Source organism: Medicago sativa, chromosome 4, assembly GCF_051527215.1.
Source record: "Medicago sativa cultivar Bolivia chromosome 4, Bolivia_mono, whole genome shotgun sequence".
In the NCBI taxonomy this organism is placed as follows: domain Eukaryota; kingdom Viridiplantae; phylum Streptophyta; class Magnoliopsida; order Fabales; family Fabaceae; genus Medicago; species Medicago sativa.
In genome coordinates this window covers 39,444,582-39,577,161 of record NC_140752.1, presented here as the reverse complement: position 1 = coordinate 39,577,161, position 132,580 = coordinate 39,444,582, and the positions used below count along the sequence as shown (strand labels likewise).

Below are 132,580 nucleotides of genomic sequence, written 5' to 3'. Positions count from 1 at the left end.
TATAAATCAATCCAAGCAGCTCCAAGAGCTTCAAAACCAAACTGAATTTATGAGTGACTCTTTTGCCAAACTTACATCGAAAGTAGACTCCATAGTTACTCACAGTGAGATGCTAGAGACTCAAACATCTCAAGTGGCTACTCCCTCTCAAACCTCCGAAGTCCTCCTAGACCAAACCGAAACCAACCCCAAAAACCATATAAGTGTTATTATCCTTAGGGATGGTAGGCAATTAGAGGACCCCATTGTGAAAGCTAAGAACAATGAAGGAGAGATAGGGTGTAATGAGCCTCAAAGTGAGAAAGTCATAGGAGAGAATGAAAAGTCATTTGTTTCACCATCTCATGAACCTGAAATTCCATTAACACAAGGGTTTGATGAGTCCAAGTTAGATGAGCAGTTTATGAATTTTATTGAAATACTTCCAAAAAAATTGCCATCTCAACTTAAGAATCTAGGAAGCTTTTCCCTACCTTGTGTCATAGGATCTGAAACTATAGAAAAAGCCATGTGTGATTTGGGAGAGAATGTTAGTTTGATGCCATTATCCCTTTCCAAAAGATTGGGTATAGGATAGATGAACCACTTTCTAACCGTCAAGCTAATGACTCTAAACGAGCGCTTCGTGGGAGGCAACCCATGAATTTTATTGCTTTTTTTTTTGTTTTGTGTTATTTTAATTTGTTTTGTAGGTATTTGACCAAATATGATGCAAAAAGGGGAAAGAAAGTTGAAGACATTGACCAGAAACCAAAAAAAAAAAAAATCCAAAAAAAAAAATTCTCAAAAAAAAAAAATTCTTCCCTCTTTTTACAGAAGCTTGGCACGGCCCGTGCTAATGTTGGCACGGCCGTGCCAACCTTTTAGCCAAAAAAAAAAAATTTTTGAAAAATTTTTTTTTATTTTTTTATTTATTTTTTTATGTTATTCAAAACAACCTCTTTCATTCTTCCTCCATAACTCTCCTTAAACTTCACCAAACCATAATTTCTCCACCAATCTTCATCAATAAACTCAAAAATCTTATTTAAACCCCAACCCCATCACTAAACCAACCTTTCGCACACAAAACCCTAACCTTCACCCAAAATCCACACCAAGTCAACTAAGGTCAATTGGAATCAAAGCAGAAAGGTAAGTAGACTGAAGACTTCAGAAGTGGTGCAACCAAGAAGCAATCAACAACTCATAATCATGGGATCCAAATCAAGGATTCCAAGCAAAGAAATAGGTACAATTCTCTAATCTCTAGAACTATCTATGCTTGCAGGTACCCTGATGATTAATGTTATGGATAGACTAGGAATGGATGAACATATGATTAGGCTGTTGAATAACACAACCCTGTGCTTAGGTACCTTCAAAGGGTTATGGCTTGCACCATATAAAGTAGGAAATAGGTAGGAATGATGAGGATTGATGAGCTGTTGTTGTGGGCTATGCTTTATAACCATCCTATTAACATTTGCCATTATTTGCTTGATTATCTTGTTTTAATTGTTAAAAAGAAACCGGATGATAAGGGTGATATAATGGTAGGTGGAATCATCACTTTTATCGCTAGGAAGTTTGGGGTGAGTGTGAATCAAGGGATCTAGAGGATAGAGGGAACTATTATTTAAACTTATATACTCTCACCACTTTGTCCTTCCTTAGAACCCATGAACCTAATCATAATTACCAATATGAATGGAGCATTATTAGAGCTTATTGTTTGATTATTCTATCTATTCCGGACTTAACTATTCTAGAGGTGGTGGAAAATTTGTTTTATGTTGGTACTAACCCCCAGGTACATAATGATGGTGATGATGATGGTAATGAAGAAGAGGTAGGTACAAACTTGCACCATGAACAAGAAGTCGGTGGAAGATATAATGATGAACGGCGGGCATGGATGCAAACCAAAGTTCAAAGAATAAGCACCGAGCAACAAAAATAAGGTGTTGAAAGGAACAATGTCCAAAGGAGCAATCGAATAAATGAAGAAAACAATCAAATGCTCCAAAACATGATGCAACACCTTCACCTCCAAAGTCCACTATGGACTTCAATAAAATTGTGAGCTTTCCTCTTCCTCTACTCTTCTTCTTCTTCTTCTTCTTCTTCTTCTTCTTCTTCTTCTTCTTCTACTTCTTTTTCTTCTTCTTCTACTTCTTCTTCTTTTTCTTTTATTTTTCTTTTTGAATCATTGAGGACAATGCTTCTCCTAAGTGTGGGGGGAGCCTAATAAAGTGTCTAGAGTCGTAGTGTCACAAACTCCCTTGAACTTTATTATTTTATTGTTTTTATAGCGAAAGGCATGATTAAGTAGCTTGTTTTTAATGGAAATCGTATGGCATAAAAAATTTTGTTGTCTTTTCTTAAAAAGGGTGTTTCTTGTGCATCAAAGCAATTTCTTGTGTTTTTAGTGTTCTTGCTATACCCATATCTTGTTTTATTGTGAAAAACTCTCCAATGAGAAAAGCATCCGGTTGCAATCTTTGAGCAAGTGTATGAATAGGTATTTTAAGGAGCACGTTCTATCTTTAGTGTTAACTTAGACCCTTTAAAGTCTTTAGAGTAAAAGTAGTATAAGTTTGTGTGGGAAATTAATCAAATGTGCTTCAATGTTATATTCTTAATTGTTAAAAGTTAAATGGGGCGGGAGAATGGCACCAACATGTGGGGGAAAGGACAATCCCTAACTTCCTAATTGTGGTGGTGACTCCCTAATTTGAACTTAAAGAAAATAAATTCATCAATGCTAGGGGGAAAGGACAATTACATCCAAAAAGACTTCCTACGCGGAGATGAAATAAAAGAAAATTTTGCAGCACTGCTTAGGGTGATTTTGAATCTAGGGGGAAAGGACAATTACATCCAAAAAGACTTCCTATGAGGATAGATAGCCCCTAAGCATCTGCAGCCCCTTTGTGCTTAATTGTTAATTTAATTCAATTTTAACTTAAATTCCCATCACTCTTATATGAAATGAAGAAAGGACTTTTCTCGGTTACTTTAGCATTAAGGATAAAACATGTTCCTCATAATATCTGTCTTATACAAGAGCAAGAAAAAGGTTGGACTGCACACACACACTCACTTAAGACTTGTTGTTGGGTTGAATAGGTTCACAAAGAATACTTGAAGTCGTAATTAGTCCACTTGAAACAAAACCTTAGGAGAGACTTGTGTTTTTAATTGTGTTGCCATGGTTTAATCTTTCTTGTTGCTGCTATGTCTATTGCCTTTTGCTTGAGGACAAGCAAAGATTCAAGTGTGGGGGAGTTTGATGAGTCTATATTTAGTCTATTTTTATGCATTATTTAGTTTAGTTTTATTTAGATTTGAATTTATTTTATTACAATAATATTTCCTTTTTGAATCTTTTTACTACAATTGCATATTTTATATTTTAGGAACGAATATATGATGGAAGGTGTCTTGGAGCAAAAGAAAGGAGTCTGGAGCTGATTTGGAGCAAAAATACGAAAGATTCGGAACAAAAATATAAAGCCCCCAAGTCAGAAGCTTGGCACGACCCGTGCCAATATGTGGCACGGCCGTGCCACCTCACAGAAGGCCTTTTGCTGCTTTTTCTTCGGGCCCAAGTTACTCTGTTGTAGTTTTATTGATTAGCCCTTATAGTTGCTTAGATTTTAAGTCAATTGTAAAGCTATAAATAGAGTAGCACTCCATCATAAACATTCATCTTTTGTTCTTGGAATAAAAGTTCACTTTTATATTATTGTTCTTTTACTTTATTGCTTTCTCTCTTCTTCCCCCATGTCTACAATGAATGTTAGTGAGTAGACTTCTTTGTCTTGGGATTGTTGGATAAGTCTAATGACGTAATCCGGATCAAGCCAAGCCTTCAACCCTAATTATATGTTACCTTAATTCCTAATCTAAATTCACCGTTTTAACATGAATTAATTATTATCAAACTGTGGAAGCGAACGCGGAGGGTTTGATAATGGTTAATTCATCATCACAGATATCAATTCATAAAGCGAACGCGGAGCTTTGATATCCGAACAAGTGAATTTAGACAAGGTTTGCGAAACATGAGAATAGTCTAGCAAACCTTGGGACACATAAAGTTTCGATCTTCAAGGGTCCCAAAGGCAATCACCCATGAGAATAGGTGTTGTTGTTGGAGGGATACACTCACTGACTTCGAGAGAAGCTGTGATATGCTAAAGAGAAACTTGTCCTTAGAAATTAAGATTAACGCATAATTATAAGTTTAAGGCTTGTTTGTGAAGGATTCGTTGTTATGATGAACCAATGATCCCAAGGCTCTTTTATTATTATTGTTATTTACCTTCAGCAACTATACCTCCCTTTTTATAATCTTTCTTCTTTTCTAATCATTCTCTAAAAGTTAATCGAATTCATAACTCCCTAGCGGAACGATACTCTTTTACTACTATTACTTCGATAGACCGTGCACTTGCGGTTTGGCCTATCAAGTTTTTGGCGCCGTTGCCGGGGAGTTATTGCAATTTGGTTAATTTTTTTTTAACGATTAGACTAAAAAAAAAAAAAATCTTTTGCTTTATTTTATTTTATTTTATTTTATATATTTCTTTCTAAAAAAAAAATAAAAAATCTTTTGCTTTATTTTATATTTTTTTTCTTTTTATAGTTCTATCCAAAAAAAAAAAATATATATTTTTCTATTTCTTCTTTTTCCTTTAACTTCTTGGGAAGATAATAACGATATGACTAAGGAACACTCTCTCAAAGAGTATGCAATCCCATCTTCAAATGAGTCATATGATGCTATTGTGTACCCAACAGTTAAGGATAATTTTGAAATAGAACCTGCACTTGTTCACCTAGTGCAGCAAAATCAATTTTTCGGATCACCCACTGAGGATCCGAATTTTCATATTTCAACCTTTTTAAGACTCAGTGGAACCTTGAATGCAAACCAAGAGGCCTTAAGGCTGCACCTCTTTCCTTTCTCCTTAGGGGGTAGAGCTAGTGCTTGGTTTCATTCATTGGAAATTGGTTCTATCTTTTCATGGCAACAAATGAGGTAAGTTTTTCTTGCCCAATTCTTTCCCGATTTTAAAACCGTCCAATTAAGGATTCAAATCACACAATTCACTCAAAAGGATGGTGAATCTCTTTACGATGCGTGGGAGAGCTTCAAAGAAATGCTTAGACTTTGTCCCCATCATGGTTTAAAGAATTGGCTTATTATTCACATTTTTTATAATGGTCTTTTATATACCACAAAAATTTATGTTGATGCAGCTGCATGTGGAGCTTTAATGAACAAGAATTACACAGAAGCATACGCCTTGATTGAAGACATGGATCAAAATCATTACAAGTGGACCGACGAGAGAGCCATCACTAATTCTTCACCCTCCAAAAAGGAGGCAACCCACGCATTTAATTGCTTTTGTTTTGTTTGTTTTTCTTTGTTTTAAGTTGTTTTGTGGGTAATTGTCCAAGTACGATTCGAGAAAATGAAAATTTTTGAAGCCCCCTGGACCAGAAGGTTGGCACGGCCCGTGCTAAGGCTGGCACGGTCGTACCTGATTTTTACAACACAAAAGCCCAACCAAAGTCAGAATGTTGGCACGGCCCGTGCCAAGTGTGGCACGGCCGTGCCCGACTTCTTGTTGCCTATAACCACAATTTTTCTCTTCTTCTTCATTCATTCTCAAACACAAACCTCTCTCTACCTTCAAACTTCTCTCTAAAACCTCCATAACCATCACACCTCAAACCTTCATATCTCCATCAAAACTCCACCAAATTAATCCAATTCTTCCACAAATCAATCCCAAACTCCATTAAAAACACAAACCACCAATCAAAAACAACTTTCATCCACCCAAACCCATAATTCACCAAAACCCTATTCACTCATAACTTAACCCAAAAACCACAAATTCTTAACCAAACTCCACAAATAAACTCATAAACCTTACTCAAACATAAACCCTAACCCTAAACCAATCCTTTCCACCATAAATCCTCCAAAACCCTAACCTTCAACCAATCCACACAAAAGTCAACCTAAGGTCAATGGCTTCAAGAAGAAGTGGCAAGGAACCAGCAAGATCTTCCAGAGGACCCCCTCCAAAGAGGCAAGCACAAGTCAAGAATCATGGAATCCAGTTCAAAGACAACAAGCAAAGGGACAAGTATAAAATTCTAATCTCTAAACCCTTGCACCCTTCTCGATATCCTGATTCTCATACTTTGGATGTGCTAGAGCTTTTAGATGATGTTTCTAGGTTGATAGGAAAGCTAGGTTGGACTGATATGTTGAAACCTATGCGGGGTTATGAGAATTTCACTTATGAATTTTTAAGCTCAATTGTTTTTACTAAAGATAAGTTGAATTTTGATAACCCCAACCATAGAGTTTCTTTCCGGCTAATGAATATTGATTATGATATGTCTCTACAGCACTTTTGTGATGCCTTAGGCTTTGCAAATGAGGGGTATATCCATGATTCTTGGGATCCTAGCCTAAAGCCGGTTGACTATCAACCCGCCGACTTTTGGAAACGTATCACCGGTCTTAACAAATTTGTCACTAGAGCCAATAAAGCTAGCAACATTCACAACCCCGTACTTAGGTACCTTCAGAGGGTAATGGCTTGCACTACTTGGGGTAGAACCGAGCTAGGTAATACTAGAAGCGATGAACTCTTCATGTTATTGGCAATGCTTTATGACCACCCCGTAAACACTTGTTTCTACATGCTTGAGTACCTTGACTTCGTCGGTACTAGAAAAGTCGGTATAGGAGAGATAGTGGTAGCAGGCATCATCACTTACATAGCTAGGAGTTTTGGAGTGGGTGAGGATGAGGGAATAAAACCAATTGAGGGAAACAATAGGCTCAACATAGATACCCTTATTGCTATGAATTTCATTAAACACCATCCACCCCTCCATTACCAACTCAAGCTAAATGTGTCTATCTTGTTTTTACTTCCTAACCCATCTCGGACTACCACCGAGGTGGAAGAAAATTTGTTGTATGGTGATAATGTGCAGGTTCTTGAGGAGAAAGATCATGATGAGGGAGAAGGTGCTAACTTGCACCATGATGAAGGAGAAGGTGCTAACTTGCACCATGAGGAAGAGTACCATGACCATGAAGCCGGTGAGCTAAATGAAAATCAAAGATGGGCATGGATATACGATGAGGTTGCGAGGATGAGCACCGAGCAACAAAGGCAAGGTGTTGAAATCTCCGGACTTAAAAATGAAGTTCAAAGGGGCAACCGCATCAATGATGAAAACAATGAAATGCTCTGCCGGATGATGCAACATCTTCATCTCTAAGGTCCTCCTTATGGACCTCAATGAATAATTGTGAGCTTTCCTCTTCCTCTCTTCCCTTCTCTCTTCTCTCCTTCTCCTACTCCTTCTTTCTACTACTCATTCTTCTTCTTTCTCTTTTAATTTTCTTTTCTTTTGAATCATTGAGGACAATGATTCCCCTGTGTGTGTGTGTGTGTGTGTGTGTGGGGGGGGGGGGGGGGGGGCTTATAAAGTGTCTAGAGTCGTAGTGTTCCAAACTCCCTTGAACTTTATTCTTTTGTTTTGTTTTTATAGCGAAAGGCATGATTAAGTAGCTTGTTTTTAATGGAAATTATGGCATAAATTTTTTTGTTGTCTCTTCTTAAAAGGTTGTTTCTTGTACATGAAAGTGATTTCTTGTGTTTCTTGTGTTCTTGCTATACCCACATCTTGTTTTATTGTGAAAAATTCTCTAGTGAGAAAAGCACTCAGTTGCAATCCTTGAGCAAATGTATGAATAGGTATTTTAAGGAGCACGTTCTATCTTTAGTGTTAACTTAGACCCTTAAATGTCTTCAGAGTAAAATTAGTATAAGTTTGTGTGGGGAATAATTAATGTGCTTTATTGTTATATTTATAATTGTTAAACTAAAATGGGGCGGGAGCATGGCACCAACATGTGGAGGAAAGGACACTCCCTCTCTGACTTCCTAAATGTGGTGGTGACTCCCTAATTGAACTTAAATTCTAAATCCCTCAAATGAGAAAATAAATTCATCAAAGCTAGGGGGAAAGGACAACTCATCCAAAAAGACTTCCTACGCGGAGATGAATAAAATTTTTGCAGCACTACTTAGGGTGATTTTGAATCTAGGGGGAAAGGACAACTCATCCAAAAAGACTTCCTATGAGGATAGTAGCCCCTAAGCAATCTGCAGCCCCTTGTGCTTAAATTGTTAATTTAATCTAATGTTTAACTAAATTCCCATCTCTCTTATATGAAATGAAGAAAGGATTTTTCTCGGTTACTTTAGCATTAAGGATAGAACATGTTCCTCATAATATCTGTCTTATACAGGAGCAAGAAACGGGTTGGACTGCAGACACACACTCACTTGAGACTTGTTGTTGGGTTGAATAGGTTCATAGGGAATGCTTGAGATTGTGATTAGTGTACTTTGAAATTAAGCCTTAAGAGAGACTTGAGTTTTTCAATTGTATTGCCATGTTAAACCTTTTTGTTGCTGCTATGTCTATTGCCTTTTGCTTGAGGACAAGCAAAGATTCAAGTGTGGGGGAGTTTGATGAGTCAATATTTAGTCTATTTTTATGCATTATTTAGTTTAGTTTTATTTAAGATTTGATTTTATTTTATTGCAATTTTATTTACTTTTTGAATCTTTTTACTACAATTGCATATTTATATTTCAGGAACGAATATATGATGGAAGGTGTCTTGGAGCAAAAGAAAGGAGTCTGAAGCAAATTCGGAACAAAAATATGAAGATACGGAGACAAAATATGTCTCCCACAAGTCAGAAGCTTGGCACTGCCCGTGCCAACATGTGGCACGGCCGTGCCACCCCCCAGATGCCCTTTTGCTACTTTTCTTCAAGCCCAAGTTACTCTGTTTTAGTTTTACCGAATAGCCCTTGTAGTTGCTTAGATTTTAAGTCAATTGTAAAGCTATAAATAGAGTAGCTCTCCATCCCCGTGCCAACATGTGGCACGGCCGTGCCACCCCCCAGATGCCCTTTTGCTACTTTTCTTCAAGCCCAAGTTACTCTGTTTTAGTTTTACCGAATAGCCCTTGTAGTTGCTTAGATTTTAAGTCAATTGTAAAGCTATAAATAGAGTAGCTCTCCATCATAAACATTCATCTTTATTCTTGGAATCAAATAGTGACAATTGTTTTCATAATAAAGTTCATCCTTTATTTTATTTACTTTCTTGTTATTTTATTGCTTTCTCTCTTCTTCCCCCATGCCTACGATGAACATGAGTGAGTAGACTTCTCTTGTCTTGGGATTGTTGGATAAGTCTAATGACGTAATCCGGATCAAACCAAGCCTTAAACCTTAATCTTATGTAACCTTAATTTCTAATCTAGATTCACCGTTTTAACATGAATTAACCATTATCAAACTGTAGAAACAAAAGTGGAGGGTTTGATAATTGTTAATTCATTATTCCAAAATCAATTCATAAAACGAAAGTGGAGTTTTGATATTCGAACAAGTGAATCTAGACAAGGATTGCGAAACATGAAAATAGTCTAGCAAACCTTGAGACATATAAAGTTTCAAGCTTCAAGGATTCCAAAGGCAATCACCCATGAAAATAGGTGTGGTTGTTGGAGGAACACACTCACTGAGACCGAAAGGAGATGTGATAGGCTAAAGAGAAACTTGTTTTTAGAAATTAAGATCAACATAAGGTTATAAGTTTAAGGCTTGTTTGTGAAAGATTCGTTATTACGATGAACCAATGATCCCAAGGCTTCTTTTTATTATTGTTATTTACTTCAACCAACTGAACCTCCTATTTTATAAACTTTCTCCTCCTCTAATCATTCTCCTAAAGTTAATTGAATTGAACAACTCCCTAGCGGAACGATACTCTCTTTTACTACTACTTTGATAGACCGTGCACTTGCGGTTTGGCCTATCACTCGACAATACAACTCTTCATCTTATATCATTCAACAATTATATCTAACAACTTAAACCTCATTAACTAGTATCATTAATCTTCCTACATTAGTCATAAACATCATCATGTATCATCTTAATAATAACCATAATCATCTTCACATATCATCTATTAATATTCATAACATCGTCACATATCATCATTAATAAGCATAACATCATCACATATCATCATTAGTAATCATAACATCATCACATATCATCATTAGTAATCATAACATCGTCAAAGATCATCATAGCAATTCTTTAAGTAGATACTTCGTCAAAACATCATAACAATATTAAGCATATAATTCATTATAGCAATAATTATTCATAAAGCACTTCATTAATAACTCACCAACTTGAAATCTTATCATCTTAACAACTCGACAACTTGACTTCTTAACATCTTAACAACTCGACAACTTTACATTTTAACATCCTAACAACTCGACAACTTGACATCTTAACATCATCGACTCGACTATGCAACTTCAACTTCTCAAATCATCTTGACAAATACAAATGCATGTGGTACCATTCTAGGGCATAAGCCCTCGTCACTTTTGAGCATAAATATACTCCTAGGGCATGAGCCCTCGTCTCTGTTGAGAAAAAGCTCCTAGGGCATGAGCCCTCATCTTTAAATGAGTATGCATGGACTCAACATCTTACGTCTTAGAAACGTCATGAACATCTTATGGGACTTCTTAACTTAGACCGACACTTACATCTTAAATAAGACTCAGCAGTATATGCAGCATATAAATAATTCATATAATATCATATCAACATCATAATATAACAATATCAAATGATGGTCAACAACATCTTAAGCATCGCATATAATTCACATAATATTTATATAATTCACTATAATGTTCATATAACAATATCACCTTGATAGTATTAATAGCAGCAACATTAGCAGTCTTTAACAAGTAGAAATCATTAAACAACTAGAGATAGTCAACATAGATAGCACGATTCATCATCATTCTTCATCATATATTAGTATTCACATTTAACCATTTTCAATCTAATTAACGACAATTAATAAAGATTAACAGCAACATATGCAGCACATATTGATTCATATCATATCAGTATCATAATACAACTGCATCAAATGATAATCAACAACATCTTAAACATCGTAATATTACACATAATGCATATATAACATTATCACATTAATACTATTAATTAGCAGCAACATGTTAGCACAGAGAACAACATCGTAATATAACAACATCAAAGGATGATCAACAACATCTTAAACATCGGACATAATTTACATAATACTTATATAATAATATCTCATTAATTATCAACTTTAGTCATCTTAATTCAGGTTTTCTGGACAGCTTGCAACATCATAAATAACTTTCATTTCATACCCCAAGGTCATCTCAAGTCTACACATGCGAAGAGGTCGCAAGAAAACAAGTCTAGGCAGCCTAAGTCACTTACTCGCGAGGCGAGTTCATTTGCTCTCATCGGCGAGCAAAACATGCTCTCTGATCCCTCAAAAAGTCTTGCTCGCGGTGGCGAGTACTGGTCTTTCTCGCGGTGGCGAGCGATCTTGCTCGCGAGGTGAGCGATGAGCTTCATCACTCGCCTCTGCTCGCGGTGGCGAGCGATGAATGTCAGCTCGGGCAGAATTCTATTTTTTGCAAATTTTCACCTAATCACTTGGTTCTAACCTCAAAACAGCTTCTAAATATCACCTTATGGATTATCTAAGGTCTGTACATGATTCTTACATCAATTCAACGTTTTTTTTCATCATCTAATCATCAAAATCGCTCTTTAAACCTAATTCTTAAATCCTCACAAACTCAATATAAATCATGTTAGATGCAATCTAATTATTCACAGACTTAATATTAGTGAAGGATAGTCTCACCCTTACCTTATTCAATGAAAATCGCAGCCTCTAAGGTCTTCTCCTCTTCTCTTGACTTTTCTCCCTTTTTCTCCAAAAACTGATCGTACGCGTTCTATGTCTTTCTAACCTAACATCTGCTCTATTTATATTACTAATTACTCTTCTTAAATCTGATTAGGCCCAATAACTCTCTTCTTTCTGTTTCAGCCCCCAAATCTACTTATTATAATAATTATATTTCTCCACTAAATATATTCTTCCACTAAATATATTCTCCCACTAAATATATAAAATAGGGGCTACTAATAAATATTAACACATAATAAAAATATCACTTATCAAATATATTAATTAAATTATAAAAAGACTCTAAACTCAATCAAATAAATAAATAATAAAATAGTGCGTTACAACTCTCCCCAACTTAGAAGAATTTCATCCACGAAATTCAGAGCACAGAAGAAAATGAATTTAATTATTGCTTAAATATCTTAAACTATATATAACAAAATAGAAACTTCAAACAATACACAAAAACCACATTAAAGTTAGTCAGTTAAACATGATCACATAATAAAACATAACCATTAATTAGAAAACACAACGACAATATTCAATCATCACACGACACAACGACTCATCTACTTGGCCGGACGGACCGACCTGCTCTGATACCAATTGTAACACCCCGTTTTCCCTGTAACGCCCTATTTCTATTAAAGCGATAAAACACACGAATATAACAAATATTCAAAAAATAGACGCTACGTCTCATCTAAACAACAACCAGCATGCATACATAATAATATCTCAACAGTCACAGTGGAATATAATTCATACGTCTCCAAGAATATATATATATATATATATATATATATATATATATATATATATATATATATATACCATGGTCAAATAACATCAACATAAAATTCTCCAAATCTCAACAATGAGTACATCTCAAAATAAAATAATCTAACAAGACTAGGACACTGACTCGACCTAATCAGAGCCATAGACTACTACGCCAAAATGATAGCGGAGATAGCTCCCGCTATCCAAACATCCATAAGCAACTCACCGAGCGACTACTCCTGCACAGCGTCTACCCATCCATACAGACAGGTAGCCAGTCGAAACCATTGGGGGTAAGCATTACATTAATCATAATCAACAAAAACAAACATAAGCATTCAAGGATTCATGCATAACACATATACATAACCATTCCTCCTAGAATACTAGCCGCACATGATTATTAATCCCCATTACTTGCACCTCAAGTTATCACATTATTATCATAGCATAACAGACATATTCAATCTCTAAACAAGTCATCGACATAAGCTCATCATTTATCAACATCAGTCAATGAAAATAATACTCACCTCATTACTCATCTAGCATGCCTGACTCAACAAGTACCATTATCATTTTAAAGTTATAAGCAAGTAATCATCATCGTCAAAGAAATCACTACATCATATGTATATACATATACAATTCTCACTTCATCATTACTATCAAAGTAACTATCATCAAATAGGTTCACCAAGCGTATAAGTACAAGCAAGTGAGACATGCAATTAGAACATAGTTCAATTATTCACAACCATCAACAAAATCCACCAATGGACATATACACCAATCCACACAATCAAAACATTCACCAAATTTCACCAATACACAAATTCATCAAGTCACATATTCAATTATGTCACAACTCATCAACTAATCAAATGCATGCAATGTTCTAGACTCTTCTAGATGCATGTGGTACCAAACTCCTCCAAGGTCGTCACCTTATGATGCAACAAAAACATCATTATCAACGGCTATAATCAACGGCAATATGGATACAAGTATCCGATCAACGACAATATGGATATAACTTCCGACACGACATATGATGCATGAACATATGACTCAATCCACTATGCATATGTTCATGAAAAATCGATGTGAACATATGCATGGTTGACTCAATCCAGGAGCAACTAAGATGTATCAGGATTTGAAGAGGTTGTTATGGTGGCCTGGAATGAAGAAGGAGATTGCAGAGTTTGTGTATGCATGTTTGGTTTGTCAGAAGTTTAAGATTGAACATCAGAAGCCGTCAGGTTTGATGCAACCGTTGTTTGTGCCAGAGTGGAAGTGGGATAATATCTCTATGGATTTTGTTGGAGCTTTGCCGAAGACTGTTAAGGATTTTGATTCGATTTGGGTGATTGTTGATCGGTTGACGAAGTTGGCATATTTTGTTCCTATCAAGACCGGTATGTCTGTAGCGAAGTTGGCTGAGATCTACATTGAACATATTGTTAGATTGCATGGAATTCCTTCTAGTATTGTGTCGGATCAGGATCTGAGGTTTACTTCTATGTTTTGGGAGAGTTTGCAAGTTGCTTTGGGAACTAAGTTGAGATTGAGTTCTGCTTATCATCCCCAGACTGATGGTCAGACGGAGAGGACTATTCAAAGTTTGGAAGATTTGTTGAGAGCTTGTATGTTGGAACAAGGTGTCAGTTGGGTCGAATGTTTACCGTTGATTGAGTTTACTTACAACAACAGTTTTCATTCTAGTATCGGAATGGCACCATTTGAAGCTTTGTATGGTCGGAGGTGTAGGACGCCGTTGTGTTGGTATGAGTCAGGTGAAGGTGCATTGTTTGGACCGGAAGTTGTGCAAGAAACTACGAAAAAGGTTAAGATGATTCAGAAGAAGATGAGATCGTCTCAGAGTAGGCAGAAGAGTTATCATGATAAGAGGAGGAAGAACATTGAGTTTCAGGTTGGTGATCATGTGTTTTTGCGGGTGAATCCTGTAACCGGTGTTGGTCGTGCTTTGAAGTGCGGAAGTTGACTCCTCGTTTTGTTGGACCATTTGAGATTGTTGAGAAGGTTGGGGTTGTAGCGTATTGGATTTAGTTACCACCATCTTTGCCGAATCTTCATGATGTGTTTCATGTGTCTTAGTTGCAGAAGTATGTGTATGATGCGTCTCATGTAATTCAAGTGGATGATTTGGAAGTAAGGAATAATTTGACCGTGGAGACTTGACCAGTTAGGATTGAGGATCGTGAAGTGAAGCTGTTGCGTGGTAAGGAGATCGTTTTGGTTAAAGTGATTTGGGTTGGACCGACTGGTGAAAGTGCCACTTGGGAATCGGAGAGTAGGATGAGGGTTGCGTATCCAGAGTTGTTTCCTTCAAGTAATTTTCGAGGGAGAAAATTCTTTTTAGTGGGGGAGAGTTGTAACAACCCGATTTTTTGCTAGATTTATTTTATTATTTATTTAATTGTTTTTATGTGATCATATGTGATTATTTGCCTCTGTGTGTATTTCTGGTTGGGAATTGTAGAATTCGGTGTTAGAAGGGTATTTTGGTCATTTTGTGAGTAAGGGTAATTTTGTAATTTGATGAGGATTATTTCTAATGCTTAGTAAGAGTTGTTATTTTACTAAGTTACTAGAGAGAGAGTGTAGTAATTATATTAATTACCGGTAGTTGACCGCTAGTATTACATTTTACCGTTGAGTGAGTAGTAACATTTTAGGTTAGAATAGAAATGGGTTAGGCCCATTAAGGCATTGTGAGTTGAGCCCAATTATGTAGAGCCTATATAAACTCTAGTTGGTAGAGAAGATAGGGTTTTTACCAACATTTGTCATTTGGGAGAAGAGGTAGAATGAGAAAGAGCAAGAGAAGAGAAAGGGTTGAAGAAGGAGAGCTAGAGATTCAAGTTGTGGGAGCTAAATTGAAGCCTTGGCTTGAGTTTGTGAAGAATTAAGGTAAGGGGTTAGTCTTTGGTCATAATCACTTAGTTGTAGCTTCTACCCTAATTCTATACATAAGTGCTTATTTAAATAATTGATTATTTGTGAAATTAATTGTGAAATTCGTGCTTATGTTGTTATGCAATGTTTGGGTATGTAAATTGAATGTTAATTGAGTTGTTGATAATGAAATTGCAAGCTTAAATCATGTACATATGTATGCTTTGTGTTTTACCCAAAAATTGTTGATATGAGATGTTGTTGTTGATGAATTGTGATGAATTCATGATTAGTTGTTGTTGTTGATGTTGTGAGGTGTTGTTGTTGATGAATGGAACCTTGGGTTATCTTAATCTTTGAGCTTGTGATGATTTGTGTTGTTATTTTCGAAGTTTTATGAAAATGGGTCAAATGATGAATTTTGTTGGAAGAATGTTTTGGTGCAAATTTTATATGGTTTTGTGTATCTTTTCATGTTTAGAAATGTTTAAACAAACTTTGGGATCAAATTTGAGCTTTGGGAAGTCAAAATTGGGGTTTTGGGGTGAAAAAAATGAGTTTTTCCCGCAACAGGACTATCCCAACTCACCACAGAGAGCTGGGGGCGAGTTGGAGTCGAGCAGGAGGTGCTCCCTGTGAGCTTACTCGCTGTGGCGAGCTGCACAGTGGCAGCATCCCCTGTTTCGCGTTCCTGCAGCTTTTTCACATGTTTCTGTTTTGAATTGGCCTTCGGTGTAAACATGAAAGTTGTAGATAATTTTGTTAGCTTTCCAGAGGCTTTGGTTTGACTTGAAAATGATTTTTGGTTTTTGAGTTATGATGAAAATACTCCAAGGAGGTCTTAGAGAAATTTTACGAAAAATTCGCATAACTATATCTAAGTCGACCAAAACCTTATGGATTGTTTCCCAATTTCAAACTTATGTTTTATGAGTTCAATTAAGGTGTTTAATGTTACTTAATCTATGAGGTGATGAATCTAACTTGGTTTTGTTTCGTAAATGAATTGGTTTTGCAAAATGATACCAAGAGACGAACTTGGTGATTTTCATGATTTCGTCGTGTTTAGCCGGTGAAACGTAATTGTATGCTCTACCGCACTTGTATGTAGCCTAGAGGTATACTTAGTTGAGGCATTGAATCTTGTTTACTTGATTTTAATTCAAAAGCTTCAATTATTTAAAATGGTGAAATTAGAGACAAACTTTGATGAAAATGGTTTTATGAGCCGGATGAGTTATGAATCCTCTATGGATAGTTTGATATGATTGTAAGAAGATGTTTGAATGACTGCTAAGTGATGAATATGATGTTTGTTATCATATGTTGTATTGAATGAAGTTGTTGAACTTTAAGCTAAAGCTAAATGTTGATATTGTCGTTGATTATTGTCGTTGATTATTGTCGTTGATTATTGCCGTTGATTATTGTCGTTGATTATTGCCGTTGTTTATAGCCGTTGAATATAGCCATTGATTTGTTGTGAACATAAGCATGGTTGATTGAGTCATATGTTCATGCATCATATGTCGTGTCGGATGTTATATCCATATTGTTGTTGATCGGATACTTGTATCCATATTCCCGTTGATTATAGCCGTTGATAATGATGTTTTTGTTGCATCATAAGGTGACGACCTTGGAGGAGTTTGGTACCACATGCATCTAGAAGAGTCTAGAACATTGCATGCATTTGATTAGTTGATGAGTCGTGTCATATTTGAATATGTGACTTGGTGAATTGTGCATTGGTGAAATTTGGTGAATGTTGTGATTATGTGGATTGGTGTATATGTGCATTGGTGGATTTTGTTGATGGTTGTGAATAAATGATCTATGCTCTAATTGCGTGTCCTGCCTATTTGTACTGATACACTTGGTGAATCGATTGATGATAATTATTTTAATAATAATGATGAAGTGAGAATTGTATATGTATATACATATGATGTGGTGATTTCTTTGTTGATGATGATTACTTGCTTATAACTTTAAAATGATGAATTGTACTTGTTGAGTTAAGCATGCTAGATGAGTAATGGTGAGTAATATTTTCATTGATTGATGTTGATAAATGAGGAACTCTTGTCGATGACTTGATTAAAGATTAAATGTGTCTGTTATGCTATGATAATAATGTGATAGCTTGAGGTGAAAGTAATGGGGGATAATGACCATGTGTTGCTAGTATTCTAGGAGGGATGGTTGTGTATATGTGATATGTATGAATCCTTGAATGCTTGTGTTTTCATATATTTATTATGATTAATGTAATGCTTACCCCCAGTGGTTTCGACCGCCTACCTGTCTGTATGGATGGGTAGACGCTGTGCAGGAGTAGTCGCTCGGTGAGTTGCTTGTGGATGTTTGGATAGCGGGAGCTATCTCCGCTATCATTTTGGCGTAGTAATCTAGGGCTCTGATTAGGTTGAGTCGGTGTCCTAGTCTTGTTAGATTATTTTATTTTAAGATGTACTCATTGTTGAGATTTGGAGAATTTTATGTTAATGTTATTTGACCATGGCATATATATTTTTGGAGATGTATGAATTATATTCCGCTGTGACTGTTGAGATATTATTATATATGCATGCTGGTTGTAGTTTAGATGACACGTAGCGTCTATTTCTTGAATATTTGTTATATTCGCGTGTTTTATCGCTTTAATAGAAATTGGGCGTTACACATATCATCATTAGTAATCATAACATCATCACATATCATCATTAGTAATCATAACATCGTCACAAATCATCATAGCAATTCTTTAAGTAGATACTTCGTCAAAACATCATAACAATATTAAGCATATAATTCATTATAGCAATAATTATTCATAAAGCACTTCATTAATAACTCACCAACTTGACATCTTATCATCTTAACAATTCGACAACTTGACTTCTTAACATCTTAACAACTCGACAACTTTACATCTTAACATCTTAACATCTTAACAACTCGACAACTTGACATCTTAACATCATCGACTCGACTATGCAACTTCAACTTCTCAAATCATCTTGACAAATACAAATGCATGTGGTACCATTCTAGAGCATAAGCCCTCGTCACTTTTGACCATAAATATACTCCTAGGGCATGAGCCCTCGTCGCTATTGAACAAAAGCTCCTAGGGCATGAGCCCTCGTCTCTGTTGAGCAAAAGCTCCTAGGGCATGAGCCCTCGTCTCTGTTGAGCAAAAGCCCCTAGGGCATGAGCCCTCGTCTTTAAATGAGTATGCATGGACTCAACATCATACGTCTTAGAAACGTCATGGACATCTTATGAGACTTCTCAACTTAGACCGACACTTACATCTTAAATAAGACTCAGCAATATATGCATCATATAAATAATTCATATCATATCAACATCATAATATAACAATATCAAATGATGGTCAACAACATCTTAAGCATCGCATATAATTCACTATAATGGTCATATAACAATATCACCTTGATAGTATTAGTAGCAGCAAAATTAGCAGTCTTTAACAAGTAGTAAATCATTAAACAACTAGAGATAGTCAACATAGATACCACGATTCATCATCATTCTTCATCATATATTAGTATTCACATTTAACCATTTTCAATCTAATTAACAACAATTAATAAAGATTAACAGCAACATATGCAGCACATATTGATTCATACCATATCAGTATCATAATACAACTGCATCAAATGATAATCAACAACATCTTAAACATCGTAATATTCCATATAATGCATATATATCATTATCACATTAATACTAAGAATTAGCAGCAACATGTCAGCACAGAGAGCAACATCAAAGGATGATCAACAACATCTTAAACATCGGACATAATTTACATAATACTTATATAATTATATCTCATTAATTATCAACTTTAGTCATCTTAATTCAGGTTTTCTGGACAGCTTGCAACATCATAAATAACTTTCATTTCATACCCTAAGGTCATCTCAAGTCTACACATGCGAAGAGGTCGCAAGAAAACAAGTCTAGGCAGCCTAAGTCACTTACTCGCGAGGCGAGTTCATTTGCTCGCATCAGCGAGCAAAACATGCTCTCTGGTCCCTCAAAATGGCTTGCTCACGAGGCGAGCTACTTTGCTAGCGGTGGCGAGTACTGTTCTTGCTCGCGAGGCGAGCGATGAGCTTCATCACTCGCGAGGTGAGTATTGCTGCTCGCGGTGGCGAGCGACGAATGTCGGCTCGGGCAGAATTCTGTTTTTTGCAAATTTTCACCTAATCACTTGGTTCTAACCTCAAAACAGCTTCTAAATATCACCTTATGGATTATCTAAGGTCTGTACATGATTCTTACATCAATTCAACGTTTTTTTCATCATCTAATCATCAAAATCGCTCTTTAAACCTAATTCTTAAATCCTCACAAACTCAATTTAAATCATGTTAGATGCAATCTAATGATTCACAGACTTAATATTAGTGAAGGATAGTCTCACCCTTACCTTAATCATTGAAAATCGCAGCCTCTACGGTCTTCTCATCTTCTCTTGACTTTTCTCCCTTTTTCTCCAAAAACTGATCGTACGCGTTCTATGTCTTTCTAACCTAACATCTCCTCTATTTATATTACTAATTACTCTTCTTAAATCTGTTTAGGCCCAATAACTCTCTTCTTTCTGTTTCAACCCCCAAATCTACTTATTCTAATAATTATATTTCTCCACTAAATATATTCTTCCACTAAATATATTCTCCCACTAAATATATTCTTCCACTAAATATATTCTCCCACTAAATATATAAAATAGGGGCTAATAATAAATATTAACACATAATAAAAATATCACTTACTACCTCCGTCCCGGTATAATTGACCTACTTTGGTTTTTCACACAGATTAAGAAAAGTGTATAAATAAAGGGGAAAATGGAATATATTGTATTGGGAATGATAAAAGTAGTATTATTTAGTGTTATATTGTATTGGAAATGATGAAAGTTGTATTGAAAATTGAAATGGGTCAGTTTTTTTGGGACACTTTTTTTTAGAAAATGGGTCAGTTATTCCGGGACGGAGGGAGTATCAAATATATTAATTAAATTATAAAAAGACTCTAAACTCAATCAAATAAATAAATAATAAAATAGGACTCACTTCAAAGCAATCTGATACGCTACATCCCCAACGTTTTCAATAATCTCAAACGGTCCAACAAAACGAGGAGTCAATTTCCGACACTTCAAAGCATGACCAACATCAGTTACATGACTCACTCTCAAAAACACATGATCACCAACCTGAAACTCAATGTCCTTCCTCCTCTTATCATGATAACTCTTCTGCCTACTCTGAGACGCTCTCATCTTCTCTTGAATCATCTTAACCTTTTTCGTAGTTTCTTGCACAACTTCCGGTCCTAATAAAACACTTTCACCTGACTCATACCAACACAACGGCGTTCTACACCTTCTACCATACAAAGCCTCAAATGGTGCCATCCCGATACTAGAATGAAAATTGTTGTTGTAAGTAAACTCAATCAACGGTAGACATTCGACCCAACTGACACCTTGCTCCAACACACAAGCTCTCAACAAATCTTCAAAACTCTGAATAGTCCTCTCCGTCTGACCATCATTCTGGGGATGATAAGCAAAACTCAACCTCAACTTAGTCCCCAAAGCAGCTTGCAAACTCTCCCAAAACTTAGAAGTAAACCTCAGATCCTGATCCGACACGATACTAGAATGAATACGATGCAATCTAACAATCTTGTCAATGTAGATCGCCGCCAACTTCGCCACCGACATACCAGTCTTGATAGGAACAAAATGTGCCGACTTCGTCAACCGATCAACAATCACCCAGATTGAATCAAAACCCTTAACGATCTTCGGCAACGTTCCATCAAAGTCCATTGAGTTACTTGTTATACCCTAATTTTGGACCTAAAAATACTATCTCAATTCTTCTTTTCTTGCATTTCAAGTCATTTGAATTTGTCCTTGATCAATTGCACCTTCCTCTGCATCTTATTTCAATATTACTTGCAAAATTCATGAAGAAGGGTATTTTAGTCATTTCCTGCATTCAAACTCATTTTAGTCTTTGAAAATTGTTTGAGTCTTTTCATGTGGTCTGTATAAGTCCTTGTTTCAATTCTATGTTAAAATCCATTTCCAAAAATTACATTTGAAGTCATTATGAGTCAGTTTAGCCCCAGGGGTATTTTAGTCATTTCCAGTGTCAAAACTCTGTTTAATCTCTAAAAATTGTCTCTGAGTCTTTTAATTTGCTTGTATAAACTCTTGCTTTAATTCCATGCCAAAATCCATTTCAAAAATTGCATCTGAGATATTTGAGTTGTTTTAGTCCCTAGGGGCATTTTGGTCATTTCACACAAAATTTTGACAGAGAGAGGTTACTTTAAAGTACCTCATTTAAGTAATTGGTTCATTTTAGTCTATTTTGTGTTTTTTATTGGTTCCACTTTACGTTATTTTCCATTTACCAATTTTAAATTCAATTTTAGTTTAATTTTCATTTTAGTCGTAAAATTTCTAAAAATTGCATTTTAGGTCCCTCTGTTTCATTTTATTTCTTTTTAGGTCCTTTTTTAATTTGAATTTTAGTCCTTTAGGTCAAACTTTTGTTTTAATCCTTTTTTAGGTCAATTGCATTTCAGTCCCAAAGTGTTAAAAATTGCAGAATAGTCCTTAATGATTTTTTGGAGGTCATTCCTTTAAGTTCTGAAAATTGCAGAATGGTCCAAAGAGTTAGTTTCCAGCTCATGTTCACGTGGCAGTCACATATTGGTCCAGAGGTCCACATGTCAGCCTATATAAGGCTGTGTCATCAATGTAACAGTACACAGAATCAATCACAATTTGCCAACTCAATAAACACGTTTTCATTTCTCTCTTTTCTCCACAAAAAAATCAAACCCTAACCGTTTTCCAGAAAACCATCAAGAACACGATGAAGTTCATGAAGAACTTCATCCCCAAAAGCATAAACCCTAACTCAAATTGACCTCAATTCCTCACAAATCCACACCAATTCATCACAAATTCTTATCAATTTCACCACACAAAACTCAAATTCAACAACTACGTAACAAAAACAGTTCGAATTGAAAGCGTTTTTGTTTTGCAGTTCTCACAGATTCGAAGTGAATCCTCATCATCGAACCATAAACTCTGCAATTCCAACACCGAATCATCCAGAGGACAAATCGGTGTGATCACAGAGGATTTGAGGAAGAAAAGAAGAGGAATCAAAGCAAGTTTCAAACCGGTAAAGAAAGAGAAGAGAGTTTCATCGATTTATTTTTGGTTCAAAACTCACCAGAAGAATCTGAAGCAGTCGCAAGAATCTTTCGTTCGAATCTCCAACTTAAAGCCAGGTAAACACACGAACTCTTCTCGTTTTTGTTTTAAATCATCATCGAAAGTTCGTAATCAAAAATAAACGGTGAAACATAGTAGATCAACAAGTTTTAAAACTTGTTCTTTCGAAAAAGTTTGAGAAAGATTGAAAAAGTTCAAAACCGAAACCCTAAAATGTAGATCTAGGATGATTCACCGTTTATTTCGTAAAATTAAGTTCAAATTCATAATCAGCATGAAAAATAGAACAGATTAGGGTTTGGATTCATGAGATTTGAAGTGTTTGAAATGTCGCCGGAATCTGGAATTCACGGCGGTGACAATGAAGATTCCGATGAATCTTCATTGTCTCCAGCCGTTTCATTCCAGAAACCGGCGGTGGAGAGGTGAACGGAGAAGAAGAGAGAAGTGAGAGCTTCTCTCACTAGAGAAGCTTAGAGAGAGAAAGTAGTGTGGGAAATGAGAGGAAACCGGTTCAAGGCCTTATATAGACCTGTGAACCGGTCCAACCCGCTCCAGGTCCCCACCCGATCCATTTCCTGCATTTTTAGGCCCAATAACTTCATTCTGCCATGACTGTATGCGTGTTGCTCCTCACACCCCCCTTCCCTGTGTGTTCTTGATAATTGCTTGCTAGTTACACCCCCTGCCTTGCCTAAATTCTTGTAAAAATTCCATAAAATTTTCCATATGCTCTTGATATTTTTCTTGACCTTTTTGTGATATTTTTATGTGTTAAAACCTGAGGGAAATATATGTAGTATTTCTTGCTAATTTGTTTACTATTCTTGTTAAAATTTGTGAAGTTTTGTACATTTTTGAGTCTAAAAAATCCTTTAAAAGTTCTAGAAAATTTTATACATGTGTCTTATCCACTTTGTGATGTTTTGTGGTGTTTTTACATAATAAAAATTGTTAAAAATGTAAGTGATATTTCTTGTCAATATTTGCACTTGTTTTGGTAAGTTTTTTTGTGAAATTTTATCATGTTCTTGATATTAAGACTTGGATATATGATGTTGAATCTTGGTGCATGGACTTTGTGATATATTTGCCTCTGATTTGTGTCTCTTTCTTACTATTTGTAAATAAAATTTGTTAGTTTCTTGTGTTACAAGTTATGTGAATTTTGCTTGTGAAAATGAAGTGGAAAATATGTCTATGAATATGTCATGATTCTTGGCTTGATATCTCTTTATGATTCTCATGATATGGCTGAAGTAAAACCTTTTGAAAATTGTCAATGATATGAGGGTCATAGGTCATATGCTTGCTTTGGATATTATGATGGATTTTAGATATATTTTGTTATTTTTATGTTAATAGTTTTGTTGACTTTTAGCCAAGTTTTTTAGTGATTTTCTTGCTTATAATTTTCATTCTATGCCTATTATTACTAACCACTTTACTTCATGTTTCATGCATTCCATAAGGCATCCCATCCTCCATCTTTTATTCTTAGTCTTTATCTTTCTTACACTTTAAAATTCATGCAAAAATTAGAATATAATACCTAGGAATTCTTGTATTTTACTTTATGCTCTTAAATTCTTGCAAGACCATAGCATGTATCTAGGCCAATGATGTAAAGGACAATGGACTCTAATGATGTACACCGACACAAGCACCGACACATGCACACACGTCACATAGATACTTTAGATGTATGATTAGGGTATGCATGCCTTAGATGTATGTTTAGGGTTTGAATGCTTTAGATGTATGTCTAAGAACTTTGAAACTTAGAAAAAACTCTCTTTTCCAAAAAAATATAAACAACATCACTCAAATCTTTTTCCTAATAAACTTTGGGATCAAAATCCCATTGATTTTCCTTTTATTTTCTTAAACAAAAATTCTAACAAATTCTTAATCATACTTTGACTTTCTTTTGCAAAAGAACTAATTCAACCTCACAATTTCATAATCTTATGCCCTTGAGGCCTCTCCCTCTCATTCTTCAAAATTCCAATTTTCAAACTTAAAATCAATCAACAAAAACAAAAACATTTTTTGGAAGAGAACTACGGTGGATTTGATCCCTTAAAAGGGTACGTAGGCAAGGAATCAAAATTCCCTCAATTCAAATAAAATAAAAATTCAAACACTTTCTTCTCCCTCCAATTCTTTACTTAGTAAACTCTTAGGTGTAAATATCACTTTTCAAATAGCATTTAAAAGTAAAGCGCGCGTGTAGAAAGTAAAGACGGTTCCTATAGGATACTATAGTCGTTATGGGTGCCTAACACCTTCCCGTAGCGAAAACAACTCCCGGACCTCGATTCTCGAGGGTTTTTCTTATTTTTCCCTTCCCAAGAAAAAATGAGATATCAAAGGTTAAAAAGGTTCAAACGTAATCAATGTTTGACACCCAAAAACCAAGATAAAACAGCTGGCGACTTCACTGGGAAGATTCGAGAGTTACGCCTAGTCTTTATTTCCGCGCTTGCGCTTTCGTTTTTTATTTGCTTCTTTTACTTGCTTTCTTATGTGAATAAATGTTTAAATTCTTGCAAACGTGTGGGGTGAGAATATCAAAAGTCCTACACCCGGGCTGAGTGAACTTAGGATTTAGGGGGGATATAATCGACAATTCATTCCGAGGGTTGCCTCGTGTATTGGATTATGCGATCAATCCCACATAGCTGAGGCATTTTGGGGGTGATGTTGTCGGCGCGTGTTGTCGCGTTTAGGCACTTTACTTCTAATTGTTCTATGACGCCATGAACCGTAGATAACCGAACCCATCCATGGCCATTTTCTAGGATGTAGTGCGGAGGCTAAACCGAGTGTTGTCTCGAGTTTTAGTCGTCACGCGATACTACACTCAAGTTAGACCTTCTTACGGATAATCATGGAGCGAGTGTTTGTCTCGTGGCACCATGATATACGTCGGAGAGGTTGCAACTTGGGAACTTTTTAGAACACGGTTACTATTATCCAAAGCCCTAATTTCACCGGACACCGTGTCCACCCATGACTCCTTGACTTTGAATTTCAACCCACCATGTTTTCTCCGTACTTGAACAAAACCATGCATACATGCATAAACTTTTTCCATGCATTTTATCGAAGGGCTTAGATAAATTGAATTTGTAAATATTGTAGGAATGGGGAAGACTAAGTCCTGCAAGTTTAAGGAAGTGGATTTGGCTAGTTTGAGAGATTTGACACTCAAGATCGAGGATCCGACTGGTTTCCGACATCGTTACGGGGCTTTAATTACTCTTCTCCAGACTAATGTGGATGAGAAGCTTGTGCACACTCTAGTGCAATTATATGATCGGGACTATCGGTGCTTCACTTTTCCTAACTTTCAGTTGGTGCCCACACTCGAGGCTTACTCTTGCTTGATGGATCTATCTATTGCTAAGGGGGTACCCTTCGCGGGACTTGAGAATCCTCCTACTCCATTGGTTATTGCTAAAGATCTCTATCTCAAGACCACCGATGTCTCCAAGAATTTTGTCACTAAGGCTCACATCCGAGGGTTCACTTCGAAATATCTACTTGAGAAAGCCAACCTCAAAACCACTTTTCAGGACACTCTTGAAGCTATTCTTGCACTACTCATCTATGGGCTTATTCTCTTTCCAAATCTTGACGACTTCGTGGATATGAATGCTATTATGATCTTCCACTCCAAGAATCCGGTTCCTACTTTGCTAGCTGACACATACCATGCTATTCATGATCGATCCGACAAGGGTCGTGGATACATTCTTTGTTGTGTACCTCTCCTCTATAGGTGGTTTATTTCACACCTTCCGAAGTCTTTCCATGATAATCCAGAAAATTGGACTATTTCACAGAGGATCATGGCTCTCACCCCTAATGAAGTGGTTTGGCTCACTCCCGCTGCTAAAGTCAAAGAGATTATCCTTGGTGGTGGAAAGTTTCTTAATGTACCTCTTCTTGGTACCCGGGGTGGAATCAACTATAACCCGGAGCTTGCCTTGCGACAATTTGGTTTCCCGATGAAAGAAAAGCCCATCAATCTTGCTCCATCTCCTTACTTCTTCCACTGCTCCAATGCACCCACAGGAATAAGAGAGGATTTCATAGAGGCTTGGTCCAAGCTTCGGAAGAAAGAGGTGAAGCATATGGGTGTAAGGTCCGGTGTTGCTCATGAGGCCTATACACAGTGGGTGATAAACCAAGCCGAGAAGATTGGTATGCCTTACCCCGCCATGAGATATGTGTCTGCATCTATTCCAACCATGCCTTTACCTCTACTACCACCTACTCAGGAGATGTATCAGGAGCATTTAGCTATGGAGAGTCGGGAGAAGCATTAGTGGAGGACTAGATACTATGAGGCTGAGAACTTGATCATGACTTTGGATGGAAAAGATGAGCAGAAGACTCATGAGGTGTTGACACTGAAGAAAGAGTTGGCTAAAGCTAGGAAAGAAATTGAAGAAAAGGACAAGTTGCTTATGAGGGACTCCAAGAGGGCTAGGAGTGCCCGTAACTTCTATGCCCGATACTGCAGTTATGAGTCTGGATCTGAGTCTGAGAATGATGCTTCCACTTCCTATGCTTGAGGATTTCCATTTCCTGTTGTTATTTCCAGTTGTTTATGTTGTTTTACATTTCAAAGTCTATCCCTTGGCTTAGTATTTCAAAGGGAATTATCTTGTAAAGACTCTATGATGTTTGACTGTTTTGTCTGGTTTTGATGTTTCAATTGTTTAGTAATGTTTACAAGTTTCTAATTTGTCTAAAACCCTTCGATAACACAAAAAAGAGTCTTTTTGCATATGCATTAACACATCTCATGCATCATATGCATTCATTGGTCACAAAAGACTTCTCTCGTGCTCATTGCCTCCTGGTTCTTCTGCCGCAGTCTGAAAAGTGGCTCGTGCTCGTAAGGTTTACCAACCAGATAGAGTTCATCAAACAAGATTGTACAAGAGAAGAAACATGGCTAACTTTGAAGAAGAAAATGCTCAGCTCCGTGCCGAATTGGCTGCTATGAAAGAAGACTTGGCTAAGGCTCATGACGCTATGTCTACTATGATGGCTGCACAAGAACAACCAGCCACATCTATCCCAGCTTCTACTGAAGTGATTCCATCTATCCCACTGTCTACTGTGATGTCTGATGCTCGGTTTGTTATGCCTAATGGACGCCCTTATGGACTCTCAACTTTCTATGCTCCTAATATTGTGGCTGGTATTCCTGGTATTGGCAATCAAGGACAGATTCCTGTGACAACTTTTGCTTCTACACCTACTTCTATGCCTCAAGTGACTACTGTTGTTACCGATCCTATTGTACACACTGTGCAACAGGTAATCGATGTTGACACTCCGCGTGGACAAGACCCTATAATGGAGGCTATGAGACAACAGTTAAGAGAGTTGGCTGGAGAACTCCGTGAGGTCAAAGCTGGCCGTGGGAACGGTGTTTCTGCTAAGGCTCGTGATCTATGCCTAGTATCCCGATTTAAGATTCCTAAGAAGTTCAAAGTGCCAGATTTTGACAAATACAATGGAACTTCTTGTCCACATAGCCATGTCATTCGGTACGTCCGAAAGATGGCCAACTACGCAGATAATGATGCGCTGATGATCCACTGCTTCCAGGATAGCTTGATGGAAGATGCGGCAGACTAAAATATTGGTTTAAGCAAAGACAATATAAATACTTTTGAGGAACTCGCCGCTGCTTTTGAAAATCACTATGAGTTTAACACCCGCTTGAAGCCGAATAGAGATTCTCTTAAGTCTTTGTCTCAGAAGTCAGATGAAACCTTCCGTGAATATGCCCAGAGATGGAGAGGGGCAGCTGCCCGTGTTTCTCCTCGGCTTGATGAGGAAGAACTAACACAGACGTTCCTGAAGACTTTGAAGAAGGAATTTGTTGAAAGAATGATAGTCTCTGCTCCGAATAATTTCTCCGACATGGTTACTATGGGAACTCGTCTAGAGGAGGCTGTCAGAGAAGGTATCATTGTTCTTCAAAAGGGGGAATCTTCAGCTAGTGCACCTAAGAAGTATGGTAATGGTCACCATAAGAAGAAAGAATCTGAAGTAGGGATGGTATCTGGTAACCAGTCTACAGCTGCTACTCAATTACCTTTGCCTTACCAATACATGCAGAACTCTCAACATCCTTTCTTTCCACCATTCTACCAGCAATATCCTCTGCCACCGGGTCAACCACCAGTGCCCGTTAATGCCATTGCTCAACAAGTACAACAATAGCCTCCTGCTCAACAGCAGCAGCAGCAACAACAGGGTCCTCGGCCCAAGACTTATTTTCCACCAATACCAATGCGGTATGCTGACTTGCTCCCAACTCTACTTGCTAAGGGACATTGTGTCACTAGGCCGGGCAAACCTCCGCCCATGCCATTGCCTCCCAGGTTCCGACAGGATCTCACATGTGAATTCCATCAGGGCGCTCAAGGCCATGATGTTGAGGGTTGCTACGCTCTGAAATATGTGGTAAAGGATCTGATAGACAGAGGACGGTTGACTTTTGAAAATAGTGTTCCTCATGTTCTTGACAACCCACTTCCAAATCATGCTGCTGTTAACATGATCGAGGCTTTCGAAGGAGTTCGGGTTCCTAGAGAGGCTCCCGTTTTAGATGTCCGTAATGTTGCTACTCTTTTGGTGCCGCTACATGTCAAACTTTGCCATGCTTCTTTGTTTAATCACGATCATGCTTCTTGTTTAGAATGTCTTCAAAATCCTATGGGTTGTTGTGTGGTGCAAGGTGATATATAGAGCCTGATGGATGACAAGCACTTGATTGCCAGCGACGTCTGTGTGATTGTGCCAGTGTTTCATGATTCTCCCACTGAAAGTATATCTCAGACAAGGAATGTTGAACCCTTAGTGATCAGGTTACCTGGTCCGGTATCTTATGCTTCTACTAAGGCAATCCCTTACAAGTATGATGCAACCATGATTGAGAATGGAGTGGAAGTGCCTCTAGTATCCCCAGCTACGGTTGATAACGTTGTCGGTGAAATTACAGCTCTGAGAAGTGGAAAAGTCCGTCCACCCTTGTTCCAAAAAAAGGTGGTCACACCTGTTGCCACAATAACTCCACCAGTTGCTCCCCCTGTTAACAAGAACGCCGGCCCATCAGGCCAGTCTATTGAAGAGTCTAATTTGGACGAAATCCTGAGGCTCATTAAAAAGAGCGATTATAAGATTGTAGACCAGCTGCTACAAACTCCGTCAAAAATATCCATCTTGTCTCTGCTCTTGAGCTCAGAAGCCCACAGGAAAGTGTTGATGAAGGTGTTGGAACAGGCTTATGTTGATCATGAAGTCTCCGTGGATCAGTTCAATGGAATAGTGGGTAACATTACCGCTTGCAACAACTTGGGGTTTGGTGACGATGAGCTCCCCGAAGCAGGAAACACCACAACTTAGCTTTGCATATCTCGGTGCACTGCAAGGCCGACATGATATCCAATGTGCTGGTGGACACTGGATCATCCTTAAACGTAATGCCTGAGTCTACGCTGAGACAGTTGAGTCATCATGGACTCTCTCTAAGGGGAAGCAGCTATCTGGTTAAGGCTTTTGACAGATCTCGCAAAGATGTTCTTGGAGAGGTAGATCTGCCAATTACCATTGGTCCCGAGACATTTCAGATCACTTTCCAAGTCATGGATATCAATGCTTCTTACAGTTGTCTCCTCGGAAGACCGTGGATTCACGACGCTGGGGCAGTAACTTCTACTTTACATCAGAAACTCAAGTTTGTGAGGAATGGTAAGCTTGTCACTGTACATGGTGAAGAAGCGTATCTGGTTAGCCAAGTGTCATCTTTCTCTTGTGTTGAAGCAGGGTCCGCTGAAGGGACGTCATTTCAAGGCTTGACTGTTGAAGGTGCAGAGCCCCGGAGGGCTAGTGCTAGTATGGCTTCATTGAAAGACGCCCAGAAAGCTGTTCAAGAAGGGCAAGCTGCTGGCTGGGGAAAAGTGATACAGATTTTGGAAAATAAGCGCAAAGAGGGCCTTGGCTTCACCCCGACCTCGAGTGTTTCAACATGAACTTTCTACAGTGCTGGGTTTATCAATGCTATTGCTGAAGATGCTGCTGAAAGTAGTTATGTGCCTACATTTGTTGTACCAGGAGGCACTGTGAGAAATTGGGAGGCCATTGATGTTCCTTTAGTCATGCATGCTTCCATGTAATGTGTCTTGTTGCTCATGCTTTTCTTTGTTTTCAAAATAACAATCCTTTCGCTCTGCCCAAGGCGAAAGTGATATCCTTGTAAGGGCATGTTTGTTTCGGCATTGCCGTTATCAATAAAAGTTGTCGTCTTTCTCACGACTCTTTGTTTTTTTACTTTTTAGTGCCTTTTTCTTGGAAATAATGGTAATACCAGAAAAAACCAAAACATCTGTATTTTCTTATTAATTTCAAAAATCTGCATGAAAAACATTTTTCTAAAAATCATCCCAATCATATTATGCAGATTGAACCACAATAAACCCGTTGAACACAGTGACCCTACGGTTCCTCCAAATTTTGAATACCCTATATATGAAGCTGAAGATGAGGAGGATGATGAAGAGATACCGTATGAGATCACTCGATTGCTTGAGCAAGAAAGAAGAGCCATTCAGCCTCACCAGGAAGAGATTGAGCTTATCAACCTGGGTACTGAAGAAAACAAGCGAGAAATCAAGATTGGTGCTGCACTTGAGCCAGAAGTGAAAAAGAAGATCACTCAGCTTCTCCATGACTATCCAGATGTCTTTGCATGGTCCTATGAAGATATGCCGGGTCTAGATACCAAGATTGTGGAACATCGGATACCGACAAGACCTGAATGTCCTCCTGTCAAACAGAAATTGAGAAGGTCTCGTCCAGACATGGCTCTTAAGATCAAGGCTGAGGTGCAGAAGCAAATTGATGCGGGTTTCCTCATGACAGCTGAATATCCTGAGTGGATTGCCAACATTGTACCAGTACCGAAGAAAGATGGGAAAGTTCGAATGTGTGTTGATTACAAAGATCTGAACAAAGCCAGTCCAAAAGATAACTTCCCATTGCCTCATATTGATGTGCTTGTTGACAGTACCGCTCAATCCAAAGTGTTCTCCTTTATGGATGGTTTCTCTGGCTATAACTAGATACGAATGCCATCTGAGGATAGAGAAAAGACGTCCTTCATCACTCCATGGGGAACGTTCTGTTATAAGGTGATGCCGTTCGGCTTGATAAACGCTGGTGCAACGTATCAGAGAGGCATGACTACTCTGTTTCATGATATGATTCATAAAGAGATTGAGGTATATGTTGACGATATGATTGTGAAATCAAGTGATGAAGAGCAGCATGTTGTGTATTTGAGAAAGATGTTTGAAAGGCTAAGAAAGTACAAGCTGCGGTTGAATCCTAACAAGTGCACATTTGGTGTAAGATCCGGAAAGTTACTAGGCTTCATTGTCACCCAAAGAGGCATTTAAGTTGATCCTGACAAAGTCCGAGCCATCAGAGAGATGCCGGCCCCTCAAACTGAAAAGCAAGTCAGAGGTTTCCTCGGACGCTTGAATTATATTTCAAGATTCATATCTCACATGACTACTACCTGTGGACCAATTTTCAAATTGCTCAGAAAGAATCAGCCTGTTGTATGGAACGATGAATGTCAGGAAGCTTTTGATAGCATTAAAGAATACTTGTTGGAACCACCTATCCTTGTCCCACCAGTGGAAGGAAGGCCTTTGATTATGTATCTGTCAGTGTTAGATGATTTCGTGGGTTGTGTTCTCGGTCAACAAGACGAGACTGGAAAGAAAGAACATGCTATCTACTATCTGAGCAAGAAGTTCACCGACTGTGAGACTCGGTATACAATGCTTGAAAAGACTTGTTGTGCTTTAGCTTGGGCTGCCAAACGCCTACGTCATTATATGGTGAATCATACAACTTGGTTGATATCCCGAATGGATCCAATCAAGTATGTCTTTGAGAAGCATGCTGTTACTGGAAAGATTGCACGTTGGCAAATGTTGTTGTCTGAATATGATATTGTGTACAAATCTCAGAAAGCAATCAAAGGAAGCATCCTTGCTGAGCATCTTGCTTGTCAACCTCTTGATGATTACCAGCCGATTAAGTTTGATTTCCTTGATGAAGAGATTATGTATCTGAAAGCAAAAGACTGTGAAGAGCCACTGATCAGTGAAGGGCCAGATCCCAATAGCAAATGGGGATTGGTGTTTGATGGTGCTGTCAACGCTTATGGTAAAGGAATTGGGGCCATTATTGCAACTCCACAGGGGCACCACATTCCTTTCACTGCTCGAATAACCTTTGAATGCACGAACAACATAGCTGAATATGAAGCATGCATCTTGGGCATTGAAGAAGCCATTGACCTGAGAATTAAGCACCTTGACGTCTATGGAGATTCCGCACTTGTTATTAATCAGATAAAGGGTGAATGGGAGACTCATCATGAGAAGCTGATCCCGTACCGTGACTATGCAAGACGTCTGTTGACATACTTAACCAAGGTTGAGCTGCACCATATCCCTCGGGATGAAAATCAGATGGCTGACGCTCTTGCTACTTTGTCTTCCATGTTTCGTGTGAACCATTGGAATGACGTGCCCTTAATCAAAGTGCAGCGTCTTGATAGACCTGCTCATGTGTTTGTTATTGAAAATATGCCAGATCAAGCTGATGAGGATGTGAATAATGGAAAACCTTGGTATTATAATATCAAACAGTTCTTGCAGAATCATGAATATCCACCTGGTGCTTCCAATAGGGATAAAAAGACCCTGAGGAGATGGGCTAGCTGATTCCTTTTGGACGGAGAAATCCTATACAAAAGGAACTTTGATATGGTCTTATTGAGATGTGTTGATAAACAAGAAGCTGAGAAATTGATGCATGATGTACATGACGGTACCTTTGGGACCCATGCTACGGGTCACACCATGTCCAGAAAACTGTTAAGAGCCGGCTATTACTGGATAACTATGGAGCGTGACTGCCACATACATGCCAAGAGATGCCACAAATGTCAAATCTATGATGACAAAATTCATGTGCCTCCACATGCCCTCAATGTTATCTCTTCCCCATGGCCTTTCTCTATGTGGGGCATTGACATGATCGGGAGAATTGAACCAAAGGCTTCCAATGGACATCGTTTCATTCTAGTGGCAATTGATTACTTCACCAAGTGGGTTGAGGCTGCCTCCTATGCAAATGTGACCAAGCAAGTGGTTGTCAAGTTTATCAAGAATAACATCATCTGCCGATATGGTGTTCCCAGCAAGATCATCACTGACAATGGTTCCAATCTGAACAATAGCATGATGCAAGCTTTGTGTGAAGAATTCAAGATTGAACATCACAACTCTTCTCCTTATAGACCTCAGATGAATGGTGCAGTTGAGGCCGCTAACAAGAATATCAAGAAGATTGTTCAGAAGATGGTCACTACTTACAAAGACTGGCATGAGATGCTACCATTTGCCTTGCATGGTTACCGTACTACAGTGCGCAGTTCAACCGGGGCAACTCCTTTTTCTCTGGTATATGGTATGGAAGCAGTTCTCCCTCTGGAAGTGGAGATTCCATCTCTTCGAGTGATCATGGAAGCAAAGTTAACTGAGGCTGAATGGTATCAAAGTTGGTATGATCAGTTGAATTTGATTGAAGAGAAACGTATGGGTGCTATGGCTCACGGACAGTTGTATCAAGTGCGAATAAAGAATGCTTTTGACAAGAAGGTCCGACCTCGTGAATTCAAGGAAGGCGAACTTGTATTGAAAAGAAGAATAAGCCAGGAACCCGACCCAAGGGGCAAGTGGACACCTAGCTATGAAGGTCCTTATGTTGTCAAGAAAGCTTTCTCTGGTGGTGCTTTGATCCTTACACACATGGATGGTGTTGAACTTCCGAATCCTGTAAATGCCGATATAGTCAAGAAATACTTTGTCTAAAAAGAAAAGAACAGCGTGGTAGGTTGAAAACCCGAAAGGGCGGCCTAGGCAAAAATGCGCTTCCCGGTGGATCGAAAACCCGAAAGGGCGATCCAGGCAAAAGTTAGGGACAAAAAAAATATATATGAAAAAGCTCGCTGAGATTGTACGCAACCCAGGCAAAAATGAGCGTCTCGATGAGCCGAAAACCCGAAAGGGCGGTTCATGCCAAAATGAGATTGATAATAAAAGACAAGTAACTATATCTGGCAAATCACCATCACTCCTTGGGACAGCTGCAATTGTCAATGATCATCTTCATCAGAAGCTTCTGTACTTGTGAATTCAAAATTTCTATGAAATGTAGCGGTCATCGTGTTCAATGTATCACCAACCAATAAAATTACCATTTTCCAAGCTTTGTAAATCCGTGGAGTTATGCCCTTGGCTGACTCTCACCCTTCTACATCAATTTGAGCCTGTGCTTTTGTTTGAAATTCTATTTTCTTTCTACTTTCAATGCTATATACAAAATATTTTCTTTCTATTTGATAATGTCAATGTACGAAACAAACATTTTTGAAAATTGAAAAATCTTTTTGTCTATTTTGAAAGCAAACCTGAGCCATAGGGTACATTCCAGTGAAATATGCATGGATAAATGAGTGTCAATGTCTATTTCAATACATGTTACAAGCAGGTTATTCCCCAGGATGATCTGTGGTCAATGGCAAGAATAAAAAAACAGAATGAAATTTTGAAAGAAATGCAAATGAAAAGCTCGCTAAGTTGAAAACCCGAAAGGGCAACTTAGGCAAAAATGAGCACCCCGCTGATTGACAACCTATGAAGGCAATTCAGGCAAAAATGGGGCAATAAAAAGAATTTATTCCCGGTGAATCGAAAACCCGAAAGGGCGGTTCAGGCAAAAATGGGATTGAAAGAATGAAAAAGAAAGAATAAAGGAATATGAAAAGCATTGACCACAGATGCAAACATCCAATGTTTACCCAGCACTGACACGCCTAACAACGGCGACCTATATCCAAGAATCTTCCAAGGGCCCCTCCTCTACAAGTTTTATTGCCCTCAGCCATGGTTTTGATACGTCTCTCAACGACGGTCTCTCTAAAGAGGATTTCCATATGAATATGTTATAGCACGAGCCACTACGTGCCCAATCTTCCCATGCTCTGTCTGTCTCCGTGAAACTTCTCTGTCAAACTACAAACCAATCATGCATTTCAAGCATTCATACATGCATAATCATGCATTTTATGTGCTCATACATTTAATAATCTTGTTATACCATACATACATGTTGCATTCCCAATTTCAACTTTCAATTCAACTCAATCTTCACTTTCAAATCCAGTTCAATCTCAACTTCCAATTCAATTCAATTTCAATTTCCAACTCAACTCAATCTCAATTCCAATTCAATCCAATTTCAATTTCCAATTCAATTCAATCTTAATTTCCAATTCAACTCAATTTCAACTCTCCAATTCAATGTCTATGTCTCTGACTATTTTCAACTTTCAATGTCTCTTTCAATATCAACTTTCAATTCAATTCAATGTCTCTGTCAATTTTAATTCACTCTCAATTCGCTCTTGGGCCAAGAATAATGGTCATGTCTATTTTCAAATCAAATCAATGTCAACTTACTCTCAATTTGTATCTTTTCAAATCAAACTTCCAATTTGTACCTTGCTACATGTCTTGTTATTGGTCAAGTGGCTAGTTCGATCCAAAGAACAGCTTGCACCTGCTTATATGCCTATGTTTCCGGTCAAACGGCAAGTTCGATCCAAAGAACAGTTTGTACCCTGCTTATGTTTTGTTATCGGTCAAACAGCAAGTTCGATCCAAAGAACAGTTTGCACCAACCTACATGTTGTGATGTTGATCAAGCCACAAGTTCGATCCAAAGAACATCTTGTCTCAACTTTTTGTCTATGCCTCTAGGTCAAATGGCAAGTTCGATCCAAAGAACAGTTTGTACCTGCCTATCTGTTTGTGTTTTCAATCAAGCGACAAGTTCGATCCAAAGAACAGCTTGTACCTTCCTATATGACTATGTCTCCGGTCAAGTGCCAAGTTCGATCCAAAGAACAGCTTGTACCTGTCTCGTATTTCTATCCCCAATCTAGCGGCAAGTTCGATCCAAAGAACAGCTTGTACCCATCTCCTATTTGTATTTCTTGGTCAAGTGGCTAGTTCGATCCAAAGAACAGCTTGTACCTCTCTTTTGTCCCCTGGTTTGTCTACCCTGTCAATGTCTGCCTAAATCCCCAGTGATCTGACATGCTCTGTAGACTCCAGTTCGTTTGTCCTGCATTCATAATCAAAATGTTGCATGACATTCACATTTTGAAAATCTGAGAGCGTATTTTTATGTCCAAAAACAGTGCAAATGTTAATATTTAAGTGTCTTCGTCCCGTCAAATCAAAGACTTCGTCTCTTGACTCTCCGGACAAAGAAACTTAAATAGGGGCAGCTGTTATACCCTAATTTTGGACCTAAAAATACTAGCTCAATTCTTCTTTTCTTGCATTTCAAGTCATTTGAATTTGTCCTTGATCAATTGCACCTTTCTCTGCATCTTATTTCAATATTACTTGCAAAATTCATGAAGAAGGGTATTTTAGTCATTTCCTGCATTCAAACTCATTTTAGTCTTTGAAAATTGTTTGAGTCTTTTCATTTGGTCTGTATAAGTCCTTGTTTCAATTCTATGTTAAAATCCATTTCCAAAAATTACATTTGAAGTCATTATGAGTCAGTTTAGCCCCAAGGGTATTTTAGTCATTTCCAGTGTCAAAACTCTGTTTAATCTCTAAAAATTGTCTCTGAGTCTTTTAATTTGCTTGTATAAACTCTTGATTTAATTCCATGCCAAAATCCATTTCAAAAATTGCATCTGAGATATTTGAGTTGTTTTAGTCCCTAGGGGCATTTTGGTCATTTCACACAAAATTTTAACAGAGAGAGGTTACTTTAAAGTACCTCATTTAAGTAATTGGTTCATTTTAGTCCATTTTGTGTTTTTTATTGGTTCCACTTTACGTTATTTTCCATTTACCAATTTTAAATTCAATTTTAGTTTAATTTTCATTTTAGTCGTAAAATTTCTAAAAATTGCATTTTAGGTCCCTCTGTTTCATTTTATTTCTTTTTAGGTCCTTTTTTAATTTGAATTTTAGTCCTTTAGGTCAAACTTTTGTTTTAATCCTTTTTTAGGTCAATTGCATTTCAGTCCCAAAGTCTTAAAAATTGCAGAATAGTCTTTAATGATTTTTTGCAGGTCAGTCCTTTAAGTTCTGAAAATTGCAGAATGGTCCAAAGAGTTAGTTGCCAGCTCATGTTCACGTGGCAGTCACATATTGGTCCAGAGGTCCACATGTCAGCCTATATAAGGCTGTGTCATCAATGCAACAGTACACATAATCAATCACAATTTGCCAACTCAATAAACACGTTTTCATTTCTCTCTTTTCTCCACAAAAAAATCAAACCCTAACCGTTTTCCAGAAAACCATCAAGAACACAATGAAGTTCATGAAGAACTTCATCCCCAAAGGCATAAACCCTAACTCAAATTGACCTCAACAAATCCACACCAATTCATCACAAATTCCTATCAATTTCACCACACAAAACTCAAATTCAACAACTACGTAACAAAAACAGTTGGAATTAAAAGCGTTTTTGTTTCACAGTTCTCAGAGATTCGAAGTGAATCCTCATCATCGAACCATAAACTCTGCAATTCCAACACCGAATCATCCAGAGGACAAATCGGTGTGATCACAGAGGATTTGAGGAAGAAAAGAAGAGGAATCAAAGCAAGTTTCGAACTAGTAAAGAAGGAGAAGAGAGTTTCACCAATTTATTTTCGGTTCAAAACTCACCAGAAGAATCTGAAGCAGTCTCAAGAATCTTTCGTTTGAATCTCCAACTTAAAGCCAGGTAAACACACGAACTCTTCTCGTTTTTGTTTTAAATCATCATCGAAAGTTCGTAATCAAAAATAAACGGTGAAACATAGTAGATCAACAAGTTTTAAAACTTGTTCTTTCGAAAAAGTTTGAGAAAGATTGAAAAAGTTCAAAACCGAAACCTAAAATGTAGATCTAGGATGATTCACCGTTTATTTCGTAAAATTAAGTTCAAATTCATAATCAGCATGAAAAATAGAACAGATTAGGGTTTGGATTCATGAGATTCAAAGTGTTTGAAATGTCGTCGGAATCTGGAATTCACGGCGGTGACAATGAAGATTCCGATGAATCTTCATCGTCTCCAGCCGTTTCATTCCAGAAACCGACGGTGGAGAGGTGAACGGAGAAGAAGAGAGAAGTGAGAGCTTCTCTCACTAGAGAAGCTTAGAGAGAGAAAGTAGTGTGGGAAATGAGAGGAAACCGGTTCAAGGCCTTATATAGACCTGTGAACCGGTCCAACCCGCTCCAGGTCCCCACCCGATCCATTTCCTGCATTTTTAGGCCCAATAACTGCATTCTACCATGACTGTATGCGTGTTGCTTGTAACGCCCTACTTCTATTAAAGCGATAAAACACGCGAATAAGCATTTATTCAAGAAATAGACGCTACGTCTTCAACAAAAATTCCAACAACATGCATTTATAAAAATTCTCAACATTCGCAGCGGATATAATTCATACATCACCAAATATACATGTCATAACTCCAAATATATCAATACATTAAATCTCCAAAACCCGACATATGGGCAAAATCTCCATAACATAAGCCAACGTCAAATAAAAGACAAGACCACATCCTAATCAGAGCCCTAAGCTAAGACTCCAAAAAAAAATAGATAGATGAGGTAGCTCCGCTATCCTCAAGCACTCACCAAGCAAGCAACAAAACTAATCCTGCATGCCGTCTACCCATTCATCCAAATAGGTAGGCGGTCCATCACAGACCACTGGGGGTAAGCTTCACATCAATCATAATCAACATAAACAAAACATAAGCATAGCATGCATATTCAATATCTAATCAAGTCATCTACATAATCTCATCATTTATCAACATCAAACAATGAAAGGATTACTCACCTCATTCTTCATTCTACAAGTACAATTCATCATTTCAAAGGTATAAGCAAGTAATCATCATTATCAAATAAATTACCACATCATATACATATATACATATACAAATCTCACCTCATCATTATTATTAAAATAATTATCATTAATTGATTCACCAAGTGTATAAGCACAAGTAGCAAGACATGCAAATAGATCATAGATCATTTATTCGCAACCATCAACAAAATTCACCAATGCACATATACACCAATCCATACAATCACATCATTCACCAAATTTTACCAATGGACAATTCACCAAGTCACATATTCAAATATGTATGACTCTTTAACTAATCAATTGCATGCAATGTTCTAGACTCTTCTAGATGCATGTGGTACCAAACTCCTCCAAGGTCGTCACCTCGTGATGCAACAAAAACATCATAGTCAACGGCTATAATCAACGGCTATATGGATACAAGTATCCGATCAACGGCAATATGGATATAACATCCGACACGACATATGATGCATGAACATATGACTCAATCCACCATGCATATGTTCACAACAAGTCAACGGCTATAATCAACGGCTATAGTCAACGGCTATAATCATATATACATGCACTCATCATCAATATCACCATCATTTGCATGTAATAATTCAACAACATAATTCAATACATGCAATCACCACATCCAAATTTCAACATTAAGCATGTATAAAATCACCATCAACAATTGATATTTTAGCATATTCACATCAATATCAACAACATCACCACACATCAACAACTTCATACAATTTCTCACAATCCAAGTAAAGTGGAAAATACAACACCTTATGATAAAAATCATATTCAATCCTCCACCATCATTCACACATCCTCATTTAATCATATAAAACTATCAACAAAAGATTTGCCAAGTATTTGGTCTTAAAGATTATTTTCGACCAATTTCGTCTCAAAAACAAAGTTATTTCAAATAAAGGAAAAACCAAATTAGATTCAACAAGACATAGGTTTAAATACTCTTAAACCTTTCAATTAAACTCCTAGTACTTCTAGTTTTGAAGTTTGGAAACATTCCATAAGTTTTGGTTTAACTTAGAAATAGTTATGCTGAATTTTCATAAAGTTTTACTAAGACCCACGTAGAGTATTTTCATCATAACTCAAAATATATACATAATTTTCACGTCAAACCAAAGCCATTGGAAAGCTAACAAAATTATCTACAACTTTCATGTTTATACCGAAAGCTAATTCAAAACGAAAAAGGGTGAAAAATGTAAATTTTTCCAGATTTGCCTGACAGGAGTTCGGTGCCCGATTTTGACAATTCGGGGCCCGATTTTTGCCGAACCAAAACACTCGAAAACCCAGATTTTATCCACCCAAATCCCAAATTTTGATCTCCCAACACCCAAATTTGTTCCAAAAGATTGTTTACAGGTATATATACTCAAAAGGGCTTTCAAAACACAACAAACATGAAATCAAACATCATTCTAACATAATCTATCAAATCAACCCATTTTTACAAAAACCATCAACAACAACTCAATTCACCATTTTCACCAAAACTCAACAACACACAACAACAACACACCAATCATGAATATTCATGTAATATCTAACACCCATAAGCATAAATTGATAAGAACATCATAACACAACAACAACTACATCATATAACCATGATTTCACCCTCATTCAACAACCACAACATCATCTTTCATCAAATTGAGCACAAATCAACAAAGTTTCATATAACCTCAATTCAAGTATATAAAATCAACAACAACAACATGTTTAACATCAATTTCACATACTCAAAATTACATCAAAATACATACACGAATTTCACCATTTAAATTCACAATTAATCACTTTTCACAATAAGCACTTATGAATTTAAGAAGAAAAATAGATTATGATTGAAATCTAACCCCCTTACCTCAATCTCCAAGAATCCAAGAAAAAGCTTCAATCTCCCCTCTCTACCAACTCTCTTCTCTTCCTCTTGTTCTTTCTCTCTCCTTTCTCTTTCTTTTCTTCTCTTCTCTCTCACGACCCTTTTCTCTTCTTTTCTTCTTTCTTCCTTTCTCTCTTCTCTTCTTTCTCTTCTACGTTTCCTCTCTTCTCTTTCCTCACTTATTCTTTCTTTCTCTTCTTATCTTATCCTTCTATTCTTTTATTTCTTTCTTTCCCTACCTCTCCTTTTCTATTCTTTCCACCAATCTTTCTTTCCACTATTTTATTCTTTCTTTCTATAAAATAATATAGTCCACTCACAACAGGTCTACTCACTTAACGGTAAAATAATAATAATAACGATCACTTATCGACTCACAACTAATTAAAAATATAACTACTCACTCAACTTAGTAAATTGTCTAATTATTACCCTTCTTACACCGAATTCTAATAATCCCAACCAAAAATACACACAGAAACAATTAATCACATATGAGCACATATAACACATATTAAAAACAATTAAAATTAAGTCTAGCGAAAATCAGGCTGTTACATTGCTCCTCACACCCCCCTTCCCTGTGTGTTCTTGATAATTGCTTGCTAGTTACACCCCCTGCCTTGCCTAAATTCTTGTAAAAATTCCATAAAATTTTCCATATGCTCTTGATATTTTTCTTGACCTTTTTGTGATATTTTTATGTGTTAAAACCTGAGGGAAATATATGTAGTATTTCTTGCTAATTTGTTTACTATTCTTGTTAAAATTTGTGAAGTTTTGTACATTTTTGAGTCTAAAAAATCCTTTAAAAGTTCTAGAAAATTTTATACATGTGTCTTATCCACTTTGTGATGTTTTGTGGTGTTTTTACATAATAAAAATGGTTAAAAATGTAAGTGATGTTTCTTGTCAATATTTTCACTTGTTTTGGTAAGTTTTTTTGTGAAATTTTATCATGTTCTTGATATTAAGACTTGGATATATGATGTTGAATCTTGGTGCATGGACTTTGTGATATATTTGCCTCTGATTTGTGTCTCTTTCTTACTGTTTGTAAATAAAATTTGTTAGTTTCTTGTGTTACAAGTTATGTGAATTTTGCTTGTGAAAATGAAGTGGAAAATATGTCTATGAATATGTCATGATTCTTGGCTTGATATCTCTTTATGATTCTCATGATATGGCTGAAGTAAAACCTTTTGAAAATTGTCAATGATATGAGGGTCATAGGTCATATGCTTGCTTTGGATATTATGATGGATTTTAGATATATTTTTTTATTTTTATGTTAATAGTTTTGTTGACTTTTTGCCAAGTTTCTTAGTGATTTTCTTGCTTATAATTTTCATTCTATGCCTATTATTACTAACCACTTTACTTCATGTTTCATGCATTCCATAAGGCATCCCATCCTCCATCTTTTATTCTTAGTCTTTATCTTTCTTACACTTTAAAATTCATGCAAAAATTAGAATATAATACCTAGGAATTCTTGTATTTTACTTTATGCTCTTAAATTCTTGCAAGACCATAGCATGTATCTAGGCCAATGATGTAAAGGACAATGGACTCTAATGATGTACACCGACACAAGCACCGACACATGCACACACGTCACATAGATACTTTAGATGTATGATTAGGGTATGCATGCCTTAGATGTATGTTTAGGGTTTGAATGCTTTAGATGTATGTCTAAGAACTTTGAAACTTAGAAAAAACTCTCTTTTCCAAAAAAATATAAACAACATCACTCAAATCTTTTTCCTAATAAACTTTGGGATCAAAATCCCATTGATTTTCCTTTTATTTTCTTAAACAAAAATTCTAACAAATTCTTAATCATACTTTGACTTTCTTTTGCAAAAGAACTAATTCAACCTCACAATTTCACAATCTTATGCCCTTGAGGCCTCTCCCTCTCATTCTTCAAAATTCCAATTTTCAAACTTAAAATCAATCAACAAAAACAAAAACATTTTTTGGAAGAGAACTACGGTGGATTTGACCCCTTAAAAGGGTACGTAGGCAAGGAATCAAAATTCCCTCAATTCAAATAAAATAAAAATTCAAACACTTTCTTCTCCCTCCAATTCTTTACTTAGTAAACTCTTAGGTGTAAATATCACTTTTCAAATAGCATTTAAAAGTAAAGCGCACGTGTAGAAAGTAAAGACAGTTCCTATAGGATACTATAGTCGTTATGGGTGCCTAACACCTTCCTGTAGCGAAAACAACTCCCGGACCTCGATTCTCGAGGGTTTTTCTTATTTTTCCCTTCCCAAGAAAAAATGAGATATCAAAGGTTAAAAAGGTTCAAACGTAATCAATGTTTGACACCCGAAAACCAAGATAAAACAATACTGTCCCACTTCCACTCTGGCACAAACAACGGTTGCATCAAACCTGACGGTTTCTAATGTTCAATCTTAGACTTATGGCAAACCAAACAAGCATAAACAAATTCCGCAATCTCCTTCTTCATTCCATGTCACCAAAACAACCTCTTCAAATCCTGATACATCTTAGTCGCTCCTGGATGAATACTCAAACTACTTCTATGACCTTCTTCCAAAATCCGTCTCTTAAGCTCAAGAACATCTGGTAGACAAACACGGTTACGAAACATCAAAACACCGTTCTCACCCAATCTAAAATCCCCACCTTTACCTTGATTAACCAACACCACACGATCTACAAGTTCCAAATCTTCCTTCTTTCCATTCTTAATCTCTTCCAAAATATTATTCATCAGCTTCAACATTCCCAACCTCACACTGATAGGCCAAACCGCAAGTGCACGGTCTATCAAAGTAGTAGTAAAAGAGAGTATCGTTCCTCTAGGGAGTTGTTCAATTTAACTAACTTTAAGAGAATGATTAGAGGAGGAGAAATATTATAAAAGAGGAGGTTCAGTTGTTTGAAAGTAAATAACAATAATAAAAAGAGCCTTGGGATCATTGGTTCGTCATAATAACAAGTCCTTCACTAGCCAAGACCTTAACTTCTAATTTCATGTTTTACACCTTAATTTCTAAAGACCGGTTTCCCTTAGCCCCTCACCTTTCCGATCAAGTCCGGTGAGAGTTTACCCCTAGCAACCAAGCCTATTTCGCTGACTTGATTACTAGAAGAAGCTTATAGGATTGAAACTACACATGTCTCAAGAATTGCAAAGACTATTTCGCTGCCTTTGCAATTCTTGTCTAGATTCACTTGTTCCAATATCAAAGCTCCGCTTTCGCATTATGAATTGATATTTGAGATGATGGATTAACAATTATCAAACCTTCCACTTTTGTTTCCACAGTTTGATAATGGTTAATTCATGTTAAAACGGTGAATCTAGATTAGAAATTACAGTTACATGAAATTAGGGTTAAAGCTTGGTTCGATTAGGATTATGTCATTAGACTTATCCAACAATCCCAGGACAAGAGAAGTCTACTCACTCATGTTCATCGTAGACATGGGGGAGAAGAGAGAAAACATAAAATAAATTGCAAGAAAGTAAAGAAATAAAAAGGTGAACTTTATTAAGAAAACAATTGTCACTATTGAATTCCAAGAAATAAAGATGAATATTTGTGATGGAGAGCTACTCTATTTATAGCTTACAATCGACTTAAAATCTAAGCAATTACAAGGGCTTTTCGGTAAAACTAAAACAGAGTAGCTTGGGCCCGAAGAAAAAACAGCAAAAGGCATCCTGGAGGGTGGCACGGTCGTGCCACATGTTGGCACGGGCCGTGCCAAGCTTCTGACTTTGGGGGATATATTTTGTTCCCGAATCTTTCGTATTTTCGTCTGAATCAGCTCCAGACTCCTTTCTTTTGCTCCAAGACTCCTTCCATCCAATATTCGTTCCTGAAATATAAAAATAGGCAATTGAAGTAAAATAGCTGAAAAAGGAAACAATATTTAAATAAAATAAATTCAAATCTAAATAAAACGAAACTAAATAACATATAAAAATAGACTAAATAATGACTCATCACACACCATCCGGTGTCAACTCACTAACCATACTCAAGTCTCCAAACTGCTCAATCAATTCCAACTCTTTCACCATCAAAGCAGACATATGCAACGACTTCCTACTCAAAGCATCAGCACCAACATTCGCTTTTCCAGGGTGATAACTTAACTGAAAATCGAAATCCTTAAGATACTCCAACCATCTTCTTTGCCTCATATTCAACTCCTTCGGGTCAAACAAGTACTTCAAACTCTTGTGGTCACTGAACACTTCAAACTTAGAACCATACAGATATTGCCTCCAAATCTTCAACACATACACAACGGCCGCCAATTCCAAGTCATGCGTTGGATAGTTCTTCTCATGCACTTTCAACTGCCTCGAAGCATAAGCCACAACCTAACGACTCTGCATAAGCACTCACCAAGACCCATTTTAGAAGCATCACAATACACAACAAACGATTCCTTCGGATACGGAAAAATCAACACTGGAGCTGAAGTCAACCTCTTCTTCAACTCTTGGAAACTCTTCTCACACTTAGCATCCCAAACATAAGCTTGTCCTTTCCGAGTCAACTGCGTCAATGGCAACGCCAACTTAGAGAATCCCTCAATGAACCTCCTATAGTAATCTGCCAAACCAAGAAAGCTTCTAACTTTGAAAACAGACTTAGGTGATTCCCACTGCAACACTGCATCAACCTTTGACGGATCCACGACAATAGACGTAGTAGCAACAAAAAGATTTAACATGGCAACACAATTGAAAAACTCATGTCTCTCCTAAGGTTTTGTTTCAAGTACAGTAATCACGACTTCAAGTATTCCTTGTGAACCTATTGAACCCAACAACAAGTCTTAAGTGAGTGTGTGTGTGTGTGCAGTCCAACCCTTTTCTTGCTCCTGTATAAGACAGATATTATGAGGAACATGTTTTATCCCTAATACTAAAGTAACCGAGAAAAGTCCTTTCTTCATTTCATATAACAGAGATGGGAATTTAGTTAAAATTAAATTAGATTAACAATTTAAGCACTTGGGGCTGCAGATTGCTTAGGGGTTATCATTTCCTCATAGGAAGTCTTTTTGGATGAGTTGTCCTTTCCCCCTAGATTCCATGATCACCCTAAGTAGTGCTGCAAAATTTTTATAATCTCCGCGTAGGAAGTCTTTTTGGATGAGTTGTCCTTTCCCCCTAGCTTTGATGAATTTATTTCCTCTTTTGAGGGATTTGGAATTTAAGTTCAATTAGGGAATCACCACTGTCATACCCTAATTTTGGACCTAAAAATACTTGCTCAAAATATGTTTCCATCTTTGATATGTGTCTATTACTCTTGAGAGGTTGCCACTTTGCTATTGTTTTGCCCTAATATTTTACCATGCTTTATCTGCATATTTTACTGTCTTTGTTTTGAAAATATTTTCAACTGTATATTTGTCTGTGTTTTCTTGCATTTAAAACCATCTAAAAAAAGAAGTTTTTCTTGCATTACAAGTCATTGGAAAGTCCCTCTGATCAATTGCATATTTCTCTTCATTTTATTTCAACTTTATTTGCAAAAATCATGGAAAAGGGCATTTTAGTCATTTCCTATGTTAAAACCCTTTTGGTCCTTGGGAATCGTCTCTGAGTCTCTTCAATTAGTTCGTATAAATCCCTACTTTAATTCCATGTTAAAATCCATTTCAAAAATTGCATTTGAGTCATTTTGAGTCAGTTTAGTCCCTAGGGGCATTTTGGTCATTTCACATGAAATTTTGACAGAGAGAGGTTACTTTAAAGTACGTCATTTGGTAATTGGTTCATTTTAGTCCTTTTCGTTGATTTTAATTGTTTCACTTTACGTTATTTTCAATTTACATTTTTAACCAATTTTAGTTAATTTTTGCATCTTAATCCTTAGAATCTTGTTATTTGCAATTTGGTCCTTTGTTTGTTCATTTTGCAGATTTTTGTCCAGGCGCCACATGGCATCATTCTACTGGTTCAGGTCCATACACATCAGCTATAAATAGCCCAGTCATGGTCAAGGGTCAACACACACTATTCATTTTTCTGATTTCCCACTCATTCGTTGCCACATCACCACAGAGAGAATCAGAGTTTCTCTCTCCTCTAACCAACTTTCTCCATCGTTTTCTTCATCTATCCACCATAAACCACCGCCTCTAACTGCCTAAAACCACCGTAACCGCCTTAATCCACCACTATTCCAACCCAAATTCGTCACTGCGAATCCGAATCAAGCTCTGAAACCGAATCCAAACGCCATCACCATCGACCAAACCTTACAGATTCACACAAATTCAAGATCGTTTCACAGTTTTACAATCAAATTACAGTTCGATTTAACAGCAATATCAACGAAATTTCGTGAATCACACAAAGATTAACAGCAATATGTTCGAATCGCAACAGTGCTGAGTACGAATCACGTGAATCAAAAGAAAGAGAGGAAGAAAGGACAGCATCGACGCAAGCTCACCAGAATAGTAATAGATTGAGGCCTGGAATTCGAAGCTTTCCATTACTTCACTCATGTTCTCCGATCTCAAACTGAGGTAACTCGTTCTTTCTCCCTTCTTTACGTTTTGTTTCGAATCTGTATGTGAAGATCTGCATGTTTTTGGAATTTTGAAACTGGATCTATAATCTACGTAAAAAATGATATTCAAAAGTGTGGTTGTTTTCGAAAAAAGAGGTGTTCAGGATCTCCGGCGCAGCGGCACCGCCCTGTTGGGCCGGCAGCCACCACGCCGGCGTTCTTAGGGATCATCGGAGAAGACGAGTGCTTGTTGAAGACTCTCTCTCTCTCTCTCTCTCTCTCTCTCTCTCTCTCTCTTCTTTTCACTTTAGAGAGAGAAGGAGAAGTTGGAAATGGAACATGAAACCGGATCAAGGCCTTATATAGGCCTGTGAACCGGTGTGACCCGTTTTCAACCCATTTGAGCCCAATTTCCATGTCTGTATGCCTCCTGCTATGTGAACCCCCCCTTCTCTGTACGTTTTGACTGATTTCTTGCTGTTTATACCCCCTTGAGCATGTGATTTGTTGTTAACAAAAATTCAAAAAAAATGTGAATGTCTTCCGTGTTATTTTGATTGAATCTTGATGCTGTTTGCATGTTGAATCTTGATAAAAATTGTGTGAAAAATATTTTGAGTTCTTGTTAATTCAATGTGGTTCATTTGTGCGCAAATTTTGTTAAAAACTTCTAAGTTTTTGTAAACTTTTTCTTGTGGTGATTTTGGCATTTAAGACATGTATTTTGGAATGTGATTTCATGCTAAAATCCAGTTCAAGATTATGTGTGACTTTTTTCTTACTTTTAGCTCACTTTTTGTTAAGACTTTTGTGAAAATTTTGATGTGATCTCGAACTTAGATTTTGGCATATAATTGTGGCTTTGGACATGTAATTTTGGGAGTGAATTTGCCTTTTGTTTTGGTGTATGCTTGCTGTTTTGATTTATTGTGGACCTTGTGTTTGGTAAATAATGTGAAAATCTCTTGTGAAATAAAGTGCATAAAGAACTTGAAAACCTTGTAATCTTTGGCGTATTATTTTTCCTTGATCCTCATGTTTTTCCTTGAAGTAAGTCACATAAAATTTCCCAATGTCATGAGAATCTAAGTCTTAAACTTGCTTTAGGGTTATATTGAGTTTCAAGTCCTTTTTGTCATTTTTGGTTAAGTTTGTTGGTTTACTTTTTTTGCCAAGTTATAATTGTTTCACTATGCATTTGTTACTTGTTTCTATTTCATTTGTGCTACTAACTCCTTTTGTTTCATGTCTCATATTCCATAGTATTTTGCATATTCATTTTGCATATTTCTCTCTTTTCTTTCTATATTTTACTTGCAAGCAAATAGTATGTAAAATAGGCTTATGTAATATTCTTTATGCTTTTAAATTCTTGCAAGACCATAGAATGTAAACTAGGGCATATGTAACGGACAATGGACTCTAATGATGTACACCGACACAAGCACCGACACATGCACACACATCACATGGATACTTTAGATGTATGCTTAGGGAACGTATGCTTTAGATGTATGCTTAGGAGTCACGATACTTAGGAAAATTCTCTTTTCCAAAAACTGTGAACAACTTCACTCAAATAATTTTCCAAAGAAACCTTGGGATCAAAATCCCATTGAATTTTCCCTTTTATTTTCTTAATAAATGATAAAACAATTGCTAAATACTTAGACCTTTTTTGCAAAGTAACTAATCACACCTCACATTTTCCAAATCTTATGCCCTTGAGGCCTCTCTCTTATTCTTCAAAATTCCATTTTCAAAATTAAAATCAACCAACAAAATCAAAAACATTTTTTGGAAGAGAACTACATGGATTTTGATCCCTTAAAAGGGGTATGTAGGCAAGAAGTCAAAACTTCTCCAATTCCAATAAAATAAAAATTCAAACACATTCTTCTCCCTCCAATTCTTAACCTAGCAAACCCTTAGGTGTAAATAACACTTTCAAATAGCATTTAAAAATAAAGCGCGCGCGTAGAAAGTAAAGACGGTTCCTATAGGATACTATAGTCGTTGTGGGTGCCTAACACCTTCCCATGACGAAAACAACTCCCGGACCTCGATTCTCAAGGGTTTTTCTTATTTTTCCCTTCCCAAGAAAAAATGAGATATCAAAGGTTAAAAAGGTTCAAACTTAATCAATGTTTGACACCCGAAAAACCAAGATAAAACAACCACCACAATTAGGAAGTTAGGGAGTGTCCTTTCCTCCACATGTTGGTGCCATTCTCCTGCCCCATTTAACTTTAACAATTTGAAATAGAATATAACAATAAAGCACATTAATTATTTCCCACACAAACTTATATTACTTTTACTCTAAAGAGTTTTAATTGTCTAAGTTACTATTAAAGATAGAACGAGTTCCTTAAAATACCTATTCATACACTTACTCAAAGATTGCAACTGAGTGCTTTTCTCATTGGAGAATTTTTGACAATAAAACATGATGTGGGTATAGCAAGAACACTAAAACCACAAGAAATTATTTTCATGTACTAGAAACAACCTTTTTAAGAGAAGACAACAAAAAAAAAATAATGCCATGATTTTCATTAAAAACAAGCTACTTAATCATGCCTTTCGCTATAAAAACAAAACAAATGAATAAAGTTCAAGGGAGTTTGGAACACTAGGACTCTAGACACTTTATTAGGCCCTCCCACACTTAGGGGAAGCATTGTCCTCAATGATTCAAAAGAAAAAAGAGAAGAAGAAGAATGAGTAGAAGAAGAAGAAGTAGGGAGATAAGAAGGAGAGATAAGGGAAGAAAGGAAGAGGAAAACTCACAATTGCTTATTGAGGTCCATAATGAGGACCTTGGAGATGAAAGTGGTGCATCATCCTTCGGAGCATTTCATTATTTTCTTCTGTCATACGGTTTCCCCTTTGGACATCATTTCTTAGCCCCAAAAGTTCAACACCTTGCCTTTGTTGCTCGATGCTTATCCTCTCAATCTCGGTGTGCATCCATGACCATCTTTCATTGTTATTTAGCTCACCGGCTTCTTGGTCATGGTGCTCTCCCTCATGGTGCAAGTTAGCACTTTCTCCTTCATCAAGATTTTGTGTCTCATGTACCTAGACATTATCAACATACAACAGATTTTCTTCCACCTCGGTGTTAGTCCGAGATGGGTTAGGAAGCAAAAATAGAATAGGTACATTGAGTTTAAGGGCATATTGCAATGGTGGACGATGCTTAATGAATTTCATAGAGATGAAGGTCTCTATGTTAAGCCTATTGTTGCCCTCAATTGTTTTTATCCCCTCCTCCTCACTCACTCAAAACTTCCTAGCAATGAATGTAATAATACCACCCACCACTATATCAACTACATGATCAGGCTTAGTTCCTATGGAGGCAAGGTAATCAAGCATGTAAAAACAAGTATTTAAGGGATTATTATTAAGCATAGCCCAAAGCATGAAGAGTTCATCCGTCCTACATGTTCCTATTTCTTTCCTACCCCAAATTGTACAAGCCATCACTCTTTGGAGGTACCTAAGCACTGGATTGTGAATGTTACTAGCCTTGTTGGAACGTGGAACATATTGATTTAAACCGGTGATGCGTTTCCAAAAGCTAGCAGGGTCATAATCTTCCAGCTTTAGAGCTTGATTCTAAGAGTCATGGATGAACCCCGCATTTGTGAAGCCCATTTAGGTGCAAAAAATTTCAAGGGACATCTCGTAATCAATATTCAAAAGCCGGAAGGAGACTCTATGATCGGGGTCATCGAAATTCAACTTATCTTTCTTGAATTGTATAGAACTTAAAAACTCATAAGTGTTGTTCTCATACCCCCTCATAGGTCTAAGCATCTCACCCCATCCTAATCTATTCAACAGTTCAAAAAGCATTGTCCCTAATCTCTAAGACATTTAAAGTATGAGAGTCAGGGTACCTAGAAGGATGCAAAGTTTAGAGATAAGAACTTTATACCTAGCCTTTTCGGTGTCATCTTTGAAGACGATGCCATGATTCTTAGCCGGTGCTCGTTTCTTTTGTGGAGGTCCTCCGGAAGAGCTTGCTGGTTCTTTTCCACTTCTCCTTGAAGCCATTAGACCTTGACCTTGGGTTGACCTTGAGTTTTGGTGAAGGTTAGGGTTTGGAAAGAATTTTGGTGGAAAAGGTTGGTTTAGGTTTGGGTTTGATGTTTAAGTAAGTGTTATGAGTTTAGATGTGGAAATTGGTTTAAGAATTTGTTGTTTTTAGGTTAGGTTTAGGGAAATAAGGATTTGGTGAATTATGGGTTTTGGTGGATGAAAGTTGTTTTTGATGGAAGGGTTTTGTTTAGAATGAAGTTTAGAGTTGATTTGGGGAAGAAATTGATTGGTTTGGTGGAGATTTGATGGAGATATGAAGGTTTGAAGGTGGATGGTTATGGAGTTATAGAGAGAAGTTTGAAAGTAGAGAGATGTTTATGTGTGAAAATGAAGGAAGAAGATGAAAAATTTTGTGTTATAGGAGGGGTAGATATCGGGCACGGCTGTGCCAACCTTGGCACGGGCCGTGCCAATATTCTGGAAGTTGGGCAATTTTTGGTTTGAAAATGAGTGGCACGGCCGTGCCAACCTTAGCACGGGCCGTGCCAACGTTCTGGTCAGGGGCTTCAATATTTTTTTCATTTTCCTTGAATCATACTTGGACAATTACCTACAAAACAACTTAAAATAAAGAAAAACAAACAAAGCAAAGCAATTAAATGCGTGGGTTACCTCCCACGAAGCGCTCGTTTAAAGTCATTAGATTGACGGTTAGAAAGAGTCCTTAGAATGGATCAAAGAGATCATGTTGTGTAGATGATGCTATGAAACGTTCTTTCACATCATGATCTTCAAGCATGCAACAAGAGTAAAGAGCGGGACCTTTCATAACATTTTCCAACTCAAAGCCTACCATTTTATCACTCAATTGAAAGACAATCCTACAATTTTTAACATCAACAAGAGCTCCCGCAATGGCGAGGAAAGGTCTACCTAGGATTATAGGGACGTCATCGTCCTCTTCAATGTCAAGGACCACAAAATCAGTTGGGATGTATATCCCTTCTATCTTAACAGGTATGTCCTCAACAAATCCAACCAGTTTCATGGTAGAACGATCAGCTAATTTCAAGACTAATTCGGTAGGTCTCAACTCTCCTATCCCCATCCTCTTAAAGAGGGACAAAGGCAGCAAACTAACACTAGCTCCTAAGTCACACAAGGCTTTGTTAATGGTTTCATTCCCAATTTCACAAGGTATGGCAAAGCTACCTGGATCTCTAAGCTTAGGAGGTGTCCTTTGGATAATCGCACTAGTGTCCTTAGCTAAAGCTATTGTCTCACTATGCTCTATAGCCCTTTTCATTGAAAAAATTTCCTTTAAAAACTTAGCATATAGTGGCATCCTAGACAAAGCTTCCGAAAAGGGGATCTTAATGCAGATTTTCTTAAGAATGTTGACAAATTTATTAAATTGACCCTCCAAGTTGAGCTTAGCAAGTTTTAAAGGGGAAGGAGTGTGGGTCTCATCAAGCGGTTTCACAGTTTTCTCACCTAAAAGCTTGACACTTTCTTTCTCAATGTTTTTAACCTTAGAAATAGTTTCTCCTAACTTACTGCCCCCAAAAGAAATAGCATTAACATGAGATTTAGGGTTGGCTTCGGTTTGACCAGGAAAGACTCCCGGTGTTTGAGAAAGGGTGGCCACTTGTTGGGCCACTTGGGATATTTGGGTTTCAAGCATTTTAGAATGAGTAGCAATGGAATCAACTTTGGTAGTGAGTTTGGAAAGAGAATCGTTCAGAAATCCGGTTTGGTTTTTAAGTTCTTGAAGTTGTTTAGTTTGATTTGCAATAGAATTTTCCAACAAGATTTCCAAATTAGATTTCAGACGGTTGATTGCATAGTCAGGTGGTGCTACTTGTCCATAGGGATTTTGAGGGTTTTTATAAAAGTTTTGGTTTTGCCTCATCCCTTGGTTGTATTGAGCATAGTTCATTTGCTCAACACCATTAATAGCACTACCTAGTTAGCAATCAACACCGGCATGACTAGTTATACCACAAATTTCACAAGAAGGAGATGTAGAAGAAGAAGTGATAGCACTAACATTTAGTTTTTCAAATTTTTGGGTTAGTGCATCAAGCTTAGCAGTAAGGTGATCATAGTTAGAGACTTCGTACATACCTGCCTCCTTTTTGGAGGGTGAAGAACTAGTGATGGCTCTCTCGTCGGTCCAATTGTAATGATTTTGAGCCATGTCTTCAATCAGGGCATATGCCTCCGTGTAGTTCTTCTTCATTAGAGCTCCACCTGCAGCTGCATCAACAAACATCTTAGTGGTATAAGATAAGCCATTATAAAAAGTGTGGACTATAAGACACTTCTCTAAGCCATGGTGGGTACAAAATCTTAGCATTTCCTTGAAACGCTCCCATGCCTCATAGAGAGATTCCCTATCTTTTTGATTGAACTGTGTGATTTGGTCCCTTAGTTTAGCATTTTTAGAGGGGGCAAAGAATCGGGCAAGGAATGCTTGCCTCATTTGATCCCATGAATTAATGGAACCGACTTCAAGAGAATGGAACCAAGCGCTAACTCTATCCCTTAAGGAAAAGGGAAAGAGATGAAGTCTTACGCCCTCTTGGTTCTCTTTTAGGGTTCAACTAATTCGTAGGAAAACGGAGATGTGAAGATTGGGATCCTCGGCGGGGGATCCCGAAAACTGGTTTTGCTGCACCAAGTTAACAAGGGCAGGCTTGATTTCAAAATTGTCATCCTCAACCATTGGGTACACAATAATAGCTTGTGGCTCAGCCGTAGACGGCGTCGCATACTCTTTGAGAGTGCGATCAGCCATGGCGGTATTATTTCGTACGTCTCTCTTTCTTTTATGTAAAAACCTTTCGATCTCGGGAATGAATACCACTCGATTTTTGATTTTTCGCATAAAAAATTGAGAACCCAAGAAGTTAACGATAACAGAAAAATAATAAAAGAAAAAGTAAAAGAAAAAGAAAAGAAAAAGAAGAGAATCACTAGTGCAAAAAACCCTTTTTAAGTCGGTTAAAAAAGGCCTTTTAAGTCGGGTGCGCGCCCGACCTAATAGCCGCCGTCATAAGACGTTTTGTCTTGCTAAGACAGATCTTGAGCCGACTTAAGAAAATAACTTTTTAAGTCGGTTAACTTATTAACCGACCTAAGATGTAGTATTTTTAAAAAAAAAATTAAAGGAGGTTTGCCCTTCTATATCACGGGCAAACTAATTTAAAAAAAAATAAAAAATATAATGGCTATAATATGATCATCATACTTCTGTTGCTGTTCTGCAATCAAACTATATAATTTTGGCCAAGGCTTTTGTACATGATTTCAACTACACAAAGATCTAAATTAAGAACCGGACAACAAAATACAAGTAATTATATTATATAATCTTAAGTGTTTATTCTACATAGACTACTAGCCTACAACTGATTCAGAAAACAAGTATTAGAGGGCTTGCTATGAAATAATAAACACATCTTGTAGTTCCACAATTGCAACTTTGTACCTCATAGACTATGGAAATGCTGAACTGCCATTCCCAACTTTCTTTCTCCCTACAAAATAGGCAACCGGAATCAGTAAAAATAATCAATTTTAAAATTCAAAAACCTCAACAAAATAAGCCTGTTGTTGTAGGAAAGCTAACCAAAACATGCCCGTGTTATGAACATGAAGATGAAACTAAGTTACAACCATTTTGAAATGTCACAAAGCGGAGCTGATTTGGCGAAAAACAATTTGAGTTTTTTGTCGTGGCTGTACAAAATGCACACATGTACATGCATGCCTTTTTGAGCATCTTAATGGCTTTGAGCGAACAGAAGCAGAAGAAACTCGGCATGATGTTGCGGGCCATTTGGAAAAGAAGAAATGAGAGAGTAAGAAATTTTGGACAGACCGTCAAACCAATCGGTTAATATGGCACAGGAGCGGCTGCAGATGCTATCACAAGCTCGCTGCAACAAAATTAATGCTGAGAGTGAGGCAGATCATATATATATATATATTAGCTGCAGATGGTGCCAAGCAATTCATCTGTTTCTGCAGAAAATGCAACAAACTGAAACTTTGCTATTACAAGCACTGAAAAAACTGGATGCAGGCACGCTAAAGTTTAACATAGATGTAGCGATATTTCCATGGAACTCACTTTTGGGGTTGGCATGTGCATTCGAATCAACAAAGGTGAGTCTGTTCAAGCAAAAAAATTTCATAAGTATATCAATTAAATAGATGAACTTATCGAAACGCCAAATATCAAATAAATAGATGCGTTTATCTAAAAATATAAAATATAATATTTAAATAGAACGAGAAACAAATGGTGGCAGTAGGTTTCAACAGTTTTATTTCTCTAAATGGCTGCACTTACTAAGTTTTCAGGTATCCTACACCATTGGTTAATGGTCCTTAAACTTTATCCACTTTTCACTATTTAAGTCCACAATCAACGGTAACTTTTTAATCGCATGAAGACCATATACCAATAACATCTTGAAGACCATATACCAAAAAGTTTTCAAGTATCCTACACCATTGGTTAATGGTCCTTAAATTTTATCCACTTTTCACTATTTAAGTCCACAATCAACGGTATCTTTTTAATTGCATGAAGACCATATACCAATAATAACATCTTTTTCCTCACTAAGAGCACCAAATAACTCACCTGGTAATAAGTCACAATTGAAGTCGAAAGCATCTGCCAACATGTACACCTTTGACTTTCAGCACAACCCCCTATAATTTTTTTTTAAAAAAAGTGAAATTTTATTAGAAATGGACAAGCACAAGATATCCATAACAATACACTCGATCAGTCACTAGATACTATTAGGAGCCAGCAACATAACATAAAACCAACAATAGAATACAAAAAGGATTGAAAATACTAAAATTCTTCAAAATTAAAGACTGTCAATTAGTATTACCAAAGAGCAATGCAAAAATCTAAACAAGCTCACACCCAACTTGTAGTCGAACCACATAACCCTCAATCAAAATCTGACTCCAATGAGAACTACCTGCAAAATATTGTCGGATGCCACACTCATAAGAGAAAGCATATGCAAAGTATCATTAACTCCAAAAGTAAACTAACCAAGATCTAGAATACTACATCCCAGTTTGAGTTAGCACAACAACTTCCTGTCCAGGACTCAAAAATACGCAAAAGAAAACACAACCTAAAGAATTAGACTTCACATGACCCTCTTATCTTTCCTCAATTTGATCTGACTTGTGCCTGCAAAGTTAAACTTTAGTTTTAGGCTAATAGAGAAAGTAAAAAACTAACATATAGTAACTAAATAAAGATTATAAAGCAGGATAACCGATAATGTGAGGGTACTATGACAAAAATCTTTACCGAGAATGTGAACTGATGAGTGAGTGAAATCTTTATTATTTGACTACACTATAACGCTATAGCCGCCTATGAAGCATGGACTTCGACACGGACACCTGACACGACAGTGACATGGACACGTCAACACCGCTAATGTAAAAAATATAGGACACCGACACCGTTACATGTATGTTAAATTATTTAAAGACCGTCTAAAATGAAAATTAAAATACATATATAAACATCTAACTCGAGCAATTTATGTCATTAGAAGAAGTTCTACAACAAGATATCATAGTATTTTACCTTTATTTAACTCTTAATTGATAACATTTCTCAAAACATATGTAACTCTTGTATCTATGGTGTGCGGAAGCAAGAGAGAATATTTTTTTTGTTTAAGATATTTGTCTGACACGGCTCGTATGAGTGTTATATAGGTGTCGGACACCGATAGTGGGAGTGTTAAAGTAAAGAAAAAAAAATTATTTAGGACACCGGTTCGACACGTGTCGTACGGGAGTCATAGGAGTGTTGGACACCGCGACACGCCTAGTCCTCGAGGTGTCTGTGCTTCATAGATAGCCACTATTTGACAACACTGTTCAAGGAGTGTCATACCCATAGAAGTGTAGATAAGAATATGACGCCAATAATGTATCAATTTTTGGAGTTTTTCACTTCATAGTACCACTCTCTCTCTTAATGAAATCTTCTTGAGGAAAGAACAAACCTAGCTAAAAATAATTGAACCTCTCTTGCAATTCATATTTCTAAACAACACCAATAGTCATAGATGTTGTCTTATCCTTGTTTATTATCTCTTTACACTCACTATACATTGGCAAAATTCCATCTCATGACTCATCTTCTAACCCAATAGTCATAGATGTTGTCTTTTCCATGTTTATATAACCTGTCACAGTACCACCTTAGTACTGTTATAGTGCCTAAACAAATTGCTTATATGAATTAAAACATTAGCTATATAAATATATATATATATATATATATACACACACACACACACAGATATATTTGAATTAATGTCCTTTTATATGATAGCATTTCCTTTGTATCACACTTCTAGCATGTGTGCTGAGGTGGTAGTAATTAGTTAAAATTGCTCATTTAACAGAATGGCTTTGCCTATATATTCCTTAGTGGATCCTAATGAGAAAGTAATTCATTCTCAGCAAAATATCTTCCTCTCAATATCTCTCTCTTCACTCTAGTTTCAATATCACACAATATTGCTTCTGCTGTGCTTACTAACATCGGATCCCATTCACCAATTTGAGATCCCTATGGTTAGCATTATAACTCTCGATCTATTCTGTCTCATAACCAATTTCCCACCTTAGGATTTTCTATTATAATTCCTCTATTAAAAATCATAAAAAAAAACTTCAAAATTAGTAATGTTCATACAATTAGAGGTTCAAAATACTAATTTCACAAAGTAACTAAACTTAAATAGTATATCACAAAAAGATAGAGAACAAAGGGGTTTATTATATGCTTACGTATAATAATTAGTTTTCTGGTAAGCCAAGTGTGCGAACCGACCATATACTCTGATTCTCCGAATCGGCGAAACCGCTTTCGATACCTACGGTGCGAACAACTTCTTTCATCAGACTCTTTATTGTTGGAAGGAATAACGACAGTGCTGGTAGTCCTACGAGTAATGGAATTGAATTCTGAAAACCCACAATCAACGAAACAGATAAATATGAAATTTATGAAATTTTGGTGAAATTGACGAGAGGTTAGAGTGGTCTATGTTGCCATGAGTTGAGAAAACAATGAATTGATTTTGGGGTTTCTCAATGATTCTCAGTGAGTGATTTGAATTTGGAGCGAGAGACAAATCTTTTTTATTATGAGCGAAAGAGACGGGAAGTGAATTTGAAGAAGAATAAGAAGAAGAATATGAAGATGCATAATCTGAGAAGACAATGGTGAATTGAAGAAGAAGAAGAACTGGAGACATAGGGTTTCGTAAGGGTTCCTAAAGATGAAAGAAGATCAGTGTGAGAAAAAAGAAAGAGGCAAAGTATATTTTATTATTAATTAATTCAGTATGATATTTAACATATTTAAAGTCTCCTTCAAAAAAAAAAATTAAAGTATTCCATTTCTGAAAAAAAAAAACATATTTAAAGTATTCTTAAGTCGAGTGGTCAAAGACCTGACCTACAAAATATTTTTCTTTTTATTTTTTATAATTGCTAAGTCGGGACACAAAAGACTTGACCTAACATAGTTAGAAATAATTACAGGACTGCCACCGCCTCCTTTGTTAAGTCGGGTGGCAAGTCAACCGACTTAAGGACTTACACTATAAAGTGTTTTTTGTACTAGTGAATTCTAATCACTAAGAAAAAGTTAATTAAATTAGTTAACTCCCCGGCAACGACGCCAAAAATTTAATAGGCCAAACCGCAAGTGCACGGTCTATCAAAGTAGTAGTAAAAGAGAGTATCGTTCCGCTAGGGAGTTGTTCAATTTAACTAACTTTAAGAGAATGATTAGAGGAGGAGAAAGATTATAAAAGAGGAGGTTCAGTTGTTTGAAAGTAAATAACAATAATAAAAAGAGCCTTGGGATCATTGGTTCGTCATAATAACAAGTCCTTCACTAACCAAGACCTTAACTTCTAATTTCATGTTTTACACCTTAATTTCTAAAGACCGGTTTCCCTTAGCCCATCACCTTTCCGATCAAGTCCGGTGAGAGTTTACCCCTAGCAACGAAGCCTATTTCGCTGACTTGATTACTAGAAGAAGCTTATAGGATTGAAACTACACATGTCTCAAGAATTGCAAAGACTAGTTCGCTGCCTTTGCAATTCTTGTCTACATTCACTTGTTCCAATATCAAAGCTCCGCTTTCGCATTATGAATTGATATTTGAGATGATGGATTAACAATTTGTTGGTGTAAGCCCTAGAGGCCAATAATTTATGTTAAACTTATCTTATGTATCATGACTTTTATTATTGAATAATATATGGCACTCTTTATTATATTTATGTAATGTTAATAAAGTCCTTAGAATAGATAGTTCGTGTAATAATATAATTAAGTGTGACTTAATCATGAGATTACATTATCATAAAGAACGCTATTCTTAAAATGCATCCGTAGTCAAAGCTTTAATATGAATAAAGGATAATAATAAAGCATCGAGACTATTATGTATGTAGACTGATGACCGCATCTCATGGGTCATAGATATGAGATATTAAGTCTATACATAGGTATAAGTATTAGGAGTAATATTTATACTGGATTGACCCGCCGTGAGAATACTACATAGTAAGTTATGCAATTGTCATAAGATATTCTCACAATGATAATAGTGTATATCGCTCTTAGACCTGAAACCACTATGATCCCTAGATGTGGACTCAAGTGCTTTGTTGCCATTCTAACGTTGTCTGTAAAAGGATAACCATAACGTTGGTTGATGGGTACTTGATGAAGCATGCTGAGGGACATGAGTGTCCTAGATGGGATTTGTCCCTCCTCATAAACAGGAGATATATCTTTAGGCCTCTTGATGAAATATGACTGTAAAACTGCATGGCCATGCCGAACTAAGTCAATATAAAATATTGGACTTATTCGTTATTCAGTATATTTTGGAATCAAGAAATATAAACATTGATCTATACAAGGGTGACAATATCTATGCCTTGGGATCAATAAAGATATCGAGACAAAGGAGTAATTGTACACATTAGTATCATCATGGAAAGGTTTCGTCAGATCACTTGACATTCTTGTCACTTGGGTAGCAATGATGTGTTGCTAGATACCGCTCATTGTTTATAGTATTAAATATTAGATTTAATATTATTGCCAACGTGACTAGAACCTATAGGGTCACACACAAAGAACAGTCAAAAGAGAAATATATAAGTATGACTTACATAAAGGGGTGCGTTTAGTAAATGACGCTAATTAGTTAGCAAAACTACTAAACTCGTTGTTGGGCTTAATGAAGCCCAATAGTGACTTCTGACTTGCAGAGCACACTAGAAGTTCTATAAATAGAACCCTAGTGCTGAAGTTTTTGGTTACACATTTTTTTGAAGCAACCCTCTTCTCTGCACTTCTGATTCCTTGGCTAGCACCGAGTATTGGAGGAGCACTGTTCGTGTGGACTTGCTAGAGGCTTTGCTGCTTGCTGCTTGCTTGGCTGTGATCGAGATTCCAATTTCCAGTTTTCAGCTTTCAGATTTCACACTTCGAGGTAACAATCGAATCACTGATTCATGTTTGAATTTCGTAATGATCCAAGGAAAGAAAATCGAAATTATTCCGCTGCTTCTACTCCCTTCTGTTGTATTCGATTTTCCTTCAGTGGTATCAGAGCCAATTACGAAACCTTGAATCAGATTGTTTTGTTACCGCTTTATGTTTTAATTTGATTAAACATATTGAACGAAATTAAATAATAAAGAGAATTAAAAATTGGCATCGTATTATATTATGTTTTCTGTGCATGGCTTTTCGATTTGATTCGATGTTTCAGAAACCGTTTCTGGTGAAACATCGACGTTTCGATTATACATATCGACAGGATCATAATTGATCGATCATAAAACGCAGTTAATAATAATATCAATCACGTCTATGTGCATGGCTTTTCGATTTGCTTTGATGTTTCAGAAACCGTTTCTGGTGAAACATCAAACCTTTCGATTATACATATCGACAGAAGCATGATTGGTAAATTTTGTATAACAACAGTGTATGTGATATACTGGATTTGATCATAGTTTAAATAAGTCAGATGATATTTGTTTATATTAATTGATCTGATGTATGGAGCTTCGTAACCGATTCTATGTACTCTGGTGAAGCATCCTAGACTCGATCATGATATATGAATAAACAATCAGAGTACTTGTTTAATAAGATCAGATTGTTATGCGGGATTAGGGTAATCAGAAACGTGTCAAGTGTTGATGCGAAATACGCAATCTAGAATATTTTGGAACACAATCTGAGATATTTTGGTATGCAATCTAATATATTTTAGTACTTGATCTGAAATATATTTTGGTACATAATATAATATATTTTGGTACTCAATAAAATATATTTTGGTACATAATATGAGATATTTTTGTACTTAATATAATATATTTTTGTACTCAATATAATATATTTTGGTACTCAATTAAACACCCAGCTAATCTGCGTAGTGTGATCATATGTCAAATTTTAATTTAATTTATTTTAATTATAAGACCTTAATAATAATAAAAGTGTGTTTGTTATTATTATGTGTGTGAATGATTATGGCCTTAGTCCTTTTTATTTTATTTTGTTTGGATTTTGAAATACGGCCTGCGTGTCGTGCCTCTCTCATATTCTATTTGTACATTCTCTTCTCATCCACTCCCTCGTATGTAAAACGAGTTTCTTATTATGTAATGTAAATAGAATACAAGTAGGTAATAGGGCTGAAGGCGTTAGGATAGTCCTGGAGGTCCAGCTTGGAGAAGCAAGGTCGTTTCTAGGATTAGTTTAGATTCTCTCATTGGCTTGAGAGAGTCATAACGTTAGGAGGCCATAATCATGTCACTTTTATTATTGTATAATTGTTATGCATGTTATGATTGGAGTGCGAATATATGTGATATATAAGCCGTGGTGAGGTGAGATCAAATTTAATAAAAATCCTTCAATTCAAAATATTAAGTTCAATGCTTTCCAAAAGTTTAACACCCTTCAAGACTAATATCGAATATGTGGGTTTTGCCTCCGTGAAGCGCATATTTTATACTAGTAAGTTGCGGTGCGGTAATCCAATTTACCCAAGTGTTATTCTTTTGGGTCTAACTTAACTAAATTAATTTTAATAAGATTAGAATAAATTTAGAAGCTATAATTGGGTAATGTCTATATGATAGATTTGAATAAAGAGTTATTCACCTAATTGATTTGAAAGTTGTATATGATACAATTGGAAATATTCCTACCTAAATAGCTGAGTTTTAAGTACAGCCCCCGTTGACTTAAAGCAAGGTGAAATAAGGATTTCAATCCACTAGAAAATCTTCCAACGGGATTTTCCGAGTCAAATGTTTGAAGGTCATTTGATTTGAGTAAAATAGTGGGAGCGTATTTAATTAAAGGCCAAATTAAATATGTTATTTTCATGATACTTATTTTGTATATTTTAAAATTGTAGATGGCCAATAACGCTTCAAACAACATTTTGCGATCACTCATTGAAAAGGAAAAATTGACTGAAACAAATTTTATTGACTGGTACCGTAACATGAGGATTGTCCTCACCCACGAGAAAAAGCTGTATGTGCTTGATGGACCCGTTCCTGAGGCACCACCTGCTGGAGCTCCTGCGGCTCAAAGAAATGCTCATACCAAGCATCTCAATGATTCCGTAGAAGTCTCTTGCATCATGCTAGCCACCATGACTCCCGAGCTGCAAAAACAGCATGAAGGGATGGCTGCGTTCGATATGATCGGACATCTAAGGACTCTTTATGAAGAGCAGGCTAGGCATGAAAGGTTTGATGTCTCTAAGGCCCTTTTCTCTACCAAGCTGTCAGAAGGAAGTCCCGTAGGACCTCATGTGCTCAAAATGATTGGGTACTCTGAGAACCTAGCTCGATTGGGATTTGTCCTTGAGCAGGAACTTGTTGTTGATCTTATCTTGCAATCGTTGCCTGAAAGCTTCAGCAGTTTTGTCCAGAACTTTCTCATGAATGACATGGACAAAACACTTCCACAGCTTGCAGCTATGTTGAGAACTGCTGAGAAAAATATGAAGGGAAAGGGAAAGGCTGCTGCCGTTTTAATGGTTAATAATGGCAAGTCCAAAAAGCACCATAAGAAGCCTAATAAGTCTAAGGGAAATGGCAAAGGCAAATCTGTTGCCAAGCCATCAACCAAAGCTTTGAAGCCTACTGGAGGCGTGGCTAAGGAAGGCAAGTGCTTCTACTGCAACAAGCAGGGGCATTGGAAGCGTAACTGCCCAAAGTATCTGGAAGACAAGAAGAATGGAAATGTTCCTACTACTTCTGCAGGTATTTTTGTTATAGAAATTAGTGTCTACTTCTACATCTTGGGTATTAGATACTGGATGTGGTTCTCATATTTGTACTGATGTGCAGGGCCTGAGAACGAGTAGAGCATTGGCAAAAGGCGAGGTCGATCTTAGAGTTGGCAATGGAGCAAAAGTTGCTGCTTTAGCTGTTGGAACTTATGTATTGACCTTACCTAGTGGTCTTTTAATTAATTTAGAAAACTGCTATTATGTACCTGCCATTAGCAGGAATATTATTTCAATTTCTTGTTTGGACAAGGCTGGTTTTTATTTTACAATAAAGGACAAATGTTGTTCCGTTTATTTGGATAATATTCTTTATGCTAATGCAATTTTGATTAATGGACTTTATATCCTAGATCTTGATATGCCTATCTATAACATTAATGCTAAGAGGATGAAACCAAATGAGTTAAATCCGACTTACCTTTGGCATTGTCGTTTAGGCCATATAAATGAGAATCGCATTTCTAAACTCCATAAAGATGGAATTTTGGACTCTTTTGATTTTGAATCATATGAAACATGTCGATCTTGTTTGTTAGGGAAAATGACAAAGGCTCCATTTACCGGTCAAGGTGAAAGGGCTAGTGATCTTTTAGGTCTCATACATACTGATGTGTGTGGACCCCTAAACATAACTGCTAGAGGAGGTTTTCACTACTTCATCACATTCACTGATGACTTTAGTAGATTTGGATATGTGTATCTAATGAAACATAAATCTGAATCATTTACTTTATTTAAGGAATTTCAAAATGAAGTAGAAAACCAACTAGGCAAGAAAATCAAAATGCTTCGATCTGATCGAGGTGGAGAGTATTTGAGCTTAGAGTTTGACAATCATCTAAAAGAATGCGGGATCTTGTCCCAACTCACACCTCCTGGAACTCCACAATGGAATGGTGTTTCCGAAAGGAGAAATCGGACCTTGTTAGACATGGTCCGATCAATGATGAGTCATGCTGAACTTCCAAACTCCTTATGGGGATACGCCTTATTAACTGCAGCTTATACACTTAACCGAGTTCCATCCAAAGCGGTAGAAAAGACACCATATGAGATATGGAATGATCGAAAACCCAATGTGGGACATTTAAAGATTTGGGGTTGTGAAGCTTATATAAAACGACTTATGTCTACTAAGCTTGAACAAAGATCTGATAAATGTTTCTTTGTGGGATATCCTAAAGAAACTAGAGGATACTACTTTTACAAACCTTCTGAGGGAACAATTGTTGTTGCCAGAAATGGAGTCTTTCTTGAAAAGGATTTTGTCTCCAAAAGAATCAGTGGGAGCAAAGTAGATCTTGAAGAAGTTCAAGACCCACAAAGTGAAGACATACCGATGGAGGAACAGGAACAGGATACACAAACTGTTGTGACAGAAATTCCTATTCCAGTAACACAAGAACCACGTAGGTCTAGCAGGATACGTCAAGAACCCGAGAGATATGGGTATCTCATATCAAAAGAGGGTGATGTATTGCTCATGGACCAAGATGAGCCTGTGACTTACACAGATGCCATTACTGGTCCTGAATCTGAGAAGTGGCTTAAAGCCATGAAATCTGAAATGGATTCCATGTACACAAATCAAGTTTGGAACTTGATTGAAGCACCTGAAGGAATTAATCCTATAGGATGCAAGTGGGTTTTCAAAAGGAAAATCGACATGGATGGAAAGGTTAATACCTACAAAGCACGATTGGTTGCTAAAGGTTTCAAACAAATTCATGGTGTAGACTTTGATGAAACCTTTTCACCAGTTGCAATGATTAAATCCATTCGGATCTTACTTGCTATCGCTGCATACCATGATTATGAAATCTGGCAAATGGATGTCAAGACTGCTTTCCTTAATGGAAATCTTCTTGAGGATGTGTACATGACACAACCTGAAGGATTTGGTGATCCTAAAGCACCCAAGAAAGTATGCAAATTACAACGATCAATCTACGGATTGAAGCAAGCTTCCAGAAGTTGGAATCTTCATTTTGATGAAACTGTACAACAATATGGATTCATTAAAAATGAAGATGAGCCTTGTGTTTACAAGAAGGTTAGTGGGATCATAGTCTCATTTCTGGTTTTATATGTGGATGACATATTGTTAATCGGAAATGACATCCCTACATTACAAGGAATCAAAACTTGGTTAGGGAAATGCTTTTCTATGAAAGACTTAGGTGAAGCCTCCTATATATTAGGAATCAGGATCTATAGAGATAGATCACAGAGATTGCTTGGCTTAAGTCAGGGTACATATATAGATAAAGTCCTGAGACGTTTCAATATGCATGATTCCAAGAAAGGATTCATCCCTATGTCGTCAGGTATAAATCTATCAAAGACTCAATCCCCTTCGACTAACGAAGAAAGGGATCGAATGCGTGATATTCCATATGCTTCAGCAATTGGGTCTATCATGTATGCTATGTTATGTACTCGACCAGATGTCTCGTATGCTTTGAGTGCTACGAGCAGATACCAGTCTAATCCTGGCAATGATCATTGGATTGCTGTCAAGAATATCCTTAAGTACTTGAGAAGAACTAAGGATACTTTCTTGATCTATGGAGGTCAAGAAGAGCTCTCTGTAATTGGTTACACTGATGCTAGTTTTCAGACAGATCATGATGACTTTAAATCGCAATCTGGATATGTGTTTTGCTTAAATGGCGGTGCTGTGAGCTGGAAGAGTTCAAAGCAAGAAACAGTCGCTGATTCTACAACAGAAGCCGAGTATATTGCTGCATCTAATGCCGCAAAGGAAGCTGTTTGGATTAAGAAATTCATTTCTGATCTTGGAATAGTTCCAAGTATTATGGATCCCATTGAATTACTATGTGATAACAATGGAGCAATCGCACAAGCCAAAGAACCTAGATCTCACCAGAAATCCAAACACATACAAAGGCGCTATCATCTTATTCGAGAGATTATCGAAAGAGGAGATGTTAAAATATGCAAAGTACCAACATTAGAGAATGTTGCTGATCCACTTACTAAAGCTCTTGCCCAGCAGAAGCATGATGGTCATACTAGATCTATGGGTATTAGGTTTATGCCTGATTGGCTCTAGTGCTAGTGGGAGATTGTTGGTGTAAGCCCTAGAGGCCAATAATTTATGTTAAACTTATCTTATGTATCATGACTTTTATTATTGAATAATATATGGCACTCTTTATTATATTTATGTAATGTTAATAAAGTCCTTAGAATAGATAGTTCGTGTAATAATATAATTAAGTGTGACTTAATCATGAGATTACATTATCATAAAGAACGCTATTCTTAAAATGCATCCGTAGTCAAAGCTTTAATATGAATAAAGGATAATAATAAAGCATCGAGACTATTATGTATGTAGACTGATGACCGCATCTCATGGGTCATAGATATGAGATATTAAGTCTATACATAGGTATAAGTATTAGGAGTAATATTTATACTGGATTGACCCGCCGTGAGAATACTACATAGTAAGTTATGCAATTGTCATAAGATATTCTCACAATGATAATAGTGTATATCGCTCTTAGACCTGAAACCACTATGATCCCTAGATGTGGACTCAAGTGCTTTGTTGCCATTCTAACGTTGTCTGTAAAAGGATAACCATAACGTTGGTTGATGGGTACTTGATGAAGCATGCTGAGGGACATGAGTGTCCTAGATGGGATTTGTCCCTCCTCATAAACAGGAGATATATCTTTAGGCCTCTTGATGAAATATGACTGTAAAACTGCATGGTCATGCCGAACTAAGTCAATATAAAATATTGGACTTATTCGTTATTCAGTATATTTTGGAATCAAGAAATATAAACATTGATCTATACAAGGGTGACAATATCTATGCCTTGGGATCAATAAAGATATCGAGACAAAGGAGTAATTGTACACATTAGTATCATCATGGAAAGGTTTCGTCAGATCACTTGACATTCTTGTCACTTGGGTAGCAATGATGTGTTGCTAGATACCGCTCATTGTTTATAGTATTAAATATTAGATTTAATATTATTGCCAACGTGACTAGAACCTATAGGGTCACACACAAAGAACAGTCAAAAGAGAAATATATAAGTATGACTTACATAAAGGGGTGCGTTTAGTAAATGACGCTAATTAGTTAGCAAAACTACTAAACTCGTTGTTGGGCTTAATGAAGCCCAATAGTGACTTCTGACTTGCAGAGCACACTAGAAGTTCTATAAATAGAACCCTAGTGCTGAAGTTTTTGGTTACACATTTTTTTGAAGCAACCCTCTTCTCTGCACTTCTGATTCCTTGGCTAGCACCGAGTATTGGAGGAGCACTGTTCGTGTGGACTTGCTAGAGGCTTTGCTGCTTGCTGCTTGCTTGGCTGTGATCGAGATTCCAATTTCCAGTTTTCAGCTTTCAGATTTCACACTTCGAGGTAACAATCGAATCACTGATTCATGTTTGAATTTCGTAATGATCCAAGGAAAGAAAATCGAAATTATTCCGCTGCTTCTACTCCCTTCTGTTGTATTCGATTTTCCTTCACAATTATCAAACCCTCCACTTTCATTTCCACAGTTTGATAATGGTTAATTCATGTTAAAACGGTGAATCTAGATTAGAAATTACGGTTACGTGAAATTAGGGTTAAAGCTTGGTTCGATTAGGATTATGTCATTAGACTTATCCAACATTCCCAAGACAAGAGAAGTCTACTCACTCATGTTCATCATAGACATTGGGGAGAAGAGAGAAAACATAAAATAAATTACAAGAAAGTAAAGAAATAAAAAGGTGAACTTTATTAAGAAAACAATTGTCACTATTGAATTCCAAGAAATAAAGATGAATATTTGTGATGGAGAGCTACTCTATTTATAGCTTACAATCGACTTAAAATCTAAGCAATTACAAGGGCTTTTCGGTAAAACTAAAACAGAGTAGCTTGGGCCCGAAGAAAAAGCAGCAAAAGGCATCCTGGAGGGTGGCACGGCCGTGCCACATGTTGGCACGGGCCGTGCCAAGCTTCTGACTCTGGGGGAATATATTTTGTTCCCGAATCTTTCGTATTTTCGCTCCGAATCAGCTCCAGACTCCTTCCATCCAATATTCGTTCCTGAAATATAAAAATAGGCAATTGAAGTAAAATAGCTCAAAAAGGAAACAATATTTAAATAAAATAAATTCAAATCTAAATAAAACGAAACTAAATAACATATAAAAATAGACTAAATAATGACTCATCACACACCATCCGGTGTCAACTCACTAACCAAACTCAAGTCTCGAAACTGCTCAATCAATTCCAACTCTTTCACCATCAAAGCAGACAAATGCAACGACTTCCTACTCAAAGCATCAGCAACAACATTCGCTTTTCCAGGGTGATAACTTAACTGAAAATCGAAATCCTTAAGATACTCCAACCATCTTCTTTGCCTCATATTCAACTCCTTCTGGTCAAACAAGTACTTCAAACTCTTATGGTCACTGAACACTTCAAACTTAGAACCATACAGATAATGCCTCCAAATCTTCAATACATACACAACGGCCGTCAATTCCAAGTCATGAGTTGGATAGTTCTTCTCATGCACTTTCAACTGCCTCGAAGCATAAGCCACAACCTGACGATTCTGCATAAGCACACAACCAACACCCATCTTAGAAGTATCACAATACACAACAAACGATTCCTTCGGATTTGGAAAAATCAACACTGGAGCTGAAGTCAACCTCTTATTCAACTCTTGGAAACTCTTCTCACACTTAGCATCCCAAACATAAGCTTGTCCTTTCCAAGTCAATTGTGTCAATGGCAACGCCAACTTAGAGAATCCCTCAATGAACCTCTGATAGTAACCTGCCAAACCAATAAAGCTTCTAACTTCGAAAACAGACTTAGGTGATTCCCACTGCAACACTGCATCAACTTTTGACGGATCCACGACAATACCACCTTTAGAAATCACATAACCAAGGAAACTCACTTCACGCAACCAAAACGCACACTTCGACAACTTAGCAAACAACTTCTTCTCCTTCAAAACTCCCAACACAATCCTCAGATGCTCCACATGTTATTCTTCCGACTTCGAATACACCAAAATATCATCTATAAACACCACCACAAAACGGTCCAGAAAAGGATGAAATATTCTATTCATATATTCCATGAAGACACCTAGCGCATTAGACACTCCAAATGGCATCACAGAATACTCATAGTGTCAATACCTCGTTCGGAACGCAGTTTTGGATATATCTTCTGCCTTTACTCTAATCTGATGATATCATGATCTCAAATCAATCTTGCTTAACACTTCCGCACCAACTAGCTGATCCATCAAATCATCAATCCTCGGAAGCGGAGACCGATTCTTAATCGTCACCTTATTCAACTACCGGTAATCCACACACAACCTGTAACACCCTATTTCTAATAAGCGGTAAAACGCGCGAATATACAAACATATTCTAGAAATAGATGCTACGTCTTCGAATCAAACCACATAAATACATGCATAAAGATCATGTTACACAACATAGCAGCGGACATACATATAATTCATAAAACATCTCCACATCTCAATAAAATACAATTGTATTCTCCAAATCTCAAATAACAAATAACATCTCAACTCCAAAATACATGGTCCAAAAATAAAAACCAACATGCAAGAACTATCCTAGATCAGAGCCCTAATCTAGACACTTGCATGAAAAAGAGGAACTCCACTCCTCGGCATCAACAAGCAAACAACTAAGCATCCTGCACGCCGTCTACCCGTCCATATAGAAAGGTAGGCGGTCCACCACAGACCACTGAGGGTTAGCATTACATCATCATAATCCACGAAAAACATTTATCATGAACATTGGAAATGAAAGAATATATTCAAGAATAACAATCCATACATATATTCATAAGTAATCACAACACATGCATATTATCATTCCAAGTTCATCTCCACAAGTGTATCATACACGTATCACATATACATAACCCTCCCTCCTAGAATACTAGCATCACATGATTATTATCATCCCCCATCACTTACATTTCAAGCTATCACATTATTATCATAGCATAACATGCATATTCAACCTCTAATCAAGTCATCAACAAAAGCTCCTCATTTATCAACATCAATCAATGATCACATCACTTACCTCATTACTCAATTCAGCATGCTTAATTCAACAAGTACAATTCATCATTTCAAGTTACGAGCAATCAATCATCATCATCAAAGAAATCACTACATCTTATGTATACACATATACAATTCTCACCTCATCATTATCATCCAATCAATTATCATCAAATAGATTCACAAGTGTATAAGTACAAACAAATAAGACATGCAATTAGAGCATAAATCAATTATTCACAACCATCCACAAAATCCACCAATGTACTTATACATCAATCCACACAATCACAAGATTCACCAAATTTCACCAACACACAATTCACCAAGTCATATATTCAATTATGACACAACTCATCAACTATTCAAATGCATATGATGCTCTAGACTCTTCTCTAGATGCATGTGGTACCAAACTCCTCCAAGGTCGTCACCTTATGATGCAACAAAAACATCATTATCAACGGCTATAATCAACGGCAATATGGATACAAGTATCCGGTCAACGACAATATGGATATAACATCCGACACGACATATGATGCATGAACATATGACTCATTTCACCATGCATATGTTCACAACAATTCAACGGCTATAATCAACGGCTATAAATCAACGGCTATCATCAACATTCAACTATATCATATAGTTTAACAACTTCATAAAATTCCAAATAAAAGAACAATTACAACATATGATCACAAACATCATATTAATCACCTAACAACCATTCATACATCATCTCATAATCATATCAATCTAATCATAGAGGGTTCATAAGCAATTGGCCTTCAATGATCATTTTCAATCAAGTTCGTCTCAAAAATCACAATATTGAAAATAATTGAGCACCTAAGCCAAAACCAAGTAAACAAGTTCAATTGCCTATGCCATGTATTCTCATAAGTCACATATACGTGCAATAGAGATTACATAAGCAATTCATCGGCCAAACACAACGAAATTATACGATTCACTAAGTTCGTCTCTTAATTAATTCATTTCAATGCCAAGCAACATAAGAACTCAATAGACCCCTTTTAAACAAAGTTATTTCCTTCATAAAACACCCCTAGATGGTTAGGATAAAGCCCCTACACTATGGAACAAGTTTGGAAGCAATTGGATTGAAGAAAAATGTATTTTTAGGGTTCCTTGTCAAACAGGATCGTGGCACGTGGGTCTCCCATCGTGGCACGATTTTTCCAGAGTCAAAAACACTAAAATTTCTGGGCAGAATCGTGGCACGTTGGTCCCGCATCGTGGCACGTTCTTAGTTTGACAGACAGCATCAGATTTTTAACCTTCACGTTTTCGAGCATAAAAATCAAACCGTTAATCCGTTTTCGACGCCGTTTTCGCCTACATTCTCCTAACACTTAGCTCTATCATAATGTACAGAAAAATTCAAGTTTCAAGCATCCCAAAATCATTTACCAAAACCTCACATCATACTCATTTTTCAAAACGGTTAACACTCGAATTTTCACACGAAAATCCCGTTTTCTCCCAAACGACTCGACTAACAAAATCGCAACATGAAAACAGAAATTCTACCAAGTTCAATTCATCCATCAACATCAAAAACTCAGCCAACAACTTCATATATCAAAATTTCATTTTGGTCCTTCACATGAACAACTTAACACAACTTCACAAATTTGAACCACAACAACAAATCTCATCATAATTCTCCAATTCGTGATACCCAATGCATCAATTCATCAACAACACATCTAACAACAACAACAACAACATCTAATCATGAAATCATCCACAATTTAACAACCACAACTTCATTCTTCATCAATTTCACACAAAATCATATCATATTCATATATATCCATTTTGACATACAAATTCAACAGCAACAACACAATTATCATACAAATCATGTTCTCAAACATAACAACAACAATTATGCACGAATTTACATCAATTAAAACCAATTTATCAATTTCATGAAAATGGGTAAAAGAGAAAAGTTATGAAATTATGAGTGAAGCCTAACCCTCTTACCTTAATTCTCCACAATCAATAGCTATTGCCTCACTTTAGCTCCAACCCTTGATTCTCTAGCCTCTTCTAGCTCTCTCTAGTCCCTTCTCTTCAAAACCCTTTTTCTCCTCTTGAGCTTTTCTCTCTAACTCTCTCTAATTGTGAAATGAAATGAAAATGTTTGTAACCCTATCTCTTCACTAACACAAGTTTATAAAGGCTCACTTAATGGGCTTATCTCACAAACCTTAATGGGCCTAACCCATTTCTAATTCAACCTCAAAAATGTTACTACTCACTTACCGGTAAAATATAACACTAACGGTCACTTAACGGTAAATGAAATAATTACTACACTCTCCAACACTTAGTAAAATAAAACCCTCACTAAGCACTAAAAATAACCTTCGGCAAAAATTACAAAATTACCCCTGCCCTCAAAATGACCAAAATACCCCTAAGTCCAAAATGACTAAAATATCCTTCTAACACCGAATTCTACGAACCCCAACCAAAAATACACACAGAGGCAATTAATCACATAAGAGCACATATAACAAACACAAATAAATAATAAAATAAATCTAACGAAAATCGGGCTGTTACACAACCTCATGCTTCCATCCTTCTTCTTAACCAACAACACAGGAGCTCCCCGCGGTGAAACACTTGGCTTGATAAACTGCTTCTCAAGCAATTCTTCCAACTGCTTCTTCAATTCACCCAACTCTGATGCAGACATTCGATACGGCGCAATCGAGATAGGACTCATTCCTGGCACCAAATCAATTACAAACTCAACTTCCCTCTCCGGCGGTAACTCAGTAATGTCGTCCGAAAAAACTTCTGGAAACTCTTGCACTACCGGCAAATCACCAACTCCTTTCTCACTACTCTCCTTCAAGGAAGCAAACATCATGAATACACTAGCTTCGCCATCCAAAGACTTCTTCACTTGCTCCGCGGTTAAGAACTTCCCTCCTTCCTCAGCTACCAGCTTAGAAAACGTTATACTCTTGGTCAAACAATTAATGTTAACACCAAAAGATAACATCCAATCCATACCAAAAATCACGTCCATATGCTTCAACCGAAGACACACAAGATCCAACTCAAAATCAACATTACCAAAGCTAATAGGACACTTAGCACACACTAAAGAAGTAGTCACCGAACCACTAGCTGGGGTGTCGATAACCATCCCTCGAGACAATGGAGTCACAACCAAACCCCAAGGCTCAACATAATTAACCGCGATAAAAGAATGAGTAGCACCAGTATCAATAATTGCAATCAAAGGAGTAATATTGATAAAAACACATACCTCAGAATGAGTAGTACACTCAAACGCCTTGTGACCCGCTTTCCCACACTTGTAACATTTATCACCATTCTTGCAATCATTAGCAAAATGACCCAATGTGCCACACTTGAAGCACCTAACCTCAGCAACATTCAACTTAGAGCCTCCACCACCTTCTTTCTTCTTTCCTTTGTCCTTGCTATACAGTTTCCCAAATCTATGGACTTTTCCCTTCTTCTCATTCATCGCCTTATAGTGGTTCACCTTGACCTTTCCAGCTTCATCAAACATACGACACTTATGCACCAAAGTGTCAAAATTACGGATCTCCTGAATACACATATACTAGTAGATATTGGGCTTCAAACCACTCTCAAACTTCACACACTTGGAAACCATTGCATCCTCATCATTGATGCACAGACAAAACCTTGAAAGCTCTTCAAACTTTGCAGCATACTCAGCCACTGAATGGTTCTCCTGCTTCAAGTTCAAGAACTCCACTTCCTTCTTGGTTCTCAAATCCTCAGGAAAATACTTCCTCAAAAACTCAGTCTTGAACCTAGTCCAAGTCACAGCCTCTCCACTAGCCTCAAGCCTCCCCTTAGCATTGGTCCACCAATACTCAGCCTCTTCAGCAAGCATATAAGTAGCCATCCTGACCTTCTGATCCTCACTAGTCACCATAGCACGAAAGATCCTCTCCATGGCTTGCATCCATGTCTGAGCTCGATCCAGGTCATATCTACCTTGAACGTCGACGGACTGTTTCGTAAGAAACGATTAAGCGTCCGCTCCTCAGCTTCTCCAGGATCACGATGACCAACCGCCGCCTGCTCATTAGTCTGAGCCAACACCTGTTCCATTGCAATCAAAGCCTCTGTAATCGCTCCATCATCTCTACCACCGGCCATCTCACTTCTACACCAAAACCAAACCAACAAATAAGAACAACAACACAACAATACAAGTACCGAAGGTAATCCATTACCATTCGCGTACAAACAGGAAAATCAACAAATGCTAGTCCGGACAAGACCGACCACGGCTCTGATACCAACTTGTAACACCCTATTTCTATTAAAGCGCTAAAACACACGAATATAACAAATATTCAAGAAATAGACGCTACGTCTAACCAAATCCAAAGAAACAACATTCATATATATATAAAATCTCAACAGTCGCAGCGGAACAAATCATATACATCCAACATATACATGCCATGGTCAACACATCCTCAAAATAAAATCCACCAAGTCCCGACAAAAGGGCAAGTCTCAAATAAACAAAAACAGAATCCCAAAATGACATAAGGACACTACACCCTAATCAGAGCCTAAACCTACGACTCCGACCGATAACGGAGAAAGCTCCCGCTATCCAAGCACTCACCAGAAAGCAACTACTCCTGCACGGCGTCTACCCATCCATACAGACAGGTAGGCGGCAAAAACCACTGGGGGTAAGCTTTACATTAATCATAATCAACAATAATAAATTGACATAAAGAAATCAATTCAATTCTCAAATAGTTTGCATGAATAATTAACATCCATATATATACCTTCGTACAACTAATTCAAGTATCACAACATCACTCATCAAACACATTTCTCATCAACAAACATCATTCACATACCACAACAAGATGACATTTTATTATGCAATGCGCCTATACTCGACACATATATGCATGTGATACCAAATCTCCTCAAGGTCATCACCCATGATGCAACAAAAACATCATATGTAAGAGTACACCTCCTCTTACAATTCACCTATGTAAAAGTACACCTCCTTTTACATTTTAACATATGACTCAATATGATCATGATGCATGGACACACAACAACGACCCGATAATGCACAACTCCAACAACTACCAACGACAATGTAAAAGTACACCTCCAATTACATTGACTAGCTCAACAACATTTGCATTATCAAGTATTCATGTCCACACATTTAACAGCACAATTCAAATAAGAGTCATCATCATGGATCAACATACATCAACATCAACTCACAATTTATTTCAACATTTCCATATACTTCACATAATCCAAGTAAAATGGAACAACACAACAAGTTATGATATACATCATATCCAACCTGCAACAATCATCCACATACCTTCAATTAGTCATATAAAACCATTCACGAAAGATTTATGAAGTAATTGGCTCAAAGGAACCATTTTCAAACAAGTTCGTCTATCGTTATCCCATTTTCAAAATAATTGAGCTGTTGAACCAAAACCAAGTAAACAAGATCAAATTCCTCAACTAAGTATATCTCTAAGTCACATATATGTGCAGTAAAGCATATTATTACGTCTCACAGGCTAAATGCGAAAAAATCATGAAAATCACAAAGTTCGTCTCTCTTTATCACTTTTACAAGAAAAATCCATTTTCAAAGCAAAACAAGACAAGACTCGATGAAACCAATCACAACCATTTTTAGAAGTCATACAAATATTATACAACCTTAATCCCATTTCAATTTCCGGAGAAAAACGAGTTTCGGAAAAATCGATGTTTGGACCATTTTTCAAAAGTTAAGTGAATTCACCAAAATCAAGTCCAATTTGATTCGAATGATGTTCTAGTAAGATTAAGTGTATAAACAGAGATTAATTAAGTCAAAAGAAACGTTTTAGAAAGCCCGGATTGATCCCCAAGTGCACGAACAAGTTCCACTAAGCACTGGGCTTGCTCGCTTGGAGCTCGCTTAAGCGAAGCTTCATCTAACCAGAATCCAACTTTCGGGTTTTCACTATTTTTCGCCCCAAAATCCTAATTTTGATCATCCCACACCCCAAAACTCATTCCAAAAGATGTTTACATGTCAAATACACTTCAAAACACTTAAACATGCATAAGTTTTGAGATTAAAACATCAACACATTAAAATTCTTCAATTCACCAAACTTCCACAACTTTCAACAACAACAACAATTCTCATCACCAATTCACCATTTCACTGATACCCATTGCATCAATTCAACAACAACACATGTCAAGTGTAAGACCCGTAATTCAACTACAACTAAATATAGGGTTTGTATTTTGTTATGATGTTTTCTTTGTTAATAAATGACTTTACAAAATGTCTTGACGTTGTCGAAAAGTTATTTTGATCTCAAAACTATTATTTTGAATGGAAAACTGGTTGAGTAATTTTACTATGTGATATCTAGAATTGATTCACATATGTTATTTTCTACTCTGTGTGATTGAGTATGATGTTCATAATGTTTGTTAAGCATGAATATGTTTTTGTGACTTGTGTTATGTGATATCTCAAGATTTTGTTTTTCCTTAATCTTGAACATTTTTGTGAGTTTGGTGATTCGGGGTAGAATCAAATATGTTTTCGTCTGTAAATGAAATATTATTGGACCTTTGGAGTCATTAATATTCATTCAAGGAATTTACTTGTCATTGAGATGACGTTTTGGGAATTTAGGAATATTATACCTGAGAGTTGAAAACAAAAAAAGTTCCGATAAGAAAATATTAGAGAATGAATAGTGATTTTGGAGTAAGGAAGAAATTCTAAGATGTTTGAGACTGGTTAGAGGTTCATCAGAGTTAGGATAGAACTTTATCAGTTACGTGTGCCTTGAACCGCGAAAAACCGGGTTCGGTTTATTTCCAAAACCAAAACTCTATAAATAGATGGTCATACCACTTTTTTATAAAAAAAATCAAGACTTTCTCTCTCTTCTCTCTCTCATTTCCGAAACTTTGTTCTCCTCCACCGTTCCGAGGCTGTAACTTCTTCGTTCCTTGTCCCAATCGCGCAAACGAGATATCAAAACGAAGCCCTTGACGATTCCTATCTTCCCACGTGCGATTCACGGTCAATAGATGAGGTATTCCTCCCTGTTCTCCTCTTTTAAATCACGGTTTTGATGTTTGTAAGTGTAAGAGTGTCGAGTTTCGATTTTCTCGAATGATGTTATGTATTAATGTTGTTGGGTAAGTCTGTATGAGTATAGATCTGAAAGAAAATTTACGATCCGTTCATTTTAAAATTTTAGTGTTATTGGAAAAGTGTTGAAATGTAAATTTTATTTGATATTTATGCTTTAGACGAGGAAATGAGTTGATTCAACTGATTAGTTTTTGAAAAATGTTGTCTGGACGAAAAGACTGAACTGTTCAGGGGTATTTTCATCATTTTAATACTGTTGAAAAGTGAAATGAGTTGACCAATGGATTCGAGTCGTTGAGACAGTCGAAATGGACCTATGGTTCGCAACGTTCCGACGACGGATTAATTTATTATGATTTTCTGAAAATAATGTGTCTGTGCTGACGCTGGAAGTGACTGCAGACACTATCAGAGTTCGAATTTTTATGTTTGAACTGTTGAGTGGTGAAAATATTTTGTCTGTGAATTTGTGTTAGGTTGACTGAGCCAGAGGCTCTGGTATGCGATGTAAACACAAAGGAGACTCTGTCGAAAATTCGTCAGATTCATTTTGTCTTATTTTTGAGTGGTTTTGAAAAGAGGTTTCAAAACAGATAATATTTTGGGATTCATCTGAACATGAAAAGTATTTGTCAAATTGTTTGGAAATCTTTAAGGTCTCTCAGAAGACTTAGTGTATTTGAGAAAATATTTTCTTGGGTGATTTCACGGAAAAATACTATTTAAATTAGTTTCATCAAAGTATTTGGAAGTGTTTTAGAAACACTGTTATTTTGAGATTTGTCTTTAGAACAAAATGTTTTAAGCGGTTGAAATTTGGAAAGAAAAGTCTTTTTGGAAAGAGTTTCCTTTGATATACTTTTGTTAACCTTAGGTCATGAGATGACTTAAAAATAATTTAAAGGATTTTGAGACGAATGTCGTGTTGGAAAATGTTATTTAAGTTTTTCAAAATATCGAAGTTGATCGTATTTTTGAGCGTTGCTAAGATTTCACCTAGAATGGTTAGAAAGCTTTAGAGCCGATATTTAACTAAGTTATTGTATCTGTTAGGATACTTAGCTTGAGGGTTTAGAGACGTTCCTGATGTAGATGCTTACAAGTTGTAGAGTTGTACATTATAAGGAATGCTTTGCTCAGGTAAGGGGCACTTTCTTCAACATCATAGTTACTTAAATGCCTGGATGGTGTATGTGCTATTGTGTGTATTGTGAATATGATATGTTAAGTGAATGTGTTTGCCCAGTGTGGGATTTGTTTGCAATCAACTTGATTATGATATGTTGATGTGCGTTGCTTTCATATGATTTGTAAATAAATATATGAAATGTATGTTGATTTATGAAATGTTGTTTGATATGAATTGAAAGATAATATGTGAACTGCCAGTTGAGGCATGTTGGTATACCACATATGTTGAATGATGTGTAAGAGTTGCATTTGCACATATTGAGTGGACAATATATGCTCATGCATTTCATGGTACGTGTTAGTCTGTTGGGACACACGGATTTTATAGTACGCGTTAGTTAGTTGAGACGCGCGGGGTGTGGACTGTCGTGAAGGAACCCACCTTAAATCTATGATATTATTGAGTCTTGGTTGCTCGACCATTGTGGGGGGTTTACCTCAGATGTGTCAGAATGAGAGCCACATGATTGCTCGACCATTGTGGGGGGGTTTACCTCAGATGTGTCAATATGAGAATCATGAATTTCTTACCCTCTGCAGAGTGGATTATTCCGAAATCATTTGCATGTGATAGGCCAGTGGAGGTTGTATCACACATGTAGAGTCTGCATTTGCTAGGCTAATTGTGCATCATTATATCTTGTGTGAGGAATGTTTATGCTGATGCCATTTACCATGCTAGTATGTTATGCCTGCAGTATTTTTGTAATTATGTTGTTTTTAGATCGTGACCCTTTACATTAATCCGTGGATCGGGCTTTTCCCCATATCCTAATAGGGAGTGTGCTTTGCGGGAATAGCAAAGGCTTTGGAGGTGTAGCAGTTTGGCGGCTTGATGCCATTTGTGGGATCTTGCACCATGTCATCCCAGTTCAGAGTTAAGGATCAGCTTAGATGTTTTACTTGTGGTGTCTTATGTTTATGTATTTTTACTTCTTTTGTTTGGGCACCGTTGTAAATGATACTACCATGAGAAATGAATACTCGAACATTATTTTATGCTTTCGTAGTGCATGATTTGATATTAAAAGCTCATTGCCTAATATTGTTTTATAAAATGTGACATTTGATTCAGATTGTATTGTTGGTAATGCTTTCAAAATGTTTTACTTACTCTGATTTTAAATTAAAGACGATCCTGAATCCTTTAGTGCATGGCATTGAGTTGTTTTAAAAAGAAAAAAAAAATGCTCTCTAGTTTTGAAAATCGGGGCGTTACATTGTGGTATCAGAGCATGGTAGTAGATTTACTTCAAGGGCTGTGAGTCGGGTGTCCTAAGCTGATCATGAGTCGGGTTTAATGGTCAAAAGTGTTTGCTGTCCTTATGTGATATGTGTTTTGCTTTTGGTCAAGCATGATATGTTTATTTTGTTAACTGTTCTTTGATGTGGAGCAATGTGTCGTAACTCCTTAGTAGAAAGTGTAGCTAGAACTTAGAGCAGTAGTTGATTTTGGTTTATGAGTACATTTGATCTCCTTTAGTTGCAATGGTCCAGTGAGGACAAGTTTGCAGTAAGTTAGAACTGAGAAGAGATCAGATTAGTACCAAAGTTTGAGAGCTGCCTCCACTGGAAGTCACTCACGAGTGTTATGTTGGGATCGGTGAACGCCCGATTGATGGAAAGTCTCTTGGAAAGGGAAAAGTTTGAGAAACTTTGAAGAAGGCATTGGATGTATTCTTCGGTGAATTTCAGGATGAAACAGAACATAGTTGGTAATTGGTGAAGTGATGTGACCACAATGGTGGTGCATTAAGTAGAGTTGTCAGTCATGACGTATGTGAAGTCTTGGATACGAGCATATGTTCTTGTTCTGGACCTAAGGGGGAGCTGCACATTGAAGTGAGCCGACTTCAAAATTTGGATTTGGAGACTTAAAAATTTCTATTGTTTGTCTCGTGACCAGAATGGATAGAAACCAAGTGTTTTTGCAGATGGGTGTTGATCTCTGCACAGTTTATAAGAGAATAGTAGGTACAAATGTTTGAAAATGAACTTTGAGGCGTTGTGCAGTTGCGTGAGTGTAACTTATTGAATACTACTATATAAACTTTTGGAGTCGATCCAGGATCTATGAGCTATCTTTAGTTGTTGGGTAATAGTTGGAAGTATTAATTAAGAAAATAGTGGAACTTTGTTGTAGTGTCGAGTTTGTAGACTGTTAAGATTATTGAGCACCAGTATAGTTTGAATATTTAGAACGCTTGGGTGAAGTTAGAGTGATGGTTTGATTGATAACCCTGAGGCGGTTGGATCTTAAGTGGAGATTTTATCGGCTAGAATTCGGGTGGTGAACCAAGAGATACGTTGGACTTAAGATGTAGTGATTCATCTTGGATTATGTGGAAGTGAGATGAATGTTAACAGAACTTGAATAGGATTTATTCCATGACTAAGCGTGAGCAAGGTGTTTCACTTATCGGATAGTTTTATGGTTGGACAAGATGTTATTGGAGAAGTTAATTGTTGAGAGTTTAGGTGTGAGTTTTAATTTTTTTTTAGATAAGTGAAGTATGTGATTTCAACGGTACTTTGATGTAAAGTAGTAAAGTAAATTTTTGGAGTTAGGTATGCTTTGAGAGCAACCTAATAGTCCACTAAAAGGTGACGAAATTCAAGATTGTACCTAGTAATATTTTGAGATGTCACAGGAGAAAGTGGGTACCATACATTTGGAAATCTAACGAAACTAATTTTGGATGGAGACCATGAGAGTTAGATGGGAGCTGGTCGATGAGTGAAGAAGTGTATCTACGGTGGTAACCAGAAGTTGTGCATGGGAGATGAATTATTTTGGATAAAAAGAAAGATTCCATGATCTTTGGATAAGTCTTGATGACTCAAGTGAAATCAGAAAATTATAATATCATTCCGATACGACAATAATTGTTAAAGAAAAGAGAAGTTTAGATCATGTACGTTTAAGGAATAACCCAACATAACTTTGAATCGGTTATGGTTTTGGATTTTGACCAGAGAGTCAAAAAGTATGAAGTTGAGGAATCTGCAAAAGGGTAGTGCCTACAAAGTAGTTACTCGACAGGTTAGTGTTCGGCATGGACGAGAGAGTAAAGGCAGTCTAAGAATTGAGGAAATATTGGAATCAAAAGAAAATTTAAGTGACTACGGTGATGGACTCCGCCAAGGTTCGAGATGCGTTATGAGTATTAGATGGAAGATATGACTTGTAAGATTGAGAATTTATGAAGGAATTGTTACACACATGATTTGGAACTTGCCAATGTGGTATTGAATTTTGGACTTAAGGGAATTGTTTCATCGATGTTAACAATGTATATTTATTGTGTGTAGCTGACTGAAAAAGTAAGTACTTTTGAGTAGAAGAACTTAACTCTGGTAAGGAATGATTGCAGGAAATCCATGAGGATGTTGAAGTTGTACTTACGAGTTTTAGAAAGGTAGGATGAAGTAGTTCTAAGTAGAGTTTAGAGAATTTCGTTTATGATGAAATGGTTAGTGAAGTATACCAAAGCGTGATATCAGAACGTTAAGAAATCAATGATTTGAGATGTTGACAACATTGATAGTTGAACAATGATGAGAACGGAAGTGTTTCAAGATATATTTTGGATATGGAATTTCATGAAAAGTTCGATGGTTTAAATGGATTAAGATTCATATGGATTATTGAAAAGAGACTAGAAGTTTACGGGTGGAAAGACTTGTTTGGGACATCACATGGTTATTGAAGGAGAGTATAACGATTTCCTGTGAGGATAAATGTTAATCCGATGAAGGAAACATTTTTGGTTAAGGTATGTTGCTACAAGTTAGGTGTTGATCTGGAGATTTAAGATGCTAAGGCATGATGTGAGTATTGAAAATCTTGTGCGGGAATTCAATGCAAATATTGTTATGCATTGAGTAAGACGTTGGTTGTAACATTTTGATCCATTGAAGACGGTTGCTTAAACTTGTCAACAAGTTGTGAATTTTTAACAGGATTCTTATGTGAAGAGATTGATATCAGTACAGTGGTGTGACTGGAGTAAGTCAAAGAGGTATGAATATTAATAAGGGATAAAAACTCTCTATATAGAGGCGACAACTTCGTGGTTCTTGCATTAACTTCCTGCTCGGAGTAGGAGTGGACGTTTGGGTGTTTTGTTTTGTCGGGATGAATGTTTAACAGTAGATAACCATTTGAAAGGTTTGTGTAGTTTTGGGGCACAATTGAAAGGAAAACAAATGGGCGACGAAACATGAAGAAAATTCAAGAGATAATTTTCATTAAAAGATGTGATTAAAATGATAGATATAGAAGGTTAAGGGACTATAACACTTGAAATGAGGATCTTAACCTTGTATGAGGGTTGATAAAGCAATTTTGTGAATGTTGGGAGGTTCTTAGTCGAAATACTAGAGTTTGTTCTTCGTTGGCAAGAAGCTGGATGACTAGATAAAAGGATGGAAATTGATGGTTATGTGGGAATTGTTAGATTCCTCGTGCCTCAGGATAGACCTGAGTGCGGATTGCAAGAAAACATTATTACAGTTTGGTTAAGATCGTATACGCCACCATCATGACTGCTAGCTATCTATTGACAAATTAGGGGAACTGATCATCCTTAATGTGTTGTTGATAGAAAGTGAACATCATGTTGAATGGGACAAGTCAATCTTACCTAGGGTTGTAGTGTGAAATTTTTGGAGGGTAGATGTGGAGACATCGAGAATTTTGATTGTGGATCTAGGCTCCCGAGGGACCTAGTAACGTGTTTGGCTTATTTGAGATGAACCTGAGTGGAGGAATCAAGGTGTGATGTCTAGCTGGTGGTTTAGATTTTTAATTTTGTGCAACTTTGTAAAGGGTCACAATAGGTGTACTATTCATGTCGATGTTGGTATTAGTAATGACTAGATAAGTTGTTACTATTATCTTAGTTTCGAGGACGAAACTTCTTTTTGGAGGGTAGTAATGTAAGACGCGTAATTCAACTACAACTAAATATAGGGTTTGTATTTTGTTCTGATGTTTTCTTTGTTAATAAATGACTTTACAAAATGTCTTGACGTTGTCGGAAAGTTATTTTGATCTCAAAACTATTATTTTGAATGGAAAACTGGTTGAGCAATTTTACTATGTGATATCTAGAATTGATTCACATATGTTATTTTCTACTCTGTGTGATTGAGTATGATGTTCATAATGTTTGTTAAGCATTAATATGTTTTTGTGACTTGTGTTATGTGATATGTCAAGATTTTGTTTTTCCTTAATCTTGAGCATTTTTGTGAGTTTGATGATTCGGGGTAGAATCAAATATGTTTTCGTCTGCAAATGAAATATTATTGGACCTTTGGAGTCATTAATATTCATTCAAGGAATTTACTTGTCATTGAGATGACGTTTTGGGAATTTAGGAATATTATACCTGAGAGTTGAAAAAAAAAAAGTTCCGATAAGAAAATATTAGAGAATGAATAGTGATTTTGGAGTAAGGAAGAAATTCTAAGATGATTGAGACTGGTTAGAGGTTCATCAGAGTTAGGATAGAACATTATCAGTTACGTGTGCCTTGAACCGCAAAAAATCGGGTTCGGTTTATTTCCAAAACCAAAACTCTATAAATAGATGGTCATACCACTTTTTTATAAAAAAAAATCAAGACTTTCTCTCTCTTCTCTCTCTCATTTCCGCAACTTTGTTCTCCTCCACCTTTCTGGGACTGTAACTTCTTTGTTCCTTGTCCGAATCGCGCAAATGAGATATCAAAACGAAGCCCTCGACGATTTCTATCTTCCCACGTGTGATTCATGGTCAATAGATGAGGTATTCCTCCCTGTTTTCCTCTTTTAAATCACGGTTTTGATGTTTGTAAGGGTAAGAGTGCTGAGTTTCGATTTTCTCGAATGATGTTATGTATTAATGTTGTTGGGTAAGTCTGTATGAGTATAGATCTGAAAGAAAATTTACGATCCTTTCATTTTAAAATTTTAGTGTTATTGGAAAAGTGTTGAAATGTAAATTTTATTTGATATCTATGCTTTAGACGAGGAAATGAGTTGATTCATCCGATTAGTTTTTGAAAAATGTTGTCTGGACGAAAAGACTGAACTGTTCAGGGGTATTTTCATCATTTTAATACTGTTGAAAAGTGAAATGAGTTGACCAATGGATTCGAGTCGTTGAGACAGTAGAAATGGACCTATGGTTCGCGACGTTCCGACGAAGGATGAATTTATTATGATTTTCTGAAAATAATGTGTCTGAGCTGACGCTGGAAGTGACTGCAGACACTATCAGAGTTGTTTGTACCAAATGGACGGTGAAAGAATATACCTACAGAAATCAATTTTCAAATAAGAGGAAAAATACTGCTGAGCTGTGCAAGAGTTGGAAACTTCAGAAGCTGGAAAAATGTTGATGGTAGTGAGTGCTAATGAAGATGTCCAGGAGGACAATACTGCTGAGCCTGAAACTGCTGAACCAGAAGCTACTTTAGGTAACCCTGTCTCTCCTACTCATTCTATTGTAAATGTAGAATCTGACTCATCTTCATCCTCCCTATCCACATCATCATCATCATCAACTGATACTGATGATGTACTTTTAGGTCAACTTTACCCATCCATTCAAAAATGTCAGTCAACAAAAACCAAGACCTACAAAAAGCCTTCTTAGACAATCCCATTTGAGCCTATGGTTCCTAGTATCAATGAAAGGATATGCAAAATGTCTGAGATGAGAAACAAAGTCTGTGAAAGACTACCCCTCAATCACCCCTTCCAACCACAAATCATTCAACCCCTCAACATGGTTGTACCTGATGAGGTCTATGTTGAACCCTCATCATCTCAACCACCCTCTCCTGAGCCAACACAAGACATAACAGGCATAGACAATCTGGTTAGTCACTATTCAGGTGAACTACCAGAGGTTAGGCCAAACTTACAAAGAGCCTCTGAAGTTGCTTCTAAGGAAGTTGCTTCAGAAAGCCCCCAACAACAACCACCTAACCCACAAATGACCTCAACTACAAATATTGAACATCCATCTAGCCCTGAACATGTCTCTGCATCTGAGCATGTTTCAATACCTGAGCATGTTGTTCCTGAACACACTGTTCCTGAACAACTTGCTTCTGAACATACAGTTTCCTCTACCATACCTGGATATATTGTCCCTGAACAATATGTTCCTAGACAAATCCTTACCCCATCCATTCCTGAAACCTTCAATGAACCTGACAACATATTCACATCAGAGACTACTGATATGGAGATTGATCAATCCTTCTCTACTGAGATTATAGAGACTGTCTTTGACCAACCCCCAACCAGCAACACTCAGACACCAAACTCCATAAATGACCAACCATCATCATCCAACCTAGACATTGTACCTACTGCACCTCCTAAACCTACAAAGATACCCTCACAACCAACCGTATTGCTTGATTCTACTTTACTTCAAAATGTGTGTGAGAATATGGGTCAAGAGTTGGTCAAGCTTATTCAAGCCAGAGATGATCTAGTGCATAAAGAAAGTTATGAGAAGCGTTGGAGCAGACTCAAAGAAAGAGTTGACTATGTTATGTCTGCACTCCAAACAACTTGCATAGATTTTGAAGATCAAGCTCAGCAGAAGCTTCAAGACTGGCTGAAGGGTATTGATAGTAGTCTTCAGCAATTAAAGATTCTCAGAACCTAAGTTCAGAGTCCTCCAAGCATTAAGGGAAGAGAGATCTATGATTTTATTCTTGTTGGCGTGAACCCAAAGGATCTGGATTTGAGCTTTCTGACCAAGGTCAATTTCAAGTCAACATCTGGTTAGCTGGACTTGCTCAACAGAAATGCTTCTGTGGAATCTGAGAACAGAAGGCTGAAGAAAGAGCTCATGAAACAGAAGCTACTCATGCTTGAATACAAGACTTCTACTGAAGCAAAGCTAGAAGAAGCTCAAAAATCATTGAGGGAAGCTAAAATCAGAGAAGAGAATCTGATTAAGAGCAATGAAGCTTTCAAGCTTGAAATGAAGAATCAGCAGGAAGATATGCAGAAGAAGCAAGATGAAACTCAAGATATGATCAGAAAGATGATGGAAATGATGAACAAACAAGCCAACCCTTAGTTGCACACATTTAGCTTGTTTAGTTTTAGTTTCTTTCTTTTTGCTCTAATATTTTTTTTCTTCTATCTTCAAATACTTTTTGCTTCTGAACTTATTACTCTCCTGATCAAATTCTATATGCTTTTGAACTTCTTATGTTCATGCTCTGATTTATCTACTGTGTTGTGCTCTGATATAGTTATAGTTTATGCTCTCTATTTAAATGTTTTTCTCACTATTTTCTTTACTACTTTTTTTCTCTTTGTCTTAAGTTTTTTTGTTTACTTTTTGTTGATGACAAAAGGGGGAGTAGTATGTATAGTATTTATAGGCTCTGAGCCCCATTAATTTAAAATTTAAATTTAAATTAATAGGACCAACTTCTTATCTCTTAGTCTATTTTAATGTGAGAATATTATGAGAGGTATTTCGTTTTAAATGATGAATTTAATTAACTTGAATAGAACTCAGGGGGAGCATACAAAACTCACCTTAAAAAACTATTAGACTCAGGGGGTGCTTGCAAACCTCATACCCTTAAGTCAACCTGTTAATTGAATTAACAACAATTGAACATTTTTTTAAATATTGTTGTTTGTCATCATCAAAAAGGGGGAGATTGTTGGAACAAAATGTGTTTAACGATAAACCTTTGAGAGTTTTGATGATAACAAGGTATTAAAAAAAATTCAATTGGACAAGCTAATATTTGTTCAAGTGTACAGGACCATAGTAATAAGTTTGAATCTTATAGAGGTTCTGAAGAACAAAAGAGAGCTTAGAAATCAAAAACAAGGAAGCTTAAAGCGTCTGAAGAGAAGTTCTCCTGAAGACAAAAAGTGCTCCTGAAGAACAAAGTGCTCCTGAAGTGATGATGTCATCAGAAGCTCAAGCTCATCATAAGCAAGTTTATCAGAAGCAACCTCAGCATAAGCTAAACATCACCAGAAGCTGAAATTCATCAGATGGAAGAATTAAATCTTCGAAAGCTGTTCAATGGACTCAAAAGCAATGCAGAAGACTGGAAATACAAAGCAACGGTCTTTTTGAGAAGATTTGAAGACATTGGATGCTTATCTTCAAAAAGCGTTGACAAAGTACAATTGTACGAAGTGTACAACCACTACCTCCACTACTCTGCAGTGTCTCTACTATAAGACAAGAAAACAGCTATGAAATACAGCTCTGCCTGCAACTATGTTCCTTTACAGTTGGAATGGATTTGAAATTCGTTCTTCATAGGACAACAACCATATCAGGCAAAAGATCATTGGTGATGGATCAAACCTTCAAACGGCTCTTTTTGATGTGCTGGCAATTTCACAACGTCTCTTTCACACCTCTATATAAAGGAGTGAAGACTTAGAGTTTTATATCAGACTTAACAACAAGTTTACAAGTGCCAAAACTCTGCTGAAATTGTTCTGCATTCAAAGTTCACTTAGAATTTCTGTTTCAAAGTTCATATCTTAAGAAATTCTCGAGTCTTAGTGTTTAGAGAAAATAGGGTTACATATTCATTTTCACAATTTTGAGATAGAGGTAGAGAGAGAAAGACAAAGGAAGAAAAGGTTTGAAGAAGAAAAGCTAGGGAGAGCTAGAGGAGGATATAGATTCAAGTCTTTGGAGCTAAAGTGAGGCCTAGGCTTGATTTGGAGAAAAATTAAGGTAAGGGGGTTAGACTTTGATCATAATCACTTAGTTGTAGCTTCTACCCTAATTCTCTACATAAGTGCTAATTTGCATAATTGATTATTGTTGAATTAATTGAAGGAAAATCGAATAGAAGAATGGAGTATAAGCAGCGGAATAATTTCGATTTTCTTTCCTTAGATCATTACGAAATTCAAACATGAATCAGTGATTCGATTGTTACCTCAAAGTTTGGAATCTGAACGTTGGAAACTGGAAACTGGAATCTCGATCACAGCCAAGCAAGCAGCAAGCAGCAAAGCCTCTAGCAAGTCCACACGAACAGTGCTCCTCCAAAACTCGGTTCTAGCCAATGAATCGGAAGTGCAGAGAAGAAGGGTTGGTCCAAAACGTGTAACCAAAAACTTAAGCACTAGAGTTCTATTTATAGAACTTCTAGGGTGATCTGCAAGTCAGAAGTTGCTATTGGGCTTCAGTAAGCCAAACAATGAGTTTAGTAATTTTGCTAACTAATTAGCGTTATTTACTAAACGCACCCCTTATATAAGTAATACTTATATATTTCTCTTTTGACTGTTCTTTGTGTGTGACTCTATAGGTTCTAGTCACATTGGCAATAATATTAAATATAATATTTAATATTATAAATAATGAGCGGTATCTAGCAACAAATCATTGCTACCCAAGTGACAAGAATGTCAAGTGATCTGACGAAACCTTTCCATGATAATACTCATGTGTACAATTACTCCTTTGTCTCGATATCTTTATTGATCCCAAGGCATAGATATTGTCACCCTTGTATAGATCAATATTTATATTTCTTGATTCCAAAATATACTTAATAACGAATAAGTCCAATATTTTATATTGACTTAGTTCGGCATGGCCATGCAGTTTTACAGTCATATTTCATCAAGAGGCCTAAAGATATATCTCCCGTTTATGAGGAGGGACAAATCCCATCTAGGACACTCATGTCCCTCAGCATGCTTCATCAAGTACCCATCAACCAACGTTATGGTTATCCTTTTACAGACAACGTTAGAATGGCAACAAAGCACTTGAGTCCACATCTAGGGATCATAGTGGTTTCAAGTCTAAGAGCGATATACACTATTATCATTTTGAGAATATCTTATGACAATTGCAAAACTTACTATGTAGTATTCTCACGGTGGGTCAATCCAGAATAAATATTACTCCTAATATTTATACCTATGTATAGACTTAATATCTCATATCTATGACCCATGAGATGCGGTCATCAGTCTACATACATAATAGTCTCGACGCTTTAATATTATCCTTTATTCATATTAATGCTTTGACTACGGATGCATTTAAGAATAGCGTTCTTTATGATAATGCAATCTCATGATTCAGTCACACTTAATATATTATTACACGAACTATCTATTCTAAGGACTTTATTAACATTACACAAATATAATAAAGAGTGCCATATATTATTTCAATAATAAAAGAAGTCATGATACATAAGATAATGTTTAAACTATTTGCCTCTAGGGCTTACACCAACAATATCCCACTAGCACTAGAGCCAATTAGGCATAAACCTAATACCCATAGATCTAGTATGACCATCATGCTTCTGCTGGGCAAGAGCTTTAGTAAGTGGATCGGCAACATTCTCTAATGTTGGTACTTTGCATATTTTAACATCTCCTCTTTCGATAATCTCTCGAATAAGATGGTAGCGCCTTTGTATGTGTTTGGATTTCTGGTGAGATCTAGGTTCTTTGGCTTGTGTGATTGCTCCATTGTTATCACATAGTAATGCAATGGGATCCACAATACATGGAACTATTCCAAGATCAGAAATGAATTTCTTAATCCAAACAGCTTCCTTTGCGGCATTAGATGCAGCAATATACTCGGCTTCTGTTGTAGAACCAGCGACTGTTTCTTGGTTTGAACTCTTTCTGCTCACAGCACCGCCATTTAAGCAAAACACATATCTAGATTGCGATTTAACGTCATCATGATCTGTCTGAAAACTAGCATCAGTGTAACCAACTATAGATAGCTCTTCTTGACCTCCATAGATCAAGAAAGTATCCTTAGTTCTTCTCAAGTACTTAAGGAATATTCTTGACAGCAATCCAATGATCATTGCCAGGATTAGACTGGTATCTGCTCGTAACACTTAAAGCATACGAGATCTGGTCGAGTACATAACATAGCATACATGATAGACCCAATTGCTGAAGCATATGGAATATCACGCATTCGATCCCTTTCTTCGTTAGTCGAAGGGGTTGATTCTTTGATAGATTTATTCCTGACGACATAGGGATGAATCCTTTCTTGGAATCATGCATATTGAAACGTCTCAAGACTTTGTCAATATATGTACCCTGACCTAAGCCAAGCAATCTCTGTGATCTATCTCTATAGATCCTGGTTCCTAATATATAGGAAGCTTCACCTAAGTCTTTCATAGAAAAACATTTCCCTAACCAAGTTTTGATTCCTTATAATGTAGGGGTGTCATTTCCGATTAACAATATGTCATCCACATATAAAACCAGAAATGAGACTATGCTCCCACTAACCTTCTTGTAAACACAAGGCTCATCTTCATTTTTAATGAATCCATATTGTTGTACAGTTTCATCAAAATGAAGATTCCAACTTCTGGAAGCTTGCTTTAATCAGTAGATTGATCGCTATAATTTGCATACTTTCTTAGGTGCTTTAGTATCGCCAAATCCTTCAGGTTGTGTCATGTACACATCCTACACCACAAACGATTCCTTCGGATTCGGCAAAATCAACACTGGAGTTGACGTCAACCTCTTCTTCAACTCTTGGAAACTCTTCTCACACTTAGCATCCCAAACATAAGCTTGTCCTTTCCGAGTCAACTACGTCAATGGCAACGCCAACTTACAGAATCCTTCAATGAACCTCCGATAATAACCTGCCAATCCAAGAAAGCTTCTAACTTCAAAAACAGACTTAGGTGATTCCCACTGCAACACTGCATCAACCTTCGACGGATCCACAGCAATACCACCTTTAGAAATCACATGACCAAGGAAACTCACTTCCCGCAACCAAAACTCACACTTGGACAACTTAGCGAACAACTTCTTCTCTTTCAAAACTCCCAACACAATCCTCAAATGCTCGGCATGCTCTTCTTCAGATTTCGAATACACCAAAATATCATCTATAAACACCACCACAAAACGATCCAGAAAAGCACGAAACATTTTATTCATGTACTCCATGAAGACACCTGGCACATTAGATACTCCAAATGGCATCACAGAATACTCATAGTGTCCATACCTCGTTCTGAATGCAGTTTTGGATATATCTTCCGCCTTTACTCTAATCTGATGATATCCTGACCTCAAATCAATCATACTGAACACTTCTGCACCAACCAACTGATCCATCAAATCATCAATCCTCAGAAGCGGATACCGATTCTTGATTGTTACCTTGTTCAACTGCCGATAATCCACACACAATCTCATGCTACCATCCTTCTTCTTAACCAACAACACAGGAGCTCCCCACGGTGAAACACTTGGCCTGATAAACTGTTTCTCAAGTAACTCTTCCAACTGCTTCTTCAACTCACCCAACTCTAATGCAGACATCCGATACGGCACAATCGAAATAGGACTCGTTCCAGGTACCAAATCAATTGCAAACTCAACTTCCCTCTCCGACGGTAACTCGGTAATGTCGTCCGGAAAAACTTCTGGAAACTCTTGCACTACCAGCAAATCACCAACTCCTTTCTCACTACCCTCCTTCAAGGAAGCAAACATCATGAATACACTAGCTTCACCATCCAAAGACTTCTTCACTTGCTCCGCGGTCAAGAACCTTCTACCTTCCTCAACTACTGGCTTAGAAAACGTTACACTCTTGGTCAAACAATTAATGTTAACACCAAAAGTCAACATCCAATCCATACCAAAAATAACGTCCATATGCTTCAGCGGAAGACACACAAGATCCAACTCAAAATCAACAGGAACCTTAACACAAACCACAACCAACTGAGCCTCCGCAGCCAAAGATACCTTCCCTTGCCAGACCCAACAAACCTGAAACAACCTGCTACTCCCCCACTACGCTCAAACTCACCTAACAGAACGGAACAGCAAAACAAGGACCAACAGTACTTCCGTACATGTCACATACAACAGGAAATTCAACGGGTTTTGGTCTAGACAAGACCGACCACGGCTCTGATACCAACTTGTAACGCCCTATTTCTATTAAAGCGATAAAACACGCGAATATAACATATTCAAGAAATAGACGCTACGTCTCAAAATAAAACCAACTAACATCATGCATATATATATATATATATATATATATATATATATATATATATATATATAATATTTCAACGGTCACAGCGGAATACAATTCATAAACTTCAATATATACATGCCATGGTCAAATATATCCTTATTTGAAAATACTCCAAGTCCGACAAGTGGACAATAGCAACAACATAGCAACAGAATCCAAAACAACAAATAGACGCTAAGCCTAATCAGAGCCTAGATACTACGACACTGACACGACAACGGAGAAAGCTCCCGTCGTCCAAACATCCAATCAAGCAAACTCACCAAGCGTCTAATCCTGCATAACGTCTACCCATCCATACAGACAGGTAGGCGGTCGAAACCACTGGGGGTAAGTATTACATTAATCATAATCCATAAAAGATTTAAACAAGAACATTGGAAATGAAAGATATATTCAAGAATACAAAATAACAAATCATACATGTATTCACAGTATTCATGATTCTCATACCATTCAAACCATTCCATATCATCATTCCAAGTTCATATCAACAAGTGTATCATACACGTATCACATATACATAACCCTCCCTCCTAGAACACTAGCATCACATGATCATTATTATCCCCCATCACTTACATTTCAAGCTATCACATTATTATCATAGCATAGCATGCATATTCAACCTCTAATCAAGTCATCAACAAAAGCTCATCATTTATCAACATCAATCAATGAAAACATTACTCACTTCATTACTCATCTAGCATGCTTATCTCAACAAGTACAATTCGTCATATCGAAGTTATAAGCAAGCCAGCATCATTATCAAAGAACATCACCACATCATATATGTATATATACATATACATATCTCACCTCATCATTATTATTAAAATAACCATCATCAATTGATTCGCCAAGTGTATAAGCACAAACAATTAAGACACGCAATTAGAGCATAATATAATTAGTCACAACCATCCACAAAATTCACCAATGTACATATACACCAATCCACATAATCACAACATTCACCAAATTTCACCAATACACAAATTCACCAAGTCATATATTCAATTATGACACAACTCATCAATTATTCAAATGCATGCAATGTTCTAGACTCTTCTCTAGATGCATGTGGTACCAAATCAACAACAATAGATGCCAACCGCACATCTAAGTAAGAGTACACCTCCTCTTACTATGTAAAAGTACACCTCCTTTTACATTTCAACAACTCAACATGGTATGATGCATGGACATATAGCAATGACTCGATAATGCACAACTCCAACATAACAACTACCAAAGACAATGTAGAAATACACCTCCTTTTACATTTCAACAACTCAACAACTTTGCATTATCAAGTAATCATGCCCACACATTCAACAATCACATCTCACATAAGATTCATCAACATACATCAACATCGATTTACAATTCATTTCCATTTACATCACATAAACCAAGTAAAATGGAATAATACAATAATTTATGATAAACATCATTCTCAACCTTCCGCAATCATTCAAATACAATCATTTAGTCATACGTGACCATTCAAAAAAAAAAGATTCATAAGACTTTAGTTCATCAAGAGTCATTTCTACTAAGTTCGTCTCCAAAAGTCACCATTTAAAAATACTAGAGGTTATGAACCAAAACCAATTCCACAAGCTCAATTGCCTATGCCATGTATTCTCACAAGTCACTTATAGGTGCAGTAGAGGTTACATAAGCATTTCATCGGCCAAAAACGACGAATTCAAGAAAAACCCAAAGTTCGTCTCACTTTTTCACTTTTCACAAAATTTTCCATTTTCAAAGCAAAACACGTTCAAACTTGATAGAACCAATCACATCCATTTTTAAACATCATATAAACAATATACAACTCTAATCCCACTTTAATTTCCGGAGAAAACGAGTTTTTGGAAAAATTGACGTTTTGACCGTTTTTACAAAAGTTAGACGATTTTCATGAATTCGAGTCCAAACCAACTCAAATCGTGTTCAAGTAGGATTAAAGGTGTAAACAGATGTTAATTAGGTCCAAAGAAACATTTTAGAAGTATTGGATTGGTCCCCAAAAGCTCAAAACAATCAAAACAGAAAAATGTTTCTGGGCAAATTTTGCTATTAGCGAAATCTGCGCTATTAGCGAAATTCCCCAGACAATTTCGCTATTAGCGAAATTTTCGCCATTAGCGAAAATTGTCCAGACAGTTTCGCTATTAGCGCCGTTCTTGCGAAAATATGCAGAAGTTTCGGGTTTTCACACCATTTACACCCAAAATCTCATTTTTCAAGTCCCCAACTCCCAAAACACGTTCCAGAAAATGTTTATGGGTCAAAATAGGTTCAATACACTTAAACAAACGTGAATCATGCATTAGAAACAACAAATTGGCTTAGTTCATCAAAATCATGAAATTTTCTCAAAACACCAACATAACCACAATTCTCCTCATGAATCCATAAACAACGATTCCAGTTACACAAATTCGATTCCAACAGTTCAACAATCATCAACAACAACTAATGAACACAAATTCATGCACAATTCAACATCACAACCTCATTTTTCATCAAAATTGCTCAAGAACACAATATTCCCACAAATGCACATTTCAACATGCTAATTCACATAATAACATGCAATTATCATACAATTCATGTTTTCAATCATAACAACAATAATCATGCACGAATTCAGAGCAATTAGATTCAATTTATCAATTTCTTAAAAATGGGTATAAATGAAAAATGATGAAATTATGATTAAAATCTAACCCCCTTACCTCTAACACCAAGAATCTCTAATTCAAGCTTCAATTTAGCTCCTAGATGATGAATCCCCTCTTCTAGCTCTAGCCCTTGTTCTTGTTCTTCTCTCTAGCTTCTATCCCTTCTCTTCTCAATGAATGAAATGTGAAATGTTTGTAAAAACCTAATTTCACCAACAACTAGAGTTTATATATCTGCTCTATTCAATTGGGCTTATCTCACAACCTTAATGGGCCTAACCCATTTCTATTCTAACCTCCAAAGTGTCACTACTCACTTAACGGTAATTTACAACACGAACGGTCACTTACCGGTAAATAAAATAATTACTATATCCTCTCTAGTAACTTGATAAAATAACATTCTTACTAACACTCAAAATAATAATCCTCAACCAAAATTACAAAATTACTCCTACTCTCAAAATGACCAAAATGACCCTAAGTCCAAAATGACTAAAATACCCTTCTACACCAAATTCTACAATTCCCAACCAAAAATACACACAGATGCAAATAATCACATAAGAGCACATACAACACACATAAATAAATAATAAAATAAATCTAGCGAAAATCGGGCTGTTACAGTAGGCCAATAGTAACCTTCCCGTAAGACCTTTTTTGCGAGAGCTTTTGCACCAAGGTGTTGTCCGCAAATGCCGTCGTGGATGTCGGCAAGGACTTCTTGGGTCTCATTAGGTCCCAGGCACTTGATTAGTGGAGTGATGAAGCCTCTTTTGTACAATGTTCCTTGCACCAAAGTGAATGAGCAGGCCCTTCGTTTCAGCCTTGTTTTTTCTTGTGGATCAGTAGGGAGTTCGCCATTCTCTATGTATTGAGAGATGGGTCCTCTCCAGTCTTCCATTCTGATGATCGAATTGATCTCTTGATGCAGAGTTCCGATGTTCTGGATGCTTGGCTCGCCGAGGACCTCCTGTATTACTGTTTTGTTTCCGTTCGTAGTTCGCGTACTTGCGAGTTTTGAAAGAATGTTTGCCTGAGTATTCTGTTCGCGAGGAACATGAGTTACTTCGACGACGTCGAATTCTTTCATTTTCTCTAGTACTAACTGGACGTATTTTTGGAGGTGGTCTTCCTTTACTTGGAACTCTCCTGTGACTTGAGAAGCCACTAGTTGTGAGTCGGTAAAGATTTCCACCTTTTTGGCCCCCATGTCTTTGGCGGTTCGCAAGCCAGCCAGAAAGGCTTCGTACTCTGCAGTGTTATTTGTAACAGGGAAAGATAAAGCGAGGGAGATTTCAAAAACGATACCTTTGTTGTTTTCTATGATTATTTCGGCTCCGCTTCCCCTAGAGTTGGACGATCCGTCTACGAAGACGGTCCATTCTTCAGAGCTTTCCTTGGGTGGGAAAGTCATCTCGGCGAGAAAGTCGGTGAACATTTGTGCCTTCAGTGCCTTTCTGGATTCGTACTGTATGTCGAACTCGGATAGTTTGAGTGACCATTTCATCATCCGACCGGCTACGTCTGGGCGACCCAAGATTTGTCTGATGGGTTGTTCCGTCTAGACTATCACCGTATGTGCTAGGAAGTACTGCCTCAATCTTCTGGCTGCGGTGAGGAGTGCGAGAGCTACCTTTTCAATTCTCTGGTACCTTGTTTCAGGTCCCAACAATGCTTTGCTGGTGAATTATATTGGTTTCTGTCCCTCCGCCGTTTCTCTGATGAGGACGGCGCTTATCACGTCAGAGGAAACGGAGAGGTACATGTATAGTATTTCACCTTGATCTGGTCGTGATAGCACTGGTGGCGCAGAGAGCATTTCTTTGAGGTGCTTCAAGGCGGTCTCGCACTTGTCCGTCCATTCGAACGTCATTTCTTTCCTCAAGAGCTTGAAGAAAGGAAGTGCATGTTGTGCAGATTTGGCCACGAACCTGGAGAGAGCGGTCAGCATTCCATTGAGCGTTTGGATGCATTTCTTGGAGTGGGGTGTTGGAAGCTCAGTAAATGCGCGACATTTATCTGGATTCGCTTCAATTCCTCTTTCTGTCAGATAGAAACCGAGGAACTTACCCGCTTGGACTCCAAAGGTGCATTTTTCTGGGTTGAGTCGCATATTGTACTTCCGAGTTTGTTCGAACACTCTTCTGAGATGGGCGGCTTGATCCACCTCTTGTTGGGATTTTACGATCAGGTCGTCCATGTAGACCTCGAGAATGTCGCCAAGAAGTGTCTTGTCATAGACTTTGTTCATCATACGTTGATAAGTGGCCCCTGCATTTCGTAAACAGAAGGGCATTACGTTGTAGTAATAGTTCCCTGATTCGGTCATGAAGGCTGTTTTCATTTTATCTTCTTCAGCCATGGGTATTTGATTGTACCTAGAATAGGCGTCCATGTAGGATAAAAGTTTATAGCCAGAGGAATTATCAACGAGTTTAGCGATGTTAGGAAGAGGATATGCGTCTATAGGGAAGGCCCTGTTAAGATCGGTATAGTCAACACACATACACCATTTTCCATTAGATTTCTTGACAAGTACAACATTGGAAAACAGGTAGTGTATTTGTCCTCAGAAATAAAATTTGCCTCTAGGAAGTCTTTTACAGCTTTTTCCGCAGCCTCTGACTTTTCAGGAGACTGCTTTCTACGTCGTTGGGCTACGTCGCTAACTCCGGGATCAACTGTCAGCTGGTGATAAGCGACGCTAGGGTCGATGCCGGGCATGTCGGCTGCACTCCATGCGAACAGGTCAGCGTTCTCTCTGAGGCAGGCGATCAGCTGGTTCTTTACAAGTTCGGGGAGATCCTTGCCAATCTTAAAGTTTTTCGACGGGTCGATTCCAAAAGGGACCAGCTCGAACTCACCGTCAGGGATAAGTCTAAGAAGTTTCGCGTTGAGCGGATCCTTCTTTTCCCGTTTCTGTTCCTTTAGGTCTTCCTTGGTGAACCTGGGGTCAAGTTCGACTAAGTTGGTATCCAGAATGCTCGCAGCAGTTTTCCCTTTGTCCGAAGCAGGCTTGCTGGATTGGGAAACCGAGTTCTGGGTTCTGTTGGCTTGGAGGAAGCATCTACTTACAGCTTCGATGTCTCCGCTGAGAGAGGCGATGATGCCATCGTTTGCATGGTATTTCAACTTCAGATGAGCGGTTGAACATGCGGCCCCTAGATGGGCGAGTCCAGTTCTCCCGATAATGCAATTATAGAGAGAATGGCAGTCGATCACCAAGAATGGGACCTTGAACGTTTTCTTGGCCTACACTTTGCCGAAAGAGACCAGTAGCTCCACATACCCCCATGGTTGAGTAGATGAGCCATTGAAGCTGTAGAGTTCGTCCCCAATGTATGGAGAAAGGTTTTTCTCCGTCAGTTGGAGAGTTTTGAACAGGCTGGTGTATATGATGTCGCATGAGGCCCCTGTGTCTATTAGGACTCGTCGGACATCTGCATTGGCAATCGATGCTCGCACGAGCAAAGGAATGGCGGAATTGGAAGCCCCACCAGGCAGTTCGGAGTCGTAGAACGCCAAGGGTGGCCTTCCTCCTCGAGTGGAGGGGGCCATATTATTGACGTTCATCAGCTCCTCAAATTTCCTCCTCATGCTGCCCATGGAAATGTTCAGTGTTCCTCCGGTGATGATGTCGGCGGTAGGGAACTGCTCCCAGGTGCATGAATAAGGGGTGATTTCCACGTTGTCAGGGAAATCGCCGAGATGTTCCACGGACATGGCGATGGTCCTTCCGTGCTCAGGTCCGTCACCAACGAGTTCAACAGCTTTCCTTTCTGCTTCTGGATTTTTCACGTACTGTTTGAGCCGCCCCCTCTGTATGAGGAGTTCAATGGCATCCTTCAGATGGATGCAGTCATCAGTGGTATGTCCGTGGTATTTGTGGAACCGACAATATTTTGTTTTATCGATCCCCTTCCTCTCATGAGATGGAGCCTTTGGTGGCTTGATGCCAACTTTTGCTAGATCTCTACAGCGATCTCAGTGAGGATCTTCTCCCTTGACATGACCAACGAAGTGTATTCGGTGAAGTGGCCACTGGGCCTCTTGCTCTCCCGAGCAGCTTTGCCTTCCTTCTTTTTCTCATGGAAGGGCTTTTTGGAGGATTCAGCAGCAGGCTCCTCCTTCCTGACCTTGTTGAGGATGTCCGCGTACAAAGCCTCTTCATAGGCAATGTAGATCTTGGCGATCGCTAGGAACTCGTTGAGAGTCCTTGGGCGATCAAAAAGGACAGCTTTCTTCACGTCCGTCTCTTCGCGCAGGCCTTTGGCAATGAGGTATAGCTTCATTGTCTCATTTGCGCCTCGGACCTGAAGGGCTTCTTTGTTGAACCTCTCGATGTAGTCTCGGAGGGGTTCACTTCTTCCTTGGACGATGGCTTCGAGGGAAGCCACCGTTTTTGGTTGCGTCCTTGACGTGGTGAAGTGGGTTGTGAACTCGTTGCAGAGGTCGCTCCATTAGTCGATGGAGTTTCTCCTCAAGTTCTTGAACCACGTGACCGCTCCTTGTCTTAGATTGGTGACGAAGAGCTTACATTTGACCGCGCCTCGCACCGATCTGTAGGTGAGAACTGCCTCGATGTTCTCGATGTGCTCATCTGGATCGATCGTCCCATCGTATGAGTCCATTTGCGGAGGCTTTTCCAATCCGCGAGGAATAGGAGCTTCTCGGATGCGTCGCGTGAACAGACCGTAAGCGTTACGGGTCGTAGCGAGCGTCCTGAGTGTCCTCAGAATTGGAAGGGGACCAAGAGTTTCTGCCCCGCCTAGGTGGGGATCTTCTCGGGGGAGACCTCCTTGCGAAAGGTCTTCTTGGTGGTGATTGCCTGGGGGGAGATCGTCTTGGTGACCTCCTTGATGATCTCCTGGTGTAGCTCGGAGATCTGATGCTTACGGAGCGCCGGGGAGATCTGGAACGGGGCCTATGAGGGCTCATTCCCCCTCTGCTATGTGTTGGGGAAGGAGTTCGCCTAGTTGAGGCGGTGTGGCGCGCTTGCTCCAGCTACATCAGGCGTCGGTTCTGTTCCTCGATTAACGACGTCTGTCGTTGAACCGTGCGGATCAGGTTACCAACGAGGACGCTGGTTGGTGTGGCGTCTTCGAGCGTCTCCGTAGGTCATGGGGGACCTTGCAAAGGTCTCTCTTGGAGAGGAACCATTTGAGCCGGTTCCTCTTGGTTTGTCTCCACGGGTGAAGGTGTAGATGTCATGCCATCTTGTTGAAGGACACGCACCTCACTTCGTAACCAGGAATTGGCACCGTTGGCAGTCATGGTAGTTTTTTGTGTGAAAAGCTTTGGTTTTTAGGATTATAAAAACGGGGGAGCTTATATTTCCCCACAGTCAGCACCACTGATCTTACCTGATCAGAAGGTGGCTGCCGGTGATTTGAATGCGGTGGTTGTGACGGTGGTGGAATACGTCAGAATGCTTCTTGGTGCGGATGGGGGGTGTGTACCTTGAAGGAAAATCGAAAGATATCATACACAGCGGAAGAAGAAGAAGAAGAAGAATTTCGATTTTCATTCCTTGGATCATTACGAAATTCAAACATGAATCAGTGATTCGATTGTTACCTCGAAGTTTGGAATCTGAACGTTGGAAACTGGAAACTGGAATCTCGATCACAGCCAAGCAAGCAGCAAGCAGCAAAGCCTCTAGCAAGTCCACACGAACAGTGCTCCTCCAAAACTCGGTGCTAGCCAATGAATTGGAAGTGCAGAGAAGAAAAGGGTTGCTTCAAAACCTGTAACCAAAAACTTCAGCACCAGAGTTCTATTTATAGAACTTCTAGTGTGCTCTGCAAGTCATAAGTCACTATTGGGCTTCAGTAAGCCCAACAACGAGTTTAGTAATTTTGCTAACTAATTAGCGTTATTTACTAAACGCACCCCTTATATAAGTCATACTTATATATTTCTCTTTTGACTGTTCTTTGTGTGTGACCCTATAGGTTCTAGTCACGTTGGCAATAATATTTAATCTAATATTTAATATTATAAACAATGAGCGGTATCTAGCAACACATCATTGCTACCCATGTGACAAGAATGTCAAGTGATCTGACGAAACCTTTCCATGATAATACTCATGTGTACACTTACTCCTTTGTCTCAATATCTTTATTGATCCCAAGGCATAGATATTGTCACCCTTGTATAGATCAATATTTATATTCCTTGATTCCGAAATATACTGAATAACGAATAAGTCCAATATCTTATATTGACTTAGTTCGGCATGGCCATGCAATTTTACAGTCATATTTCATCAAGAGGCCTAAAGATATATCTCCTGTTTATGAGGAGGGACAAATCCCATCTAGGACACTCATGTCCCTCAGCATGATTCATCAAGTACCCATCAACCAACGTTATGGTTATCCTTTTACAGACAACGTTAGAATGGCAACAAAGCACTTGAGTCCACATCTAGGGATCATAGTGGTTTCAGGTCTAAGAGCGATATACACTATTATCATTGTGAGTATATCTTATGACAATTGCATAACTTACTATGTAGTATTCTCACGGTGGGTCAATCCAATATAAATATTACTCCTAATATTTATATCTATGTGAAGACTTGATAACTCTTTATCCATGATCTGTGAGATGTGATCATCAGTCTACCCACATAATAGTCTCTATGCTTTAATGATATCCCACTTCTCAATAAAGCTTGACTAAGGATACTTTTAGAATAGTTTCCTTATGTTTAACGGGGTCTCACAATTAAGTTATACTTAATGTTCCATTAAACGGACTAACTATTCTAGGGACTTTATTATTTTGAAACAAAACAAAATCAATAAAGAAACGCCTTATAATTTATATTTTCACAATATATATATATTTATATCAATATCATGATACAAAGCCAAACCCAATCAATACAGATTGGCTATTAGGGCTTACTCCAACAATCTCCCACTAGCACTAAAAGCCAATCAAATATTAACTCAATATCTATTGGTCAAGTGTTAGCATCAAGCACACTATGGACAAGATATTCTACTAGCAGATAAGGAACTCTTTCCTATGTTGGTAGGTCATACTTCTTTCAATTTCCACTTTCGATCTTCTATCGAAAAGAAATTGAAGTGTCAAAGTATACATTTGGATCATTGGTGAGATCAAGTTTTCATTGCTCGCAAGATTTAAACCAATTTTACCTCAGACGAGATCAATGGAATCCGCAATGCATGAAACACATGCTTTCACTCAATTATGAGCTAAACAATCCAAATCATATATATTTGACATCTGTAATAGAAACAACAACTATATGAAGCTTGTACTTTTACAAATTTCATAGGTTATATCCTAGCATATATTGTACACTGATATGAAAGGCAACAGCATTGTAACTCATTTACAACGTTTCTTTCATCCGTGTTCAAGAAACAATCCAATATCCTTTAAGACATCCAAGGATATTCTTGAAGGTATTCTAGTGTCGAACACTATAATCAATTTTGGTACATATTAGAAATAATTTTCTAACCATGTCTTACATGTGTAGATGAATTGTTTTGGTGACTAGTATGTCATCTACATACTCCACCAAACTAATATAAATGCTCCCACTAATTTACTTGTGTGCACAAGATTTCTTTATTAATCATAGTTTTCATAAAACTTCATTAATAAAATAAACAATTCAACTTCGAGAAGTTTTCTCTAATTCATAAATGAATTTGATAATACATCTACCTTTCTAGTATCCTTTGGATTAACGAAATCCTACATATGTCAAATACATATATAAGGTTATTCCAATTAAGGAATACAACCTCGTTATCCATCTTCTAGAACATGTATTATACAACAACGGGAATTTGGGATCGATAGATTTAAGCATTACAATGATGTAATAGTTTCGTCATGATTTGCATCACGAGTTGCAAGAAACCTTCTACAATCAATCACATCTTAAAGGTATTTATAATACCATCCATGTCAGTTTTCTAAAAGAAAACTCACATTCCAATATCCACATATGGTCTGTGTACATAGATTCTTTATAAGATCCCATGGCATATAGCCACTTCTCAAAGTTCAAGCCATTTAGATCTTGTGCTACTCAAACTGGTGATTTAACAACAACCCTTTGTTGAATCAACTCGTGTTCCATTCTTAGAGAGATGTGTATTTTGTGTTACTTGACTTAATTCAAGTTCTACATCACTCCCACTGGCTCTTGCAAAGCTATATTCCTTGAAAAGGAATACTTCAGTTCTAGCGACAAACAACTTTTGTCAAGGGAGAAGATGTAGAAATAGTATCCTCTAGTTTCCTAAGAGAACCTCCACAAGTATACATTCATTTAATTTTAAGTTTAGTTTATCTAGTAAACCATATAACCTCAAATTATCATAAAGTCAAGAATAGGTACTCTTACCTCCATATCTAATATGGTGCCTTTATGATTACTCAATTAGAACTAGTTGTGGGTGAAGAATAATTGTAATTTAATTACTTTCAAGAGTCTTTGAGCTATAATCTAACTATTTTAGATCAAGTCATGTCAAACATGAAACGATATAAATAATTATACTCATTAATCAAGCATTTACCATCACGACTTACTCGTATAGTCTTTATACTTTTCAAACTTATACCTTTTACTTCATTGTTAAAATCTTTGAACAATTTCAAAGTCTTCTTGAATCGTGTCAAATACACTTTTCTTCTCTACTAAATGATTTAGTAATGTTAGATGAAGTAATAGAAACAATATCTAGCAAATATGTTTAGTTCTCCATATATATCTCATATGTATATAAACTCAAATAAATTACGTGCCCTTTCACCTTTGTTGGTGACCGGTGTACTAATCTATTTTTGAAAAGTGGGGCTCACATCCTTCAAATGATATAAAATCAAATGACTCCAATAGTCCATATTCATGGATTTTGGAAATGTGAATCACACTTGTTTGTACTAAACGTTGATGCCAATAATCTACAAAAGGTTCAAATCTCATTTGATCCTCTTTTCACATAAGTTATAGACCAGCTTATCAAGATCATGGAACTCAATTCCATTACTTGATTAACACACTTGTATAGAAAACATTATTTGGATAATAGGACAACATTTGTCTTTTTATTCAACTACACAATCATTCTCTTGTCAATGCAAGATATATGATTTGATGCTTCTATTTTATATGGAATTTAATAACAATTATTTGGTTCCATATCAAGTTAAATTTAAGTCCAAGCATTAGCTCCTATGTCAATAAAACAATTTGTTTCATTCTAGACGTAAGTGGACTTCACTTATAGTTAATCTTCCGCTTCTTTAGAACTCTCTATATTTCAACAAATATGAGAATAATCATCAAATATCATATACTTATGATTCAGAAGTAGAAATTTAACTTTCTATAACTATATGGGTAGATAAGAAGTCTTACTTCTATCTTATATTTTGACCCTTTCAAAACTATGAGCAATTTTTGTTTTTCAACTTTTGAAATAATTGCTTCCCCCTTTTACAACCGTGTTTAACCTTTCAAAGGTAGAAAAACAGAATTTGAATTTTATTCTTATCCATGTACATCTACTTGATAGGCTTAAACTATTCATCTTATAACATTGAGGTTGAATGATCATATCATTCTCCATCGTCGTTACCACTATGAGATATCCTATATCTACTCATTTGACCCAATGCTTCTGATAAGCGTTGTTTTTCAAATATAGACATAGAAAGTTGCTAGGAAATAACTGCTCGAGAATATACAGTTTTTCTCATTCTTAAGAACAATTCTTAAATTTTGTACCAATTCAGAAACTCTTTTCTGAAGATTTTGTTCTTCATAAGAACATTTAACAGTATAATAAAATTATATATGCCGAAGAAATTCTAAATACAGAAAATAAAATAAAATTGTATCATGATATAAAAAAATAATTAATTAGGTCTTTAATTAAATATGCTCCCACTATTTTACTCAAAACAAATGACCTTCAACATTTGAATTGGAAAATCTCATTGGAAGATTTTCTAGTGGGTTGAAATCCATATTTCACCTTGCTTTAAGTCAACGGAGGCTGTACTCAAAACTCAGTTATTTAGGTAGGAACTCCTTCCAATTGTATCTTATACAACTTTCAAATCATTTGAGTGAATAACTCCTTACTCTAATCTATCATATAGATGTTCCCAAACATTGCTTCTAAATTTATTTTAATCTTATTAAAATTAATTAAGTTAAGTTAAACCCAAAAGAATAACACTTGGGTAAATTGGATTACCGCACCGCAACTTACTAGTATAGAAAGTGCACCTCGCGGAGGCGAAACCTACACATTTCGATATTAGTCTTGAAGGGTGTTAAACTTTTGGAAAGCATTAAACTTAATATTTTGAATTGAAGGATTTTTATTAAGTTTGATCTCACCTCACCACGGCTTATATATCATATATATATATATATATATATATATATATATATATATATATTCGCACTCCAATCATTAAAGCATGCATAACAATTATACAAAATAAAAGTGACATGATTATGGCCTCCTAACGTTATGACTCTCTCAAGCCAATGAGAGAATCTAAACTAATCCTAGAAACGACCTTGCTTCTCCAAGCTGGACCTCCAGGACTATCCTAACGCCTTCAGCCCTATTACCTACTTGTATTCTATTTACATTACATAATAAGAAACTCGTTTTACATACGAGGGAGTGGATGAGAAGAGAATGTACAAATAGAATATGAGAGAGAGGCACGACACGCAGGCCGTATTTCAAAATCCAAACAAAATAAAATAAAAAGGACTAAGGCCATAATCATTCACACACATAATAATAACAAACACACTTTTATTATTATTAAGATCTTATAATTAAAATAAATTAAATTAAAATTTGACATATGATCACACTACGCATATTAGCTGGGGGTTTAATTGAGTACCAAAATATATTATATTGAGTACAAAATTATATTATATTATGTACCAAAATATATTTTATTGAGTACCAAAATATATTATATTATGTACCAAAATATATTTCAGATCATGTACTAAAATATATTAGATTGCATACCAAAATATCTCATATTGTGTTCCAAAATATTCTAGATTGCGTATTTCGCATCAACACTTGACACGTTTATGAACACCCAAATCGTTTCGGCAAATATTATGATCAAATCCAAAAGATCATATATGATATTGAAACTCTTTCAAATCATGATTCTTTTAAATTATAAACAAATCAAGTTAAAGTCATGAAAATCGATTAAATAATTTCAAAAGATCATATATGACATTGAAACTATTTCAAATCATGATCTTTTAAATTAACTATCAATTTAGGATCGTTTATTACCTTTCAAACAACTTTTGAAAAACAATCCAAAAGGTAGAATTTTTATTTACTTAATTATAGTAATATTGACACTCAATAATTATTATAATTAAATCTGCTTTATTTAGGCAATCAATTTGTTTCCAAAACAAATTACAGGGCTAAAATTAAGCAAATATTTTATTACCAAATTCAAAAATCATATCTGATATTGAAACTCTTTCAAAATCATGATCTTTTAAATTTACTACCTTTCTTCAATTAAATAAATTAATTAAACATAAATATTTTCAAGGATTGTTTGTTCAGCATGAACAACCGGATCTATGATGCTTCACCAGATTCGGATATTGAAGTTCACTCTCACGAATTGTTCAAATTCACAACAATCTCTTTGAAAACAATTGATCGAATGATACAACCATAATAATACAACGCTTGTATAGTTAGGTATCCTAATACAACATCAAACATCAATAGTTTTAACAATTGTTTGTTCAGTATGGACAACCGGATCTTTGATGCTTCACCAGAATCGGTATTCGAAGCTCAATCTCACGAGTTGACTACAAATTCACAATCAATTATATAAAACCTATTGAACGAATGATATCATCAATATATCACATATAATGATGTTGTATTAAAATCATATATCACATATATGATATTGATCAATCAATTTTAATTAATATTTAAATTTAAATAATAAAATATTAACACTTAATATTCTATTTTATTAACGGATTTGCATTCCAAATTAATTCTTTATAGAATATCATAATATTAGCAAATCAAATATTTGCGAAAAATATTATTATCTCTTAAAACAATTTTAAAAGATAATCTAATTTGATTTGTTTCCAATCATGTTCCCGTCGATATGTATAATCGATATGTCGATACTTCACTAGAAACGGTTTCTGAAACATCAAACAAATCGAAAAGCCATGCACAGAAAACATGATACGATGCCAATTTTAATTCTCTTTATTATTTAATTCCGATTCAAAATGTTTAATCATATTAAAACATAAAGCAGTAACAAAGCAATCCAATTCAAGGTTTCGTAATTGGCTCTGATACCACTGAAGGAAAATCGAAAGATATCATACACAGCGGAAGAAGAAGAAGAAGAAGAAGAATTTCGATTTTCATTCCTTGGATCATTACGAAATTCAAACATGAATCAGTGATTCGATTGTTACCTCGAAGTTTGGAATCTGAACGTTGGAAACTGGAAACTGGAATCTCGATCACAGCCAAGCAAGCAGCAAGCAGCAAAGCCTCTAGCAAGTCCACACGAACAGTGCTCCTCCAAAACTCGGTGCTAGCCAATGAATTGGAAGTGCAGAGAAGAAAGGGGTTGCTTCAAAACCTGTAACCAAAAACTTCAGCACCAGAGTTCTATTTATAGAACTTCTAGTGTGCTCTGCAAGTCATAAGTCACTATTGGGCTTCAGTAAGCCCAACAACGAGTTTAGTAATTTTGCTAACTAATTAGCGTTATTTACTAAACGCACCCCTTATATAAGTCATACTTATATATTTCACTTTTGACTGTTCTTTGTGTGTGACCCTATAGGTTCTAGTCACGTTGGCAATAATATTTAATCTAATATTTAATATTATAAACAATGAGCTGTATCTAGCAACACATCATTGCTACCCAAGTGACAAGAATGTCAAGTGATCTGACGAAACCTTTCCATGATAATACTCATGTGTACACTTACTCCTTTGTCTCAATATCTTTATTGATCCCAAGGCATAGATATTGTCACCCTTGTATAGATCAATATTTATATTCCTTGATTCCGAAATATACTGAATAACGAATAAGTCCAATATCTTATATTGACTTAGTTCGGCATGGCCATGCAATTTTACAGTCATATTTCATCAAGAGGCCTAAAGATATATCTCCTGTTTATGAGGAGGGACAAATCCCATCTAGGACACTCATGTCCCTCAGCATGATTCATCAAGTACCCATCAACCAACGTTATGGTTATCCTTTTACAGACAACGTTAGAATGGCAACAAAGCACTTGAGTCCACATCTAGGGATCATAGTGGTTTCAGGTCTAAGAGCGATATACACTATTATCATTGTGAGTATATCTTATGACAATTGCATAACTTACTATGTAGTATTCTCACGGTGGGTCAATCCAATATAAATATTACTCCTAATATTTATATCTATGTGAAGACTTGATAACTCTTTATCCATGATCTGTGAGATGTGATCATCAGTCTACCCACATAATAGTCTCTATGCTTTAATGATATCCCACTTCTCAATAAAGCTTGACTAAGGATACTTTTAGAATAGTTTCCTTATGTTTAACGGGGTCTCACAATTAAGTTATACTTAATGTTCCATTAAACGGACTAACTATTCTAGGGACTTTATTATTTTGAAACAAAACAAAATCAATAAAGAAACGCCTTATAATTTATATTTTCACAATATATATATTTATATCAATATCATGATACAAAGCCAAACCCAATCAATATAGATTGGCTATTAGGGCTTACTCCAACATACCTGCAGGCACTCCGACGCTCAAGTCAGTAGAGATCAGAGAGTGAGGGTTTTGAGGAAGAAAAAGTTCTACCTTTGGGACTGCATTAAGTCCCCTATTTATATAGGTGGAGAGCTACAGAGCCGTTGCGGAAGCACACCTGGCTCTCGCGGTTACGAAATCGTGGGAAGTGTAACCGCCAGAGAGTTTATTGCGGGAACGTGCAAAATGTGCAAAGAGACGTTGGGGTTCGTTTGAACCGGTCCCGTTTGCTTCGTGCACCCCCCTCGCTGAGAGAGGGTATGTTGCGAGCAATAATGCCAAACGTGGAGTTTGGGCTTTAGAAGATATTGGGCCTAAGTTAATGGGCCAAGAATCCTTTTGGCCGGTCCAGAACACTTCTGATCTGTGTTTTTAGCCTAGGAGAAACGAAGAAAAATCTAACACAATTCAACCCCCCTTCTTGTGTTTTTCTCACCTCATCCCCGACGCGAGAAGAGCCCCCTAATTTCGTCACTTAAATGACAACCCCTAAAATACATTTTTTTCAATTGTGTGCAGTTTTCTACCACACGTTTCACTCCCTCCTCTGTAAGATCATCACAATTTTCCCGTAACAGTTCCAAAAGCCCAGGAGAATTCTTTGAGATGACATAAAGTGTTTCATTATCAACCTTTGTATATGACAAGCTCAACAGCTCAGTAACGCCCACACTAAACGTATCTAGAAAGTTTAGCATGTTCGTTATCTTTAGTACTGGATACATTAAAATATACAACAAATAAAATCTCAATTGAATATCTTATACATTCATAAGCGTTCGTACATCAAATAATAATTTAACTTGTCTAAAACATAATAAATACATCCTTGAAATCCTTATCATCCTGCAACGGGTACGAACGAGCACTTGCCGAAGCATCCATACGGCTACTAGCTTGCATACCATCTTGTTTATCTTAAACAAAATAAGGATTGGGATGAGACATCTTGTTCCACCTAACCCTAGGCTATAGGCAACCTCGGGGAAAACCTATGGTCACCATGTGACTACAATACAACCCGACGGTTGATTATACATGTGTGGTCATACATTCCTAGACGGTTGTGCATACTAGATCCGTTGTAGGTTCATCTTAACTTGTCATAGGTCTTGTCTACATCATACGTGTCATGGCGGATAAGGGGAACCTAATACCGCTATGCCAAGATACACTATACGCATCTAGGCCTAAACATAACATATTCATGACACGAACCTAAACCGGACGATTAGGGAGACCTAAGATCGTCATCCTCATATAATTCGTAACTTGCTCTGTTTCATAAACTTATTCGTGACTAACGCCATATCATAATCATACATATTCAAAATCATCATCATAATCATACATAGATGTTAGCGTTGAACAAACATATTATCTTGATTCATTTTACGGAGAACCCTAGGTGGAGTAACCCTGAGAACACTCCCATACATAACCGATGAAAACCTAGCTAAGGCACATCAGACTCCCTCAGTGACGTGCGGGCCCCCTGAAAGAAGCTTATCCCGTTCTCATGACACCTACGTCTTACATACTCATTTACCACGGATCCTTAAGAGATCCCATAAACATATGTGGTAAACTACACATATATCATAGTCTTTCATACATACATAATAGGTTAAACCTATACATACTTGCTCATTTACAACGGGTCCGTGATCTACCCGTTTAACGGCAAATTACCTACATATTAGTATTCATACATAGCGAAGGGATAACTTATCTAATCACGGCTTCACATGCTTGCATGGTCGTTCTTATTCTTATGCGAAGAGAATACTCTAAACACTTCACGTCTTATCATACTTAGGACTCATACATAACATTCTAGTTCTCAACAAACTATGTCGAGGCTCTACATTCATTCCCTTCCTTAAAGATTAGTTTACTACCTGACTTATACCATATTATTCTCTCATAAGCCATGCTTTACCAATATGTTAAATGCTTGCTCCATTCTCAAGAAAACCTTTTAAAAGATTATCAAATAGGACCTTGGTTTGAGGGGTTTACTTTCATAAAAAGACTGCACAAAGAAAGTCCGAAGCGAAAAGGCCAAAACTGCCCGAAGCGAGCCAACATCACATTTCTGCACTGTTTGCTCGCCTAGGCGAATTGGAGGCGAGTAACTGCTCACCATGGCGAGTTGGAGGTGCAGAACATGCTTGATGTGGCGTGTTTGCTCACCTAGCGAATACATGCTCGCCCCAGCGAGTTGTGACAGTCCAGAACTTGTAAAAGTGGCATTTTTGGCTCAAAAACCTCAAAACCAAGTGACCCAAACATATTTGAACTTATTTGAACATAGGATATTTAGAAAACATTCATAGGATAAGTATTCATATGTTTAGCAAGCATGGCATAAAAGGGCAAGTAATCGCTAACATAAAAACCCTAGAATTCATTTCTTTCCTTACAAGTCATACACATAATCCCAAAGGGTAGGAAAACTCTCTATGGAACTCACCTTATCATGTTTCTTGTGATTTCTCCAAGTTCCAAGCTTAAGCAAACCAAACCCTAGCTCTTGATTCAACAAACCTCCAAAGCATTAGCTCATCAATTCAACTTCAAATCATCTTTCTCTTTGATTCTTGATCATGAAGAAACCATAACTTGCACCAACTTCCAACTTACCAAGAACCAAACCCTAGCTTGAATCTCTTCTTGTGTGGGGAAGTAAAGAAATTAACCAAAGCTCAAGCTTCCAATAACTTAGGAGATCATAGGGGAACATAATTTACAAGCTTTCCATGAAAAGAGGAAGTTTTAGGAAGGATTGGTAGAGAGAAAGAGGGAGAGGGCGTGGGGTTTTCTTGAGAGAAGGGAGACCAATTTCCAAACTCAAACCCAAGAGAGAGAAAGAACCAAGAATTATTAAGATCTAAGCCCCAAAACTACTTATATACTCCCTTGTGTGAAAATACTAAAATGCCCTTCGTCTTAAACGTGTTTAATTCGGCATTGATACTTAACTTGTGCTTGAGTGACATTTCGTAATAATATTTCCATCATTCTTATTTTACTTAAACATTTGTCATCTGCCACGTCTAACGGGTAATATTCCAATTATCGGCGAGTGGGATATTACACTTTACCCCCTTAAAAGAAATTTCTTCCTCGAAATTTAGAGATTACTTACCAAACATTGTGATTAAAACTTACCATCTTTAGTTTCAATCATACATAATCTAATCATACATTCTCAAAGAGTTCATCGTATACTTTCTTCATCAAACATGTAATTCGTCCCGTTTCATAATTCGTATATTACCGAACATAATTTTCTTAATATATTTTTTTTTCTAAATTCTAGAGTCATCTTAGAACATCGTGATTAAATCTTACGGTTACTTCATGTGGACTGGTTGTTTCGATTCCATAACTTATCCGCTTAGCATTAACCATTCATAGAAATAGCTTATCATTAACTGGAACACTCAGGATTTGCCTTTCAACTGGGGTCCTTCTGGATTCCAGGTTTGCCCTGCAGTGCTCATTTGCATCATGCGCATCTTATCATGCATGCACATAGTTCATACTTAATCTTCCTTACTGTACCTTGTGACTCATACTGTAACAGCCCGATTTTTAGCTAGATTTATTTTATTATTTATTTATGTGTGTTTATATGTGCTCATATGTGATTAATTGCCTCTGTGTGTATTTTTGGTTGGGAATTATAGAATTCGGTGTTAGAAGGGTATTTTAGTCATTTTGGACACACGGGTATTTTGGTCGTTTTGTGAGTAGGGGTAATTTAGTAATTTTGCCGAGGATTATTTTTAGTGCTTAGTGAGAGCCGTTATTATTTTACTAAGTACAAGGAGTTGTAGTGGATTGTTTTATTCTTGGTAGGTGACCATTATTATTACATTTTACCGTTAAGTGGGTAGAAGCATTTTGAATTAGATTAAGTGATGGGTTAGGCCCATTAAGGCATTGTGAGTTGAGCCCAATTAAGTAGAGCCTATATAAACTCTATTCATTGAAGAAAATAGGGTTTACACCATCATCTTTCATTTTTCATTTGGAGAGAAGAGGTAGAGAGAAAGAACAAGAGAAGATAAGGGTTTGAAGAGAAGGGAGAGAGCTATAAAAGGCTAGAGATTCAAGCTTTGGGAGCTAAAGTGAAGCCCTAGTTGGTGATTGTGAAGAATTAAGGTAAGGGGGTTAGAATTCAAGCATAATCAATAGTTGTAGTTTATCCCTAAATCTTTGATTAAGTGGTTAATTTGATTTTTGATGTAAAATTCGTGCTTAATTGTGATGATATGATTATATGCATGAATTGAATGATAATTGTGTTGATGATGTTGAATTTGTATGTCAAAATGGGTATATATGAACATAATGTGTTTTTATGTGAAATTGATGATGAATGATGTTGTGGTTGTTAGATTGAGGATGAATTTGTGATTAGATATTGTTGTTGTTGTTAAATGTGTTGTTGATGAATTGATGCATTGGGTATCATGAATTGGTGAATTGGTGATGAGAATTGTTGTTGTTGAAAGTTATGGAAGTTTGGTGAATTGATGAATTTTTATGTGTTGATGTTTTAATCTCAAAAATTATGTATGTTTAAGTGTTTTGAAGTGTATTTGACCTGTAAACATCTTTTGGAATGAGTTTTGGGGATTGGAATGATCAAAATTGGGATTTTGGGGTGAAAAGGGTTTGAAACCCGAAAGTTGGAGACTGATCTGATGAAGCTTCGCTTAAGCGAGCCATCAGCGAACTCTAAGCGAGCGTGCCTAGAAATTTCTGGACACAGGTCGCTTAAGCGAGCTGTAAGCAAGCTCTAATCGAGGGTCATCTGCAGGTTCTGGACGCAGTTTGCATAAGCGAGCTCTAAGCGAGCGAGGTCCAGTAGCCTCTGTAAGCTGGTCGCTTAAGCGAGCAGACTTCGCTTGAGCGAGCCATGCCCTATTTAGCCACTTTTGACTTTTCATTTCGTGCACTTGGGGACCAATCCGAGCTTTCTAAAATGTCTCTTTCGACTTGTTTAACCTCTGTTTATACACTTAAACCTACTAGAACATTGTATGAGTTGAATTGGACTTGATTTTGTGGGATGCGAGACGAATTTTGATGAAAATGGTTTTAAGGACCGATTGTCCTATAAATCCTTTATGAATAGTTTGTTATGATTGTAAGAAGATGTATGAATAGTTGTTAGGTGATGAATATGACTTTTGTGATCATATGTTGTATTTGCTCCTTTATTTGGATTGTAAGGAATTGTGTGGAGATATGGAACTATATGATATAGTTGAATGATGATTATAGCCGTTGATTTATAGCCGTCGATTATAGCCGTTGAATTGTTGTGAACATATGCATGGTGAATTGAGTCATATGTTCATGCATCATATGTCGTGTCGGATGTTATATCCATATTTCCGTTGACTATAGCCGTTGATAATGATGTTTTTGTTGCATCATGGGTGACGACCTTGAGGAGATTTGGTACCACATGCATGTATGTGTCGAGTTTAGGCGCATATCACATTGCATGAGTCTTGATTGTTGCATTGAATGATGAATGTTGATGATGAGTGTGCTAAATGATTACATACGTGCAATGATTTAAGTTGTTATATGAATGTGTATGTGGAGGTTACATGTTCTTCATGATTAGATGAGAATTGAACTGATTTATCTATATCAAGTTATTTATATCGATTATGATTGATGTAAAACTAACCTCCAGTGGTTTTGACCGCCTACCTGTCTGTATGGAAGGGTAGACGCTGTACAGGAGTAGTTGCTTTCGGTGAGTGCTTGGATAGCAGGAGCTTTGTCCGTTATCGATTGGAGTCGTAGGTCTAGGCTCTGATTAGGTTGTAGTGTCTTTATGTTGTGGTGGATTCTGTTTTTATTTGTTGAGATTTTTCCCACTTGTCGGGAATTGGAGGATGTTATATGTTGACATATTTGACCATGGCATATGTATTGTTGGAGATGTATGATTTATATCCGCTGCGACTGTTGAAATATTTTTATATATGCATGTCTGTTGTTGTTTGGTTGAGACGTAGCGTCTATTTCTTGAATATTTGTTATATTCGCGTGTTTTATCGCTTTAATAGAAATAGGTCGTTATACATACTTCTTACTTACGTTGGTTATTCAACGATTCTTGCAATTATCTTATCTCATTTTAGAGTCTCAAGAAATCTTTTGATCTCATTACGATCTCATTGCACCCGAATTTATGGGTAACTCATATAACTTGATATGGAAAAGCGAATTCAAATACGCCGATACACTTAACATCCATTAATCAGTCTTTTGTTCACATGCTCTTGAATCTTCCGACTTAAGCCGCTTACACTTGAATACTCTTAACATATACTTGTACGTCTCATATGACCCTTCAAAGAACATTATTGTTCACTTCATCAACCTTAATTTCCTTAGTGCCTTTCATACTTTCAAGTGCCACATACTGTTAGATAATAACGATACTTGTTCTATCATTTTGCTTTAAGAAATCTTCCAAACATTGGTATACGGGTTCTTGGAATGAATAGATACATGACTTTTAAAAGAACAATACGAAACCAAACCCATGACGGTACTGCAGAACCACAGGACGAGTCACTATATTATTTTTTTTGAAAAAGTTTCCAACTCGTCCCAAGCTCGCCAGTGACGAGTTGGTCTTGAAGTTCGCACGTCTTAAGGGAGCTTACTCGCTTATAACGTGTGTCATTGGTTTCAGAACATAAAAAAAAATCTTGTTATTAAAATAAACTTCATTTCCAAGTCCCTTAATACCCATCTTAACCTTAAAGGTTATAAAGTCATTGTTTGACATTACTATATCAAGTACCGTTATCACTTAACAAGGTTAACACATGAGGGTATGGATCTCATCATGCATAACTCATGAGTCGCATTTCCTTTCGCGATAAAATTCTTAAACTTCAAAATTAGATTCTTTCTTATTCCTTCTTAATTTATATGGATATCTCATATACACATTACTGCATAACATAGATCATACAGGATCCTTGTCCCACATGACGACATCTCGTTCCCTTGCTCCAAAAACACTGAACTTGAATCGTTACAACATCATATTCGGATACCGGTTATCACACTTGTTAACTTAATCATTACTTTGAGTCGCAAGAAGCAACCTTCCGAATCTTACATGTATTTCTCTTATCGTAGCGTATACTCTTTCTTAACCGTCTAACAGTTCTTACGCGTAACCAACATCACCAATTAAGCAACCCGATTACTTCATTTGTGGTAACTCCAGCCTTTCTTATCTTACTTAGGTGAAAACACATCCATAGTACTTTTATCATGGCTAATACGGACTGTATAAGTCCCAAAACTTTACTTGGCGTTTCGAGAACTCCTTACTCGTCTCATAACACTTCTTACTAAAACTGTGTTACTACACTTGACATTTCTTACCATTCCTCTCGAAGGTTCTCGCTATCATATTTATGGCTTCATGGATACCGTCAAAGACCTTACCGATCAATTTCGTTGCGCCACTCTGATTCCCACCTGTTGGCTTTAACCAATACCTTACTCCATTGAGACGGGTAAAACTTCACATTTTTTCTGCCCATGATCACTATCTTATCAAAATCTTCCATGTTATAACCAATGCTACAACCTTGCACTTTCACTACTTTGCGAGATCAAATCTCACGGTAGGTTTTATCATATGCTCGTATTACTTTCCTTGCTGATAGACCTTACTTACTTATTGATTGAACTTACTTCCTGACATATCCATACTACACTTAAACTTGTTCCTGAGTAATCTCGACTCATATTGTACATCCTTACGACTTCTCATGGTAGACTCATCACTTACTCGTACATGCCTTACTTGAACATACATCATTACATCTTCGTATTCTCGCATGCTATGCTTTGCTTGATCATACTAATGTTTGCTCGTTGATTTGTCTTTTGAAGAAAACTTCATAAATTAGCACATGGGTCATTGGCGTTGCCGATTTTTCATCATATACCTATAATTAATTCCATTTTAGTTTCAAAAATGCCAACTCCAATCACCCATATGCATATATATTCTTAAACTTCATAAACATTGAAATTCATCATTGCAATGAGCCTTAGCAGGTTAATTAAGCAAAACATAGATTCGAGGAAAACCCATAACTTCATAAAATCCAGAAATCTTGTGGCTACACATAACTTTCACCATGTTTGTTATACCCTAATTTTGGACCTAAAAATACTTGCTCAAAATGTTTTTCCATCTCTGATATATGCCTATTACTATTGAGTAATTGCCAATTTGATATTGCTTACCCTGATATTTTACTATGTTTTAGCTGCGTGTTTTATTGTCTTTGTTTTGAAGAGTTTTCAATTGTGACTTTATCTATGCTCTCTTGCATTTCAAGCCATCCAAAATGTTTTCTTGCATATCAAGTCATTTGAAGTTTGTCTCTGATCAATTGCATGTTTTTCTGCATTTTATTTCAATGTTATTTGCAAAAATTCATAAAAAGGGCATTTTAGTCATTTCCTGTGTCCAAACTCATTTTAATCCCTGAAAATTGTCTCTGAGTCCTTTCAATTTGTTTTATAAGTTTTTGTTTCAATTCCATGTTAAAATCCATTTCAAAAATTGCATTTGGGTCATTTAGAGTCAGTTTAGTCCCTTGGGGCATTTTGGTCATTTCACATGAAATTTTGACAGAGAGAGGTTACTTTGAAGTACCTCATTTGTGTAGTTGGTTCATTTTAGTCCTTTTTTGTGTTTTTTATTGGTTTCACTTTACGTTGTTTTCAATTCACATTTTTTACCCAATTTTATTTTTAATTGCATTTTAGTCCTTAAAGTCTTATTATTTGCATTTTAGTCCTTTTTTATTTCAGTCTACTGAGTCTCTAAAATTCGCATTTTAGTCCTTTGACAGTTTTACATCTTAGTCCTCAAATGTTTTTAATTTTGTTTTTAAGTCCTTTTTCTATTATTGCATTATGGTCCTTGTATTTTCAAAAATTGCAGAAAGGTCCCTATGTCCAAAATCAGTCCAAGGCCGAGCCATCTTCAATCCAGTCCAGGTGTCAACATCTCACTGACTTACAAGTACACATGTCACCTATATAAAGGCCACATCACCAATTGCACAGTACCAATCACCACTCATTACGAGCCAAATCATCACAAACACATATTCATTTCCATTTCTCAGAAAAACAGATCAAAACCCTAACCGTTTTCAAGAACACCAAGAACATTCATCCCCAAATCCAAAACCCTAACTTTTCCAGAGCCCCAAATTAAATCAAATTGAAGCAAATTTCATAAGGTTCTCAGAGATTCACCGTTGAATCTTCATCATCGAACCTTTTACTTCGGAATTCCAGTGCGAATCCATCACTGAAAGTAACGGACTCAAGCACGATCACGAAGGGTTTGAGATTGAGAAGAAGAGGAATCGAAGACGAAGAACCAAACCAGAGAAGAAGAAGAAGAAGAACTTCACCGATTTATTTTCGGTTTTCAACAACAACAAATCACTTACCAAAGGCTCAGAGAAGATTCACGAAGGTTTCCTTCATCTTCTCGTTCAAATCTCCGATTAAACTCAGGTAATCACGAAGAACCTTCTCTTTTTCATCGCAAAAGCTCAACGAAGATTTGTAATAACAAATAAACGATGAATCGAAGCAGATTAACAAGTTCTAAGACTTGTTCTTTCAAAAAACTTTGAAAAAGATTAGAAAATGTTAAGACCGAACCCTAAAATGTAGATCTACGAAGATTCACCGTTTATTTTGTAAAACTGAGTTCATATTCGTAATCAGTGTGAAAAAACAAGTGGATTAGGGTTTAGATCCAGGCAAATCGAAGTTGTTTGAAGTGTTGTCGGAATCTGGAATTCACGGCGGTGACGATGAAGATTCCGATGAATCTTCATCATCTCCAGCCGTTTCTTTCCAGAAACCGGCGAAGGGAAAAACACCGGTGAGGAGAGAGGTGAGAGCTTCTCTCACTAGGAGAAGTTAGAGAGAGAAAGAGAAGAGGAGAATGGATTGGACCGGTCCTTAGGCATTTATATAAGCACCTGAACTGGTCTGGTTCAACTGGTCCATTCCCCTTGCATCCTGGCCGTTGGATCTAGGGTTGATCCATCTGGATCAATCCTACGGTTCCTGTTGTTCCCTAATCTGCCTGGATCTTCCTCCTTTGGGCCTGGGCTTTCTTTTTCGTTTTCCTTTGTTTCTTCTGCTATGTACACTTGTTTTCTTGCTGTTTGAACCCCTGCATGTTTGTTTTTGTGCTATAAAATTCCTAAAAATTTGTCCAATGTTTTCTTGTTATTTTCAATGATTCTTGGTGTGTTTTACATGTTAATCTTGATATAAATACATGAAAATAATTTGTCCTTTGATGATTCAATTTCTTTTTCATTTTTCTTGTTAAAAATCTTATTAAAAATTCCTAAAAGACCTTGTGAACTCTTTTGCAACTATTTTTTGACACTTGAAACTTGTTTCTTAGGATATTTTGACATGTTAAAAATGGATGAAAAAAATAATGTGTCGTGTTTTGCTTTATTTCTTGAATTTTATGTTAAAAACTTGTGAAAATGTGCATAATTTTGATTCCAATTTTTGGTGTATGTTTGTGATTTGTGATGTGTGAATTGGTGATGGAATTGTCACTGTTTGGATATGTTTCTTGCTGTATGTGAATATGTGTGATTAGTTACTTGTTTTACAAGGCAAATTAATGATTGTTTGAGAAAATAAAATGTTAAATATATCTAGAGATGAATCACAATTTTGTAACTTGAGCATGAACCTCTAATTCTCACATTTTGGCTGCATTGAAACTCATTTTAAAATTGTCATAATGGGGAAATTGTGAGTCATGTGCATTTTGAAGTAGTGTGATTAATTTCTAGTATGTTTTAACATTTTATCTTTGTGTTTTTGCCTTTGTTTAGTATTTTCTTGCCTTAGTATTTTCTTCATTATATTTGGTGCTACTAACCCCTTTCATTTCATGTTTCATACATTCCATAAGCATATTTCATTCTTTAGTTTTAGTTTTATTTCTTGCACCTTAATTTCTCATGCCAAGACTTAGTATGTAAAAACTTAGGGATTTTTGTACTTTACCTTATACTTTTAATTCCTTGCAAGACCATAGAATGTAAATTAGGGCATATGTAAAGGACAATGGACTCTAATGATGTACACCGACACATGCACACACATCACATGGATACTTTAGATGTATGCTTAGGGAATGTATGCTTTAGATGTATGCTTAGGAATCATGATACTTAGAAAAATTCTCTTTTCCCAAAAACATGAACAACTTCACTCAAATAATTTTCCAAAGAAACCTTGGGATCAAATCCCATTGAATTTTCCCTTTTATTTTCTTAAACAAAAACCTTAATGAATTTTAATCATACCTAGACTTCTTTTTTGCAAAATAACTAATTCCACCCCACATTTTCCAAATCTTATGCCCTTGAGGCCTTTCTCTCTTATTCTTCAAAAATCCATTTTCAAAATTAAAATCAACCAACAAAAACAAAAACATTTTTTGTGGAAGAGAACTACATGGAGTTTGATCTCTTAAAAGGGTATGTAGGCAAGAAGTCAAAACTTCTCCAAGTCCAATAAAACAAAAATTCAAACATCTTCTTCTCCCTCCAATTCTCAACTTAGCAAACCCTTAGGTGTAAATAACACTTTCAAATAGCATTTAAAAATCAAGCGCGCGTGTAGAAAGTAAAGACGGTTCCTATAGGATACTATAGTCGTTATGGGTGCCTAACACCTTCCCGTAGCGAAAACAACTCCCGGACCTCGATTCTCAAGGGTTTTTTTCTTATTTTTCCCTTCCCAAGAAAAAATGAGATATCAAAGGTTAAAAAGGTTCAAACTTAATCAATGTTTGACACCCGAAAAACCAAGATAAAACAGCTGGCGACTTCACTGGGGAGATTCGAGAGTTACGCCTAGTCTTTATTTTCACGCTAGCGCTTTGTTTTTACTTGCTTCTTTTTTTTTTTTTACTTGCTTTCTTATGTGAATAAATGTTTAAATTCTTGCTAACGTGTGGGGGTGAGAATATCAAAAGTCCTACACCCGGGCTGAGTGAACTTAGGAGTTAGGGGGGATATAATCGACAATTCATTCCGAGGGGTTGCCTCGTGTATTGGATTATGCGATCAATCCCACATAGCTGAGGCATTTTGGGGGTGATGTTGTCGGCGCGTGTTGTCGCGTTTAGGCACTTTACTTCTAATTGTTCTATGACGCTATGGACCGTAGATAACCGAACCCATCCATGGCCATTTTCTAGGATGTAGTGCGGAGGCTAAACCGAGTGTTGTCTCGAGTTTTAATCGTCACGCGATACTACACTCAAGTTAGACCTTCTTACGCATAATCATGGAGCGAGTGTTTGTCTCGTAGCACCATGATATACGTCGGAGAGGTTGCGACTTGGGAACCTTTTGTAGGACCCGGTTACTATTATCCGAAGCCCTAGGTTCACCGGACACCGTGTCCCCCATGACTCCTTAACTTTGAATCTCAACCCACCATGTTCTCTCCGTACTTGAATGTGATCATGCATACATGCATAAACTTTTTCCATGCATTTATCGAAGGGCTTAGACAAATTGAATTTATAAACATTGTAGGAATGGGGAAGACTAAGTCCTACAAGTTCAAGGAAGTGGATTTGGCTAGTTTGAGAGATTTGACACTCAAGATCAAGGATCCGACCGGTTTCCAACATCGTTATGGGGACTTAGTTACTCTTCTACGGACTAATGTGGATGAGAAGCTTGTACACACTTTAGTGCAGTTTTATGATCGGGACTATCGGTGCTTCACTTTTCCCGACTTTCAGTTAGTGCCCACACTCGAGGCTTATTCTTGCTTGATGGATCTATCTATTGCTAAGGGGGTACCTTTCACGGGTCTTGAGCACCCCCCTACTCCTTTGGTTATTGCTCGACCTCCGATGTCTCCAAGAATCTTGTCACTAAGGCTCACATCCGAGGATTCACTTTGGAGTATTTACTTGATAAAGCCAATCTCAAAACCACTTGTCAGGACACTCTTGAGGCTATTCTCGCACTGCTCATCTATGGGCTTATCCTCTTTCCAAATCTTGATGACTTCGTGGATATGAATGTTATTATGATCTCCGCTCCAAGAATCCGGTTCCTACTTTGTTGGCTGACACATACCATGCTATTCACGATCGATCTGGCAAGGGTCGTGGATACATTCTTTGTTGTGTACCTCTCCTCTATAGGTGGTTTATTTCGCACCTTCCGAAGTCTTTCCATGATAATCCAGAGAATTGGACTATCTCACAGAGGATCATGGCTCTCACCCCTAATGAAGTGGTTTGGCTCACTCCCGCTGCTAGAGTTAAAGAAATTATCTTCGGTGGTGGGAAGTTTCTTAATGTGCCACTTCTTGGTACCCGGGGTGGAATCAACTATAACCCGGAGCTCGCCTTACGACAATTTGGTTTCCCGATGAAAGAGAAGCCCATCTATCTTGCTACATCTCCTTACTTCTTCCATTACTCTAATGCTCCTACGGGGATAAGAGAAGATTTCATAGAGGCTTGGTCCAAGATTCGAAAAAAGGATGTGAAGCATATGGGTGTGAGATCTGGTGTTGCTCACGAGGCTTATACTCAATGGGTAATAAACCAGGCTGAGAAGATTGGTATGTCGTACCCCACCATGAGATATGTGTCCGTATCTATTCCAGCCATGCCTTTACCTCTACCTCTTCCTACTCAGGAGATGTATCAAGAGCATCTAGCTTTGGAGAACCGAGAGAAGCATCAGTGGAAGACTAGATACTATGAGGCTGAAAATCTGATCATGACTTTGGATGGAAAAGATGAGCAGAAGACTCATGAGGTTTTGACATTGAAGAAGGAGTTGGCTAAAGTTAGAAAAGAAATTGAAGAAAAGGATAAGTTGCTTATGAGGGATTCCAAGAGGGCTAGGGGTGCCCGTGACTTCTATGCCCGATACTGCAGCTATGAGTCTGAGTCTGAGTTCGAGGATGATCCTTCCACTTCCTATGCTTGAGGATTACTGTTTCCTGTTGTTGTTTCCAGTTTTTATTGTTGTTTTACATTTCAAAGTCTATCCTTTGGCTTAACATTTCAAAGGGGAATCATCTTGTAAGACCTTGTGATGTTTGATTGTTTCGTCTGGTTATGATGTTTCAGTTGTTTAGTAATGTTTACAAATTTCTAATTTGTCTAGAACCCTTCGATAACACAAAAAAAAAGAGTCTTTTTTTCATATGCATCTACACATTTCATGCATCATATGCATTCATTGGTCACAAAAAACTTCCCTTGTGCTCATTACCTCCTGGTTCTTCTGCCACAGTCTGAAAGGTGGCTCGTGCACGCAAGGTTCACCAACCAGCTAGAATTCATCAGACAAGATTGTACAAGAGAAGAAACATGGCTAACTTTGAAGATGAAAATGCTCAGCTCCGTGCCGAATTGGCTGCTATGAAAGAAGACTTGGCTAAGGCTCATGACGCTATGTCTACTCTGATGGCTGCACAAGAACAACCGGTCACGTCTATTTCGGTTACTACTGAAATGATTCCATCCATCCCGTTATCCACTGTGGCTTCTGATGCTCGGTTTGTTATGCCCAACGGGCGCCCTTATGGACTTTCAGCTTTCTATGCTCCTAATACTGCAGCTGGTATTTCTGGTATTGCCCATCAAGGACATATTCCTACAACAACTTTGGCTTCTACATCTACCTCTATGCCTCAAGTGACTACTGTTGTTACAGATCCTGTTGTACACACTGTGCAACAGGTAATCGATGTTGATACTCCGCGTGGACAGGACCCTATAATGGAGGCCATGAGAGAACAGTTAAAAGAACTAGCTAGAGAGCTCCGCGAGGTCAAAGCTAGCCGTGGGAACGGTGTTTTTGCTAAGGCTCGTGATTTATGCCTGGTATCCCGATTTGAAGTTCCTAAGAAGTTCAAAGTGCCAGATTTTGACAAGTACAATGGATCTTCTTGTCCACATAGCCATGTTATTCGGTACGTCCGGAAAATGGCCAATTACGCAGATAATGATGCGCTGATGATCCACTGCTTCCAGGATAGCTTGATGGAAGATGCGGTAGACTGGTACACTGGTTTGAGCAAAGACAATATCCATACTTTTGAGGAACTCGCTGCTGCTTTTGAAAATCATTATGAGTTTAACACCCGTTTGAAGCCGAATAGGGATTCTCTTAAGTCTTTGTCTCAGAAGTCAGATGAAACCTTTCGTGAATATGCTCAGAGATGGAGAGGGGCAGCTGCCCGTGTTTCTCCTCGGCTTGATGAGGAAGAACTGAAACAAACATTCCTGAAAACTTTGAAGAAGGAATATGTTGAAAGAATGATAGTCTCTGCACCAAATAATTTCTCCGACATGGTTACTATGGGAACTCGTCTAGAGGAGGCTGTCAGAGAAGGTATCATTGTTCTTGAAAAAGGTGAGTCCTCAGCTAGTGCGCCAAAGAAGTATGGTAATTGCCACCATAAGAAGAAAGAATCCGAAGTAGGGATGGTATCCGGTAAACAGTCTACAGCTGCTGCTCAGTTACCTCTGCCCTACCAATATATGCAGTACTCTCAACATCCCTTCTTCCCACCATTGTACCAGTAATATCCTCTGCCACCGGGTCAACCACCAGTGCCCGTTAATGCCGTTGCTCAACAGGTACAACAGCAGCCTCCTGCTCAACAGCAACAGCAGCAACAACAGGGTCCTCGGCCCAAGACTTATTTTCCACCAATACCAATGCGGTATGCTGATCTGCTCCCAACTCTACTTGCTAAAGGCCATTGCGTCACCAGACCAGGCAAGCCTCCGCCTACGCCATTGCCTCCCAGGTTCCGACAGGATCTCACATGTGAATTCCATCAGGGCGCTCAAGGCCACGATGTAGAAGGTTGCTATGCTCTGAAGTATGTTGTGAAGGATCTGATAGACAGAGGACGGTTGACTTTTGAAAATAGTGTTCCTCACGTTCTTGACAATCCACTTCCAAACCATGCTGCTGTTAACATGATCGAGGCTTTCGAAGAAGTTTGTGTTCCTCGAGAGGCTCCGACTTTAGATATCCGTAATGTTGCTACTCCTTTGGTACCGCTACATGCCAAGCTCTGCCAAGCTTCCTTGTTTAATCACGATCATGCTTCTTGTTCAGAGTGTCTTCAGAACCCTATGGGCTGTTGTGTGGTGCAAAATGATATACAGAGCCTAATGGATAACAAACATTTGATTGCCAGCGATGTTTGTGTGATTGTGCCAGTGTTTCATGATTCTCCTGCTGGGAGTGTGCCTCAGACAAGGAATGTTGAACCCTTAGTGATCAGGCTACCTGGCCCGGTATCTTATGCCTCCACTAAGGCAATCCCTTACAAGTATGATGCAACTATGATTGAGAATGGGGTAGAGGTGCCTTTGATATCCCCAGCTGCGGTTAGTAACATTGCTGAAGAAACTACAACTCTGAGAAGTGGAAGGGTTCGTCCACCCTTGTTCCAGAAGAAGGTCGTTACACCTGCTGCTACAGTAACTCCACCGGTTGCTCCTCCTGTTGACAAGAACGCCAGCCCATCGGGCCAGTCTATTGAAGAGTCTAATCTGGATGAAATTTTAGGCTTATTAAAAAGAGCGATTATAAGATTGTAGACCAGCTGTTGCAAACTCCGTCAAAGATATCCATCTTGTCTTTACTCCTGAGCTCAGAAGCTCACAGGAAAGCGTTGATGAAAGTACTGTAATAGGCCTATGTTGATCATGAAGTCTCCGTGGATCAGTTCGATGGAATAGTGGGTAACATTACTGCTTGTAATAACTTGTGGTTCGGTGACGATGAACTTCCTGAAGCAGGGAAATACCACAACTTAGCTCTGCATATCTCAGTGCACTGCAAGTCTGACATGATATCCAATGTGCTGGTTGACACTGGATCATCCTTAAATGTAATGCCTGAGTCTACGTTGAGACAGTTGTGTCATCATGGAATTTCCCTAAGGGGAAGTAGTTATTTGGTTAAGGCGTTTGACAGATCTCGTAAAGATGTTCTTGGAGAAGTAGATCTGCCTATTACCATTGGTCCGGAGACGTTCCAGATCACTTTCCAGGTCATGGACATCAATGCTTCTTACAGTTGCCTCCTCGGAAGACCGTGGATTCACGATGCTGGGACAGTAACTTCCACTCTGCATCAAAAGCTCAAGTTTGTGAGGAACGGTAAGCTTGTCACTGTACATGGTGAAGAAGCGTATCTGGTTAGCCAAGTGTCATCTTTCTCTTGTGTTGAAGCAGGGTCCGCTGAAGGGACGTCATTTCAAGGCTTGACTGTTGAAGGTGCAGAACCCCGAAGAGGTAGTGCTACTATGGCTTCATTGAAGGACACCCAGAGAGCTGTTCAAAAAGGGCACGCTGCTGGCTGGGGCAAAGTGATACAGATTTTGGAGAACAAGCGCAAAGAGGGCCTTTTGGGTTCTCCCCGACCTCAGGAGTTTCAACAGGAACTTTCTACAGTGCTGGGTTTATCAATGTTATTGCTGAAGATGCTGCTGAAAGTAGTTATGTGCCAACGTTTGTTGTACCAGGAGGCACCGTGAGAAATTAGGAGGCCATTGATGTTCCTTTAGTCATGCATCCTTCCATGTAATGTGTCTTGTTGCTCATATTTTTCTTTGTTTTCAAAATAACAATTCTTTCGCTCTGCCCAAGGCGAAAGTGATTTCTTTGTAAGGGCATGTTTGTTTCGGCATTGCCGTTATCAATAAAAGTTGTCGTCTTTCCCGCGACTCTTTGTTTTTTACTTTTAGTGCCTTTTTCTTGGAAATAATGGTAATGCCAGAAAAAACCAAAACAACTGTATTTTCTTATTAATTTCAAAAATCTGCATGAAAATCATTTTTCTAAAATCATCCCAATCATATTATGCAGATTGAACCATAATAAACCCGTTGAACACAGTAACCCAATGGTTCCTCCTAATTTTGAATTCCCTGTATATGAAGCTGATGATGAGGAAGAGGATGAAGATATACCGTATGAGATCACTCGACTGCTCGAGCAAGAAAGAAGAGCCATTCAGCCTCACCAGGAAGAGATTGAGCTCGTTAATCTGGGTACTGAAGAGAACAAGCGAGAGATCAAGATTGCTGCTGCACTTGAGCCAAAAGTGAAAAAGAAGATTACTCAGCTTCTCTGTGACTATCCAGATGTCTTTGCATGGTCCTATGAAGATATGCCGGGTCTAGATCCGAAGATTGTGGAGCATCGGATACTGACAAGGCCTGAATGCCCTCCCGTCAAGCAGAAATTGAGAAGGTCTCGCCCAGACATGGCTCTTAAGATTAAAGCTGAGGTGCAAAAGCAAATTGACGCAGGTTTCCTCATGACAGCTGAATATTCTGAGTGGATTGCCAACATTGTACCAGTGCCAAAGAAAGATGGGAAAGTTCGGATGTGTGTTGATTACAGAGATTTGAATAAAGCCAGTCCGAAAGATAACTTCCCATTGCCACATATCGATGTGCTTGTTGACAGTACTGCTCAATCCAAAGTGTTCTCCTTTATGGATGGTTTATCTGGCTATAACCAGATACGGATGTCACCTGAAGATAGAGAAAAGACATCTTTCATTACTCCATGGGAAACATTCTGTTATAAAGTGATGCCGTTCGGCTTGATAAATGCTGGTGCTACCTACCAAAGAGGTATGACTACTTTGTTTCATGATATGATTCACAAAGAGATTGAAGTATATGTTGATGACATGATTGTGAAATCAAGTGATGAAGAGCAGCACGTTGTGTATCTGAAAAAGATGTTTGAAAGATTGAGGAAGTACAAGTTGCGGTTGAACCCCAACAAATGCACATTTGGTGTAAGATCTGGAAAGTTGCTAGGCTTCATTGTCAGCCAAAGAGGCATTGAGGTTGATCCTGACAAGGTCCGAGCCATCAGAGAGATGTCGGCCCCTCAAACTGAAAAGCAAGTCAGAGGTTTCCTCGGACGTCTGAATTACATTTCAAGGTTTATATCTCACATGACTACTACGTGTGGACCAATTTTCAAATTGCTCAGAAAGAATCAGCCTGTTGTATTGAATGATGAGTGCCAGGAAGCTTTTGATAGTATTAAAGAATACCTATTGGAACCACCTATCCTTGTCCCGCCAGTGGAAGGAAGGCCTTTGATTATGTACCTGTCAGTGTTAGATGAGTCCGTGGGTTGTGTTCTCGGTCAACAAGACGAGACTGGAAAGAAAGAACATGCTATCTATTATCTGAGCAAGAAATTCACCGACACCATTATTTGATGGTGAATCATACAACTTGGTTGATATCCCGAATGGATCCAATCAAGTACATCTTTGAAAAGCCTGCTGTTACTGGAAAGATTGCACGTTGGCAAATGTTGTTGTCTGAATATGACATTGTGTATAAAGCTCAGAAAGCAATCAAAGGAAGCATCCTTGCTGAGCATCTTGCTTATCAACCTCTTAATGATTACCAACCAATCAAGTTTGAGTTCCCTGATGAAGAGATTATGTATCTAAAAGCAAAAGACTGTGAGGAACCATTAATTGATGAAGGGCCGGACCCCAACAGCAAATGGGGGTTAGTATTTGATGGTGCTGTCAATGCTTATGGTAAAGGGATTGGGGCCATTATTGTAACTCCACAAGGGCACCACATCCCTTTCACTGCATGTATAACTTTTGAATGCGCGAACAACATGGCTGAATATGAAGCATGCATCTTGGGCATTGAAGAAGCCATTGATATGAGAATTAAGCATCTTGACATCTATGGAGATTCTGCGCTTGTTATTAATCAGATAAAAGGTGACTGGGAGACTCATCATGAGAAGCTGATCCCTTACCGTGACTATGCAAGACGACTGTTGACATACTTTACAAAGGTTGAGCTGCACCATATCCCTCGGGATGAAAACCAGATGGCTGATGCTCTTGCTACTTTGTCTTCCATGTTTCGTGTGAATCACTGGAATGACGTGCCCATAATCAAGGTGCAGCGTCTTGACAGACCCGCTCATGTGTTCACTATTGAAATTATGCCCGATCAGGCTGAGGAAGATGTGAATGATGGAAAACCTTGGTACTATAATATCAAACAGTTCTTGCAGAATCATGAATATCCTCCTGGTGCTTCCAACAGGGATAAAAAGACCCTGAGGAGATGGGCTAGTAGATTCCTTCTGGACGGAGAAATCCTATACAAGAGGAACTATGACATGGTCTTGTTGAGATGTGTTGATGGACAAGAAGCTGAGAAATTGATGCACGATGTACATGACGGTACTTTTGGGACCCATGCTACAGGTCACACTATGGCAAGGAAACTGTTAAGAGCCGGCTATTACTGGATGACTATGGAGCGTGACTGCTACAGACATGCCAAGAGATGCCACAAATGTCAGATCTATGCTGACAAGATCCATGTGCCTCCACACGCCCTTAATGTTATCTCTTCCCCATGGCCTTTCTCTATGTGGGGCTTTGACATGATCGGAAGAATCGAGCCAAAAGCTTCCAATGGACATTGTTTCATTTTAGTGGCAATTGATTATTTCACCAAATGGGTTGAAGCTGCTTCCTATGCAAATGTGACCAAGCAAGTGGTTGTCAAGTTTATCAAGAATAACATCATCTGTCGATATGGTGTTCCCAACAAGATCATCACTGACAATGGTTCTAATCTGAACAATAACATGATGCAAGCTTTATATGAAGAATTCAAAATTGAACATCACAACTCCTCTCCTTACAGACCTCAGATGAATGGTGCAGTTGAGGCCGCTAACAAGAACATCAAGAAGATTGTTCAAAAGATGGTCACTACTTACAAAGACTGGCATGAAATGCTACCTTTTGCCTTGCATGGCTACCGTACTACATTGTGCAGTTCAACCGGGGCAACACCTTTTTCTCTGGTATATGGTATGGAAGCCGTTCTCCCTCTGGAGGTGGAGATTCTGTCTCTTCGAGTAATCATGGAAGCAAAATTAACTGAGACTGAATGGTGTCAAAGTCGGTATGACCAGTTGAATTTGATCCAAGAGAAACGCATGGATGCTATGGCTCATGGACAGTTGTATCAAGTACGAATGAAGAATGCTTTTGACAAGAAAGTCCGGCCTCGAGAATTCAAGGAAGGCAAACTTGTATTGAAAAGAAGGATAAGCCAGC

General features: G+C 37.3%; 1 protein-coding gene, 3 long non-coding RNA genes and 2 other non-coding genes across 8 annotated transcripts; 3 read left to right on the top strand and 3 right to left on the bottom strand.

Moving 5' to 3' along the window:
- Nucleotides 1-5,072: 5,072 nt before the first annotated feature.
- LOC146929330 (small nucleolar RNA R71) lies at nt 5,073-5,179 on the bottom strand. The gene has a single exon (XR_015009154.1). It is a non-coding gene; the product is annotated as a small nucleolar RNA R71 (small nucleolar RNA).
- An 854-nt stretch (nt 5,180-6,033) lies between these two features.
- Nucleotides 6,034-7,025, top strand: LOC146929329 (uncharacterized). The gene is made up of 2 exons (XM_085707289.1): nt 6,034-6,817; nt 7,018-7,025. Exons 1-2 carry the CDS (start codon nt 6,034-6,036, stop codon nt 7,023-7,025), a joined length of 792 nt encoding a protein of 263 aa, XP_085563415.1.
- Nucleotides 7,026-39,533: 32,508 nt separating this feature from the next.
- Nucleotides 39,534-42,105, bottom strand: LOC146929328 (uncharacterized). The gene is made up of 2 exons (XR_015005999.1): nt 41,946-42,105; nt 39,534-39,828 (listed from the first exon to the last, which is right to left on the bottom strand). It is a non-coding gene; the product is annotated as an uncharacterized LOC146929328 (long non-coding RNA).
- Nucleotides 42,106-54,879: 12,774 nt separating this feature from the next.
- LOC146929327 (small nucleolar RNA R71) lies at nt 54,880-54,986 on the top strand. Its single transcript, XR_015009118.1, has one exon. It is a non-coding gene; the product is annotated as a small nucleolar RNA R71 (small nucleolar RNA).
- Nucleotides 54,987-55,802: 816 nt separating this feature from the next.
- On the bottom strand, nt 55,803-59,922 carry LOC146929326 (uncharacterized). Of its 3 annotated transcripts, none has more exons than XR_015005991.1 (8): nt 59,411-59,922; nt 57,906-58,000; nt 57,639-57,782; nt 57,469-57,561; nt 57,207-57,277; nt 56,688-56,728; nt 56,184-56,493; nt 55,803-56,091 (listed from the first exon to the last, which is right to left on the bottom strand). It is a non-coding gene; the product is annotated as an uncharacterized LOC146929326 (long non-coding RNA). The 3 variants fall into 3 exon arrangements; XR_015005992.1 differs by having other exon boundaries at nt 57,724-57,782; nt 59,411-59,728; XR_015005993.1 differs by lacking the exon at nt 57,906-58,000 and having other exon boundaries at nt 57,724-57,782.
- Nucleotides 59,923-80,417: 20,495 nt separating this feature from the next.
- On the top strand, nt 80,418-81,559 carry LOC146929325 (uncharacterized). The gene is made up of 2 exons (XR_015008257.1): nt 80,418-80,509; nt 81,339-81,559. It is a non-coding gene; the product is annotated as an uncharacterized LOC146929325 (long non-coding RNA).
- The last annotated feature ends 51,021 nt before the right edge of the window (nt 81,560-132,580 follow it).

What these genes read in the sequence shown, in the direction of transcription:
- LOC146929329 (XM_085707289.1), top strand. Translation starts at nt 6,034, where the DNA reads ATGGCTTCAAGAAGAAGTGGCAAGGAACCAGCAAGATCTTCCAGAGGA.